The sequence below is a fragment of the Desmodus rotundus genome, chromosome 1 (assembly GCF_022682495.2).
Source record: "Desmodus rotundus isolate HL8 chromosome 1, HLdesRot8A.1, whole genome shotgun sequence".
In the NCBI taxonomy this organism is placed as follows: Eukaryota; Metazoa; Chordata; class Mammalia; order Chiroptera; family Phyllostomidae; genus Desmodus; species Desmodus rotundus.
Window position 1 is genome coordinate 31049705 of NC_071387.1, and position 143681 is coordinate 31193385.

Below are 143681 nucleotides of genomic sequence, written 5' to 3' on the forward strand. Positions count from 1 at the left end.
AACATTCAGTATTTCTTGTCTTTTTGATAGTAGCCATTCTAACAGGTGTGAGGTTTGGATTTGCATTTCCCTGATTGGTGATATGGAACATCTTTTCATGTACCTGATAGCCATCTGTATGTCCTCTTTGGAAAAATATTCAGGTCCTCTGCCCATTTTTTAATCACACTGTTTTTTGGTTGGTTTTTTTTTTTTGCTATTGAGTTGTATGAATTCTTTATGCTCAATTTTGGGTATTAACCCTGTATCAGATATGATTTGCAAATATTTCCTCCCAATCAGTAGGATGCCTTTTTGTTGACGGTTTCCTTTGCAATGTGGAAGCTTTTGATATAGTCCCCCATGTCTACTTTTGCTTTTGGTGTCAAATCCAAAAAATCACGAAGACAGATGTCAAGGAACTTACTACCGCCTGTTTTCTAGTTCTGTGGTCTTACATTCAAGTCATTAACCCATTCTGAGTTTATTTTTGTGGTGTATGGTGTAGGATCGTGGTCCGGTTTCATTCTTTTATATGTGCCTATCCAGTGTTCTCAATGCAATTTATGAAAGAGGCTGCCCTTTCTTGATTGTATATTCTTGGATCCCTTTGTTGTAAATTGACCATATTATGTGTGGGTTTATTTCTGGGCTTTCTGTTCTGTTCCATTGATATATGTCTATTTTTATGCCAGTGCCATACTGTTTTGATTACAATGGCTTTGTAACATATTTGGAAACCAGACAGCATGATGTCTCCAACTTTGTTCTTCTTTCTCAAGACCACTTTGACTATTCAGGGTCTTTTGTGGTTCCATGTAAATTTTAGGATTGTTCTATTCTGTGAAAAATGCCAGTGGAATTTTGATAGGAATTTCATTGAATCTGTAAAATGCTTTGAGTAGTATGGACATTTTTAACAATATTAATTCTTCCAGTCCATGAACACAGAATATCTCTCCATTTATTTGTGTCGTCTTCAATTTTCACCAATGTCAGATAGTTCTCAATGTACAGGTCTTTACCACCTTAAATTTATTCCTAGGTATTTTATTCTTTTTAATGCAGTTGCAAATGGTATTGTTCTCTGATATTCATGTATAGAAACAGAATTCTGTACATTGGTTTTGTACCTGCAACTTTAACAAATTCATTTATTCTAATTTTGGTGGAGTCTTTAGGGTTTTCTATACATATCATGTCATCTGCAAGTAGTGACAGTTTTAGTTTTTCCCTTTCCAATTTGGATTCCCTTTTTTTCCTCTTGCCAAATTGTTCTGGCTATGACTTCCAGTGCTATGTTTAATAACATTTAAAATTTGACATAAAAAGCAAAGTGATCTGATGAAAGAGGTTTGAAATGAAATGCTCAGCTCTCACTGAGTTCCTGGGACCAAGTCCCTCCTTTTTTGTAGCCCATGTGGGTCGTGTAGGTTTTAGAAGTAATCCTTGTCACAAACCACCTCAAAATTTGAGGCTTAAACTAATTGTTTTCTCTCATGGTTTCTGTGGGTCAGGAGTTTGGGAAAGGCTCTACCTGGCAATTCTGCTGCAGGCTGTCTGATGCACGCACTCGGTCAGTGCCTGCCGCTGGCAGAGCGGGGGGCTGGGACACTAGGGACTGGCCAGGCATCTGTCTCTGCTCGTAGTTTCGGGTCTCTCCGCGTGGGCTGGTTTGAGCTTCTTCACAGCATGACAGCCTCAGGGCGGCAGAGCGTTTTTGCGGGGTGGCTCAAGGATTACCAGAGCTTGTGTGTTCCCACGAGCCAGCTGCATTGCCTTTTATGACCTAGCCTTGGAAGTCACACAGCATTACTTCTGTCACATTATCCAGTCACCTCTTGAGGAATGTCAAAAGACTATACTGATATTTTACAAACGTCACATCCACTTTAAGTAGCCCGTATGGTACGGGAGGCAAGACCAGTCCAGATGGCACCACCGAGAGAACACCAAAAGGTGAACTGCCTCGCAGGGGGGCCTCGGGAGCTCAGGGGAGGAGTGAGGGAAGCCTTGTGGAGGTGGCCTTCGAGCTAGTTCCTAACTGGATTTTGACATTTTAAAAATTGATTTGAGAGAGAAGAGAGAAAGAAACACTGATTTGTTGTTCCACCTGTCCATGCATTCATTGGTTCCTTCTTACCCGTGCCCTGACCAGGGATGACAGCAACCTTCGTGTCTCAGGGTGTCGCTCTAACCAACTGGGCTGCCCGACCAGTGCTGGATTTTGACATTTTGAATGGCATTAGCAAGGCCCAGAAGTAACAAATCACTGAACAACAGCGAGTGACTGCCTGACTGTAGTCTGGGGTGGCTAAAGGGGAGAAATGACCAGAGAGGCTAGAATTGTGGGCAAGGCCAAAGGGATGCCCAAGTTAGAAGCTTGGAAAGAGGGAGGAGGTAGGCAGGAGAGTAATGAAGTTTCCTCTCCCCTTCAGACATAGTTGCCACAGGAGAGGTGGCGGGCTTTCCTTCTTCGCAACGGCAAGACCCGCCTGAGCGTGGTATTGCAGGAGCTCACATCGATCTCCAACTCGGAAATAGTATCAGGTAACTATAAGCAGATTTCTGAAATACGGCTTTATTAGTTGCTTGAACTATCACTTAAAATGTGACAGGTTCTGAGGGCACATAATAAACATGCTGATGCCTGAATAGAGCAGTCAGTCTCCTAGAGGCACCTGCTGTGTTGATCGGTGTGGTCTAGAACTTTCTACACTGGACATATTCTATAATCTGTGCTTTGCCATTTGGATAATACCTAACCACATGTGCCACATGTGCCATATGAGATGTAACTGGGACTAGAATGCATTTTTAATTTTAACTGAAGTAGATACATGCGCCTAGTGGCCACTGTATTGGCCAGTCTAGATGCAGGACTGGACAACAGACATGAGCAAAGTGCCGGGGGAATCCAGAGTAACGGGACTAGCCACGCACGAATGCCATTCCGGCTCAGGTTTACTGGCTGAATCGGAAAGTAAATGTCTCCTAATAGTGTATGACCCCCGAGAGACACATGCCACTGAAATATACCACCCAAAACCCTAGTAAGGGACAGTGACAAATGAACCATCTGGGAGAAATAGGTTGGTGAGAATTCACAGCTCTCTTAGGTGGGTACAGAGGGGTTAACTTTTGGCCCTGGAACTCCGTTTTCAAATGGAAACTTCCAAACACAATGGAGACTTGGAGCTATTTTAGTTCAAGGCATGGGTGGAGGCCCCTTGGCTGTGCTGCCTCAGCCCTGAAATGACAAAGTAAACTCCTCCTTCCTTAGAACCTCACTCCAAACTGCAGCACATCTTGAGGTCAATAATGAAGCTTCATGTTTATTGTTTGAAACAGAAATTTATTCTCAGAATAATACACAAAAAGCACAAGTTGAGGCTACCGTTGGAGGCATCCCTCCCTTCCTCTGCCACCACCTCCCCCTCCTCTCTGAATGCCGGGCAGAACACGGTTGAAGGAAGAAACATGCAATCACAAACAATGAACAACTCTAAAGACAAAAGGTTTGGTCCAAAAGAACTCAACATGATTAATCCAATTGTGTGAAGAGCCTCACTGAGTGGGACTAAGGTACTGCAGATGTAGTGTTTCTACAGGGCGGCTCTTCAGTGCACCAGGGGGGCCTGCTTGAGGGAGATGAGGACAGAGCGCATGCGGGAGACGTCTTTGGCCTGCTTGCTGGACTTGGGGTTAAAGTCACACAGCCGGGCCACCCGTTCCCACTCAGTGCCTGGGGATGACTCGTCAATGTCATTTACAAAGGCTTCTTCTGCTGCCCTGGAAGCAACAACAAAATATGTTGGTTTAATGCAGAACCCTGCGAGCTCCCCGGTGGCTGCCTTGTTACAGAAGCAACTGCATCTTCATGCCTGACTTGATGGCATTCTGCTTTTCTGAAGAATCACAGCCCTCTGCCCAGGTGGGACTCGGAGAGCACACACAGGGCCAGCTCTCCTAGGCACAGGGTGCCTGCCCTGTCATGTAAAATGTTGGAATACAGGTGTTTGGTTCAGGGCTTTCTCTCTCTGTCTCTGCTGATACAGAGCAGTAAAAAAAGCAAGTCCTCAGCCAGCTCAACAACACCTTCATTAAAAGCAAAGCAGAGGCTTGTCAAGAACCGTAGTTTATGTTGGGGCTGTACTAAGTTTCAAGTAAATTTAGAGATGTCTAAAAAGCTCACAGCTCATTGCCCAATGGCTTCTGGATTAATCCTAAGGCTGGAGAGAAACAGGGCAGATCAAAAGGAATTCAAAACAAGCTCCCATGCTAGCAGGCATTAGACACTAAAGCCATTCTGGAAGGGGTTTGTTAGGACATTCTCCAGGTCAGCCATTTTCCCTCCAGCCAGGTGCCCTGGGCCACTGAGAGCAGCACACTGTGGCAGGGATGGGCGCCCAATGACAGCTGGAGAGCCAATTAGCGTTAGGTGCTTTTTGGCAGGATGCTGCTCCAACCTTCTTTCAGTCAAGGTTAGCCCACCCCTGCTTGGGAACCAGCTGGTGGGAGCTATAGCCCACAGTTTGGACAGTGGTAAGAGGAGGGAAGACACACTATATTCATCTACTCCAACAAGCGTCACGGGCAAAGCCAAAGCAATGGAGATGACTGGTCCGTGGGGACAGAGGGTCGCACTCTCACAGGGATGGCCGTGACAAACACCGCTGAAGCCGGAGCTACTACGACACTGCGACTGCATGGCACACACAGTTAGGGGCAGTGAGAAAGATTTACTTAACTGTTCTAGGCTGTAGCAAGGATGGTTTATGTTTGTGCTTAAAGGTGAAGAGAAGAAAAGAAACAAGGAAACTTTAGGTCAGATATAGAAAATGAGAATGAGTTCAATGCAGATGGTCAGTAAGCTAGACATGCCCCTGCCACTCTATTTACGCTTGGGAACGTGCAGCTGGCTTTGCTGGGCCACCCTGCTGCCCAGCAAACCCAGACTCGACCTTTCTAGTCTCCATTTCTACTCCAGAGAGAATGTGCAAAAATCAAATCCAATACCACCTGTAAGTCCAGCATTTCACAAGTCTTATTGCAAATATGTCTGGGGGCCCACGAAGCCTGTTCTGCCTTCTAACGGGATGAGCACCTCAAGATCACAGGCCCCAGAGGCCCTACAGACCTCTCAGCCTGCTGTCCACCCATCCCACCAATTCCTCTCTCCCTCCGTTCCACCCTCATCTTTCTCCGCTCAAAATCTAGTCCTAATATTTAAGGGGGAAACAGTTTCCAAGTCTTCAGCAATACTGCTTTGGTAGCAGGAATCCCTAAAAACAAAACAAAAAAACCTTCCAGAGAAGATGCAATTTTCTTTGGAGGAAAAAGCCAAAGCGGCTCATGGCAGACAGCTCTGGCCATCTTCACCTCAAAGCTGGGGCCTCTCTGTGCACTGGCGAGGGGACAGGGCACCAGAAGCTGGCCACTACACAGCAATTTTTGACATGTGAGACCACAGAGAAACCACTACAGGCCCCCAGCAGAGGCAATCCCCCTCTGCCCAAGGGACAAGGCAACCAACCCCACACGTTCTTCAAAGGAGCCAAGTGTAGAAAATGCTGCTGCCCCCACTGGCTCCTAAGCAGGACATCCGTCTCTCCCAGGTGGGGACTCTCCTAGGTGGGGACACTTCCACTCCCCACCTGGGACAGGAAGGGAGTGGGGGCAGCAACAGCAAGAGGTCAGAGCCCTCCAGTCCCAAAGCCTTCCCAGACAAGATCACAAATGACCCACATTTTGAAAGGGAGTCAGCTCCCTCCCTTCCCTCCAAACCCGAATATGGAAAATGGCAGTCAGAGTTGTAGGAAGTCATGGTTCTACAAGACAGTCAATGGATCATATGCACATACCCCCAGCGTATCAACTCTTAAGCAGCCCCCACAATGCCAATTTGAAATCATTTAAAAAGCAAAGCAACTTGTGGCATAAAAGGTGCATTAACTCGAAACAAAAAATAGAATCAAAACAAAAGGAATTAGTTTTGCAACATACACATAACCAATCACGTCAGCGAAGGGTTGTTTGTAGAAAGCTTCATCTGCCACCCTAGACAGCAAGAGGTCCAAAAGGCAGGCAAGCAGGCAGGAAAAAAGAGAGAACATTGAGAAGCAGAAACATCTCAAATCCATAATAGAGGCACAACTGTGCTCTGGGAAGGCTGTTCCCAAGGCTCCATCCTACCCCAAGGGAGGCTTCCAGCGCTGGAGACTCCAGCAGGCACGGACAGTTTCCCGGCTGGCCTCCCCCACAGGGATTCTCCCCTTGCCTTTCCCCAGCCATGACGAACATTTCCTAGGCACCTACTTACGGGCTAAGCCCTTTTATGGACCTTGTGTTGGTTCAATTCTCAACCCCAGCAACCTAGGACACTGAGTGTTCACCGCATTTTACAGATGAGGTAACAGAGGCCTGGAGATGAAGCAACTTGCTCAGCAGTAAGAAGCAACAGGGGCAGAACCCACAACCAAAGTTACCCGGCTCTCTTCACTGCATATTAGTACTTCCCGGCTGGTGTGCGCTAGTAGGCGGCCATGCCACCTTCCTGCCAGCCTCAGTGACGACCACTGGGCACGCATGCTGCCAGACGCGCTAGGTCCCAAAGCCAGTTTTGTCTTGGATTACCCAACCACTGCTTCCCCACACTCGCTGGGTGGGGTCAACCGTCAGTACTCTAGGAACAGCTTTAGGTCATTTCAAAATTCCCACTTTAGAGCAAAAAGCAGCTGGAGAGGCAAGGTCTGACAGAAAGGACTGCAGATGAGGGCTCGGGCTCTGGTTTACTGTGTGTCCCTGAATAGGACCATCCGCCTGCCTGCTCAGTCCAGGCCAGACTTGACTTTGACAAGGTGCAGCCCAGACGCCAGCACTTCATCCTTCCTGAATTCTCACATGAGGAATGGCTCAAAATGGCAGGGCTCTGGGACAAGGCGGCGGGGGCCTGCTGAGTGGCAGTTTACACTGTAGGGGACAGGCTGGCTTAGACGCTGTTGCCCCAGGCTGCCCAGGCCATCCATTGCGGGTGGGCAGGGAACCTCCCTCAAGGAGTCTTAATCCTGTCTTTTGCTAGGTCAGTCTGGGGCACAGGAATGGAAGGGACATTTTTTTAAAGGACAATCATGTATTAACCTAAGCTCACATATTTATTTGAAGGGAGACGCTAGTAATTTTAATGTTTATTTTTAAACTCACACATACCCTTCCTTCTTTACCGTTTTGGTTTATACATAGGAGGTGCTCTGTGGAAATTTAAAGAAAGCAAAAAAGAACAGCCTGGTTGTAGCTCAAAGTGAGTCAGCAGGAAAACACAGAGTTGTTTGTGGGCAAATGAGTGGGAGGGAAAGGAAAGGCAGGCCAGCTTGTCAACCCATAATCCTTTTAGTTTACACAAAAGGACTAACCCTAATCAATTTCAACTGTGCTTGCTCCTGCTGGAAGAAAATAAAGGTTAAGGACTCCTGCCAAGGCATCACTAAGATAACAAAGGCTGGAACTCAGGCTTTTGCTCCTCCTCCTCCGCAGCTAGTCCTAAGACTTAAGAGCTTGTCTGACAGCACAGCTCCGTGATGGTACAGACACGGGACAAATGGACAATCTCATTCAACAAGCACAGGTGGCCCATCCACCTGTTTGTGCTTCACCCAGTAGACCGACAGCAGCAATCTCAGGCCAGGCAGCAAGGGGCTCAGGGAAGCCTGGCAGAGGGGAGGGGGAATGCCTTCGGGGCCTGACCACAAGTCACTCAGGAGGCTGACATACACAGAGTGGGCATGGAAAAAATGTGCCTCACTGAGCATCATGGATTCCACAAATTTGTACAAGCCTTGAAAGTCAGCGCCAAAACTACCTATGAAAGGGGAGATGATTCTGTAATGGTTTGGGAAGGGTCATGGTCTGGGGTTCTCAAGTAATAAACCCCTCTGACTGGCTCCAATGAAAAGAGAACTCTCTTCCATGTGCTGTCACTTACCATATTTTGCCAGGTATAACGTGCACCCATGTTTGTGGCCCAAACTTTCAGGGGGAAAAAAAAATCTTTTGTTTTAATTTTTTAATTCAATATTTTATTTACTTATATTTAGAAACAAAACCAATTACTGTATTCCAGGGTATTACTTTGCATATGGATATCACTATAGCTTTCTAGAGTCACATTTTTCATGCATAAGCATAAATAAAAGAATTAAAAACATTTATACAGATATGGAATTATTACTACCCATGTATAATGTGCATCCTTATGTTTCCCTCAAAAATTTGGGCAAAAAGTACACATTATACACGGCAAAATACAGTAACTCATGGCTCTTGTCCAGCGATATTTAGGCCCCACACAAGGAAGGCGGTGCAGTCTGCGGACCAACACAGACCAGAGGCCACTACGAGGTCTGCTGCCCGCCGTCTGCCCACAGCCCAGCACAGTGCCTGGCACAGATGTGCTCTGAAGGCTTCAGCTGAGGGCACCTGAAGGCCGGAAGCCTCAGGATACGCTCATAAAAATGGGCCCTCGCTACCCCCGAGGCTCCTCTTTCGACTTCTCTCTGCCTTATATTTGTGGTCCCCTGTAACCATCCAGCTGCTGCAGGAGTCACCCACGGAGAATGGCACTGCTTGAACTGAGCGCCCCCATTTTCTTTTCTCAAAATATTTACTATTTACCTGCCAACAATGAGAAAGATGAGTCACTTCACACATGTAAATGGGACTGACTCCTTTAGTACCATGAGGGCAAGCCATCGGCAATGTCTAAATCTCCAGGGGAGGGTACATGCCACTGGAAGTTGTTCCCCAAAGTGGTTCTGTAATGGCTTCCACCCCAGCCCACTGAAGAGTAATGGCATAAGGTGCAGAAACCATCCCTTCTGGGGTCACGTGTGACAGGCAACTGATCCATGTTTCTCTCCTGTTCCTTCTCCCTCCCTTCCCCTCTCTCTAAAAATAAAATCTGTATTTAAAAAACAAACCAAAACATCCCTTCTGTCCTGGAACTCTGGTGACAGTGACCAGTGTGCTACTGGCCTTACACACTCAGGGCCCACCCTGTGCTGCAAGGTTTCTACAAGGCAAGTGACAGTTCCACGTTCGCAGTGAGTGGCGGGTTTCACCCTCTCCCCTCTCTGGCACCTAGGTTCGCCTCTGAGACTATCCAACCCAACGCTCTACAACTCTACGTAAAGAGAAGCACACCAAGCCCTAAACCAATGCCTGGAGAGACTAAATCTTTAAGACTCAGCTCCTAAGAACAGGTATAATTATTCTCTTCAAGGACAACTAGTTCTATACATGGAAAGGATACAGTTTAGCAAAACTGGCTTGAAAAAATGTCTGCAATGGGAAGCCTGTTATCAACATAATCCTATTTTAAGTCTGAGAATCTGGACACCAAATGGCTTAATCCTGAGGGACCCTGAACAGGGAGGGTCACCCAGTTTTACCAAGTATTTCAGAGCAGACTCATAGGCTAAGTGCAAACAGCACCCTGCACAAAGCACCCACTCATCCTCCTTTAGGAGACGTGAACTTGCAGCTGGCGGAAACCATCTTAAATGAGCGCAGGATGAAGCGGGACCTGTCTGCACTCCAAAGCGATCACAAGCCCAGCAGACGCCCCGCACCTGAGAGCAGTCCCCACCACACTCTTCACAGGACTTCAAATGGAATCCCAACAGGCACAGACAGCGCACCCCCCACAGGAAGGTGGCCAGGAGAGAGGTTCAAACCTGGCATCTGAGGGGCAGCTGACAGAACCTGAGGGGATGGCCAACAGCAGGCAGCTGAAGGCTGCTACGCGAACCGTCTGTTCTGCCACAGTTGCTCCACAGTGGCACAGGCTGGCTGGCAAAGTGGTCAGCTTCCCCTTCTCCGGTGGATTTCCATATCAATAAAGCTGACCTAGACAAAGGCACTTACACCTCCTTCTGTCTCTGAGGATAGGAACCTAAGGCTTTTTACCCTGAAAATTAAAACCATTGCCAAGACAAGTCTTGTCTGCCTATCTTCACACCGAAGTGAGCGAAGTCAATCAGCAGGCAAAGCAAGCCCGTCATACACCAAGGCACGCAGCGTCGCATCCACCTCTTTCTCTGGGCTCCTTCCACGTGGACACCAGGCACACAGCATTAAGCACCGCAGCAGCTGGTCAGCGGTGACATAGAAGTGTTTTTGCCCACAACTACTTGGGCTTTCAGTTCATGAGTAAATTCTGAAAAGAGCATTTTTACAGAGAGGTACCCAGCAAACCCTTAATTCTGAAGTTGCTGTGTTGGATGACCACCGTTGGCTACTCCACTACAAAGCGCATTTCCCTACAAATGGACTCCCCTGGGAAGCAGCTTTCAGGGGGCAGGGCTGAATTTAGGGGATGCAACATGACCAAGTCTATGAACAGCTCCAGGGGACTGACATCCTGGTTATAGTCATGAAAGCGGCCTTTCAGGGTTCCATGAAGTAACTCTTCCTTCTGCTGTATCACACCATTACGAGGGGTGTGTATGGCCAAACTCTTTGCCGAAGAGCTAAACTCACGTGGCTAAGAGCTATAACTAGCATGGCTAACAGGCTAACTTATGCTCATGAGACCCAAGAGACTTGCAATCTTTATGTTTCAAGCACTTTTCTGAAAATGCACAAAGACATTTCACGCTAATAGTCGTGGCTGAGAACCTGCCCTGGCTGTTGGAAATAGATTCGATCCCGTCGGAAAACAAGCTGTGCCAGGAGCCCCGAGGACTGACCTGTTGTTTGCTTTTGTTTTCTGCAGCTGCTCGTCCTGCCTCGAGTACCACTCTTCCAGCTCCTTTACCGCCTTTTCTTTCCACTCTGCTTCTTGCTTCCGAGAGTTGGCGTCTTTGACAGGAAGGAAAAGAAAGACAATACAAATGAAACAAAACACAAACTCAAGTTCACTTCATCAGTCTATTTTGGTCTTATTAAACTTACGCTGTGTGCTGGTATGTTTTTGTTTTGGGGGGATGGGGTGGGGGAAGTGGAGATACTTTTAATAGAAAAAAACAGTCTGAGGGCGCCAACTCGGGGAAAAGCAATTAGAGGTGATTCTTTAGTAACGCTGCCAGTGTTAGATCGGGATGAACTACTGATATTAGATAACCCTTTCATAAAAGCTTCTCACAACCTGTATTCCACACCTCAGGCTGACCGACCACTAATGGCTTTGTAAAACAAGATGGCACTCACTCTCTTACTAACTAAATATGGTAGCAGCACTTCTGTGAAGTAGGGAGCTACAGGAAAATCACCAGACGTAGAGAAGATTCAGGAACCAGGTAACAGAATATAGATGTTGGAGTTGGGAAGACCACAAAATCCCTTCCCGCTCAGACTGCAGAGCGAGTTTGTGGCAGCGCTAGGACAGAACTGAAGGAGAAACTCCAGCGAAGAGAACTGCAGAGGGTGGGGGATTATTACTAACAGTTATCCGCAAAGGTTCTTGAAATTAGAAAATGCACACCTAACAGGAAGTTCCTCAGGTTTAAATATGGAGTGTCCTAGGACGTTTACCTAAGCTAAAGAGACCCGTCAGTAGTAGTGGGAGAAAAAGGAACACGAGTCCCAGCCACTGCTGCGCTGACACCTGAAGTCCCCCTGACACTTCACCTGACACGTTTTTAAGGACATCCTTCTGGCAGGTGTTTTGCAGACGTCCCGTGTAGTCTTTCCAACAACCCCAAGAGGTGAACTGTCGTCTCCTAGTTGGCAGTGAGAAAAACTACAGCTCAGAAGGTTTGAAAAACCTTCGTAAAGGTCGCTGTAAGGGGCAGAGTCAGGACTCGAACCCAGGTCTGCTGTGAAGCTCACGTTTTTACTGCATTGTGCTGCTTCTGAAGGGCAGGACTGAAAGGGAAGCAAGGCCTAGAAATAATCCTGAGAAGTGACTACAGGGTGATCGCCACTGGCCCAGACTAGCGTTTACAGCCCCCTGTAATTAGTGTCCGCCCGGGGAAGAGGAGAAAGCAGTAGTGGTGGCAAACGACTACTCAAGGGAAGAAAGCAAGCAACCTGGGGCACTTTTAGGGCCTTTGAAAAAAATGTCTTGCAGGGACAACCTGCAGAAAGCCGTCTGCAACTGCTAGAGTAAACAGCATCTAGAAACTCCTGCATGGTTTTACACACTGTAAAATAACTTTTTACCCTGCTATCTAACTTATCAGGTGACCTAGGTCTCAGGAGGAGAACGAATTTACTGATTTTCTACCGATGACTTAAACACAAACTTCTGATGCACACCTGCCCCGTCACTAAGCGTCCGCGGCAGGACGGAGGGCGCTGGGATGCGATGGGAGATGATGAGGGCTGACAGCGCCATGTGGGCCAGAAACGGAAAGATACCGCATTCAAAATGTAAGGTCGCCTCTTCAAGACTGGTGAAATTACTTCCAAAAAATTACGTTTTGATTGAAGAGTATTTTCTTTCTGTGTAGTCTGACAACTTTTTTAATGTTATCACATAGCAGGAACAAATTATGGAAATTTATCTCTAAAAATTTTATCTAAATAAAAATTGTGACCATTTGTACAAATTGTAGTTACTACATAAAACAGTCCCTTTAAATTGTCTTCTTACTTTTACAGATTTATGAAGTGACACCGTCAGTTAGAATTTAGAATTCTTCAACACTTAGCTTGACGAGACAAATATCCAAGCCATAATACCATCTCTTTGAATCTGGGAGGGAGAAGGGGAAGGGAGGGAGGGATAAAGAGTCCCCTTAGACAGCAGGGCGCACTGACAGCTGTCTCTTCTGGCCATCCTCATTACTATTCACAGAAAAGCAAGTTATTTAAGAAGAGCCAGCAGCTAAGCTGCAAACCGTTGACACTGGTTCTCTATTCTTAGCATCTTGTGCCTTCTCACAGTTGTCGCACGCAAAAAAGGTGAAACTGAAGAGACACTTAGTTCATGGACAGATTTGATTCAATTCAATCAGAACGTAAGGCCAAACGTTTGACTTCCCTCCAGAAGGTATCTTGAATTAAGAAAACAATACTTCACAGAATATCCCCTAAATGTCCAATTTGATTATCAAAAAAAAAAATGCAATTTTCCCAGACACCAAAGTGAACTCTTTCCATGAACAAAATAATTTTGCTAAACTTTGGGACAGGAGAAAGTTGGGTTCCGTAACATGAAATACTCCAGTAGTACTGATACCACCCAAGCCTTGCCTCTCCGCCTACTGAGAAGAGACGCACATGAACAAGCAAGGACGGGCGCTGCTAGCTCCATGAAGACCTAGCCCATCGTTCCAGAGCTGCACTAGCCAGTACAGCAGCCACTGGCCACATGTGGCCATTCAAATTTACTAAAACTGAATAAAATTTGAAATTCAGTTTCTCAGTCATACAAGCCACATTTCGAATGCTTAACAGCTACATGCAGTAAGTGGCTGCCATCCTGGACAGCACAGACACACAGTACCACCGTCACGGAAGGAACTGCTGCGCAGGGCTGCGAGGGCTCGAACGCAAGCGTGCGTGCTCTGAACGCTCTAACGTAAGGCGGACAGGAGACACGGCAGATTTTACACTAACTGGCTGTGTTATCTGGGTCGTGTCCCTTCCTATTTCCAGGTGTCAGTTACCCCATCTGAAAAATAGGAGTCGTATTTGTACTAGTTCAGTGGTCCCTAAGAAGGAATACTAATGCTGAGACTCTGGTTACAAAGGAGAGTGCTGTATTTCCAGATTTACAATAAAATATTTAGGCATGAAGTATGTGATGTCTGTAACTTAAATATGGATGAAAAAATGTGATTGCAGCTGGTGTGTCTCTCCACACTAAGCCCCTCCTCTCTTAGAGAGTGAATAAAAACCTCACTCTCTACACTTTCTTCTCTTAGTGAATTCTTCCACAGCCCGTGTCACTGACCACCCTAACATGTTGGTGGCCCTTACGGGGACATTCTGCCTGTCCTCCGGCCTCCTAAGACTTGCAACTAGGGGAGCAGGGGGCAGTGGAAGCTTGATCCGGGTTAACACCCCAACTCTGTCTCTGAAGTTCAGAGGGAGGATTCAGGGGGGATTCAGAGTCCCCTGGACTCTGGGGACAGCCTCCTCCTCACACACGTTCACGACTGGCAGTCAAACTGGAAATTACTCAGAGGCAGGAACAGGAGGCCACTCCCTACAACCACAGGAGGAAGATAACATTTGAACAAACTGCAGCCACACCCCAACAGCAACAACCCCCCCTTTTAAAGATTTTATTTAATTTTAGAGGGGAAGGGAGGAGGGGGGCAAAAGGGGAAAAACTGGGACAACTGTTAATAGTATAATCAATAAAATATATTTTAAAACATTCCACCTTCAAATGATAAATGGACTGTGAAGTCTCTCACACAGATATAACCCTTCAAGTTTACAAGAAGCACTCTCATAAATGCCATCTCAGAATACCCCTGGGGTTGGTAACACTGATCTTACTTCTCCCTGATGAAGAAACAGACTCTGCAAGGTGTGGCTAACTAAGTGCCCGCAGCTGGTAAGAGTTATAGCGGGGCCTTGAACCCAGCCTTTCACTCCAAGTCCACAGCTCTTTCCACAGCACTGCTCTGCTCTTCTTGAGAGGAGACAGGGGACACACTTGGTGGCTCTCTGGCCTGTCCTAACCCTTACACAAGGGCCTGTGATTAAGTGTTCCCACATCCGTAGTCCTGTGACATTCAGGTTGAGAAAGATTATCTTCCCAAACACTAGACAAGGACATTAAGGCTAATTCAAGTGAAAAAGGAATAAAAGGAGAGTCAAGGTCAACTATTCCACTGAAAACAGACACCCAAAGATAGAAAGGGATTCCTTACCAAGGGCTTCCAAGCGTTCCGTTTGCTCTTCTCTCCATTTACGGATACTTTCAGGTTCTGATTGCAATCGATCCACTTGTGAAATAGCTGCGTAACTGTCTGTTGGACCATTACTTTCCTTAACACAAAACACAATTGTACTCTATCAGTACCCAAAACTCCTTCCTGAAGTGCACTTCACCCAAGTCAGAACCCCTGGTTATGCAGTCCTGACAATTATAAAATGTTAAAGGATTGCCTGAAAAGCAGTAACAATCTCACAATCTCCTGTTACAATCTTCCACTGCAGACAGGGAGCTTTCAGCACTTAATCCTCACCATCCAGGAGGAGGCAGAGTAGTTGTTATCCTATCTGTTAATAAATGGGACACGAGTGGGAGATAGGAAAGTCAGGGAGGTGAGTAATGGACTCACTAGGAAACAGTGTTATCAGTTTTGGTTTCCTCACTTGACACAGATTATGTGATATTTTCAAAGTAACAAAAAGTACACAGTAGAGCAAGGCCTAGAATTTAAGACCTAACTGCTATTACACAATGCAGGAAATAGGTCACTTAATACTACCTAATCAAAATAGAGCGAATTTGAGGAGGAGAGTCCAGAAGAGAATGTACAGTTACTGCAGTCACGCCAAAGAAACAGCGAAAAGGCAGGCGAGCACAGAGCCGCGTGTGTAGGAGTGCGGATTGTTCTTTATAATGGTTACATCTGGGAGCTAATAAATAAACTGATAAAGACCCAAATAAAACTTAATGTTTAGAGAATTCTTTCACCTGTTGAACTAGGTATTACCAGTTTAACATAAGCAGACAATAAACAAAGGTGGCAAAAATTATTTAAAGTATTAGTAACTAGCTCATTAACACTTCCCATGTGTCAGGCACATAAAAGCTTTCCCTCCCAAACACCCTACAAAGCAAGTTTTTATTCCCATTTCATAGTTGGGGGATTCAACTGAGGCACAGAGAAATGACATGTCCAAATTCCTAGCTAGTAAGGGATAAACCCAGGATGTGAATCACATTCTGTCTCACTCTCAATGAGGAGTTCTAAACCAGGGATCAGAAATGACAGTTCAGGCCGTTCCCTGCTCTGTAATGAAGTTTCACTAGAACACAGCCATGCCCAGTCGTTTCCACACGTCTCCGGGTGCTTTCCTGTTACAGCACCACAGCGGTCTGACAGACCTTACGGCTCACAGAGCTTAATATGCTTACTCTCTGGCCATTTACAGGAAAAGGAAACGTTCATCTTTGGTTTTAAACCAATTAGACTAATCTCATCCTCCTTGCCAGCTGATTGGTTGAGAGATGTGCAGAAACACAAGCAGAAGCTAAGCACCACACACTTCCCTCAGACTACAGCGATTACTTGGTTGGTCCAGAGGAAAGTAGGACTTTTTAGGAGTAGTTGGGAGAAGAAAAACCTTTGTTTTGTTGTAGATTGTTCCATATGACATGCACATGTGAGGTCTGGAAGTGCTGCAGACATTTCACCACCATGAAGAAAACCTGAGTGTAAAACTGCACATTCAGCAGGCAGAGCCGAAGTCCTAGACCTGAGTCAGAGTTCTGGTCCGAGGACACCTAACCTATCTCAGAGCTCTTTCAATGATAAAGACAAGCAAGTTCTCTATTGAGTTGGGCCGACAACCGAAAGCTTAGTCATTTAGGCAGGGGTGTCAAACTCATTTTCACTGGGGGCCACATCAGCCTTGTGGTTGTCTTCAAAGGGCTGAATGTAACTTTAGGACTGTATGTAACTACTCCTTAACTAGGGGCAAGGAGCTTGGCGCTGCCACCGGGTAGAAACAAGGTGCTGGGCCAGGTAAAACCAGGTGGAGGGCCGGATCTGGCCCATGAGCCTTGTGCTTGCCACCTGTGATATAGAGGAAAAAGCAATGGTATTCATCACAAGTATCAGCCCCCCTCCCTGTACAATCTAAAATGTTCCAATGCCGGCCCCACCACATACTGCCTTTGTTACTTTAGACTAGTGATTTAAGCTCCGCATACCTCAGTTTATTCATCTGTAAAATAGGAATAACAGTACAGGTCCCTGAGGGGGTGAGAATTAAATAGGACTAATTATAAACAGTGCTTGACGCAGATAGTGTTTAAATTCACAATCATCATCATCAGCAGCAGCAGCAGCATGATGGGTCAGTTCTTAAGAATAAAGTTGGTAACATTAGAGCCAGGTCAACAGCACTTTAAAATAATGCTCTATCAGTGTCACTTCTCTTCAAATCCTTCTCCTTTGGCAGGTCACATACCAGCCACTAATACATCCAGGAAAGTGCAGGGAGTGGGGCCCTTTCTAGGTCAGTCTATTGAAATCACAGGAAAGAAGACTGTTGAGCACTATCATGCAACACAATCGGAGTACTCTGTACCTGGTAGTATTCGCCATTCATCACTCCATCAACAGCATCTGCAAGACATTAAGATTGCAGTTTGTCAGTCCGGGCTGGTCAAATGCCGAGCCAAAGGTTTACAGAGTAAAATACAGCATTGTATGCTGTAAGTAATACAAGTTATTCAGTGCTACCCCTGTGCTAGGTACAAGACGTAACACTGAACCTTCTAACTAATGAAGCCAAGATGCGCTTAAATACAAATGACTTCACCAAAATGTGGACAAATCTGTCCCATGTTCCCAGGCCCCAAAGCTTTTGAAATTCTGCTTTCTGGCTTAGAGAGAACACATAGAATCACAGCAGAAGAGTCTCATAGAGGAATAGTGTTTCTCTATGAAAGTTCTGGAGAATGCAAAAAAAAAAAAAAAAAAAAGTATGGCCCAGATCCATTCACACTGAGCAGAGATGTGCTGCTTTGCGTTCAAAGCAAGGTGCTTTCTTGGGGGTCAAGACTCTCCATCCTGTGGCTGCAGGAGGTCTGGCACCTAAGGGTTTACAGTTGGGACTTCTTGCTAATTCCTATAGGACACCTGGAATTTGTTCAAAACAGTAAGACTTGGACACACCAAATTAAGTTAGTCTTTTCAAGGATGAAAGTTTAAACAATTCAAAGGGAGGTACACAATCCAGTCTTACAGACACAATTATTCATAATTAAATGAGAAAGTCCATCTCAGAAATACAAAAAATGCCTAAGTCAGACCTAGAGACTATCAATCCACATAGTACAAAATGGTGGCCCACAGGCTGAATGTATTTTATTTAAAATACAAAGTACTAAGGAAATTTCACCAATCAGGATTTCCAGGTTTGGGGAGTAGGGCACGCAGAGAGAAGACCCGACAACAGGTCTGCGTTTCCAAACTGGCAACACTGTTTGAAATGAGGGGAGCCTTTACACGTAGAATGCCAGTTCCACTAGCCCCCCCCTTTTTTAACCCATTCTGTTTCATTAATTTAGTTCAGACTGACCTGATAAGCTTGCGCCCCTAACCCAGCCATCACCAAGAGGCAGTCTGTCCGGGGCTGCACAGTGTCACTCTGGGTGGCTGCTCTGACTTCCTCCAAAAGCCCCAACTAAACCCCATAAAAATTTAGCTTCCACCTACATCATCTGTATTCCATATCTGTTGGTTGACCCCCATTTATTACCTATCATGTAGAACTTCCATTATTTGTCCGATTTTTTTCAAAGTACAAAGACATCTTATTGCATGGCGTAGGAGAGGGAAGATGAAAGAAGAGATGAACCTAACAGATTTAAGAACTCAAGAAGTAAAAGGAACGCCAAGCACTTACGGCCACCGTTAGGAGGCCCTCAGAGGGCCGTACACAGAAACAGCTTTCCTAGAGGCCTGAGGCAGGTGCTCTCGGCTTTTCTTTCCTTCTAGCAGGCAAAGATTTCATCAAACCACTCCTCTGGTCTTGGTTCCTAATTAATTAGAGCCAGGCCTTGTTTTATTGCACTTTACAAATTGAAGGCAAGACCCTCCACCATAATCAAAAAGATCATGACCCCCGTTATTGAAACACTAGCTTTATCACGGTGGTGGTCTGGAACCAAACCCGCCATATCTCCAAGGGACACCAACAAACGCAATTTTAACTGCCCATTTTCCAAATTAACATTACCATTTCATTCATTCCTTTGGTTCTCTTGCTTCTTCCAGTTACCTTCCTCTTGGCTTTGGGAGTCCTGAAAACTTTTATAGATCATTTTCCCAGCATGTCTCCCTTGTACCAAAACATTTCACTATCTTTTGCCGCCAACTTAAAAAAAAAAACAAACCCCACTTTATTTATTTTTTAGAGAGAGGGGAAGGGAGAGAGAAAAAGAGGGAGAGAAACATCAAAGTGCGAGAGATACATCAATTGGTTGCCTCTCACACACCCCCAATGGGGGACCTGGCCCCGTCCTGTGCCCTGACTGGGAATTGAACTGGTGACCTTTCAGTTCTCAGGCCAGTGAGCCACACCAGCCAGGGCCAAAACATTACTTTTTAAAAATGGAAAATTGAGACAAAAAAAGTAAAGTAAAATAAAATTTTTTAAAAAAGGAAAATGAAGACAGAAGAAAACGCCCTGTAATTTCTTCACTCAGCCCATTGACTTCTATCCTGTTAATTTATCTAATGTGTATACATAAAATTTTCCAGCAAAACTGGACTCCTACCATATAACCTTTTTTAAAGTAACCCATTCATCTATCTCATTAAATTCTCAACTTTACTAGTATGAAGACACCTACTGCTTATCGCCTCCTATGAAGACACCTACTGCTTATCGCCTCCAATGTGCTAGGCACAGTGTTTAACACTTTATAAACATTGTTTTAACCTTTATAATAAACCTATATGTATCAGCACTTCACAAATGATGTTAAGAATATGCATAGGGTTCTGGCTGGTGTGGCTCAGTGGACTGAGTGCCGGCCTGAGAACTGAAAGGTCACGGGTTCAATTCCCAGTCAGGGCACACGCCTGGGTTGTGGGCCAGGTCCCCAGTCAATCAATGTATCTCTTGCACATTAACATTTTTCTCCCCCTCCCTCTAAAAATACGTAAGTAAAATATTTAAAAAAAATAAAAAGAATATCCATAGGGTTCCTTAAGGAGAATAAGGTATTATTGAAAGGACAGGTAACTGATGACAACATTTCCTCTTTATTTTTTATGTTTAAGATATTAGGGAAAATATTAAATGCATGCATTACGAAATAATCAGGCTTTAAAAAGTGCTGCAGTACCTGAGGCACGCCAGGGAGTCAGAGGAGAGATCACCAGGTAATTTGATACACGGACACAATCTGCAGGCCCTAAGCATCTACCTACGCAGCTCAGCGTGGACCTGCTTCAATTGCTGGTTATAAGTCTGGGTTATTTCAACATATTTCTCATATTTTTAACTTAATTTACCTAATTCTTTTATTCCTATGCTTTATTTATGATAGTACAAAAATAAGTTTCTCAGTTTTTGTTACTGCTTTTTACACTTTAAACTGTTTGTGTGTTCCCTACCCATATAATTTTTTAAAGTACTCTATCAAGTTTTGGAAATACAAATTTCACCAAAAAACTAATCAAAATATGATGGGGGTGGGGACAGTCAACTGAACCTTAATAATACATTTCTTAATGTAGAATTGCTGGGTCACAGGATATACATTTTAAAAACTTCTAACACACCAACCACTTCCTTGCTCCCTTTTATTACATCAGCACAAGAGTGCTCCATTTCCCAGACCTTCACTGATAATCAAAGACTGAGTTTTTTCATGATTTTAAATTTTTGCTAATTTGATAGCAGGTATTAACTGCACCCCCCCCCCCCCCAACAAAACTTAAGGTGGCTTTGTTTGGCCAATCTTATTTCCAGGGAGGTAATTAAAAATCTGACATTTTCTTCTTTCTGAATTGTCTGTTTTGCCCATTTTTTTGCCATCTTTTTAATCTCTAAGTATCTGCATTAATTCATCCTCTCCTACTACAAGTGTTTTCCCCATTTGCTTTTTGTATGTTTTATGATATTTAACACCTGGAACTACTTAACTTATATGTAGACACTATCAATTTTCCCTTTATGATTCCATAACTGCTTTTACGCTGTACCCCTTTCCCCCTCGAGGATAAATATTCACTTTTCTCCTGGTACTTTAAATCCACCCAGAACTTATTTTTGTGTAAGGCAGAAAAGGGACCATTTTAAATCCTAGCGCCTACAAGGCAGACGGACACTCTGGTTAATGTGTTGCAGCTGACACACCAGCAAGGCAGTTAATGCACTCCGGCAGGCGTGCTCGGTAGCAAGACTTTGATCACTACTCCCTCACCTCAGCACGCACCTCCTAGGTCGCGTGCTGCCTGTCCTACAGGCCTGAAGGCTCATCCAGCCCCACCGGCAAATGCTCTGAACTCTTCCTAGTTACCATAACACTGCCCTGACATTCAATTGGCCCAAGTCAAAAGATCATCTCTGGCTACAGAAACCTGCAGAAAGGACATCCAGAGCACCTTCCTTTATTAGGACAACTAAGCTAAACAACCTGATGCTCCGGAAGGAAACTGTCTAGGCGCATCCACACAGAAGCAGGGTCAGAATATGTTTCCAGAGATGAAAGGCTCTTGTCCCAAACCCACCCTCAACCTCCCAAGGCAAGCAGACCTGGGCTGGAATTCCAGGGGAGCCATGTATTAGCTTGCTACCTTAAGACCACTGCTTCTGCTTAGGTTCCACAATTATCAGCTCTCATCTGAAACAGGATGGCACTACCATTCAGCCTGCGGAATTACTTACTGCTGGGTCTGACAGTAAGGAGAGAACGGGTGCACAGGACAAGGGCGGCACTGCTAAATACCATGCTTGAGATTTCCTTCAACTTCTCTTCACTGCTACCAAGAAAATACTCTCCTCCTCCAGCTTTTAATTCATGTACCTATCTTCCTCCTCCTCCAAGCAAGGGCTTGACCAAAACACCCCAAATAGTGCCTCATTGCCATACTCCCTTCAGTAGCTCCTTAATCACCTCTTATTTTCCTCTCACGACTGAAGGCTCCCAAGCGCTCTAGAATTAGGCTGTCTCTTTCCTGATCATCTGTTCTTCCCTCGATATCCCCAAGCTACTTTAGCTAGCTGGTTACCTCCCACCTTTAAACTTGAGTATCTTTCCACCCCTACCAACAACTGAGGGAGCCATCCAGGGCTCAGGCCTCATCCCTCTGGTTTCTGCCTGCCCCATCTGCCATGGGACTTGCCCCCAGGCTGGGAGTAGTTTAGTCTGTTCCTCAATCTGTGAGAGCCTCCTGCCTACCGCTCTCGGCATATCAACACATCAGACACAGAGCTCCCTCCTAAAATCTGTTTCCTCAATATACTCCCCCTGCAAAGCCTATAGGCCTTGTAACACCTTTCTTTCTCTACTCCTAAGAAATGACAGTAGCTACACACATAGGTGCGTGTGTAATAATAATATACTGTGTGTAAGCATGTTACAGGTGTTCTCTAATGGAATCCTAGCAACCCTAAGTGGTGTATATTTGCACCTTTTACAGAGGAAAAAACTGAGGCAGGAGAGTAGTGGCTATTTAAGTTGCCGGAAAAGCTACATTCACACCAGCAATCTAGGACAGCACAGAATCAAGGGAGGGAAAGAAAAAGAGAGAATGAAGAAAAAAGTGTCCGACTCATTCTCTAATCCCCCAAGGAAGTGCTGACCACTGCACTATTTCCAACCCAACTACACGTCAGAGATCAGGCTTTAAATCACTAAATGCTTAGTTCACTAAGAAAGTCCTTCCTAGGAACTAAGTCAGCAATCACCCCTTCCTTCCCTTTGCTGAAAGCTTAGTGCACAAAAGACTCATGTGTCCAAGTCGATTTTCTCCCTTTTACCTCTCCAACCTGCCAGTCACCAAGATCTGCTGCTTCTATACAGGTTCCTTGGACCTGACATTTTTGCCCATTCTTCTGTGAGTACCTACTGTGTGCCAGACATCCTGATAGGCATTGCAGATAAACAGTGAGCAAGAGGTAACACTGTCCTTGAATCAGGACAGCCTCCCAACTATGGGTTTTGATTCTCCCACCGCTGTCCTGGCCAGGGCAGCCACAACTCCTTTCCAGAAATGACCACCTTTCAGCCCACTACACCCCTGCTGACACTGCAACAGAACAGGGTAGACTCAGAGGATGGGAAAACATAGTTCAGCTATCGACCTGCCCTTTTTCTTTCTCTGTAGGACTCATTTTTCTCTTCTCTTAAACAAGGGAGGTAAACTAAGGACCTAAAAAATTACATTTTATGATTCTTAGGCAAACATTAAATACCACACAAGAACCACTCCCCCCCACACACACAAACATAAAAACCCTTATCACTTAAAGCTAACTTCATCTCTCAGCCACAATCTATCTCAGTCCAACCAGCTAGCTATAAATTGAGTGTTCAGGTATATTACACATCGTTATGTAAATTCTAACTGGGGGACAGATTTGCTTAGGAAGCAGCATGGTACAGTATAAAAACTCAGAGGCTGCAAATTAGCAGTCTCCACACCTCCACCTCCCCCCACCCCGCAAAAGGGTTCTGCTTGACTGGCACAGTAATTTGAGATTTCTGAGTCTGAATGCTGTATGAAGAGCATTATTCAGGAACTCCAAAGCCTCAGCCTCCAACACTCATTATCTCACACCCAACACGTTTCTCTTATTTATGTTCAAACTACCTGGCACCTTAAAACTCCCATCTGCCCCCACCAGTGCCCCGTTCTCCCTTAATTAGTACTTTTTAAAACTAAATGAAGAGCCACGTCCTATTTCTTCCAGCTAATTTCCTACTTCCCTATATTAATGAAAAGATCTCTGCCACTCAGCCTTTCCTCCCACCGCAACGACCGTAAATATCACACCCAGATAAAGCACTAAAGGTCAAATTGGCATTCTACCGCGTTTTCTTTCCTTGAGCGTGGCTGGGAAAAGGCCATACTACATTCTCTGTTCGCCTCTTGGAAGACTGGTCCAGGCTAACCTTAGGTTCTGCTTAGACGACCGTGCCTACCACAGCTGTTCCCCAGGAAGTGGAGTCCTGGAGTCCTAGCCATAACCCGTTCGGAAAAATGGCAGAACTCTTACCCCCCTTTCTCCACCAAGGCTGTACCACTCACTCCTCTTTTCCTCCTCCTAACCCAACATTCTGTACACCTTAACTGTTTCAATGCATCATTGCCATTTTTGTTTGTATGTCTCAAAAACGGTACTATTATTTTTCTCTCCTCCCTCTTAATAACTGGTCCTGTGCTGGGCTCAGACTTCCCTGTAAGTCCGGCCAAACTGCGCCAATGCAGCTGCGCTCGAGTCCGGACTCTCGGCACAGCAAGTGCTCAATGAAAAGTTCCGGAATCGAGCCGCTTTCTGCGGGCCCCTCAGCGTGACTGTCACTGTGCTTTGCTTTGCGCTCTCGCTCCGCCGGCGCCAGGAGCGGCCAAATACGCTCACGGAACGGGGCAGGCGTTCTGCATGACCGGGCCGGGGTCTCGCTTCCTCGCCACTCCTCCTCCACCTCGCGGCTCAGCGACAGAACAAGTTACCCACAGCTCTCCAACCCACTCTGGGCCCGGCTTCCAGAGAAGTCCCCCGGCCCCAAACGCGCCCGCATCCTCACCCGGACCCCCCGGCGGCTCGCCGTGCGGCTGGGGCCCAGGAGCGCCGCCGTCCAGGATGGCGAAGGCCTCGTCGTTCTCGATGCCCGCAATCTCGCTCTCCTGCTGCGCCAAGAAGGCCGCGGCCGGGTCTTCTTCGCCCGCGCCGGCCACCCCGTTCCCCAGCGCGGGGCTGCCGGGGGCGCCGGCGGGGGCGCCGAATGGATCTAGTTCCGCCATGGCTAGCAGTTCAACGGCACGCACACCCACAGCGACAGACGAACCGACCGAGCCGCAGACACCGCGCCCCGCAGCTACCGCTGTGGTGGCGACTCCGATCGGAGGACAGGCGGGAGGAGGGAGAAGGCGGAAGTGGAAACCCTGCCCCTATATCCGGTCCGTCTAAGGTGGGGTGGGAGAGCCCAGAAGGTACCCACCAATCAGAGGACAGCACTCGCTCGCGAGCTACCCAATCAGCGGAAGGAGGGGGCCCCGAGGAAAACTCGTGACTCGGGCTCGCCGGGGCGAAGGCGGTAAGCCTCGTGGGCTCTGGAAAGGCGGAAGTGGCGCTGGAGTTAAAGCAGCCTTGCCCGCTCGCACCTAGCACTACAGGGATCCGGTGCGACACCTCTGTGGGGACCCTAGGGCTCAACCTGTCGGTGAAGATAGCGTTGATGGGCGGTTACTTAGAAGAGGCAAGCTACTTAGACTTTCTGGACCTCAGTTTTCTCATCTGTAAAAGGATACTGGGAATCCTGCACTGCCTCCCAGGATTGTTGCGAACACTGAATCCTTTTAAGGCGATATACTAGTTTCATTTAAAAAAAAAAAAGTTGTATTTAACTCATTCACCCAGCTGGGTTTATTTTCTCCTTTAGAACAGCCCGACTTAAATGTTATGGATTCAAATCCACTCTAATTTTTTGCCCCATAGTATTTTTATAAAAAGGAAAATAATGGATCCTTTCACAAAGGCCCTTTGGAGCCAGTACGTCTTTTCAGAGCTAGATAAAAGTTTCTGGAGCTGGAAAACTCCATAGGGATCACCCAGTTCGTAAGGAAACTGAAAGAGATCAGTCACACAGCGAGTCAGTGGTTAGGGAACCCAGGTCTGCTGGGCACCTACATAATGGGACTAGCCACAACGTCCTGTATGCACACGCCTTTTCCAGCTGGGGACTTTTCAAAAAAGTTCCTTCAGTATTTGAAATGAGGGACATGTTAATATTAAGTGGTTAGTTAATCTCGTCTACACCGTAGAAATGATGTGGAGTGATTCCCAGTTCATTACGCCCATGTTGAGGAGGGGAGCTTATGCAATGGCCAACACTCTACCACCTGAAAAGGAAAAAAAATCAAAACCAACCAACCAGAGATCAAAGATGTCTCGAGGTAGTCAGCAAACAAAGTGGTTTTTAAAAAATAAGCATGTATTTTTTGTTTGTTTAAAGGTAACAAAGCCTATGATAGTTATTAGCACCAAGAATCTAAATCACAAATGATGGTCATGTGACTCCTTTTAGGAAAATCCAGTGTGCAGAAACCCTAAGTTATAAGCAGGTGCAAGATGCTGTAATATAAGATTGCTTTAAGAAACAAATTGCATCCAGGAAGCCCAGAGAATCTCAAACAAGATGGAGGCAAAGAAGCCCACACCAAGACACTTCATAATTAAAATGCCAAAGATTAAAGATTGAGAATCTGAAAAGCAACAAGACAAAAGCAGTTCATTATCTACAGGGGAATACCCGTAAGGTTGTCAGCTGATTTCCCAAAAGAAACTTTGCAGGCTAGCAGGCGTGGCAAGAAATATTCAAAGTCAAGAAGAGCAGGGACCTACAGCCAAGACTGCTCTACCCAGCAAAACTATCATTTAGAATGGAAGGGCAGATAAAGTGCTTCCCAGACAAGAAAAAAACTAAAGAAGTTCACCATCACCAACCATTATTATATGGAATGCTAAAGGGCCTTACTTTTAAAAAAAAAGAGAATTAGCCCTGGCTAGTGTGCCTCAGTGGATTGAGCTGTGGACTGCAAACCAAAGGGTCCCCGGTTCAATTCTCAGGCATGGCATATGCCTGGGTTGTGGGCCAGGCCCCCAGTACGGGGTGCATGAGAGGCAATGACATACTGATTTTTCTCTCCCTCTCTTTCGCCTTCCCTTACCCTCTCTCTCAGAGTAAATAAATAAAATCTTTTCAAAAAGATCAAAACTATGAACAATCAAATAGCAATAAATACATATGTATCAACAAGTGAATCTAAAAAACTAAGCTAACAAGAAGAACAGAGACAGAATGTTTTGATGGTTGCCAGATGGGAGAGGTGTGTGGAAGAATGGGTAAAGAGGTGAGGGGATTAAGAAGTACAAATAGGTAGCTACGGAATAGCCATGGGATGTAAAGTACAGTATAGGAAATGGAGTAGCCAAAGAACTTACATGCATGACCCATGAATATGAACAATGGTGTGGGGATTGCCTGAGGGAGTGGGTGGTACTGAATGAAGGGGGGCAAAGGGGGAAAATTGAGACAATAGTAATAGCATAGTCAATAAAATACAATTAAAGAAAAGAAGCGAATTGCCCAAGAATGCAATGTTGGCTTTGATAATACAGAAATGAATATGTCTTGGTGGTGGGAAAATGGAGACAACTGTATTCAAACAACAATAAGAAAAAGAAATGAATATGTCTGCAAATGTCTTCAGAAATAAAGTAATTGGTATTAATAGTTACAAAAAATATACATATATTTTTACATGTATAAAACATAATGTATTTTTAAGGACAAAAGTAATTATTTGCTGAAGGTATGCATTTACTTTTAAAGTCATCTTAAATATGGAATGTAGGACTGTTTTGAAGAAAAACATTTAAGAAACTTAATTTTTAGGGCCTGCAACTGACTCAGTTGTCCCTCCCTCTTCTTGTACAATGCTCATCTCTAACATAAATTGGCAACACTGCATGAAGTAGTTTCACATTTATTTTCTTCTTGAAACAGACTGTCCTGCACCTGTAAGGAGATGACCATAAGAGAAAGCAAGGAAGGCAACTTCTGACTGCTTACAGCAGTAGTAGCTGAGGGAAAGACCACATTCTCTGCCGCGCAGGCGCATGACTCTGGGAAAGCTGTCCTGAGAATCACTTGCTAGAGGAGACATCACATATGCAAAATCAACCACTTATATACTCAAAATTAGGGAATCAGCTGAAGAATGACTTTACAGAGCAGGTGGTTTGGAGCTTAGTTTTGGACCATGGGTAAGATTTAGAAGAGTCAGTAATGTGGCCTAATATCATTGTCGGGCAGAGGTTCAGAGCATGGCATATCTGGGGACCGTGAGGACGGGTATCCCTTAGAGCTATTGCGGGTTCAGTTTCAGGTCACCACAAGAGAGCGAGTTGTCATCTTTTTGCTAGTGGAGGGTTTTACCTTCAATTTGAAACAACACAACATCTGTGGAGCACATTAAAGTGAGGTGCAATAAAATGAGGCACACCTGTAAGTTAGTTTGGCTGGGCCTGAAGAGCATAAGAGGAGGAATAATTGAAGGCAAATTTGGAGACATGTGTTGGGACTCTAAATGCATTAAGAAGCCTTATCAGTGATAGAGAATCCTGGAAGGTTTCAGAGAGACAGAAGGGAGGCTAGTCATATTTGGTTGAGAAGTCTTAGAAAAGTTTCCAACAGGAGACAAGTCCTTTTTCAGTTTCTGTGTTGCCCACTAGACCTTTAGGTGAGGTCAGGGACCATGTCTGCCTTGCTCACCTTTGTATTGTCAGGGTCTGGCATTATAACTGGCACACACCAGGTGCTTGATAAATGCTTGTTAATGGACTGAATGAAGTAGTATTTCAGACAGATTTCAGAGGAGAAGCGTTGTGAGACGTGGAATAGAGGGGAAGAGGCAGAGGGTGGTGCTGTACTCTGCAAAGTGATTTGACTACATGATAGCATGATCAGGAAAAATACATGCATGTGAAGGAAGTGGGGGAGTCAAGTCATGGAGGGCTTGAGTGCCCAGGTGAGGGTTATTCCTTAAATGCAGAGGTTGTGAGGAGCCATTGGAGGATTTCAGACAGGCAATGACTTGGTGAGAACTTTGTTCTGGAAGAATCTTCTGACAGCAGGCAGTGTAAGTGTAAGAGAGGGTTCTGAAAGAAGAACAGTTAGGAAAGACACAGCTGCAGTCATTCAGGAGGGAGATGAGGGAGTCAAGGATAATATTCTAGGGCACGGAGCATTGGGCGCAGGTGGAAGGAAAATAATGGGGGTAATGTACACAGATGGTAAGTGATAGCATTTAGGAGGCAGAGAGAGAGAGGAGAGTCACAGACAACATTTACAGCTTGGAAACCCCAGACAAAATAGCCACATCAAGAAAATCCAGATGAGTGGGATGAGGCAGGAGATGGGAGAAAGGAAGAGTTCAGTGAACCCAGGAATCTATGGGATATTCAGGAGACATTCGATAGGCTATTGGAAATCTAAGATTGAAGTTCAGGAGAGAGGAGGTTTTAATTCCCGCAATGGTGGGCAAAGGTGTTGAGGGCCAACTCTTCTGCTGGACAACTAGAAGAGCTGGGCAAAAAGTTTTAAAAATCTCTTTGAAGGCAGACGATGAACAAAGCAGTGAGGAATTGTGGGCCAAAGTTCTAGGAGAGGGAGGAAGCCAAGAAAAGTGAGCCTAACATTTGGAGCCACTTTTCCTCTCAAAGTGATTGTTATTTCTAAAAATGGAGTCTGAAAAGCTGAGTAGGGCATTCAGGAAGCCAAGCTGGGAGAAGAAAATAGTTGACCTACCGAGAAAAGGGGCCCTGATAAATGTAACAGGTCTTTTCTTGGAACCCTGAAGGGCTACACACTAGGAATAAAGGTGAAAATAGACTAAAGCCCAGCTTTAAGTCATATAAATGCTTGATTGAATTAAAGTGATTCAGACTTTCTAGTGCCCTTAGCCTGGTACTGCCTGCTAGAAAAAAGTGTCATCCGAAAATAAAAGCATGTAAAGACAAAACACGTTCAGGAACACTTTCAGGGGGAGACATACAGTAGAATTCCTAGGGGATGCAGAAAATGGAGTTATTGGACCTAGACTTTAAAACAGCTCTGATTGCTTTCCGACTTCTGGCCAAGAAGGAGGTGTAGGTAGATACACTTTACCTCCTTGCACAAACAAAAGGAGGACAACAACAAATTTAAAAATAAAAAAATAATCAGAACTTCCAAAAAATCAAACTCTATGGAAGTCCGACAACCAAGGAGTTAAAGAAGAAACATTCATTCAGACTGGTAAGAAAGGTGAAGAGGACATGTAGCAAGGTGGCAGCTGGAGGACTGGGTGGGCAAGGCGGTGGCTGGTGGACTGGGTGGGCCCACATTTGTGAGTGGATAACCAGGAAGAGCAACTGGGGAGCAAAACAGACCACGCAATCCAGGGTTCCAGCACAGGAAAATAAAGCCTCAAAACCTCTGACAGTAAAAACCTGTGGGGTTATGCTGGCGGAATAAACCCCCAGCCTCACAGGAGAGTTTGTTGGAGAGAACCACAGGGTCCTAGAATGTACACAAACCCACCCACCCTGGAATCAGAGTCAGAAGTGCCCAATTTGCTTGTGGGTAGTGAGGGAAGTGACTGAAAGCCAGCTGAGAGCTGAGCAAGCGGCACTGTTCTCTCTCAGACCCCTCCCGCACATACAGTACCATGACGTAGTGAAGTGGATTGCCCTGCCCTGGTGAATGCCTAAGGCGCCACTCCTTACAATATAACAGCTGCACCCAGACAAAACACACACACACACACACACACACACACACAAATATGTGTATATGGCCTTAATGAAAGAACAGATCACAGCTCTAAAAACTAAGCAATAAAGAAATAGCCAACCTATCAGATACAGAGTTCAAAACACTGGTAATCAGGATGCTCACAGAAATGGTTGAATATGGTCACAAAATAGAGGAAGAGGTGAAGGCTATGCAAAGTGAAATAAAGGAAAATGTACGGGGAACCAACAGTGACAGGAAGGAAACTGGGACTCAAATCAATGATTTGGACCAGAAGAAATAAACACTCAACTAGAACAGAATGAGGAGAGACTTAGGAACCTCCAGGACATCTTGAAACGTTCCAACATCCGAATTATAGGGGTACCGGAAGGAGAAGAGGAAGAGCAAGAAATGGAAAACTCATTTGAAAAAATAATGAAGGAGAACTGCCCCAACCTGGCAAAAGAAACAGACTTCCAGGGAATCCAGGAAGCTAGGGAGTCCCAAACAAGTTGGACCCAAGGAAGCACACACTAAGGCACATCATAACTACGTTACCCAAGATTAAAGATAAGGAGAGGATCTTAGAAGCAGCAAGAGAAAAGGAAACAGTTACCTACAAAGGAGTTCCCATAAGGCTATCAGCTGATTTCTCAAAAGAGACCTTGCAGGCTAGAAGGGACTGGAAAGAAGTATTCAAAGTCATGAAAGGCAAGGGCCTACATCCAAGATTGCTCTATCCGGCAAAGATATCATTTAGAATGAAAGGGCAGATCAAGTGCTTCCCAGATAAGGTCAAGTTAAAGGAGTCCATCATCACCAAGCCTTTATTATATGAAATGTTGAAGGGATTTATCTAAGAAAAAGAAGATGATAAAAAATATGAACAGTAAAATGACAACAAACTCACAACTATCAACAACTGAACATAAAAAAACAAAAACAAACAAGCAAACAACTAGAACGGGAAGAGAATCACAGAAATGGAGATCACATGGAGGGTTATCAGCAGGGAGGGGGAGAGGGGATCATGGGGGAAAAGGTACAGGGAATAAGAAGCATAAACGATCAGTACTAAAGAGACAAGGGAAAGTTAAGAGTAGTAGTATAGGAAATAGAGAAGCTAAAGAACTTATATGTACGACCCATGGACATGACCTAAGGGGGAAGAATGCAGGTGGGAGGGGGTTTCAGGGCAGAGAGGAATAAATGGGGGGAAATTGGACAACTGTAATAGCATAATCAATAAAACATATTTACAAAAATAAATAAAATAACTATGATTAATGAGTCCAAGGAATTAAAAGAAAATAAGAAGTCAGCAGTTTGAAAATTTGAGGACTAAAATGTGCTGTAGCTGATATTAAGAATTCAATAGATACCAGCAATTCCGCTGCTGGGATTATACCCTAAGAACCCTGAATCACCAATCCAAAAGAACCTATGCACCCCAGTGTTCATAGCAGCACAATTTACAATAGCCAAGTACTGGAAGCAACCTAAGTGCCCATCAGCAAATGAGTGGATAAAAAAACTATGGTATATTTACGCAATGGAATTCTATGCAGCAGAGAGAAAGAAGGAGTTTATACCCTTTGCAATAGCATGGATGGAACTGGAGAGCATTATGCTAAGTGAAATAAGCCAGGCGGTAAGGGACAAATACCATATGATCTCACCTTTAACTGGAACATAATCAACAGAAGAAAAAAGCAAACAAAATATAACCAGAGACATTGAAGTTAAGAACAATCTAACAATAGCCAGGGGGGAGTGGGGAGGGGACAGTGAGGAGAGGGGATTACAGGAACTACTATAAAGGACACATGGACAAAATCAAGGTGGAGGGTGGAGGTGGGGGAGGGAGGTGGGTTCCCCTGGGGTGGGTGGAGGGATGGGGAGAAAAGGCATACAACTGTAATTGAATAACAATAAAAATTTTTAAAAAAGAGAATTCAATACACAAGTTTTAATATTGGATTAGACATAGATGAAAAGAGAATTAGTGAACCAGAAGGTAGAGCAGAAGAATATCCAGGCTGAAACATAGAATCAAAAGGATGAAAAACACGGGAAAAAAGCATAAAAGACATGGGATACGAGGAATAGGTTTTATAAACATGTAATTTTAGCTAGGAGAGAAGATAGAGAATGGAGCAATGTTAGAAAATAGCTAAGAACTTCCCAAAATTGATAAAATCAATCAAGCTAAAATTTCAAGATTCCCCATGAATTCCAAACAAGATAAAAATACTGTCCCTAAAGGAATTTTTTAAAGTTTGTGTCTCTTGTGCACTTTTAAATTGACATCTAAATTTTTTCAGAATAGCTTAATTAGCTGTCAGGGATGTAATTTCTAATATACTGTAAATATTGATCATTTCAAATGAAACTGTTGCATTGATCTTTTAAATGTATCCAGTGTCTTCTAAAATCTATAATGACTTGATAATTACCATCTATTTAAAAAATACATGACAACGCTTTTCATTAATCTTAAGAAATTTCAAATTCTTATTTTTGCTCCATGAGTATAAATTACCATTCCAATACTTGCCCCTATTCTATTAGAATTTTGTGCTTGAAATACTTTTATTGATCAACTTATCATACTTTGTTAACAAAAATAATATAAATATAATTGCCTTTTAAAAAATATCCCATTGTCATAAGGCTCTGAATGTTAAAATTTTGTTTTGGATTGACATCATTGTATTTATTAACAGTATAAGCAACAAAAATATACCCCCAAATTTTGTAATTCTTACATATAAAAGTAAGATTTCATTAGAAACTCCTGACTTAATGAGATAGGCTTGTATTATCTATTGCTGTGTAATAAATTATCTTGAACTTAGCATCTTTTAAAAAAAACTTTTATTTACTGATTTTAGAGAGAGAGAGGAATGGGGGGGGAGAGAGAGAGATTTGTTGTTCCACTTAGTTTTGCATTCACTAGTTGATTCTTGTATGTGCCTTGACTAGGGATGGAACTCACAACTTTGGCGTATCAGGACGACACTCCACTAACTGAGCTACTAGGCTTTGATAATTAGCATCTTAAAATAACAGACATTTATTACCTCACACAGTTTCTGAAAGTCAGGAATCTAGGAGGGCTTAACTGCGTGGCCCTTACTGTGGTTTTAATGTGCATCTCACTGATGGCTAATGATAGCGCATCTTTTCATGGCCTTGTGCGTTTCTTCTTAGATCCTTTGCCCGTCTTTTAATTTTTTTTTTGCCTTTTCCTGTTGAGTTGTAAGAGCTCTTTATGTACTCTAATACAGATACCTTGTTGGATAAATGCTTTGCAAACATTTTCTCAATCTGTGTCTTTCCGCTTTGATGGTGTCCTTTGAGGAACAAAAGTTTTTAATTTTAATGATAGTTACTTACATTTTTTGGAATAATATCTAAGAAACCAATGCCTATTCAAAGTCATAAAGACACACCCATGTGAGACTGATAAAAATTTTCAAAAAATTCAAAATCGGGAATAAAAAATGGGATCACTGAAAATTCTAAAGATATTTTCTTTCTTTTTTTAAAAAAAGATTTTATTTATTTATTTTTTAGAGAGAGGAACGGAAGGAGAAAGAAAGGGCGAGAAAAATCAGTGTTTGGTTGCCTCTTGTGCACCCCTGCTGGGAACCTGGATGGGAACCCAAGCATGCGCCCTGGCTGGGAATTGAACCTGCAACCCTTTGGTTCACAGACTGGCACTCAGTCCACTGAGCCATACCAGCCAGGGATCTAAAGATATTTTCAAGATCATAAAAGGATATAAAAGCAATTGCATGTTAATGACTTTGAAAATTTAAATGAAATAGAGAAATTCCTAGAAAAATACGATTTAAAGGTAACAGGAGACATAGAATTGAATATTCCTAAGAGCAGTAAAAACAATTGAATAAATTAAAAACCTTCCCACGAAGAAAACTCCATTTGTTTTCATTAGTGAAAATTCCAGTCTTTACCAATTCTTTCAGAGAATTTAAAAAAAGAGGATACACTCCTCAGCTCATTTTATATGAAGCATAATCTTGTTACAAACCCTAACAAAGACAGTAAGAGAAAGGAGAATTATAGGCAGTTATTCATGAATAGAGTTGAAAATCCCCGGTCTTTCCCATTGAATGCAGCTACAAAACCTAGCCAGAACGAGGAAACAGAAGCTATTTGAGAACTCTGAAGCTCTGGCTGGTGTGGTTCAGTGGGTGGGGCCTCCATCCGCAGACTGAGGGGTCGCAGGTTTGATTGCTGGTGGAAGCACATGTCTGGGCTGCAGGCCCTCCCGGTTGGGGGCCTGCGGGAGGTGGCCCATTAGTGCTTCTCTCTCACATCAGTGCTTCGCTTCCTTCCTTCCCCCCTCTCTAAAAATAATTACATAAATACAACCTTTGTAAAAAGTAAGTTGTGGCGCATGAATGGGGGAAGAAGACCAGAATGTGAAACATTGAACTGGCAATGAGTTCCCCATTTTTTTTATCCTCTGGTCCTCCTGCCTGGGCAAGGTTCTGATAGTACGGCAGAGTGTGCTAAGCAACGCTCTAACTTCTGGCTGGGGAACTAAGAAGAGGAACCCCAGGGAAGTGAATAGTATAAGGGAAATCATAGAGAGGGAGGAGCTTGGGAAACTGACCCCATAAAATTATTTACAAACTCCTTTAGGAGTTTACACCTTTACAACCAAATTTAGGTTGATCTAGTCTTCAGCATGTAAAAAGACTTTCACTGAATTTACCACCATCCAGGTCCCAGACTGACCACTGGGTGGCATACACTTGGGAACGATCAGAGTCCCATGACAAAGTCTTTGAAAACTGAAATAAAATTCTAACTACAGCCCACAAAAGTTAGTTGGAACTTAAGACCTGAACCTAATTGGGTCAACTGCATATTAATACAAAATGTCAACTCTTCATAGAATTTCCCCCGTCATTTAATATATTTTTAATTTTAGAGAGGGGCGAGAAACATCTATGTGAGAGAGAAACATCGCCGCCAGGGGGGATGAAACCTGCAATCCAGGCATGTGCCCCAAACAAGAATTGAACCCACGGACCTTTCCACACACCCCTTCGGGTGGCAGAGTCTTCATAGGATTTCAACAACACCCAAAGTCTCACGTCATAATGTTCAAAATGTTTAAGATATAATCTAGAATTACTTGGCATATGAATAACCAGGAAAATTTCCATTCACAAATTAAAAGGCAACACATGTAAATACCAAGATGACTTAGATATTGGAATTGTCTGACAAAGACTTTAAAGCAGCTATTATTTTAAAAATGCTATAATAATTGCAAATACCCTTGGAACAAATGGAAAACTAGAAAGTTTCAGTAAAGAAATGGAAAAAATTTTTTTAAATAGCCCTGACCTGTGTGGCTCAGTTGGTTGGGCATCATCCCGCAAAGCGAAAGGTCACCGTTTTGATTCCTGGCCAGGGCGCATGGCAGGGTTGCAGGTTCCATCTCCGGCTGGGCACATCTGGAAGGCAACTGACAGCTGTTTCTCTCCCTCTCTATCTCCCTCCCTTCCCCCCTCTCTAAAAATTAATGAATAAAATTTTTCTTAAAAATGCAAATGTTAGAACTAAGAAATAGATAAATAAACAACTTAGTGAATAGACCCCAAGGAAAATGGAGATGACAAAGGTAAGGGTCAGTGAACATGGAGATTGATTGGTAGGAATGAGTCCGTACAATAGTGAGGGGAAAAAAAAAACCTGAAAAAAGCCCCAGGGACCTATGGAACAACAAGAACCCCCCCCCCCAAAAAAGTTCAACATCAGACTTTCAGAAAAAGGAGAAAGCATGGAGAGCTGGGAAAATATTTGAAGTAATAATGGCTGAAAACTTTCTAAATTTGGTAAAGATATTAATGTACTGATTAAGAAAGCTCTGTGAACCCGAATCAAAATAAAGCCAAAGAAATTTATATCCAGACATATCACAACACAACTGCTGAAAACTAAAGAAAATTTAAAATATTCAAAGCAGCCAGACAAAAATAACACATTATTTACAGGAACAATGATTTGAATGAATGATGAATTCCCATCAGAAACCATGAAGGCCAGAAAAGGTGGCACAACATTTTTATTTATTTTTTCTTTGTTTATTAGAGAGAGACAGGGAGGGAGCGAGAAAGAAGAAGAGAAATATCAAAGTGAGAAAGAAACATTGGTTGCCTCCCATATGTGCCCCAGCTGGGGACTGAACCCTCAACCTAGGCACGCATGTGCCCTGACTGGAATCAAACCAGCGACCTTTTGCCTTTTGCAGGATGACCCCACTGAGCCACACTGGTCAGGGCTGGCACAACATTTTTAATGTATTGAAAAAAAAGAACTATTAAGTCAGAATTTTATATCCAGTGAAAATAACCTTCAGTAGTGAGGGTGAAATAAAGTATCTCAGAAGAAGAAAAAGAGAATTCATGGCCAGCCAAGATGTTCTGGAAGAATGGCTAAAGGAAGTTTCTCAGAGAGAAAAGAAATGGCACCAAAAGGAAACCTGAAACCTCAGGAATGAAGAGTGACAGAAATTAGATTTGGGTAAATATAACAAGCTATTCTTTTCTTTTTGAGTTCTTGAAATATCCTTGATGTTTGAAAGCAAAAAAATGTAAGTGTCCGATGGGGTTTTCACGTGTGCAGAGGTAATGGACAACACAGCCCTAACATAAAAGGGGGAAGATAAAAGGACCTAGCTAGCAGAACAGTTTTTATATTCTACTTGAAGTACAAAATATTAATTTTAAAAAGACTATTAAGCCCTGGCCAGGTGGTTCAGTCGGTTGGAGCATCGTCCGGTTTATCAAAAGGTTGCGGGTTCAGTTCCCAGTCAGGGATTGTACCTAGGTTGTGAGTTCCATCACCAGTTGCAGTGCATATCGGAGGCAACTGGTCAATGTTTCTCTCTCATGTTGTTGTTTCTCCCTCTTTCTCTCTCTCCCCCTTCCTATCTCTAAAATCAATAAACATATCCTCGGTTGAGGGTTTTTAAAAAAGGGCTATTAAGTTCAGTACATATACTGTAATCCTTAAAACAATCAATACAATTTTTATACACAGTGATGTAGTCAAAACACAGAATATTAAAATGGAATACTTTTAATATTCAAATAACCCAAAAGTCAGGAAAGAAGGCAGTGGAATAAGAAAGCAGCAAAAGGGGAAAACATAATAAAATGGTTGGCCTAAATCCAAACATATCAATAATTGTATTAAATATGATTTTTAAATGTGACTTTTAGATATACCAATGAAAAAACAGAAGCGGATAGAATTAATAATAAAACATGACCCAATTACATTCTGCCTACAAGAAACTCACTTCAAATGTAATGCTATGAATAGGTTGGAAACACTAATATCAGAAAAAGTAGACTCAAAGCAAGCAGAATTACAAGAGATAAAGGCATTGAGATCTGTCCAGTCATTGTTGATAAAATGAGAATGGTTTGTGTGACATCAGTGTAACCTGGCAGCCAAGGAGAGGGGACTGGAATGCACTTGTGCGAACAATGACGACTTCACTGTACTAGTCAGTGGGGGAGGTACATGCTGTTGAGTGAGCATATACACTGTGTAGCTCTTGCTTTCAAAATGACTGAGGAGGTAGAGCAATGAATCTGCATCAAATTTTGCATTAAGTTTGAACATTCCTCTGTGGAAACTATTTCAGTGATTCAGAAGGCCGAAGCTATGGGCAACTGGTGATTGGCAGCTTCATCACAACGCACCCACTCAGGCACCATGTCTCATACAGAGTGTTTTGGTGAAATATCAAATCACACAGGTGACTCAGCCCCCCTTCAGCCCAGATTTGGTGCCCTGTGACTTCTGGCTTTTCCCAAAACTAAAATCACCTTTGAAACAGAAGAGATTTCAGACCATTAATGAGATTCAAGAACATATGACAGGGCAGGTGATGGTGATTGAGAGAACTGTGTGAGGTCCTCAGGTGCCTACTTTGAAGGGGACTGAGGTGTCATCATCTTATGTACAATGTTTCTTATATCTTGTATCTGCTTCAGTAAGTGTCTCTACTTTTTACATTACATGGCTGGATACCTTCTGACAGACCTCGTATCTTACATAACAATAAAAGAATCAATTCACCAAGAAAATACTACAACCCTAAATGCGTGTGTAAGTAACAACGGTGACCTCAAAACACATGAAGCAAAACCCGACAGAACTCAAGAGAGAAATACACAAACCCACAATTATAGTTGGGGTCTTTAACACTCCTATCACAACAATCTATAGAACTAGTAAAAAGAAAGTCAGAAAGATTATGGAAGGCTCAGACACCATCAACCAACTGGACCCCACTGGCGTTTGTAGGACGCTGTGACTACAGCCAAACGTACATTTTTTTCAAGTGCACGTGGGACATTCACCAAGATAGACCATATCCAGGGTCATAAAACAAACCTTAAACATTAAAAGGATTTGGAAAAACACACAATGTATGTCCTTGGACCATAATGGAATTAAAGTAGATATCACAAACAGAAAGATAATAGGAAAATCCAAACCTTTGGAAATTAAACAACACACGTCTAAATGTAATCATTGGGTCAGAGAGGAAATCTCAAGGAAAATTAGAACATATTTTGAACTGAATGAATGAAAATAAAGACATATAAAATTGGTGGAATGTAAAGTAGTTCTTAGAGTGAAATCCATAGTATTAATTGCTTACATTAGAAAATAAGAGAGATTTCAAATAATCTATGCTTCTACCTTAAGAAACTAGAAAAACAAGTGCAAATTAAACTTAGCAAGCAGAAGGAAAGAAATAATAAAGATAAGAGCATAAATCAATGAAATTGAAAACAGAATAAATTAATGAAGTCAAAAGCTGGCTCTTCAAGAAAGTCAATAAAATAAATCTCTGGCAAAACTGACAAGAGAGGAGACACAAATTACTAGTGTCACAGAATGAAAGACTCTGCAAACATTAGAAGGATAATAAGATAATATTACGAACAACTCTATGTACATAATTTTGACAGCTTAAGTGAAATGAACAAATTCTTGAAAGTCACAAACTACCCAAATTCACCAAAGATGAAATAGATAATCTAAATAATCCTATAACTATTTAAGCAATTGAATTTTTTAAAACCTCCCACAAAAATAAATCTCCAGGACCAGAGTGCCATTGTTGGACAGTTCCACCAAATATTTAAAGCAACACCAGCCCTGACCTGTGTGGCTCAGTTGGCTGGGCATTGTCCCACAGAGCAAAAGGTGGACAGCTTGATTCCCAGTCAGGGCACACGCCTTGGTTGCAGTTTTGGTCCCAGTCTGGGCACAGAAGCAGCCAATAGATGTTTCTCTCTTGCATTGATGTTTCTCTCCCTTTCTCCCTCCCTTTCCCTCTTTCTAAAGATAAATAAATAAAATCTTTAAAAAAGAAAAGAAGTAACACTAATTCTCCATAATGTCTCTAGAAAAAGAGAGAGAGTACTTCCCAACTTATTTCATGAGGCAAGCATTACTCTGATATCAGGATTAGACAAAGAAAGTGCAAAAAAACCCCAAAACACATAGATCAGTATTCCCCTAAGGACAAGACGCAAAATCCCCTAACAGAGTATTAGCAAATTGAATCTAGCAGCATATAAAAGGAACTATATAGCATGTCAAAACAGAGTTTATCCCAGGATGCAAGGCTGGTTCAATATTTGAAAAATAAATCAATATCATCTGCCACATTCACAGTCTAATGAAAAAAAACAATTATATTAATTTATGCAGAAAAACATTGGACAAAATTCAATATCCAGTTATAAAATCTCAGGGAACTAGGGACAGAACAGAACTTCCGCAGCCTGATAAAGGACACTTATGAAAAACCTATCATATTTAATGCTGAAAGACTGACTGCTCTCCCATAAGGTCAGGGACAAGTAAAAGATGTTCCCTGTCATCGCTCTTATTCAGCATTGTACTGAACGTCCTAGCCAGTACAGCAAGACAAAAAGAAATAAAAGACAAACAGATCGGAGAGGAACAAATAAAATTGTCCCCGTTTGCAGATGACGTGATTGTGCATAGAAAATTTTAAGAAATCTACAAAAAAAAACCCTCATAAAATTAATAAGTGAGCTTTGCAAAGTTGCAAGCTACATGGTCAACACTACAAGAATCAGTCATATTTTGCCCTGGCCAGTGTGGCTCAGTTGGCTGGGTGTCATCCCATGAATGGAAAGGTTGCTGGTTCGATTCCCAACCTGGGCTGAGGTCAGGGATGCGTAGAAGAGGCAACCAATGATGTTTCTCTCTCACATTAATGTTTCTTTCCCTCTCTCTAAAAATAAATGAATAAAATCTTAATTTAAAAAATCAATCATATTTCTATATACTAGCAATGTATAATTAAAAACAAATTTTTTTAAATAGGTAAATGCAAAAGCTTGATATAATTTAACAGATAAAAACCTGAGTGAATATATAGCAATGGGATCCAGTAATATTTTAAAGGAATTAAATAATTACTGAGTCTAATAAATATAAAATATATAGTATTTTATGTAAAAATACATAATACGCCATAACCTAGATAGGTTTATCCCAGGAATGAACAGATGGTTTTATTATTTTTAAAAGATTTTATTTATTTATTTATTTAGAGAGAGGGGAATGGAGGGAGAAAGAAAGAGAGAGAAACATCAGTGTGAGAGAGAAATATTGATCAGTTGCCTCTCACACTCCCCCAACCCAGGATCGAACCTGCAACCCAGGCATGTACCCTGACTGGGAATTGAACTGGCGACCTTTTGCTTTGTGGGATGATGCTCAACCAACTGAGCTACACAGGTCAGGGCAGAACAGATGATGTCACTCTGATAAATTAATAAAAGTGGCTTGTCCTATTGTAGATTGAAGGAAAAACCATGCTCATTTAATGGGTGCAGAAAAAGTATTTGATACCATTCAATATCATGAAAAAAACTCCCAGTAAACTTGGAATAGAGGAAACCTCCATAAAGAAAAAAAGTTATCTTGCATACATAATTGTGTATATGCAAAGTAGGGAAATATCTACAAATAAATTATGAGAAAGATCCTTATGTATTCTGGACACAAGTCATTTGCCAGAAAGGTGATTTGCAAACATTTTTCTCAATATGCGGCTGCTCTTTTTAGTCTCTTAACAGTTTTTTTCCCAGAGCAAAAGTTTTTCATTTTGATGAGATCCAATTTATCATTGTTTTTAGTGGATCACCTTTTTGGTGTTCTATCGAAGAAATCTTGCTTAACCCCAGGTTACACAGATTTTCTTCAAACTTTCTTCTAGTAGTTTTATAGTTTTACATTTACAGCTATGATTCATATTGAATGGCGGGAAGATATTTACCACACAATTCACAACCGATAAAGGGTTCACATCCAGAATATCTAAAGACCTCCTACAACTTGCTAAATACAAATCAATATATAGAAATCAACTGTATTTCTGTAAACTAACTATAAAAAGAAAGCAAATTTTAAAAGACTACAACATATGTAATTTTAAAATGTCAAGTAGCTAGGAATAAGTCTATCAAAAGTTGTGAGAGACCTCCACAGAGTAAAGTATACGAGGCCTGTCTGGAAAAAGTCCAGCCATTGTCAACATAATGAGAACGGTTTGCACGACATCCATGTAACCTGGCAGCCAAGGAGAGTGGACTGGAATGTGCATGCATGAACAATGATGCCTTTACTGTACTAGTCAGTGGGGACGGTAGATGCCATTGAGTGAGCATGTGTACTGTGTGGCTGTTGCATTCAAAATGACTGAGCAAGTAGAGAATCTCCTTCAAATTTTGTGTTAAGCCTGAACATGCCTGCACAGAAACTGTTCGGATGACTCAGAAGGCTTTCGGGGATGATGCACTGAGTGCGGTGCAAATACAGCTGTGGCACAAACGCTTCAAAGATGGCTGAGAATCTGTTGAAAGTGATCCATGTTCTGGAAGGCCTGCAACAAGCAGAACACTTGGGAATGTTGAACATGTATGGGCTGCAATCAACAAAGATCAATGACTGACTGCGAGAACTAGAAGCTGATCTGGGGATGCCAAACACTACTGAGTCCGAGATTTTGACACAGGATCTTGGCATGAAACGTATTGTGGCAAAATTTGTTCTGTGGCTTCTGCTTCCAGAGCAGAAGGAACACCGTGCTGCAGTTGGGAGAACTGTGTGAGGTCCCAAGGTGCCTGCTTTGAAGAAGACTGAGGTGGTATCGTCCTATGGACAATGTTTCTTGTGTCTTAAATCTTCTTCCATGAATGTCTCTATTTTTTGTATTACATGGATGGATACTTTCTGGGCAGACATCATAAAACTTAAGAGAAATTAAAGAGTCCTCCCCCAAACGGTGTGACATACCATATCCATGAATTTTAAAACTTTTTAAAAAATATTTTATTTATTGCCCTTGCTGGTGTGGTTTAGTTGTTTGGAGCATTATCCTGTCAATCAAAAGGTTGCAGGTTCAATTCCCGGTCAGGGCACATGCCTCAGTTGCAGGTTCGGTCCCTGATCGGGGCACAAATAGGAGGCAACCCACTGATGTTTCTGATACCAAAGAAACTGGGCCGCACCGGTCAGGGCACCATGTCCATGAATTTTAAAAATTGATATTGTAAACACCTGAAATTTCCCTAAATTGATATAAAAATTCAGTGCATTCATAACCAAAACCCCAACAGGTTTTTTTCATGCATCTTGACAAACTAACTCTGAACGGTATAGGTTGGGGCGTGTACGAGAAGGCAAACAATAGATGTTTCTCTCTCTCATTGATGTTTCTCTCTGCCACCCCCCCCCCCGCCCGCCCAAAGCAATGAAAAAATGTCCTCGGGCGAGGATTTAAAAAAAAGGTTTAAAATGTTTCTTACAAGTCTAAATAAGTATTCTAACTGATGTGATGTATTCACTTATGTTTAAAGATGTAACATCTTGCCCTGTCTGCTGTGGCTCAGTGGATTGAGTGCCAGCATGCAGACCAAAGGGTCACCGGTTCTATTCCCAGTCAGGGCACATGCCTGCATTGTGGGCTAGGCCCCAGTTGGGGACACACAAAAGGCAACCACATGTTGATTCTTCTCTCCCATTTCTCCCTCCCTTTCCCTCTCTCTAAAAATAAATAAAATCTTTAAAAAAAAAAAAGATGTAACATCTTTTGGAAGTAAATGTGGAACTTTTTACGTCATCCTTTAAATGGTACGTAGTGTAAAACCAGACACTTGAGAAGGAAAACTCATCCCTGAGAGTGGTGAAAATGCAGCAAGGCCATGCCTGCTGGTGGGTATTTTCTATCCTACTTTTAACAACTCTTGAGTATTCTAATTCTAAACAGATAGATAGGCAGGAAGGCAGAGAGCCTTGTCATGGTTCTGTGGCCTGAATGAAATAATGCCCTACAGCCATCAATGTTTCTGAGCCAGGCTGTCTTTATTTTGTCCCCATCGAATGCTTCCTTGGGGGTGATATTTTCTCTAATAACAGCTGAGCACAGAAGAGGCAAGGTTATTGAACTGCCATAAAAAATAAGCCCATGAAGAGGTGCTCAGCATATGGGCCGTGGGGGAAATGCAAACCCAAACCACAGTGAGGTGCTATTTACTCCCAGGAGGATGGCTGTGATTGGGAAGGGGGAGGGCAAGAAGTGAGGATGCAGGGAAATGGGAACCCTCATACACTGCAGGTGTGAATGTAAGACGATGCAGCTGCTTTGGAAAACAGTCTGGCAGTTCCTCACATGGTTAAACAGGGAGTCACCATGTGATCCAGCAATTCTACTCCTAGGTATGTGCCCGGGAGAAATGAAAACGTAAGTGAACACAAAAACTTGTACACGAATGCTCATTGAGCATTATCCGTAATAGCCAAGAAGGAGAAACAACCCAAATCCCCATTAACTAACTCATAAATGCGTAAATAAATGTTATATATTCCCACAATGGAATATTATTCATCCAAAAAAAGAAATGAAGTCAGGTAAAAGGTCACATATTATATGATTCCATTTATATGAAAAGTCTCAAATAGGCAAATCTGGAGGCAGAAAAATTAGTGGTTGCCTGGGGCAGAAAAGATGAGGGGGTGGGAGGGTGACAGCTGAGGGAGTACGGGGTTTCTTTGGGGGGTTTAAAATGTTTTAAAATTGATTGTGGTAATGGTTGTACAACTCTGAATATGCTCAAAGTCACCGAATGGTACCCTTTAAATGGTATGTGAATTATATCTCAATAAAGCTTTAAAAACTGTCACCATTCCATTGTGCTATTTAACATTTCTGTATCCCACTTGGACCAAATTAATCCAGTTTTTAACACGAGACTTCACACCTTAACAGGAACACTGTACCGATAAGAGAGAAACACAACAAACTCTTCTGTAGACATTGGGGCCGTGTTGAAAGAAGGCTTCAGCGGGGCCTCACCGGCACCAGTTTGCACCCTAATGTGGCGCCCTGGGCCAGTGCGTCCCAGGACGACTGGGAACGGATAAAGGCTGCTGTGCATGTGTAGGTGTTTGAAAGACAATTTTAAGCGGGAAGGTGGGAAAAGAAAACTCGAGTGAAATCTCCACCACAGGTACATTCTCAGGTAGATCGATTTGGGGAAAAAGGTTGAGGATCTAGAAACTGATTCCCTTAAAACTATGCGTGTCTGAATGTCCCTTGCAAAGACTTCATGTGCTACAGTTTGCAGACCTGGGTTGTAGTTCAAAAGCCTTGTCTTTCAAGGCCACGCTTCTGCTATGAATTGCTGAAGCTTCCCTGGCAGCAAAAGCCAACAGTTTGAGTCTGATTCCTACATCCCGCTGGGTCAGCCTCCTCAAGGTGATAAGCCCTGGGTGCTTCAGCCTCATGGTCTAATTTTAATGTGGAAAAGGAGGAAGGGAGGACCACATTGGTTAATATATCGAGTTATAATTCCACTATGCTAAAGATCTATTTTAGCAAGCACCCCAGTGGTTCTGCTGCCGGCGGGCATGGTCAACACTGCCCAGCACTGCAAGGAAGAGAAATAATGCTGAGAAAAGGACAAAGAGGACAGTGTCGTCAGGGGACACTGGTGGCATGGCAGGGCCAGAAGCCAGCATGAGTGGCTTGGAGATTGATCTGGAGCCAGAGAGCATAGACAACATTCAGGAAGCTCAGCCAAGGAAAGAGATGGCGAATAGTGAGAGGTAGACCTCAGAGGTGTGGAGGGTTTGTTTTCAGGAGCAGGGAAACTAGAGCATATTTATGGGACGAAGAGAAGACGTCAGGAAGAGGACGTGGAGAGGGAATTGAGGAGCCCGAGACATTGTTAGGAGGCAGAAGGAGGAGACAGGAGAGATCAGGGCTGATTTGTGGAAGGGCACCTCTTCTTGTGAGGCACAGAAAAGAAGCCAAAGCTCTGGAGAGATTTATGGTGGATGTGGGATTGTTTATGGAGATCAGGTCACCTGAACTCTATTCGTCTGGAGTTCTGGTTACAGGGTGAGATGTAAGTGGCTGAGAAAGGAGAGAGAGAAACAGTGGGGCCCCAGGACAACAGCGAGGGTTAGAGAATCAGCTGTGGGGATCGGCATCCCGAGTCAGTAAGCAGTGACTCAGCGGGCAGCCAAGCCAGGGGGCCTGGGGGCTGGGGCAGCTGGGCTTAGCTGCAGGGATCTGGAAGACCCCATTCCTCTAGCTGAGGGATGTCATGAGGTGAGCAGACGTAGGGGCTTTTCAGGGTTGGAGAACTGAGAAATGTGGGACAATTTCCAGGGGAAAGAGGGTCAGCGGTGAAGTCCAAGGTCCTGGCCTAGAAAGAGAAAAGTAAAACGTGGGCAGAGGGGTGGGCTTTGAAGAGAGGCCACCCAACACGGGGATCAGGAAGATGGTTCTGAGCAGGTTGAGCAGGATTGAGTGGGACAATGAGGAGGCTGGAGAGTTGAACCGTGAAGATACCCAAATTGCCCTGCATTGCATAACACGGGAGCCTCACGGGCCTTGGGTGCTTAATCCACAGCAATCCGCACGGCGGGTGGGACATACACCCTGGGTTCCGACACGGTATAAATGCTGTTAAATACCTCAGTAATAACTGTTTATACTGACTACTTGTTTAAATGATATTTTGGGGTATACTGGAATAAAATATATTATTGAAATCAAGTTCACCTGTTTCTTTTTACGTTTTTGACATGGCTACAGGAAAAGTTTAAAGTACACGTGCGGCTTGCACAGTACTCCCGGTGCTCGGTGCTGGTACAGATACTCCCTCCCAGGGACGTGGACTGTTGGCGCCGTGCCTGTGGCCCCAGCCCCTGGGACAGGCACCCGCGCGGAGGCCTCACTGAACGGTGTGTGTGCGTGTGTGTGTATGAACTGAGTGGGTAAGTAAATCATGAATGAATGACCGAATGGAAGAATGAGGACTCTATATCGTATTCAAGGACTTGGTCAGCTTCTTCTAAATTGTTGAGGATTCAATGTAAGTAAATAAATGAATGAAAGGGAAACAGAAGTAGTCAGAATTGAGGAAAGTTCACCAAGGTTTCGACATATGGGATTTCAAAGAGCATTTTATAGGACCTTACTTAATATAAGGGCCCAAGAACCTGGACCCTTGCCTCATCCCTTTATTTTCCTTTTTAAAAAGTCCTCCTGAAGCACTTTTTACTATATGGGACTGTCCTAGGCATTTTGCATGTTGTAACCCTTAAACTTCACATCACCCTATGAAGCAGGCATTCTTATTACCCTGCAGAAAGTTCTCAATGAAACTTGCTTACTAGAAACAATTGTAAGTAACCCCCCAACTTCACCCAAAATGATATACAGACTCACCATAACTGCATAGACAAATACAACAGCCAAATAACCCTGCCTCTCCTTCCCCCACCCCTGCACCCTCCGTCCCCCTCCCATTCCCTGTGCCGCCCCGGGCCAGGCCCATACCACCTCCTTCCTCCCTAGCCCAGGAGGCTCTTTTCCCTGACCTGGGACCTCCTCTGCCTTCCTGGGCAGACTCTAGGGAAGTGAGCGTTGGAGTCATCCAAGACTTTCCAACTGAGCAAACTTTTTAATTGTCAGTCTAGCAGATGCCTGTAAGGTGACTACAGGGGCACAGAACAGAGGGCTTTCCAGACACCACCTTGGCCAGTGCCCAGGAGATGCCTCGATCCTACCCACCAGGGACTTCTTCACAACCTCAGCTTGGGTCCCTCCAGTTACAGAGCGGCCCTGAGTTTCTATCCCTCTCCCAGAATCTCCACCTTCAGGGTTAAACGCACAATGGAACACAAAGAAGGAACCAACAGGCCATCTTCTTTTCTTTTCCTCTCTCGTTAAATTGTGAATAATAATGCATTTACTTATTCTCCCACTGAAAAAGTGTTTTAAATCCTTTGAAGAATCTTGCAGGGTAGCTTGGCTAGGCAGCAGGCAGGGCAGTCCAGTGCCTCTGGCGGCGGGGCCAGGGTCTTCCACTCGCCTGTCTTTTGGTCCAGCAAGTAGGCGTTGGGATTGATGGTGTAGTCCTTTGTCTGGACATCGTTGGCTGTGGTGATACCCCCACATACAAACACTTTGTTGTCTCCAACGGAGCATATAGCATGGGACACATCTAAGGGGCAGTTGTTGGGCAAGAGAGGCACGGAGGTGGTGGTCTTGTTGGCCTTTATCTTCTGCAGGTTGATTTCCACACTCTGCCGGTGGCTGTGCACGCAGAGGTTGTTGCCCTGATCGAAAGAGAGCAGGGGCCGGTGGTTGAACTCAATGGGGAAGGTGATACACTGGACCACGTCCCCAGTGTGGGTGTCAAAGCAGTCCACTACCCCAACCCGAGAAATGTAGCCCTTCACTAAGCACCGCCCGGTGACAATGTACAGGTTCCTGTCGCCCTTGGTGATCACAGCTGTGCCATCCATAGGAATGCTCATCTTCCCTGCCAGGTACCAGGCCTCCTTGCGCTCATCGTAGCGATAGATGTTAGAGACATACCGCCGTGGGGCAATGCTGCCACCCACGGAGTACACTGTCCCCCCACAAGTCACCATGGTGTGGAAGACAAGCCCAATTGGCAGGTCAGGCAACTTGGTCCAGGAGTTGTCATCCATGTCATACCGCCAAGCTGTCTTCAGCCCTGAAATCTGCTCAGTGGTGCCACCAGAAATGTAGATGTAGCGACCAGCAGAGGTGGCGCTCAAGGCTGCTGCCCGGTAGGGCATCTCTGAGAGCTTCAACCACAGGTTCTCCTGTATGATGTAGGCAAACACTCCATCATTGAACTTGCCATGGGCCTTTTGGCCACCTAGGATGATCACTGAATCGAGCAGGGCCCCTTTCCGCTGGTAGCTCAGCAGGCTGCAGGGCTTCTCCTGCTTGCGGTCTACAAGGACACTCTCAATCATGGTTGCGTGGGCGGAGCTGTTCTCTATGCCCATCAGCTTGTTGCTGGCAAACGTCAGTGTCTTGTTGGAGACGGCATTAAGATTGATGTAATTGAAGAACTTCTTGAAATACTTCTCCCGCTCATCCTTTCGAAAGTACACCCAATTGATGAGTGCGCTGAGAGCCTGGTCCTCATTGAGCACATGCAAATTTTCATCTCGGAGCAGGCGGCCAAAGATGATAGGTGGGCAGCGCATGAACTGCACGGAGCCCTCGGGACTAGCCCAGTAGTGGAAGTTGTCACGAATGCCGGAGTAGGCCAAGTCTGACACCTCTTTGAGCTCAAACAACTCGGCCAAGAAGAGGTAGTGCAAGCAGTTGGCACGGCGGATGGACTTAATCAGAAAGTCACTGCAGTGGATTCGAAGGCGTGGTGTGTTGAAATACTGGGCCCCACGAAGGAGCTCCTCCACGTTCTGCTCGGAGATCACCACCTTGCCGCTGTAGAAGTAGTCCAGGAGCTGCTCCACCGTGGCGGGGCTCAGGTAGTTGGGGTCAATGGTGATAAAGAGCTCATTGTTGGTCTTCATGTCGTTGCTGAAGATGAGGCTCTTCACCAGTGGAGAGACAGCAGCCAGCACATTTTGGTGTGCAAAGAAGACATGGTGGTCCACAGTCAGAGCCATGTCCCAGTACTCTTTGCGTTTCCTCTGTTTGTTCAGGTTCTGCAGCACGAAGCTGTTGTAGTTTTTCTCAGTGAATTCCAGTTTCATGGTGCTTCTTGCTGGCTGAAGCAAAAGATCAGCATAAGGTACTGGAGAACAAACCTCCTCAGGCCTTTGGGATTCAAATTGATGGTCGTTTGCAGAGCAGTTGATCAGGGAGGCATGGGTGTGGGAGAGAGGATGATGTCATAGAGTGGATGAGGTCATCACAATGCAGGCCCCCAGCAGGCCTTTCTCAAGGCACAGGCCCTTTCTCCCCTTTTATGGTTCCAGCCTGCCAAGACCAGATACCCTACCAGGACCTCAGGGTCCAGAGTTCAGGAGGAAACCCAGAGATAAGTTGCAACTCCTATCTGGGACCCTCAAAACTCAGTTCAAGGCCGCTTCTGGGATGTCAGAGCCTCCTTGGTGGGGGTAGAGTAAGAAGGGATGAGGGAGGTTGGGGGAAGAATTATTATATCATCGAGACAAATCCTCCCATTGTCTTCCCACAGGAGGGAAGCTGAGGCCCAGATAAGAGAGGGGACTTGCCCAAGATCACGTAGCCAGGTGGAAGCAGAGCAGGACCTGGAACCCAAGTTTTCTGTAACTCAGGCCCCTTTCCACTCTTTTAGGAAGCTCCTAACTACTCAGCTTTCCCTAGTCCCTGATTCTTAGGCTTTGAAGTACCTTTCTCTGCCAGGCTCCTGGGCATCAGAGAAGAAAAGCTCTGTCCTTTGGCTTCTGACCTTTGTGGCCACAGATACCATTCTTTCAAACAGAGGAAGAGGTGGAGGCCACTTACTGGATGCGGGAGTTAGCCAGGCACTGTGGGATGGGAGGGCCTCTGAAGCCCTGATTATTTCAGTTCCACAGCAAACTGGGACATTTGCCCCACATTTCCAAGCTTCTAGTTGTAAAATGTTGGGGGCTGTAGTGCATCAGCTCTCTCCATCAAGTGTGGACTTGGACAGGTGGCCCATTCTCTCTAAGCCTCACTTTCTTCCTCTGTGAGATGGGAATAGTAGCACCGGCTTCAAAGAGCATTAAGAGTTTAAATGAGAAATTCATTTAAATGAGTGTTAAGCACGATGTTTGGCTTGTAGCAAACGTTCAATAAATGCTACCTGTCTTTATTTTATTAATATTGCATCAGAGCACCAAGAGCTGGGATTTCTGGCTGCTTCCTTCACAAACACTCGCCAGGAAGCCTGGAAGGCGCCGGTCCCTTTGGGCAGGCTCCCTGAGCCTCCTGCGGCCACACGGTGGGGCTAGAGGGTCATCTCCTGCTCGGGTGGGAACTGGCGGGCTGATGCGAATGGCTCTCGGTCACTGAGCGCGCCACCTCGGCTGCACCCCTCTGCGGGCTGCGAGGGACCGTGGGGTTTCCCCTCTTCCGCTGGGCTGCCGCGCGCCTGCGTCCCCGTCCTCACCCCCCACCCCTTGGGCAGAGGCTGCAGGGCAGGTCCACTGGCTACGACCCTGGAATTCAAACCCAGGGTTTGAAAAGAGACCCAGGGCCTCTTTACGATCGCCGCAAACACCTTTGTCCACTTTACAGAAGGGGTACTGAGCCCCAGACAGGGTATGCCGGAAAGGAGCCGGCTCAGATCCAGGCGGTACCCCCTTCCCCCACCGTCCCCTCCCCGTGTCCCACCTGGCGAGGTATTTGCAGCCTCGGCCAGCTCCGCACCCGCTCCTCCGGGCTAGTGTGGGGCGCCCGTAGCGTCATTGCCAAGGAGGGATTAAGTTACAGCCGGAGCCTCCTGCGGGCCCCACCTGGACCAGCCTTGGGGAGCTCCCAGGAAGGGGCTCAACATGCGGGCCGTAGCGGCGTTGTCAGATGCAGAGAGGACCTGGGCTAGCGCTCCCCCCACCCTAATCTCCAACCTTGGCTCTAAGCCCCACTCCTGCCCCTCAGTGGGTCCTTCGTGCCCCAACTAGGGAAACTGTGTCACCGGGAGCCTTGGGAATGTGAACAGGTCAGCTCTTTTCTCCCCTGGATTAGTCAAATTCCCAATATTATTCACTGTCTCTCCCTCACCCTTTCATTCCAGACCTGACTTTTCCTTTATTTTGGCATTTGATAATTTGAAAATTATTTAAAAGAACCTACCTTTTAATTCTGAATTTGTTTACCTTAATCCTCAGTCTCTTGACATACCTGTCTGAACAAGGTATGTTCAAACCCCTGTTCGAACCTCTGTTTTCCTGGTGGGAAGAAGGCATAGATTTCAGCCCCTCTGCCACAGACTAGCTGTGTGTGCCCTAGCAAGTTCCTCCTGGCCCCCTTCTCTCGTGTGAGAACCATTGAGCTCTAATTGTTTCTCCAGCCCCGATCTACCAGAGGAGGCAGAGACTTGGGTGGAGGATGAGGCCTCTCGGTGTTGATACCACACACTTTCTCACTCCCACTGGCCTCTGGACCTGCTCTTACGAGAGGCTGGTGGACCTCCCGGGGCATTTGTCCCCAGGAGTAGGGGGTGGGTGGGTCAGATTCTGCTGCTTCACCTGCTCCTTTGCCCCCACACCCTGCAGCCTTGGGGGCATTTTAGTGGAGGAGGTGGTTGTGCCCCTTTGCTTTTGCTTCAGGCCCCCTGAACAGGGCAGGAAGGTCTCTCATTAGATGCTTCCATCCATTTAAGAAAGTTGGGCCTTGGGATGTGTCATGGAGACCCGAAATGATCCAATAGACCTAATTAAGTCCATGTGTCAGACCTCGTAGGTCTGGACCAATTGGGGCCCAGAGAAGATAAGGGCCCTGATCAGCTCACAGTGTCCAGAACTAAGCTTGGAGCCAGGAGCCCTGACTCCTCCGGCTGCCCTCTGGCTACAAAGGAGAGCTGGAATCTGGCTTCTCCTGCACTGTCGTTGAACGAGTGTGAGTTGTCAACTTTAAGAAATCCATTGAAGAAGTGAGATCAGTGCCCCCTGCTCCGTCAGCTTTGCTGTCTAGCTTTTCTTCAGTCTGGAAAGCTCCTCTCGTCTGCTTTTTCCTCACTCCAGCCAACTGAGGAAACAGACACCAGCCCTAAGAGGCTGGTTGCATGCCAGCATCTACCACCTGGTTCTGTAACTGGGTGGAGGGTGTTTCTTAGGGCCACTAGAAGTTCAGTAACGTCATTAAATCCCTGCTGCTCCTCTTGGCTGCCCAGGTGTAGTCTGAAAAGGACCTCAGCCCAAGCCTGTCATCCATCCCCAGCGTCCTGCCTAGCTCAGCATCTTCTGTTCATGAAGATCCCTAGGGGAGGGTACCCTAATATTTTAACTTTCTGGGGACCATCAGTTGATACGTCAATTTGTCGGGAAGCCCTGAAAAAAATGAGGTGTGTGTTTTAGAGATACACAGATTTGACCTGGAAATAGAAAACTTAGGAACAGTCTTTCAATATCTCTACCTCTTTTGTACTTTTAACTACAGTCTTTCTCACTTCTATATACAAGGTTTTCAACTCATATCTGCACTCACATATAGCTTTGGCTTGCCATGGCCCTAATTCAAACTCATGGCATCCTTATTTTCTCAGTTCTGCTGGTAAATTCTCCCATGTTTCTTAGCTCAAATTCCTGGCTGATGGCCAGCCCAGAGATCGGGGGCTCTTGGATCACACGTCCACTCTAGTCCAATCAGCTGTGCGATGGTAGGTCAGATGGTTCACAGCAGAGCTGCCTGAGGAGCAGTCTGCAGGGGAGAGGTAGGAGGTATTCAGAAGCTTGAATTACAGGCACGCAGAGTTATGGATTACTTAGCCACTGATTCCGAATCAGGCATGAATCACAGGGGAGGAAAATATTACGTGAAAGGAAAAGATTTTATTGTCTCCCTCCATATGCCTGGGTGAAATGAAGGGCATAGCATGAGACTGTGTTCACAGTGCCACAGAGACCTTCAGGAAACATGTTTCAAGGACTGGCTTGCTCAGCCCCCAGTCTTTACGCAGGCAGCTCCCTAATGCCTGTCCCTGCTACCTCACCACCTAGAGATGCCATGATCTCAGGGACACTCAGCTAGGCATCTGGGTTGGTCCCTCTCCCATGGCCCACGTGAAATCGTTATTCAGGGGAACTCTGTGTAGGTTGCGGCACATTAGCCACTCTAAGCCCCGCACGGGGCATCTCCCAGGAACACTTGGGCCTGTCACACATTCCAGCAGGGAGCAGCAGCTCAGCTGCAGCCACAGCTGCCAGGAACAGCCTGGGCTCCCGCCCTGTGTGTCGGGGAGGCCAGAGGCTGGAGGGTTTCCTCTGGGGGCCCTGAGTGAGCTCACCCTCACCCGGACGCTCACTGACTTCATCCGTCCAAGGCAGCTTGGCCAAGAGCCCAGGCAGTGAGGGGCTCTCCCACAACAGGCCCTGCGCCACCTAGCAGACGGGGGAGGGGTGAGTTTCAGGCCTGGCCCAGCTCCCCAGGAATTGGGGGGTACATATTGAGCTATGAAATTCCAGGGGGGGTTAAGAAAAAAAGATGGGGAGTCAAGGGTGGTGGTGGTAGCAGTACTTTGCTATTTAAAGGTAGAAAAATGTGGGTGGGGGCGGTGCTGGAGGATTGAGCAAAAAAAGAAAGAGAAAGAACTCATGGACATGGACAACTGTGGTGATTGCCAAGGGGAGGGGGGCTCGGGGGAGGTAGAGGAGAGTATGGGGGGATGAATGGTGATGGGAGGAGACTTGACTTGGGGGGTGAACACACAACACAGTGTACAGATGACGTGTTGTAGAACTGTGAGGCTGAAACCTGTATAATTTTGTTAATCAGTGTCACCCCAATAAATTCAATAAAAAGGAAAAAAAATAAAATTAGGTGGCATACAAAAAAGAAGAATGCAAGGAAGTAAAGCTTTTTTCTCCATTTGTTCTCTGGCAATCCCACCAGAGAATTCCAGGAGGCATGCGGATGACATCATGTTATCTGAGAAATCTCTTACAACTGAGAAATCTCGATAATTCCGTGAAGTGGAACCCCTGCCTGCACCGTGCTTCTGATGGAACCTGCTTTATATTTCTGTGTTTGAAGCTGTGTTCTCTGTCACATTTAGAGGAAGGTTTAATACTATTAAATATCGACCACAAGTAGATTACAATGCATGAAGATCACAGGAAATGAACTTCACTTCTCAGCATCACAAACATTTGAAAGACAAAAAGTTCAGGGATGGATATCATAAGTAAGAAAGGTACAAAAGTTTGCTTAAAAAAATAACAAAAAGTTTAAAAATGGATTTCCCCCCCAAGTCCAAATAATTGTGGTCTAACAGTCAGAGTAAAGGCTTCAACGGCTCATTCCTCTGATAAGAATGAGTTCATGCAAAACTGTATGTCCAAGTGTGTGCGCAAGAGGCACACAGGCATCGCACACACAAGCACATACACCCACAAAGACAGACACACAGCTGCATTTTTGTTGTTCTAGGCACTTCATATCCACGTTCTTAAGTCTGCCACCTGCCCATTGCATTTGGCACGTTACTTCTTTGGAGGCAGGACATTTTCTTCAAAGAAGCCCTGGTTGACGACATTCCCTGCTGGGAAGTATCTCGCCACCACAAAGGAGGAGCCGTCGCTTGCAGATGCCTTCCCCACTCCCATCTTCTTTGTATTCTTCCACACCATGGCTGTGAAGTGTCCTGTGGGGGCACAGACGGGAGGGGGACACGAGTGAGTTAGCAAAGGCTGGAGAAGGATGTTTCAAGAGATTTGTGAGCTCCTGCACCATCTTGCCAGGCTCAGGGAAGCCTGACGGGCACAGACACCACTCAGGAAGGAGGCAGTAACCTTACCAACTGCCTGAATTTCTGTAGCATCAGGTCCTCTCGGTCACCACACCGACCCTACTCACTCACCACTTTTTGATGCCCAGAGGTTTCATGGTCTCCCAGAAATCATGAGAAAGCCCAGGGTCCCCAACAATTAGGAAGCCACCCTACCTCGCACCTGCCTCCAGCCCTCGTGCAAACTGTACTCTGCAAATCACCAATGATCTCCCTGTTCCTCCCCAATGGTCACCTTTCGTCTTCATCTTACTCAACATCTCAGGAGCATTTCATGGGGTTGCCTCCTCTCCTTTTCACAGCACTCCCTTCTTTTGGTTGCAGTGATGCCACCTCTCGGCCTTGCCCCCATCTCACTGCCTCTTCTTCCCCCTCTTGATCTCACTTGTGAGTGTCGCAGGGCCTGCTTTTCCCTCGGCCCCATTCTGGGCTCTCCCTTCTCACTGCACTCCTCCGGCACTTCCATCGTTGCCTGGTTCCTGCATTTCTTTCTCCAGCCCAGATCTCTCTTCTGTGTTCCAAACACAGCTACTTACTTGACATTTCCACTTGGATGACTCACAGGCATCTCAAATTTAACCTCACTCTGGATTTTGGTCCACCCAAAGTTATCCCTCTCCCTACCTTCCCATTTCCTTAATGGCACCTCTGGGTGCACAATTCTAGGGATAAGGTCTGCATTGTGCCCCCTACCTCATTTCTCACAACAATGGGGCTGGGTCCCCAGTTGGGGGCGTGTGAGAGGCATCATTCAATGCTGATGAATCTAACTCCTAAAATACATCTCAAGTCCACCCACTGCCAAAACTTTGGTCCCAACCACCAACTTTCCTCACTTGGGCCACTGCAAGAGCCCCGACTGATGCCCCCAGCTCCCACCTCTGTCTCCTCAATCCACTTGCTGCCGAAGTAGCCTGAGTGACCACTGCGAGACTAAGTCATGTCTGTTCGCTTTCCTGCTGACAAACCCTTTGACTGCTTCCCATGGTGCCTAGAATGAAAGCAAATGCTTTGGTCCAGGGGCCTCGTTTCCATTCCTTGGAACCCCCGGGTTATTTCCCGCTATGGGGCTCTTGCGCACACTGGTGTGGAATACTCTTCCGATGACTAACATCTTGTCCCTTAGGCCTCAGCCTAAATGTCACTTGTTCAGAGAAGCCTTTCACAATCATTTTCATTCTCTGAACACTTCCCCGCCGAGATGGTCTTATCACAACTTTTTTTTCCGTTTGTAACATTCTTGCTTGCTTACTGCTTGGCTCCTTCACGAGGCTATGAGCCCCATGTGGGTAGAGACCATATTGCTTTATTCCCCAAAGTACGCACATGCAAAGTGTAAACTTTCACTGAATGAATGAATGACATGAATGAGTGAATGAATAAAAGGCAGATGAAAGAACCCTCTTGGACTCAGCTGTTACTCCCACTGAAGTGCGGGCCTTCTGTGTTTTGAGCTCTTTGAGGCCTTGGCAAGGTAAAGCCTCCTTTAATTCCCTCCATTCTGAGTCAAACAGCCCAGTTCCCTCTCTCTTTTTTAAATATTTTATTTATTTTTAGAGAGAGGGGAAGGGAGAGAGAAAAACATCAATGAGCAAGAGAAACAGAGAAACTTCAATCAGCTGCCTCTCACACGCCCCCAACTGGGGACTGGCCTGCAACCCAGGCACATACCCAGATCGGGAATCGAACCGGCGACCCCTCAGTTGGCAAGACGATGCCCAACCCACTGAGCCACATCAGTCAGGGCAGCCCAGTACTTTCTCAAGCTACTGCCTGCCCCTCCAGAGACTCTGTGGCTTGCTGAAGCTTCTCAGTATTATTCTCCCACGCAGCCCATCTGCCCCTTACTCACTGGCCCTTTCAAGCAGCTAACATGGCTTAATTTCCTACTCCCCTCCTGTTTTGGGGTCAAAGAATTGATGCTGTAAAGCCGTCTTTGCTCTATGACCACAAATTCTTCTCATCTCCTGGGAATAAAAGTCAGGAGCTCGTCTCATCCACTTTTACTGTTGAGTTGACAGGTCAATGGGGTATTTACTCCCATGTCACCGGGGAGCATCCACCTGCTAAAATAACCTTGAGGAAATTATGTCTCCTCCTAGGGGGCAGGCACCACAGCTGCCTTCCCTACCACCTCATCCTCAGTGTTTGGTATTGGAACAGAGCAGGTGCTCAGTAAACATCTGATGAGGAAGAAAGAGACAGAGAAGGAAGAAGGGGGAAAATTATGACCAGAGAAGCTGAGTTTCCCACAGGATGGTTAAGAAAAAAGGAGATTAACTGCTTTATACCCATTAGGATGGATACTATTTTTTAAAAAAGAAACAAATTTTGGTGAGGGTGTGGAGAAATTGGAAAACTTGTACATTGCTGATGGGAATGTAAAATAGTGTAGCTGCTGTGGAAGACAGCAGGGCAGTTCCTCAAAAAGTTAAATGTGGCGCTGGCTGGGTAGCTCGGTTAAATATGTCCCGATACGCCAAGGTTATGAGTTCGATCCCCGGTCATGGCACATACAAGACTCAACCAATGAGTGCATGAATAAGCGGGACAACAAATCAATGTTTCTCTCTCTCTCTCTCTCTCCCCTTTCTCCTCCCTCTAAAATCAATACATAAAGTTAAACATGAAATTATCATATGAGCCAGCATTCTACATCTAAGTATATACCAAAAAGAATTAAGAGCAGGGACTTAGATATTTGTACGCCACTGCACACAGCAGCATTATCACAATAGCCAAAAGGGGAAAACACCTGAATGCCCATCAGTGGATAAACAGATAAAATGTTGCAGACACATACAATGGGTTATTATTCAACCTTAAAAAGGCCTGAAATGCTAACATATGCTACAACGGGGAAGAACCTGAGGACGTTATGCTAAGTGAAATGAGACAGGCACAAAAGGACAACTATTGCACGATTCTACTTATCTAAGGTTCCCAGGACAGTCAGATTGGAGGCCGAAAGCAGCACAGTATTACTAGGGCTTGCAGTAGGGGCAGGGAGGGACAGGAGTTACTGTTCAACGGGCTCAGTGTTTCAAAACAAGACGATGACGTTTTGGAGACGAACAGTAGTGATGGTCGCACAGCACGTGAATGCACTGAGTCCCACTGAACTCTACACTTAAAAACGGTTAAAATGGTAAGTTTTAAGTTTGTTTGACCATAAAATTAAAAAAGGAAAGAAAAGAAAAATGAAAGAAACAAAGAGAAAGGAAGTCTGGTATCCACACTTTCCCAGCCCTTCGGGGAAGAAACAACGGTGATATGCCCCATGTTCAGCAGATGCGGCGAGGACTGAGTGAGTGTTCCCTGACTGAGGTGGTTTTATTTCCCCCAACAGTTGAACACCATTTTTTATAATTCTCTTTTTTTAAAAGATTTTATTTATTTGTTTCTTAGAGAGAGGGGAAGGGAGAGAGAAAGAGAAGAAGAAAAACATCGATGTGAGAGAGAAACATTGATCGGTTGCCTCTCGTACTTGCCCCAGTGGGGGACCAAACCCACAACCCAGGCATGTGCCCTGACTGGGAATTGAACCCACAACCTTTTGGTTTGCAGGACGACACCCAACCAACTGAGCCACACTGGTCAGAACACTTTTATAATTCTTCCATTTAGGTATAGTTTACTTATTTGTCTATATCCCCAAAAGATTTTCTTTCTGAAAATAACCAAACGTAAACACAAATCAATAGTTGCTGTGATACAATCAAAGCAAGATTGTAAACAAAACAAATCATTAAGTACAATTATGCAGCTTTTCCACTTATCCTTAAATTTATGTTACCCATTGCCCCCAAAAGTCTGATTGTTCCCCTCAGAGTAGAAGAGAAACCCTTCTTGCTAATTCACCCTGGTCCTTGTGGTTTTGAGTCACAGTGCCAGGCTTGTGGCAGCTTGGCCAGGTGTCACTGCTTCTATACACTCTCTTTTCATTAAAGCTCAAGTCCTTTAGCATAGAAGCCTTTTCTCTCCAAAGACCACACGCTTGGGCCATTGACCCACCCAGTGTCTCTGTCGCCCACAAAAGGAGCGCTGCTTATCCACTGGTTGCCAAGAGTATGGTTACAGACAAAACATGAGCTGCAGCAGCAGCAGCGCCTGTGGAAGGAAGCCTTTCCCAAACAGAGAGACTAAGCAATCTGTCTTCCGGCTGGGGAAGAAATTAGGTATAGTATTTATAGATGAATGGAAGAACACGACTTCCTTAGCAACCATCAGAGAGATAAACACTGGTTTCTAACTTTCACCTACTAACAGCTTCCTTTTTCTTTTTCTTTTTTTCCTAAATGGATCACATCCTCTTTCCTGCCATGGACCCAAACTTCCTAAAACACGTATTTGAAAATCACATTAAATAAGTCACAGTACGTCTGTGCAACAGTCAGAAACAATGAGAAAGCTCCTGCTGCATTATATGGAACAACCTCTGCCAGTCCGGGTTGAAGAAAGCCAGGGCACAGCAGACCATGTATCTGAAACCAGAGTATTAAACAGGGAAAAAACCCATATTTACACAAATGCTGGTGTCAGCTCAGAACAAGGCTAGAATGATACCCAGGAAACTGGTATCATTAGTTGGGAGGGAAAGTGCTGAAGGCCAGGGATGGATGGAAGACTTCTCACTTTATACAGCTTACAAATTTCATGTCAGATAAAAGTGTTACTAATTGAGAATAAATAAACAAGCAAACCTAGTCATTAAGATAGAATATAACAAAGGAATTGCAAGAAACCTTTCCGCCCCACTCAGCACACAGTGTAGAGCTGTGTTCTTCATCACAGGACACTGATGAGGGCGGGGTGGGGCGAGATTATGGGATATTTCAGAGGCCCTTTCACCTACCGCATGGACTCGGTCAGGGGGTCCCAGAACAGTGGTGCAGCTCTAGGGGAGGCCGAGGTGGGGAGATGGGCCTGCAGATCTTTAAGGGTCTTGCAAGCCCTGATTATAACCTCACCCAAATCTGTGCTCCTGCCTCCGGATGAGGCTCTGTCTGTCCCCAGGCATTGCCCACTGGCACCTGGGACGGCACAAGTGCTAGTTGCTCTGGGGCTTTCCTCTTTAGAGGTGGGAGGTGCGGAGCAGTGGGTGAGACAGGTGGTCAGTGATCACGGAAAGCTGAGTCCCATTCCTGGCTCTAACACTTGTGAGATCCCTGGGCTGGAGCGGGGGCCGTCGGATTGAGGACAAGGTATAAAGAAGTCTCCTCCCTTTCTGGGGCTCAGTGTCCTCTGCAAAACTGATGGAATGAAGCCCTACCTCCAAATGGTAGGGCTCTCGTGGCCGTGGATGGGGAGGTGCTTTATAACTGTCAAGTGGCTGCACACAGGAGCGAAGCTAAGAACTCACTCCGACCCACGTCCCATTGCCTGTGACTCTTGCTCACAGGAAAGCAGATCCAGCCACTAGAAAGTCAAATGTCTTGCCCTGGCTGGTGTGGCTCAGTGGATTGAGTGCTGGCCTACAAACCAAAAGGTCACCGGTTCAATTCCCAGTCAGGGCACTTGCCTGGGTTGCAGGCCAGGTCCCCAGTAGGGGGCGTGCAAGAGAAAACCACACATCGATGTTTCTCTCTCTCTCTCTCTTTCTCCCTCCCTTCCCCTCTCTCTCTAAAAATAAATAAATAAAATCTTAAAATGCAGGCTAGGTCCCCAGTAGGGGGCGTAGGGGGCGTGCGAGAGGAAAATCTAATGTCTTCTAGACACAGGTCTTTATGAGAAGGTCACCAGGCCCTGCCTACACATCCTTAATCACTGGCAGAAGGTTGTTACTATTTTCCCTCCTTCACCAATGGAATTTAATCTTCACAGAACCATTGGTTCTCCGTCAGGGCCCTGACAGCAGCCTCCTTCATCATCCCAGGCCTTTGTCTGCCCCTTGGTCCTGCCCATGTAGTTGCAAGAACTCCTGCCCAAGACGGTGAGCAGAAAACCACAGGAAACAGTGACTGGTTCTGAGAGCATGTCACTTCCTGTTTCTGAAGAACCCTCCAGAGCTGTAAGTGGCTCCACCCACGGGTGGGGTGGGGTGGGGTGGGGTGGGGTAGAGGGATAGGGGTGGGTAGAGAATCCCCTTTTCAGTTTTTCTGGTACCTTCTGATCAGAGAAACTCACAGTCCCCTACAACCCATCCTGGGCTATCCCAGGTGGATCTGAGTTGGTTCTGAGGAAAGACAGGCGCCTGGTGAAGCCTGGTGAAGGGCAAGAGGGAGCCCAGAGCTCACTCAGAGCGGTTGCCTGGGACTGTAGTCAGTTAAATGTTTACAGCTCACCATGGAAGCCTATGGGAAAGGCTGGATGGTCCCACAGTCAGCTCCTCCCTGTATCTAAACTCCACCTCTCAGAATGTCCTGCAGACACCACCACCTTGTCCTCCCCCTCTGAGACAGGGAAGGATGGGGCCTCGACCCTAGTTCACACAAATAATAGTGCCAGGGCTGAGACTAGCTCCAGGCTTTCTGCATTCCAAGCTCACCTGAACCACAGACCCCAGCAAAAGGGTGAAGAAGAATGCCTGGGAGGCAGTGAGGCATGAAGCGCAGGGCAGGAAGGAAGTGGGGGTGTGAAGGGAGGCAGGAGTTAACACCAACAGAAGAGTGATCTTGGCCCTTTTCCTGAAGGCCCCAGGAAGCCATTGGCAGTTTCATCCAAAGAGTAACATGGGCAGAGGTGGTACTAGAATATTGTGGGTGCTGGGGAGCCGGCTGCACGGCAGGGGAGCAAGACTAGATGACGGGTTAAAAGTGCTGAGGCACCACTTCCGGAAAGAAGCACTGAGCCGCTTTTAAAATCCACAGCCTCCTGCCCTGGCTGGTGTGGCTCAGCAGATTGAGTGCTGGCCTGCGAACTGTAAGGGTCGCTGGTTTGATTCCCAGTCAGGACACATGCCTGGGTTGTGGGCCAGGTCCCCAGGTAGGGGCGTGCAAGAGGCAGCTGACTGATGTGTCTGTCTGTCATTGATGTTTCTCTCTCGTTTCTCTCTCTCTTTCTCCCTCCTGTCCCCTCTCTCTGAATAAGTAAATTTAAAAAAAAAAATCCACAGTAACACACCCCAGTCACCTGACCCCTACCCCTGAAGAACTTGGTGGGACAGGAATCATTAGCCTGGAATCTCTTAGATTGTGTGTGTGTGTGTGTGTGTGTGTGTGTCTTGGGAAAAAAGAGTTTTACCCTTTGGGCAAAGTCAAACCAGAGAAATAAGGGAGAGGTAAAACAGGAGGGCAATGATTTTCAGACGGTTAGGCCAGGCCACTGGTGTGACCCTGTCACTCACCAGTCCCAGAGTTGAAGCCAGGCTGCTGGAAGTTGTAGTTCTTAATTTCACTGTACCATCTATCAGCCACCTCCTTTCCTGTACAGAAAAGACACTGTTTAAAACTCAGCAGCAAAACCGACCCACTCCCATTCCTTCCACCTTCTCCCATTACCCCCGAACCACCCATCCCACGACAGACATCTGACAAAGCCTGCGTGAGCTGAAACGGGGACTTCTGCCCGTGAACGTGCCCAGGCAGAAGAGGTGGCCTTCTTAGGGATCAGGAAGAGCCCTGGCCTGAGGTCACCTGCATCTGTGTCCCGACCCTGCTGCTACCTTCCTGTGTAATCCTAGGCAAGGCCTGCCCTTTTCTGCACCTCTCTGTACAAGAGGATTAAAGGCAATGTACTCTGAGGGCTTCTAATGATGTTCCAAGTTTTCCAGAGTCTCTGCCTTCATCCCACCCCAAGTCGAACTCCTGAGATATCCACAGGAGAAAAGGCAATTGGCCGGGGTTTCCATCGCAGGCAGGAGGGTCCTCACCTGGAGCACCCACTGGCCCAGCAGGTGTTGAGAGGAAAAAACCCACAGCATTTCCCTGGAAGCTGCGGATCTCAGGGCCAGAGCGAGAAGGAGCCTCAGAACTCAGAGCAGTAAGTCTCCAACTTTAATGCGTGCACGAATCGCCTGAAGTTGTTCAAATGCAGATTCTGATTTCAGTGGTCTGGGGTGGAACCTATGAGCCTGCATTTCCAGCAAGTTCCCAGCTGCTGTTGCTGGTTTGTGGACCCCACTTGGAATGGCAAGGCCTTAGAGAGCAGGGGCTACCCCCTGGCCTTTCCTGGGGAGCATTTAAAAATTGCTGATGCCTGGGCCTGCCAAAGACTGATGGTATAGGTACTTCTGGAGGAGAGACTTAGGCACTGGTGTGTTTAAAGATCCTAATATGCAGCCAGAGTGAAGAACTACTGCCTTAGAGACCATTTGCCCAACCCCTCTCCGTACAGAGGGGAAAACTGGGGCCAGAGAGGGTCAGGACTGCTTGAAGTTCCACAGAAATGGAACCATGTCTCCTACTGGCTCTTCCCATCCCTGTCCCTCCGTTCCTGGGCCCACCAGGCCCAAAATGAGTCCTGGAGAGATGGCTGAAGACTGTGGACTCCTGCCTTCCTCAGGAGCATGTGCAGACCTCTCCTGGAGGGCCACAGCACTGGGGAACCCAACAGGACATTTGGGCCTCCCCCGTCTGCCCGTCCCCACATTCCCCTCTGGGAACTCCTAGGAATGTGAGGCCGGGAAAGGAGGAGTCATTCTCCAGCTGGGGTTTGCAGAACGCTTCAGAGAGGGAGGTAGGGCTCTCCAATATTTTTCCTAAAAAGCCACAACAGGGCTGTCAGAGCCAGGAAGCTCAAGCATGATTGGTCAGTGTGGTGGGGATGCCATTCCAGGCTGAGACCTCAGATGAGGAATTGCCTTGCCCACTATTATGACTTTTTTCCGACACGGCAACAGCTCTATTGTGCTTTTCTGCTGAAAAAAGTGTATACACCCGCACTGTAAAAATACATAGAACGATGTGACATAAGTAAAATTCTTCTGTGGCTAGGGCTGCATCGCTGCCTGCGGGGTCAGGCTGAGACTCTGCACAGAGACGGTCTGTGTCCCCCACCCTACTCTTCAGCTGGGAGCTCTTCCATAAGAGGGGGGTGTCCGGGCAGGCTGAGTCATCTCTGTGTCCCTGGCAGCAGCCCAGGCCTGGCCCTGAGCCGGCCATCAGGGACCCTGTGGTGAGCGGCACTCAGCCCCTGGGAGCAGGCCGAGCCCTGGGGGTCCTTTCCTGTTTTGGGTCTGTAGCTGCCGCCAGGCTACACCACAGAGGGTGCCCAGCCTAGCTCAGGCAGAGGGCAGGGGAGGCGAGAAAGCGACCCACCTGTCTGATCGTAGGATGCCCAGGCCAGGTTCTCTCCGCACTGGCCACGACTGGACTCCGGGCTGTGCTTGAGGATCCTCGTGCTGGCCAGGGCCTCTGAATACCTGCCAGAGACGATGGTTCTTGGTCAGAGCGGGCACAGCCCAGGGAAGCCCCAACGTCTGAGCCCTGAACTGGTGTGGCCGCACTTCCTTCCCTGGGTTCACACAGGAAATCAGGAGTGGCCCACCTGCATCTCTTTGGAGCTCCCCAAATACCCCATTTTACAGAGGAACAAACTGAGGCTCAGCGGAACAAAGGGACCTGCCTAGGGAAGTGGCAGAGTGGTTATTCAAGCTTGGCTGTATCTGCCCCCAAAGTTCACGTCCCTCCAGCCACCCCAGGGCCCCTCTGACTACAGCAGCAGCACCGTGAAGGGCCCGTCACCCTAGGATGTGGGGGGACTCACTGCTGAGCCTCCTGGTTGAGCTTCTTGCAGAGCTTCAGTGGGGGGACGCCATGCTGCTTCCGGTACTCGTTGTGGGCTATCAGGACCTCGTTATTAAACTGTTTGGAAGCTGTAGTGATTTCAAAATGGAGACTGTCTCAGTGCAGAGAAAAGGCCACCAAGAGTGTGATGGCAGGCTTCGGAGCAGCACATGGCTCAGACCTCAGGCCATGTGGAGAGGCTTCCCTTCAGCACCCCAGCCCGTGATGCCCTGCTCCACACCTCTGCCCATCCTGTCTGCTTCCCTGGTGTCGCCCTCCATATCCCTGCATATCTGCACCCCATGGATTATGCAGGGCCGTATGGGTCGTATGTTGGGGATTTGGGTCTTTATCCAAAGCAATGGGAAGCAGGCCAGTGAGCTGGTGAGAACCGTGTTTCTGAAAGTTCCTGCTGGCTGCTGAGTGGAGGATGGGCCAGCGGTGCAGAGCAGATGTGAGCAATGGGACTTCTGAAAGAAAATGCTTGAAGGAGACTGGATATCTCAGACTGGACCTATGGTGTGTGGTGGGGACTGGAAAGGACTGGAGGAGGGCACTCAGAGAGAGCAAGCCTCACTGGGGGTAGGGGGGTGCCCACACTGGGCTGGTAAAATTAAGACAGAGGGCCACATGAAGAAGAGAGAACCAGGAAAGGACAGCAGGGGGAAAGTGGAATGAAGGGAGAGTGTGGAAACGAAGGTGTTGGGCCCAGAGTTGCAGTGAAGGATGAGGTGGAGCTGTGCCCAACTGGGTCATGACCTTAGAAAGGGCAAGGTCAAGGGGGCTGGGGTTAGGAAGAGAGTAAGTGGGTGAAGCCAAAGTCAGGCAAGGTCAATAGTGGCCAGAAGCTACACCAATTTGGATCCATCCAACATCCTCTATCCATCTCTCTACCATTCATTCACCCATCCATTGATTTGTCACCTGCCCCGCAGCGTCATCCACCCTACCCCAATCCATCCACCTGTTCGTTCTCTGAGCACCTCCTCTGTGCCAGGTCCACACGGTATGCTAGATGCCCAGAGACGAATCAGCCACATCCTGCCCTCAAATCCCTCATTCACAGAAGGGAGACAGCCTGTAAACAGACACTAGCAAACAGAGCGATAGGGCCAAGGTGCAGATGAGCGCAGGCGCAAGAGGAACTTGAAAAGCAGCCTAGCATGGTCTGGGGGATCAGGAGAGGTGACCCCAGATTTGAGGCCCCCAAAATGTCTGGACAGCAGCTAGCCAGGCTGAGACGGTGGAGACACTGAGTGACAGCCTTAGGAATCTGGGAGCTCCCCTCTGTGGAAATGGGGGTGAGTTGGGTGAGTTAGGAGTGCGGGCTCAGCGTCAGGACCCTTACACTGTCCTAGTCCTGCCCGAGGGCAGGGAGGGTGTAAACCGGAGAGTGCTAGATGCACCATTCATTCTTTCCACTGCCCCACCTGATCACCTTCTCCCCTGCTGTCTTTTCACCCCTGAGGCTGAGCAGATGAGCCGGCAGGAAATCCTCTTGCCCTCCCTCAGCCAGATCACCTGGGTCTCCTGGGCCTTCAAATCAAATCCCACTGGGCCTCAGAGGGGACAGAAGGGGAAAAAGGCCAGAACTTGCCCTCAGGAGCTTTGGACTAGATGCAGGCCCAGTGGTGATGAAGGTAACTGCAGGTCACGGTGCTTGAGCTGTCCAAGGGGTTTTCGGTAAGTTGAAGAGTGAGTGGTATTGACCTTGAGGACTGTGGGGCCTGGCAGGACAGTCCAGTGAGGTCCAGTCACAGGAATGTGGGACAGGACAAGGATGTGGGGTGTAGGAGATGGTGCCTACAGCCAGGATATGGGAGGCTTGGATGAATAAGGTGGAGATTGGGAGGCCCATTCCAATGTCCCTTCTAGCTCCATGTCCCGGGCAGGCCTGGTGGGACACCACTAGATGTGTGTGGGGCTGAGTGGCATGGGCAGAGGTATTGGGGAAGGCTCCCAGGAGGAGGTGGTGTGAAGGCTAAGGGCACAGAAAGGGCCAGGGTGGATGGGATCAGGGTGGAATGGGATGAGAACCTTCCATTTTGTACAACTCATGCCCAGGCTGTGGGGAGGAGGCGGAGAGAAAGGGAGTGGGTGGGGAGCTCTGAGTGCGGGGCAGGCCGCGCCCGGCTCCTGGTGCCATAGGCCCTGCAGTCTCCTTGGCAGAGAGGGACATACAGGCTGCTGAAAACTAGGCCACAGGACTCCTAGTTCCCTAGAATCTGGGAAGTGAGGGTAAACAAAAGTGAAAGTCCCTGTGCTCAAAAAAGATGACTGCCAGGGCTCCCAGGAGGGGTCAGGAGGGGAGCCTTCTCTCCCCACCCCTGCCGGGAGGCATGGGCCACCCCCCCCCCCACAGGTCTGACTGGCCCCAGGAGTCCCCTCCCCCCAGGGCAGCCAGTCCAGGTGGCTCCTCACAGCTGGGCCTCTGTCTCAGGGAGGCAAGATATCACCAGTGACCACACCCAGCAAGAGCCACACCCCATTTCTATAGAAAAACCCAAGAAAAAAAGATAAACATAGAATGTAAAAGGTCAAAGAAAACCTCCCCATCCCTGCACTGGGCAGGGAGAGCCCTCACAGCCATCCCACAACGGGGAGGGGAGGGTTATGTCCTCCCAGGTGGGCACACTGAGGCCCAGAGCGCCAGCCTGGAATGAGGTCGGGCCTTCCTTCTGCACGTTGGTTGGCCGGTCACTGCTGGGTGCAGGGCCTGTGCATGGCCTCACTCACTCCTCAGCACCTTTTGTGGGAGCTTCCACTATTGTACCCATTTTTTAAAATGAGAAAGGTAACCTGCCCACATTCTCCTCGCTGGTCTAGGGGTAGGTCCATGAAGAAGAAACATTGTCCTTAATTAACCCTTTGCAATCCCCCAAGGGCTACCAGTCAGAGGGAGTCACAAAGAAGAGACAAAGGGGTTGACGAGACCCAGTAGGTGGGTCAGGCCTAGTGGGGTTGGGGCTGCCTTTAAACCTGAGGAGAGAGAAGAGGAGGGAGAGGAGGAAAAAAAATTAGGTTTCAGACCTGCCTGAGGGGCCCTAGAGGAAAATTAGGGGCTGCAGGAGTAGCAGCTCCAGGGGACAGGTTTGGGGCTCAAGGTCAGAGCTGCTGAAAGGTTGAAGGAGCTGGCCGGGCATGGCCCGCTGTGGCGGAGGGGCTGGGGGAAGGCGGCAGGGTTGAGCTGTCTCTGCCGGAGTGGGGGGGCACAGGCATCTTAGTGGGGGCTAAACTGAGGCTCCTGAAGGTCCTCAGGAGCCTGGGCCTGTAAATACCAAATGAAGACTCCAAAGAGGTCTGCGCCCCTCCTCCCGCCTGGCTGTTGGCTAGGACAGGCTCCTCCTCAGCATCTGTCCTCTTCGGAGGCCTCCCAGAGCCCAGCCTGCCTCATTGCTCCCCGCACTCCCCACCAAACAGGCCCCGGACTGTCAGAAGCCAGGACAGGAATTGTGGACAGGCCCCTTCTGCTCCTTGGCAAGAAATTGGTGTTAAAAAAAGAAACAACAGGCCAAAATGGAGTCACTTTTGCTAAGCCACCTCGCCAAACCAAAACTTAGTAACTTACCAGTTGCGATTTCAGCCTCTCCCAGGAGTGGAATTTAAACCAATCAGTCCGGAACTTCCTGATCACTGGTGAGGCTAGCTGCCTGGTAAGACCTGCCACTTCCCCCAAAGGAAGGTGACCCTGCCTAAAATAAGCCGCTCTTTGAACGTCTTAATCTCACCTTCTTTCTGCCCAGGGAAGCCTTCCATTCTTTACAACCCACTGGAGTGCCCTTCTAGTTGCTAGAAGCAATAAATCCCATGAATTGCTGACCAAAGCCAATTAGATCTTCAAATTTTCTCAGCTGAATGTTGTTCTTTCACACTGAAAAGTACCGGGTCCCACCTTTGGGGTAAAACTGGTCTATCAGGAAGAAAGAATAAAAAGTTGGGGGTGGGGGTGGAGGAAGAGTAGCTTCTATTCTTCCAGCCTGGGCTCCAGGAGACTCAAGAGGCAAACGCCAGCTCTGCCTTGGACTAGCAGTTGGTGCTGGACAGGTTGCTTGATCACTCTATGCCTCACGTCTCTCACAGGAAAGTGGGGATAAGAGTATCTACCTCACAGGGTGGTTGTGAGAATTAAATGAATTGACCTATGCCATTGCTTTAGAACAGTTCTGGAACATAGTGAGCAGTTACCCAATGTCAATTATAATTATCTCATTACTATTGAGCCAGGACCCTTGGGCCTCTGGCTTTGGGAGACGCTGCCCCTTCAGATCCCATCCCTGACTGTCATGGGAGCCGGGCTGCTGGTATTTCAATCCGTCTTTGACAACCTCTTTCTGAACCTCCGAGCTCAGATATTTGCTGAGTGAATGAGTGAGTCAGCAAATGAATGAGGTCCTCACCAGCGCCGGGAAGGCTCTAGGACCCGAGTCTTCTCACTGCAGAGGAGGAAGCTGCGGTCTTTGGGAGGATGGTCATGTGAACTGCAGGATTTCACAAGGTGAGTCCACATTCGAGCTAGATCTAAGAACAGCCTCCTCTGGCCCAAATCTCGCATACTTCCCACTTTACATATACTTTCCCCTCCCCAAGCAAGAAGATGGTCAATGAGGAGTTGCTCAGTTGCTTACAGGAACAAGGGTGTCCCGGAGCGCCGGCTCCAGGCTGACCCTTTACAGACAGGTAACAGTCACTGAGGGACTGACGGAGAGGGGGCAGCCAGCGCCCATTCTCCAGCCCGCCCGCAGCCACTCAGCCTGCCTTGAGCACTGGGCCAGTCCCTGCCCCTCTGGGCTCCCGTTGCCCATCCTTGCGAGAAGGAGGGATGACATCTGTGGGTTTCAAAATATTTTCAAAGCAGGGAAAACCTTTCTTTGAACTTTTTTTTCCCAATAAAATCAACAGGTAAAAATGGAACTGCCGGAATTGATGTGGCCCCCACAGCCTTGCCCTGCAGAGGTGTCCGGGCCCCACTCAGCATAAAATTCCTGGGCTAATTGGCCCCTAAATGCCCTTCTGCTCTGATGGCACGTGTGCTGGAGGGGATGGTAAGACTCTTGGAGACAGATAATTAGAGGGCGTGTAGAAGTCCCCTCTGAGCCCGTTCCAGGCTGAGAAGCAGGCAGGGAGCAGGTGGCAAGTGGTCAGTGTGGTAGGGGAGAGGGCTCACAGCTGGGAACTCAGAGAGCTGGGTTCAAATCCCAGTTTGTCCACTTACTGGTCAAGGGATGAGCTTGGGCATGGTACCCCACCTTTATAAATCTATACAATTGAAAATAAGTAGCTCCAAGCCTGCACTAAGACTTAATAATTGGTAATCACTATTATTAGGGACTGGAGGTTTTCACTGAGCCCAAGATCACTGTCTCTCTCTGGCCCCATCGCAGTTGCTGCAAACTGGGAGACGGACCTGGAAGTCTCTGAACACTGGGCCGAGCGTCTCCTGGAATTAAAGCTGAGTTAGTGACATGACAGTTCTTCAGCAATGCCTACTACCCCAAGCAGCCCTGGGGCGTATCTGAGGTTTAAGATTAAAAAGAGACTGGCTCCTATGCCGTGGTGAGGAAACTGAGGCCCAGAAGAGGCAGGGACTGGCTCCTTACAGCGGTGGTTAAGGAACCACACAAAGCCCCAGCGTGGCTGCACATCTGTGAGTGCCACAGGCCCTGCAGCACAGGCCCCAAGCTGGTGGCCCGGAGCTCCAGGGCTGGGCCTGTGCTGAATGTGCACCCGGCCTGCGTTACCCAGAAACCTCACTTTCTCTTGGACACCTTTATGGGACCCAGACACTGTCCTCGGGGGCTTACAGTCTTTGGGAGAGACAAATAAAATGCATGTGGCTACAAGCGAGAGAGGCCTGGGCCAGCATTTTGGAAGGTCCCTGATTGTGTGAATATATGTGTGTGGGGCATGGCACACTGTCAGAGGAGAGTTTCACTGTCCCCCTTCCCTCTGAAACCTGCTCAATTCTGCATCTTCAGTCCTAGAGAGTGTCACTACCGTCTTGTACCCAGACATACCTCTGACACTTTCTTCTCATTCACAAGTTAGTCACCAAAGTCTGCTTGGTGACACAGTACCATCCCTCAAATCCACTGTCTCTTCCTCTCCAGTCCCTCAGATGCCTGTCACCTCTTCCTGACCCCCCACCTGACCCACCCTGACACAGCTCTAGTAATGCCCCTTTCAGCTTAATACCGTCAGTACCTAATGGCACCCCAGGTCTCGGGGATAAAGTCCAAATTCTCAAGGCTCTCTGGGATTTGACCACCTCCTCCAAGAGCCTTCAATAGGCCCCTTTGCAAAGGAGATCTCAGTTCCCCTGAGCTCCCATTGTTCTTCACCTGCCCCTGTATTGTGCCTTGAGTCACTTCCCACCTCTCACTGAAGCCACGTGACGCCTCTCCCCACCCAGATCAGCTTTACAATCCATGTCACAATCCAGGTGAACACTCCTGAGGACAAGGGTCATGCTCTCCCAGCACTGAGCCCGCAGTGTGGTATAGAGCTGAGAGGTGGCGGTATGGATGGAAGAAAGGGAGGGAGAGAAGGAAGACGGGAGGTTGAGATGGACAGATGGATAAACGGATAGAAGAACGGGCACACGGATGAACATTAGCAGTTCGGGAAAACTGTTTCTCAGCGGAGAAGCCAGGAGCAACTGATTAAAATGTGGCTTTAGAGAACTTGTGGATTTCTAATCTGCAGAAAGGGGTTGGTTTCTCAAAGTGCACTCTCACCTCTGCCATGCTCTTGCCCCATCACCACCCACCGTCACGAATGTGGTTTCATGGCAACTCCTTGTGTCACCTCTCCCTGCTGGGGAGGACCCTGGGGATCATAAGGGCCACCTCATCGTGCAGATGGGGAAAGAACCTTGCTCAAGGTCACACAGCAAGTGATTGGCACAGCCAGAGCTGCAAGCCAGACCTGTTGCTGCGGGCGAGGCCGGTTAAGACCAATGCCAGGGAAGGCCACTGACTCTCAGCGCTGGTACCTCATGGCTCTGGATCTTGAGGAGAGATTCAAGACCCAGCTTCACCCTCCTGAGGCGGACAGCCTCAGCCTCCCATGAAGCAGGACTTCTGAACTCTGTTCAACAGCTGTTCACTAAGAGCCTGCTGTGAGGCAAGAACTACGCTGAGATTGAACCCCACCCCACCCCCACCCTGGTCACCAGGAGTCCGTGTCTGTGGGAGGCAGATCTATGGCTGGCTACTATCCCACACGGACTGCTGGAGGGCTGTAACCAAGAAGAGACCTGCCATCCTTCTAGGGGGTTAGGGAAGTCAGGGGTGGCCTCCCAGCCCAGAAGCTGAGTCTACAAGGATGGGGAGGATTTTCGACCTCATAGAGGCGGCAGAGACAGAGTGGTGGTGGTGGGTGCTGGGAAAGGGAATACAGGGGAAGGGACCAGGGCCAGTGCGCCAGCCTCAGGGTGGCTGAGTGGAGGCAAGGGGTGATGACCAGCTCCCAGAGAACCCCAAGTCCGGGCTGAAGAGTGCATACTCGCTCCCCTGCAGACGATGGAGAGTGACAGGATTAGATCTGCATTTTAGAAAGTTCACCTGGGACAGCCACAACGGTGGAGATGGGCCGCCAACAGGTGGGAGAAAAAGGGGAAGCGGAGTCTGGCAGGCGGCCTGGTGCAGAGGGGGTGCTTAGGGGAGGAGGGACAAAGACACGGATGCTCGACCTGTCCTAAAGAGGGTTGGCAGGAGCACGCTGCTTTGCAGCGAAGGATGCTGTCACAGTTTGGTGGCTTTTCCAACTCTTAACTATTCGGAAACAAAGCAAAAGCCACGCCTTAGCCAGACGCTGAGCGCTAATCCCATCAGCGCCTGGAAACCCTCCCAGACGCAATCTCTGGCTCGCAGACAGGGGGACCCTCCCTCGGTCTATCCTTCCCTCCCTCCCTCTCTCCCCGGGGCCCCACGGCCACCCTGGCTTCCTGGCTACTCCGGAAACTGTCCGCCCTGCGCCTCCCGGCGCTTCGTCCCGCGTGCGCCGCTCCATCCCGCGCCTGGGGTCCTGCAGCAGCCCGAGCTGCCTCCCTGGCGGAGGCGGCCCCTCAGCTCTGGGGAGATCCAGCCGCGTGGGAGGGTGACGGCGAGCATCCCAGATCCCGCAGCTCCGGAGCCATCCCCGCACCCTGGCCCGGTGGCTGCAGCGGGCTCACCTGATTTGCCCATGGCCGGCTCAGTACGCTCCCGGGCTCCCGCTGCCTCTGCGCTCCTTGGCCAGCCACGGACCGCTAGGATGTCTAGGAGGAGGTCTAGTGGCCGCAGCCCCTCCCCCGGTGCAGCCCGGCCCCCGCCTTATAAGGCAGCAGCAGCTGCTGGCCGAGGCGCCTGGGGCCACCCCACCGGCTGCCCCGAGGAGGCGCTGCACACCCCGCGCTCCACGGAACACCTCTCCGGGGAACTTGCCCCGTGTAGGGATCCTAGCAACTGCCCAGGGCTCTCTCCAGGTGCGGACCTGAAGCCCGGGGGCCCCCTGGATCTCAGCCCCGAGCTGTGCCTTCTCGGGACTGGGAGTCCCGCGCCTCCCAGCAGGTTCCCGATAGCTCCTCTGCCACAGGCGTCCTGCAAGGGCCGCAGTGTTCCCTGTCATGGCGTGAGGGACAGTTCCACAGTTCCAGCCTGGGACAGGAGATCACCCCCCTCCTCCCGAGTGTGCCCCACCAGTCCAGTGACACCCGACTCTGAAGGGCAAGCCACCCTCTCCCGGGGACGAGCCCTCTGGTGCGAATCCGGGTTGGAGTACTGGCTCATCTCTGCCTGTTCGGTGTCCCCGCCCTTCAGGGTCTTCGTGTCCCTTTAACTTCCAGAGGCCCTGACCTTTCCCGACCTTGAGGGCAGTGGCCAGTACACAATTGGCACTGGGGAGACTTGGTCTGTCACAGTCCCACCCCTGTGTGAGAAGGACACTAGCATGAAGGCACGGCCTGGGTTACCTGTGTCACCCCCCAGAGTAACTCCTTCCTGGGGAAGGGGCTCAGTCATTTCTACTTAAAGAAGCTAATTTTCAGACCTTTCAATACACAGGCACTAAAGCGCAGGGACTTGCTGATTATAGGGCAACCGAAAGGCTGGGCGCTACGCTGTTCACTCCCTTACACTGGGTCGGGCATGTACACTTACTGCATTTCAGTACTTTCAGCGTCAGTGCCAGAAAGCGTGGCCCATCCCGAATCAAAAGGGACTACTGGTGCTGGGTGGGGGCGTCTAACCCTTTATATTCAATGTCCTTTCCCCCTTTGCCAACAAATCCCTATTGAAATGACGGAATGAAGCCAGTAGGAAGAAGTCCATAACCCCTCTAGAATATCTGGAAGCTGTTCCTGTCTTAACCAAAACTTGGAGGCTGTGCAGTGGAGACAGCCAAGCACAGGGTAGCCACTCGCTGTTTCCCTCACACCTCCTTGCATAGAGGTGAAGGCTGAGGTAGGAGGGCCTCAAAGGAGTCAAAATCTGAACTTGGCAGCGTCTTCGGAGTCTGTGAACCTTAGAGCTGGCATTAGCAGCAGCACGGGGAAGGGACAGCGTGCTGAATAGAGTTGGGGGCAGTGCCAGAGTTACCCCTCACGAAGGGCCCTGGCCTGGCTGGAGGGGGAGTCCCTGCCCAGCTGGTCCTAGGTGGTGCAGAGGCAGCAGACAGAGACCAGAGAAATGGCAACAAAGGTCAGCCACAGAGTGTTGGACTCAAGTTATCACTTCTTTTTGGTTTTATGTGCTATTTAAGAACTCCATAACCTGTTCTGAGATCATGAAATTTCTATGTTTTCTTCTAGAAGTTTTGCAGTTTTAAGTTTTACATTTAGCTTTAGCTTCTACATTCATGTTGATTATGGCTTGTGGTATACAGTCAGGGTTGTAATCTCTCTCTTTTAAAATCATTTTTCAATTTTCAGTTATAGTTGATACACATTGTTAGTTTCAGGTGTCCACCCCAGCAGTTCATATAACTCAGCAAGCGGTCGTTTTGATAAATCTTGTACCCATCTGACACCAAACGTAGTTATTAGATTGACTACATTCCCTGTGCCGTACTTTACATCCCCGTGACTATTTTGTAACAACCAATCTGAATTCCTTAATCCTTTCATTTTTTTCGCCTATCCCCTAACCCTGCACCCCCAATCTGGCAGCTGTCAAAACTTCCTCTGTGTCTATGGTTCTGTTTCTTTTCTGCTTGTTTGTTTGTTTTGTTTTTTAGGTTCAATTGTTGATATATATGTATTTATTGCCATTTCATTTTTCATATTTTTGATCTTCTTTTCCTTCTTATTCTTCTTAAAGAAGACCCTTTAGCATTTCATATAATACTGGTTTGGTGGTGATGAACTCCTTTAGCTTTTCTTGTCTGGGAAGCTCTTTGTCTGTCTTTTGTTTCTACATGAGAGCTTTGCCGGGTAATCTTGGTTGTAGATCCTTGCTTTTCATCACTTTGAATCATTTTTTTGCCACTCCCTTCTGGCCTTCAAAGTTTCTTTGAGAAGTCAGCTGACAGTTTTATGGGAACTCCCTTGTAAGTAACTGCTTTTCTCTTGCTGCTTTTAAGATTCCCTCTTTATCTTCAACTTCTGACATTTTAATTAGGATGTGTCTTGGAGTGGACCTCATTGGGTTCATCTTGTTTGTGACTGTACTTCCTGGACTTGTCCCTCAACAAGGTAGAGAAGTTTTCTGTCATTATTTTTTCAAGTAGGTTTTCAGTTTCTTCCTCTCTCTCTTCTCGTTCCGGCACCCCTATGATGTGAACGTTGGTGCTTGAAGTTGTCCCAGAGACTCTTTACACTACCCTCATATATTTTTTGGATTAAGTATTCTTTTTGCTCTTCCAGTTGGGTGTTTTTTGCTTCTTTATATTCCAAATTGCTGACTTGATTCTTGGCTTCATCTGCTCTACTGTTGATTCCCTGTATATTATCCTTTATTTCAATGAGTGTATCCTTCATTTCTCTCTGGTTCTTCCTATTTCAAACAGCCCCCAGGTGAAGCGTCGAGGTGCTGTGTAGTGTTCCTAAGGGCAGGAAGCCTGTGGTGTGCCTGGTGGAGAGGACATATGTGTCAGATAAGCTCCATTCAGGCATGAGTTATAGTGCCGTTGCCATGGGCCCGGGGTTCATGAAGCAACGGTATAAACGCAGGTAAAATCAAAGCAGATAACCAGAGACAAAATGACAATTAGAATACTCAGTTGAGAGCACGGGGCATGGACCCGAAGTTGTGTGGCCCAGGTCCAAGTTCTGGCTCTGCTGAGCACCAACTGATTCTGAAGGAGCTTGAGATGAAGATAGTAACACCTATCTTAGAGGATTTTTAAGAAGAGATTTTTAGATCAAATTGAGATGGTACTTAAAAAGCACTCTTTAAGTGTCACGTATTTTTGTCTGTGTAGTATTTCCCGTCACAATTTACATATGTAAAAAAGTACCTTTGTTTCCTGAATAGGTCAAGGCAAACTTCCGCTGAGAGTAGGAAACTCAAACTTGCGCTTTGAAGGAAACGTGGTCACATCTCTTTTAATCTCTTGGGGGTAAGTATTCGAGCATTCTAGAATCTTCCTCAACCCCTGTACACCTCGGGTCAATCCCAGAGTCAGATGCTTGCACAGGAGCATCTATCCGGCTGAGTCTGGGTCACGTGCCTTCACAAAGCTTCAGAGAGAGAACAGAGGAATGTCTGCACCCTTTCAATGTTCATACTTACGTACAAGATCTTCCATACGCAAACAGAGATTTCTCCACGCGCCGAGCAGCCGCAACACAGCAAATGTCTACCCTCACTCCCTTTTTTATTTATTTTATTTCTTCCTTACGTGTTTCCCCGGAATGTTCTGCACTCCATGATTCAGCCCTTCTCAGTGTCTAAGCTCTTCCCTCATTACGGATTCTTCTCCAAAGTGTGGTTTAAGCTACAATCTATGCTTTAAGCTTTTTAGGCTTTGGTTCTCGATTTGCAGGTTTTGGGAATAAAAAATTCATTGTGAGAGCTCAATGAGTGGAAGGCCATGGAAACGAGAAAACCAGGGGGAAATCCTTGGCAGAATAATCTCCTTATTTTACCAGGTTGTGCTCTCTTTGTTATTGCTGTTGGAAAACATATGGGATAAAGCCAAAGCTGTACTTAGAGGCAAATACAATATATAATAAATATATGAACATAAACTTTCAGTTATACCTGGGTTCAAACTCTCCCTGCTCTGCTATCTATCAGCCATGTGACCTTGGGGAAATTATTTAATTTCCTAAAGCCTTAGTTGTATCAACTGTAAACAGTGTTAATAATACTATTTGTTAATAGAAAGATTATGAGAATTGCATGAGATAATTCACTGAAAACACTTGAGCTCTGCCTGGTGTGGCTCAGTGGACTGAGCGTCAGCCTGTGAACCAAAGGGTCACTGGTTTGATTCCCAGCCAGGGCACATGTCTGGGTTGTGAGCCAGGTCCCCAATAGGGGGTGCTCAAGAGGCAACCATACATTGATGTTTCTCTCCCTTTCTTTCTCCCTTCCTTCCTCTCTCTAAAAATAAATAAATTAAATTAAAAAAATAAAACACTTGACAGGATGCTTTTATGAAATAAATCCTTGGACAGTCTTCAGTAAATGGTTCAGGAACCTTCTTGATCATTCTTGGCCATTTGTCACATGGCCATTCTCCCAGCAGGAGCTGTCAGTAGAAGAGCACTCTACATAGGCTCAGGCTGTTCTAGTCCCATGAGGTCGGAGACGTAAGCTACGACTCAGCACAGAGTGTTTGGTAGATCTCACGTTTTGCTGACTTGTAGTATAGTATCCATGACAGCGTAGGGACCACGTCCATCCACCATGGCTTCGAACGAGAAGGAAGAGCTGTGGCTGGATTACAGCCCTGTCAATCCTGGGTAAACGAGAGGAAAGCAGGAAGCCTGAAGGGAGACAACTTGTCACCAGGTCATGTCCATGGAGCTAAACTGTGGATAAGCCTCTTATTGTCCCCCCTTCCTAAGAGAGGGGGCTCCTCTCTCTCTGCCCAGAAACCAGGAAGGAGAGAAGCTTCACCATCAAAGGGCTGAGAAAGATGACTTATTATTACTTAATATTGTACTTCCTTAATTTGAAAGTAAAGGACTTTGATGAAAGTTCCTTCTTACTGGTATCTGTATTGTTATAGATTGAATGTTTGTGGCCCCCCTAAATTCATATGTTGCAACCTAACCCCCAATGTGGCGGTATTTACTTGAGGGGCCTTTGGGAGATGATTGAGTCATGAGGGTGAAGCCGGCTTGAATGGGATCAGTGTCCTTATGAAACAGACGCCAGAGAGCTCCCTCTGCCCTCCCACCACGCGAGGGCACAACTAGAATTCCTCCGTCTGCGACCCAGAAGAGGGCTCTCCTCACCGTGCTGGCATCCTGATCTCAGACTTCCCGACTTGAGACTTCCCAACTCAGGAACTGTGAGAAATGCATTTCTGTTGTTTACAAGCTGCCCAGTCTGTGGCATTTTGTTCCAGCAGCCCAAACTAAGCCACGTACCTTAGAATTCTGAACCGTACATTTACTGACTTACAATAAAAATAATCTATTACCTAATTTGGAGCCTGGAGGGGGAAGACTCTCTCCTGATCTTTGATTAAAAAAAAAATTCCCCTAAAATGGCCTGAAACATGATTGATAGTCAACATATCTTAAATGTTATTATACTACTTATTTAAAAAGAGAAAAATAAACTAAGTGTTGGCCTCAAGGAGCTAGACAAATTACAAAACGTAATTTATGCAAAAAGAGCCACAAAGATTGAACCCCGGTTAATGAATAAATGCTGAAGTGTTTAGTGAGGGGTGAAGCACACGGATGTCTGCAACTTACTCTGAAATGCATGAAAATGGGTTCAAGTCACTCTGAAACACACACAAAATAAGGTGGATGGACAGAAGGAAGGATGGATAAAAGTGAGAAAGCAAACAGCAAAAATGGTCATTGTAGAATCTAGAGGGTGAGTAAATGAATTTTCACTTGAAAATTGTTTATAGATTTGAAATGTCCCATAATAAAGCATTTAAAAATTAACTGACTGACGAAATTACTATAGAGTAAAACCAAAAATTATACATTAGAAAACAGAAAAGAACAGAATTGAAAATTACAGCTGAGGGCTGGAAGACGTATTAAGTAGATAAATATAAAATCAAATCTTAAAAGTGTGTAAAAGGAGAGAAAACTCAAATGTATCACATTAGTAATAAAAAAGGGGGTGTAATCTCTGCTTAGAAGCGTTCAGAAAAATATCGATAATTCTCCACCAGTAGTTTTTCTGAACTTGGCAATTTTCTAGGAAAATACAAATTACTAAGGTGGTTTATTTAAGGTGAAAAAAAATGTAAATGAACCGATATAACCATAAAAAAAAAAAGAAAAATACTCAGTATCCATGCTTACCTAAATATAGCTGGACCCAGCTGGGTGTGCAGACAAGTTCTATCACACCTTGAGAGACCGATGATTCCGGGACCGTTTACAAGTTCTAAAGCAGCAATTTTCCACCCGTGCGCCGCAAGAATTTTCAAAACATGCAGTACCTGACTATCTGGTCGGGGCACTGACCTCTGTTCCCTTAAACTGTCAATTAAAAAAATGACAACAGCCAACACAACAATAGCTAGCTGTCAGTGTGAATGAATCAAAATTAAACCTATTTTTTTTATCAGATTGGCAAAAAATGTATTTTTTGGTGTGCCGCAGAATTTTCGTAATCGGTTTATGTGCCATCATATGACAAAGGTTGGAAATCGCCGCTCTAAAGCTTAGAAAGCCCCCGTTCATGTTACGATGCTAGAATGACCCTGCTTCCAAATCCTGAAAAATGCAGCAAACACGAAAAAACATAGTGCAACCTCATTCATGAATATAACTACAAAAATCCTAAATAATCCTATCAGCAAATTGAATCTAGCAGTATATTATTCAAAGAATACATCATGGCCAAATACAATTTATTTCAAGAGTGTAGGGATGACTTAATATTAAGAAATATGTTCATAACTTGTAAGACAAAGACAAACATGGAAACGAATGCTGAAAATATCTTTGATACATTCAGCATCCCTTACTGAGTTAGTTTTTTTACTCTCCCTTAGCAGAATGAAGAGAAGCTCCCTGAAACAAACATAAAACGCATCATTCCGAGATGTGCGGGGCCCACAGTGGAACAGTGGGGCTTGCCCACTAAAGTGGAGCACAAGAGGTTTCTCGTTAGCACCACCATTATTCAACATTGTTTTGGGAGGGTTAGCCAATACCAGGACAACAAAAAGAGATAAGAAGTATAAATACTGGAAAAAAAAAGAACAGTTTTCATTATGACTCCTCCCTGGAATAGCCTACGAAAATCTGTTAAACTGATATAAAAATTTGTTTCATGATAGCCAGGTCCAAGAATACTTTAAAAAATCAATAGCTTTTTTCACATAGCGTCGATAACCAGTTAGAATATATCACTGGGGAAATATTGACAATTGCAACCACTGCCCATTTTAAAAGCAACCAAGTATAGACTTACTTTGCTAGATAATAACCACATTTATTCTATTATGAGGATAACATCCCTTCCTCCCGAGTGATGGCCTGGGCTATTTCAAGAAGAAAATGAAATACTCACTGTGATGAGGGGTGCTGTTCTTGAGCAGCTCTTTGCTGATGGGGAAGGTGCTCTGGACCCATAGCGCCCACCTTCCCCACTCTTGGGCAGGAGCCTGGTCCTCCACTCCCGAGCCAGTAAGGCCTGGGCAGAAGAGGTTTCTGCCACAGTCTCAGCTAGGGCAGCCTGTAGTTCTGCTCTCCCCCGAAGCACCACAGCCTGAGGGCTGCGTTTGTGTGACTCAAGAAGGGGAGGAGGGCCTGGACTCCTTTTCTAGGTTTGGAGTGGTGGGGTTCCTCAGGGAGCTGGGGGGACACTCTGGAAAACGTAGGAATGAAGAAGGGCTGGGAGAGAAGATGGAGAGGATCTAAGGAGGCTGAGTGAGGTCAGGAAGGAAGGAGTGTTCAGTGGAACACCTCCGAAAGCTTAACCCAAAGGGCCTTCCACGTCTTGGGCGGTGAGCTGGGATGGCTGGCACATCGCATCCCATCTCTTGACCTTCTTACTCGGCATTGCCTTGGTCTGCTGTGCTGGTATCTTCTTTTTGCTCCACTTTCTTCCCTAAATTGACTCTCCACACTGCTCTCTGCTCAGAAGGCTGACCTGCATGGTTACTGCACAGGCTCCCTTGTCCTCTGGCTTCTGACCAGGTTCTGAGATGGGAGGTGACACGAGGCGGGAAGGGAGGACAGGCCTGCTCCCCACAGCGCCTCTCCTTGAGTTCTGGAGACTAACTCGCCACTTTGGGCCTAGGGGAGCTGGCAGCCCTCCTGTTAACAGCTCACGCCCTGCACGCTCCCTGAGGTTGCTTACACCTGCTCATACCTGTGTGAGTCCTTCCTCAAATTACCCTACTTTGGGTGGCCCACCTATTTTTCTGCCGGGCCCTGACCAGCAGGGACGCTCACCAGACTGCTCAGTGAAGCAACCGCTCCCACGTGCAGCAAAGGTCAGTGAGAGGTTGGTCTGGGGAAGACAGGCGAGGCGGTGCTTTGTCTGCTTACCTGCTAGGGTTCTGGGCCAAATGGGGCTTCCACCTGTGAACCATTAGGTGGGGAAGTGCCAACCAGCAGATGCCATCCCAGATATGCAACCCTGAATTCGGACTTCCCCTCACAGGGTACAGTTAAGTCACACAATGAGTCACACAAACGCAGCCCTCAGGCTGTGGTGCTTCGGGGGAGAGCAGAACAGCAGGGGTACCGCTGCCCCCATGTGGACAGAGGAGGGACACTGCCCCAACTAGATAGAGAGGTGTATGTACAGAGAAAGCTCTGGAAGGTTTCTGTACTCACTGATAGTCAGGGAAAGGAAAGTGCACTGTGACTTTTTTGTTTGTTTGTTTATATTTCCAGATATTTGGGGGAATGAACGTTATTTTTATAATGAGAAAACAATACAGTTTTGGAAAAACGAAAGAAGGGGTGGCGCTGTGGCATGGGTGTTAACAAGCTTCCTGGTGTGAGGGCTTCCTGCCTTACCTGTTACCCTTACCCCCACCAGGCTAACTTCTAGAGAACCTGCTGAACCTTAGACTTTGCATTTGTCCTCTCCGAGCACCATTTTGCTCTGGGCCAGTGAGAGAACAAGGTGAAAAGCACAGTGTAAACACAGAAGGTGCTGGAAGGCCGTGTCAGTTGCTTTCATGATTCCGTGGCTCCTTGGTTCTGCGGATAGTCAGACCCCACCCAGCAAGCCTGCCTTGTCAGCCTGCTGAACCTATTCCACTCGGCCTACAGCTGGTACCCACCTTCGTGGGGCCCTCCCACAGGGCTGGCTCTGTCCCTAAGAAGCACTAATCCTGCCCAGCTGCCTCGTGCCAGGGGAAGTCCAGACCTGGCTTCAGGCAGTGGCTTTGCCTTGACTCACTGCAAGAACTTGGACTAGTACTTCTGTTCTCTGGGACTGTTTCCCTCCATGGACAAAGTGGAACCCAGCCCCCCAGCTCCAAGATTGTGGGACTGGGGAAAGAAATTTTCCTTGGGGTGATCCTTCTGCTTTCCCTTCCCCTCCTCTCAAGCCCCTTTGGTGGCTGAGAGGGAGGGGGAAGGCTCCAAGAACAGGGCTTCCCGTCCCTTTGAGAAACAGAGCGCCCTCTCTGGGAGTGTGTGAGTTTGACTCCCACAAGCCTGGGGCTGAAGGAAAACCATTCATTGAATCAAATGAAGGAAAACATTGTGTCAAGGCCATTAGTGTTGCTGGCAGGTATAACTTTCTTCCCACAGTGGAGCTGAAATAGACCCAGGCTAACCTGGAGGGAGGGGACCAGGCCCAGGGAAGCCTGGCACCCAGCCTGGCTCAGTTAATGTTTCTCAGTAGAGTCCAGGATGTTCACAGGACACAGGGAAAGGAAGCACAGCCTGATAATGGAATTTTGACGCACACACTGCTATGCACACCAGGGCTACCCAGGTCAGCCAGTATCGCTGGGAGGGCAAGGCAGAGGCTCTAGATGCCAGTCTGGCCCAGCATTTACGGTCAGCACACCTGATCGGCCTTATACTTCCCCTTGCCACCCCTTCCCAATGGGTCAGCTCCAGGTTCTACCACTGGGAACCCTCCTTCTATGCCTTTGCTCAGGCTGGACCTCTGCTCAAAATGCCTCTCCTCAAAGCCGTCTGGCAGAGACTCCCTATTCCCACCAGGCCCAGCTCAAATCAAGCCCTAAGAAGCCTTCTGTCTTCCCCTTGTAAGACTTTCCTCCTCCTCACACCTCCCGTGGCACACCGTCTGCAAATAGACCACCTGCCTCCTGCCTTGGGACAGGCGAACCCTGAGGGCAGTGCCTTCGGGAGCTCCTAGCTGACACCCTTTTTTACGAGAAACGAATACCCCACAGCTCATATTAAAGGCATCGTAATGAACACCTTTAAAGTCTCCACCTTGCTCTGACACCAGAAGCCCCGGACGAGCTGTCCACCAGGCAGGCTGGTGTGCTCACCATAGCAGCTGCCACGTGAGGGGGCTTACTTCCTTGACCTGAGCTGGGCTCGCGTTGCCCATAACCATCCTCAGAGTTCTCGGCACGGACCTCAGAGCAGGGCGGGTGTTTAGGTCGTTCTCTCCCTTGTCACACCCGATCCCAAACCCGAGCATCTCTCATTTCTCGTATTTCCTTCCCAGACCATGACACTTCTGCTGCTTTCCTAGTGAAAAATTTAGTCCACCCGGGCTCTCTTTCCATCCCAATGAGAAAGAACCTCATACTGCATTATCGTGTAAAATACTCACAGTTCCTCCCCTAGCTCTTTCCCTCCAACCAACCCCACCAACCCCCAGCCCAAAGATTATACAACCTCACCTTTTGAACTCAGGAGCAGCCATGTGATTTGCTCAGGCCGCTAAGGCATAGGCAGAAATGACGGTGTCACTTCTGAGCACAGACCTAAGGGCCAGTTGTGGTTCTCCGTGTCTCTGTCCTCCCCTTTGTGAGGATGCTGGAATGGGTCCCGAAGTGAAGATGATGTGGAGAAGGGTAGCGGACCCACGGCAGCCGTGGGATGGGGGCAAGAGCTGAGCCCCTGCTGTTGTCAGCCAGTGGAGTTTTGGGGCTTGGCCTCTGCTGGACAGATGAGCCTCTCAGGCCCTGGTCAACAGACCCTCTGAGCCCACAGTCCAAAGTTCTCACTGTCCCAAGACATAGCCTGGAGCTGGGGCACTGGGCCCAAGGTGGTGGGGCTAGAACTGCCTGGTGTGTTCCTGGGTCTAAAGCTTTCTCAGTCTCTGTACTTGACGCTCTGCCACTGCCCACCCTCTGGTCACACCTGACCAGTTCTGTTCCAGCTGCTCCACTTTCCCAGGGCCCTTGGCTTGGAATAATAACACTCCCATAATTCCAGAGCAAGAGACACAGCTCACGCGAGTGAGCAGTGGTTTCATTTTAAATGTCCACGTTGCCTGCAAGTACACATAACCATATAAAAATTATTTTTATTAAAATAGTTTTCCAGTATATTGCATTGAAAACATTTATATAGAAAAAACTATTGCAACAAACACGCTACATTGGCATTGAGATATTCTGAAAGTTTAAGTGCCCACTTTTAAACATTTTGGTATAAGCATATCCTTATATATTTCAGAGGGTACATATAATACTGAAAAATACTTCATATAAAATCTAAGTTTAGATGCACACAAACAGGAAGTATTCCTGAATAGCTTATTTCAAACTGTGAAACACATTCAAAGTATTCAATTTCTTAGACAACATGCAAACATTTTAATACTTAGATTGACGTTTTTAAATATATAAACCATAATCCTTTATAATTCTGTATCAGAAAAGAAAGCAGACGAACACTTACCCACACTGTGCATGTCACAAAGAGCAAATGTGTCTTCACAATCGGGCAGCACTAGGCTAACACAGATGATTGTCACTTTACAAATATGGCTATTCACCTTCTTCATAATAAAATAGAAAAATCACGTAGTATTTACATGAACTACTAATTACTTCACTTTTTGGCAATTATATAAGTAGCAGCAATTGGTTTAAAGATTGATGTTTACAAACTCTGAATTTAACTCGGACAGCCACCGAAGAACACACATCCGGGCAATACAAAGCTGCAAGATGCTTGGCTGTGCTGTACCTTCTCCCTTCACAAAGTCACAGACACACGTTTGTGACCACCGAGACCGTCACACACAGTGTATCGTGTGATGCTGCTTAGGTAGCCTGCTTTCGCTTATCGCGACAGGTGGGTTCCTGAATTACTTGCTGTGAGTTAAATTTGCCTGATGACCCGCACGATAATTCCAAAGATACTTTGTGTCTATTTCATACTTTAATGGCAGTGGCCCTTTACTGTGACCCCCAGCTTCTAGATAGAATGGGTAATTATCTGTAAACACACACACAAATACTAGGGGCCCCGTAATACTTATAGGAACTCCAAAATGAAGGTTCTGCGATGCAAAGCCATAGCATAGTGAGTTATCTTTCTAAAAAGTGACCATCTCCTCTATCAGTGGCATTGAATATATTTTAGAGCGAGAGACCCATCTAATGAGCCAAATGTAAATTGGAAGGCAGTGATCCACCAGAAGGAAACATCCTTTTTGCATTAGTATTTGGAAGAACATATTTTTCCACTTATAAAAACAAAACAAAGCCCATCAATATTGGCAGATGAAAAAAAATACTGTGTGGTGGACAGGTGACGAGTGCTCTAACTTGGCCACTCGTCACCTACAAACCAGCAGTCCCACGTGTCTTTCACAAGGCAGAAAATCAGACTGAGGAACACGCTGCGCTTTCCACGGGCAGTCAGGTACACGTCTGGACCACGTGCAAGGCGAGGCCCAGGCTGAGGAGGAAGAGGCCAGAGTGGCAGGGAGGCCTGGCCCCGACGCCGGCCGATGGCACACTACTGGAGACCTGCACCTGGGAAATGATGAGGGCAGAGAGCGGGACGTGGGACGCCAAAGTAGGGCTGTCGGAGTTGATAAGGGATTCGATCTTCTCTGCTTCTTTATTGCAGGCCTCAATCTAGGAGAGGAAGATCAGATTCTTTTACTATAAAACCACAGAACCTAGGAGAAGGTCAAGTCAAATTCCACATACATTCCAACACAGGGAATATGCTTTCACTTTATCCTTTTCTTAGATAAAGTAACATTTAATTATAGTCTTGATTTATTACATAAATGGTAACAGCAGCGATGGAAGTCAAATCAGAAAGGAAATGATCCACAGAGCCAGGGCCCTCTTTCTCCACTACCCTTTCACTGCTTATCTGCCTTCAGACGTTAGCTTTACAGAGTTAACCGCAGTCACAGGGAACGGACTTCTGGTGCCTATTTACACACGGGGAGGAAAGTAATTAGACTTAGTGAGCTTTCTAATGATGGCAGTGTACAGGCTGTTTGCATTCATCCCTTCACGTGAGCCCTCACTATTTCGATGCTGAAACTCAGGCCTACTTGGGGCCCCCAAGATCAGCTCCAGTGGGCTCCTCCTCGCCAGTGGGAGCACAGCCCTTGGGGGACAAGAGTGGGTTCTGCTGTTACTGTGTGACCTTCGTCACCCCCTTCACTCCCTGGCCCAGCTGTCTTGTCTGCACGATAAGTGGCTGCATTCCATCTCGGCACACGTTGAGTCTCAGCATCTCAACCTCTCCGCTCCCCTACTCCTTAGCATTCTGCTGTCAAACACGTACCTCGCCCCAGCCACCTGGCACAGCGCTCACTGGATGCAGCGCTGTCCCTCAGAGCCTGCCCCGCACAGATGCCTCCACTTCCTCATCACTTGCTCCTCCCCAACCCCGGCTTGTGCCCACCCCTCCCAAGTCCACCAAACTTAAAACTGAGAAGATGGCTGCAGAGCGTACGCTGAACCCCACCTGTAAAGCTTTTGGATAATGGTCGACAGGAATGATCAGGGCCACAATCTCTGATTCAATGCTGAAGTACCCAAATACATCGCACTGCGGAACAGACACATGCATGCGGATTTTCTCAAGTATTTCCAGAACTGTTATTGGCTTTTTGTTTGTTACCTAGAAAGAGAAAAAATTTCCTATTACCAGAAAAAAAGAATTCCTTATTACTGCCTAAGCTGCCTTGCTACCTTGCCTAAGCCAAGGAGTCTTTTTGACCAGCTGAACCCCTAAGGGGTTCAAGGAACCCCTAAGCATAGGGCCCTGCCAGCTGAATTCTAAATCTCTGCAAAGTCCATTCCAATGGGTTTTGCCTGACAGGGAGCTTTGTAGCCAGAAAAAACCCCACTCTCACCAGAAGTGCTTTTTAGTGACTGTTCGTTCTGAGTTGGATGCCACAGGGAAATAATTAAAGTCTTTCTGTAAAAATATAGGTGGTTTAATCAAAATGGGGATAATTTCTGAGGTAGTGCCAGGTGTTGGCCGCTGCACAGCTGGAGCCCTGTCCCACAACAGGGAGCCGTAAAAGTGACGGTACAGAGAGAAAAGAGGCGAGGCTCTCACCGAATGGTGAGGGCAGGCAACCCTGGCACCACCTGCGCATCTCCCAGCCTCCAGCTGCCCGATTTTGCCTCTGCTTACTGTGCCAGGAGGGGAACTTCTCTAGAAAGGCTCAGGCTACGACGTGCAGAGCAAGAGCACCACACAGCCGGGGCGTGGAGGAAAGGAGCACAGGATCGGGGACAGACAGCCTGAGTTCAAGCTCTAGTTCTACCGGTTATGACCTTTATGGCCTTGGGCAAGCTGCTTCTCTGCAAATTAGTTTCTTCATCTGTAAATGGGACAATGGGACAACACATTCTACTCTGTTGGATTACCGAGAACTTTATCAATAAGGTTTCAACAGTACCTAGCGTATAAAGCAATTTACCTTGGCGATAGTATCCAGTTTTTCTTTGTCAAATAAAACTCTTAACATCCCAGCACATAACGGGCAACAAGCACCTGTATAAGAGAAACCATGTCACCTGTTTTCAGAACTAGACACAAGAACACCAAATAGCTGGTGACGTTACCAACCCTTCGTTTTGTGCTAGGACAGTTACAGCTGGCCTTCCCGATGACTGCACTTTAGATATGTACCCTGACCAACCCGGGGTCTTGCCATCTACACATTTCCCAAAACCCTTCCTCCATCTCAGCTGTCATCTTTCACCACGTCTCAGGGTGAGGCAGCGTGGTGTAAGACACAGCACAGAGCGAGCTGGCCTTCCCAGAGATGCGAAGCCTGGACCTGCCCTGCCTCTGCGCTCTGTGTGTGATCCTGGGCGAGTGCTCTCCTGGCTTTTGCTTTCTACCTGTGAAACAAGGGGGCGGGTGTTTCAGGGACTCCATGAGTATTTAAGTCTAACAAAATTTTAAAAATTATTTTAAATTGTTATAAGACAAAAACAAAGTATCAGAACATGGTCTCCAGAAGGAAAGGGCCTGTCTTTGCTCAGCACTGTGTCCCTCGTGCCTAGGAGAGCATCTGGCGTGCACCGGCAGCTGACAAACAGTCGGTAAACTCACGGACGGAGGGATGAACGTGGTGGGCGCCAGACTAACCTGCCCTGTGCAGTCTTGGGATAAAGTCTCTTCTGCCCCTCTGTTTAGCAGAAGAGTAAGGGACTGTAAAATAAGCTGTTTAAAAAACCGTTGTCACCTGTAACAGTCTTTCTAACAAGATGTTCTCAATTATATGCAACTCAAACAACTGGATTCTAACGCCAGTCTAAGGCAACAACTACCTTCTGTTTCCAATGTTTGTGTTCATCAAAACTACTTCAATTATTCATTCAGTAATTAATTCTTTATTCATTAACTTTGTGATAACATATCTTTAAAGTAAGCATTATGCACTTGAACTAATAATCATAATTTTAGTGATTAAATATTGCTTTATCTATTTATATATTGGTGTTTGGTGTAAGATTTTGCTTTGAAAAAGTTTGCCATATTGTTTTAAAACCATTAGACCAGATGCTATCTAAGGTAATCCACAGCTTTTAAAGGTCAACCCAGAGTTATGCATCTTACCAGCAACAGCTAGAGTTAAGACTTTTTGAAAAATTTAAAGTTAACTCTCTTCTCCTCAGTGACTCACCGTCTGGAGGCAGACAAGCAAGTCTTCCGATCCCACCCTGGCCCAGCCCCAAATATCGCCGGCCGGCCTACCGGGTGGGATGATGGGTTTGCACTCAGTCGCTGAGAGCGAAGGACACTTCACCGCAGCGCACTCTGTGACAGAACTGTGCTCTGAGAGGACGCCGACGGCCTGGCAGGGCCCGTAGTAGTCGACTGCCACGCGATCTGAGTAGGCAGCACACACGCTACTGTAGGTCTCCCCATTGTGCCCACAGACGGGCTCCGTGGTTCTGCAGAAGGACTGAGGGCAAATAAATCACATTTCCTAACTGAGGGTACATAGGAGGGGGAGAAAATACACAGGTATAAATTCTGGGACCCTCTTAATTAAGCTACTGAGGTGGGCTAAGCAAGGTGGTGGGGGACAACAGGAGTGTCCCAGAATGAACAGAGGTTACTGTTCTCGGCTTTTCTGGGACTCGGCGCTCACGCACGAGAACCAATGAGAGGAAACTCCCCTGCCCTCGGACTTCTATTATTCCAGAGGTGCTGGCTAAAGTGTTTGAAGAAAATAAGATGGATGCAAACACGGAGGCTTTCTCATCTCACACCGGGTGAGGGTTAAGGAGAAGGAAGAGTGGAGAGGTCAGCGGGGCGGAGACTCTAGGTCCATCAGCAGGTAGGAACGTGAGGGAACAGCTGTAGGCAGGAAGAGGGCCAGGCAGGAAGAGGAGCCCGGGAGTCCAACGTGGCGGGTGTCAATGCCGGTGGAACACAAGCTCTGAGTAAAAACAAGCCCCAGAGACAAGCCGAGGGGTTTCCGACAGTGAAGACCAGGAAATGAGAAGGAGTCACGTCAGGTGTTGCCTGGCTGTGGGCAGGGGACGCTGGGCCCAGAGACGGGGCTCCCCGGAGCACAGGCCGGCACCCAGACTGGCGGTGTGTGTGGGAAGCCTCGGTGGGGTTGCCCTTGAAAAATGAATACAGATTCTGCAACCTTAAAAGGCCAAGAGATAAACCGATGGAAAAAGACATTGTCTGAGAGAACTTTTCGGTTACTTTTCAGGACTGTGTTAGGGACGTCAGTGGGAAGAGTGTTTGGAAAAGAGCTCCTTTCTTGGCTGTTTTAACTTGCATTCTTTCTACTTTGTCTTCTGCTGAGGGCCCACAGAACTACAGGAAGTGAAGATGGGCTGACTCATGCCAGGAGCATGAGACTTTCGATTCTTTTCCTATAAGAAGCCACTCTCTTTTCTTGCTTTTGCACTGCATGGGCAAAGGTACACCACTAGCAAGGAAGTCCTCCAGAGCTGGGAGAAGAAGCCTGTCTTGGGCTGGTTCACTTTTAGTGGAGGGTCGAGTTCTCTGGATGTGACAGGGTTCATAGGGGACCCTGAGGTGGTCCCACTGCTGATTATCTGTGAACAACTGTAAGCCAGTTGTATGCCCCGCGCACGTGGGTCTGTCAGCTAAACAACGCTACCTGGCACGAGCCCTTGTACAAGAGGCTTTTCCCTCTCTGGTACAAAGTGCAGAGATTGCTGTGCTCCACGTGGTTTGTGTCGCAAACGGGATCGCGGACCTGGTCACAGGTGAGCTGTCGTGGCAAACACTCATATTGGCTACATCCAAACTTATCAAAAGTCGTCAAGCAGACTTGGGGTTTGGGTACGCATCTGGAAAACATAAGTGTAGTGCTGAGAGTCAGGAGGGACTCTGATGAGGCCGGCAAAGCACTGACCAGGCACGGGAGGTTGAGGAGAAAGCAACAGAGAAACTGAAAATATTTCCTGTCCCCAAGAGCTTAGGGAGAGCAGAGGAGCCAAGCACACACACGAAGTGGGCTACCAGGTAGAGAATCACACACGCAGTGCTCGCGGAGAAAGCACTGGGAGGAGGGGGCCCCCCGCTGGAGCTCGGAGGGAAGGAGGGCTGGCTGCACCGGCCTGCCAGGCGGAGGGCGCAGCACGGACAACGGTGTGCTGGTCGAGACTGCGGTGCCAGGGTAGGGCAGGGGCAAAGGACGCACAGGGCAGAAATGGCATGACTGGAGGCCATCAAGTGGGTTGGGGTGTGATGCTGGAGGCCTGCAGTCAATAATAAATGAAGCATTTTTAGGGGCTTAATTTTCAGCTTGGCCAACAGGAGTCTACATTAAGAGGCCTCACAGCACGTGCGGGGAAACTCAGGTTTCTGTGCTTACAAGGCCGAGGACCTGACACTGGCTGTTTGCAAGTCACTGAGACAATGCCACACCACGGAGACGGGTTTTCCGAGAAACATCCGGACCTTGCTTCACTCCCAATTCCTGACCTTCAGAGGGGGTAGGGATGACGATTATTTTCTTCTTTAGACTTTTCTGCTTCCCTCATTTCTATAAAGGGTATTTATAATTTTTCTTTTAAAAGACTTTCTTTCTTTCCTTTATTTATTTATTTATTTTTAGAGAGAGGGGAAGGGAGGGAGAAAGAGAGGGGGAGAAACAATGATCAATTTGCCTGCCTCTAGTAAGTGCCCCAACCAGGAGTAGGAGCCAGCGACCTTTCACTGTGCTGAACGATGCCCAACCAACTGAGCCACAGCAGTCAGGGAGGTGTTTGTAACTTTCTATAGGAAGATAAGTCCTATTAAAATGTTTATCATTCACTGGGTCTCTGAAATAACAGGGTATACAATTCATAGTCTGTAAAACAGAAGAAGAATATAGTAGCCAGCATTATTTCACTGTAAAAGGACATTACTTCTATCCTTCTCAGGCATGAGCCTCCCGCACAGAAATGACCACCACCACCATCACCACTACTATGCAGGGTTACCTTTTCTCATGGGATTTAAAAGCACAATGCATGCAGTGAAGGTTTTATGGAAATTTAAGACATTTGAAGGGAAACAATGGAAAAGAATATTTAGAACTTAATCATCTATTAACATGGAAGGGATGAGAACCAAGACTATTGAGAGAAATTGGGTAATATTATTTACTTTTTAAAGATTTTTATTTATTCACTGAGAGGGGGAGGGAGAGAGAAAGAGGGAGAGAAACACTGATGTGAGATACATCAATCAGCTGCCTCTCACACTCTCAGCTGGGGACCTGGCCCACAACCCAGGCTTGTGCCCTGACTGGGAATCGAACCGGTGACTTTTTGGTTTGCAGGCCAGCACTCAATCCACTGAGCCACATCAGCCAGGGTGAAATTTGGTAATTTTAGAAGTAAAAACTTTTCAATTTAATTAAGGATATAGAAATAAGATCAATAGGAAAAGTTGAGAACCCGGGGGTAAAGTAAACACGATCAGGGCAGGAACTGTGCCTGCCTACTGTTGTAACCCACTATTTGGAAGATGCCTGGTATATCAGCACATGCTTTATGAATGAATACTTGTTTTGTAAACGGTTATTTTTTGAACAGATAACACAAGCCCATGGTGAAACTGAACCAGTACAAAATGTACATAGTGAAAAGTAAGTCTCTCCTACTTTTGTGTCCCAGTCACTGAGTTCCCTTCACCAGCAGCAACCACTGTTACCAATCTCTTACTAATTCTTCCTGAGATATTTATCTATTTATGTAAGTATAAGCATTTCTATATGCTGGCTCAAAAGAGTATGTGCCTTTAAAATTTTTCTAGACTTGGCCAAACTGTCCTCCATAGAGGATGTCCCGATCCTCCCTCCAATCCCCTCTTGTACGAGAGCACCAGTTTCCCTGTTATGTTAATTAAGCTTTTTATCTTTGCCAGTCTGGTAGATGGGAAATGGTACGCAATGGCAGTTTTCATTTAATTTACATTCACTTAATATGAGGAAGGTTAGGCATTGTGGTAGATCAGCTAAACGTTCATCAAATCCATTTAATTTTCCTCCTGGGCACGCATCTGGATTACGTTCCCTAGTCTCCATGGCAGGCCGTTGTGGCCAACAGCCAGGGTCTAGACAATCCAATGTGGCTGCACGCAGGGATGGACGCCACTTTTAAACCTGACCCATAAAAGCTTCTCAGAACAACCTCCATCGCCTCCCTCCCCTCACCTGCTGGGCTGACGCAGAAGGAACAGAGGAGGGCTGGGAGGCTGTAGGAGCTGGCAGAGTCATTAGGTGGAAGAATCTGAAGTCCCTGGAGCCGCATGGGGCCGAGCCCAGGGCCTGCAGCCAGACTGCAGGCTCTGGTAGGTGGTGGCACAGGGAGGGGCAGCCTGCACAGGTTGCCCCTGCGGCCACTGAAGTGGAAAATGGCCCTGTGGGGGGCACAGCATTGGGGGCCAGGCTCCTCAGCGGGGCAGTGGTAGCCCAGGACTGCAGGTGATGGTTGGGCAGCGCAAATGAGCAATGACGAGGGCCCAGTGAGGCACCAAGGGAAGGTCATTGTGTATGACCACAAGGAATTATGCAAGTGCCTCAGCCTGAAGGAGTGGATCCTTAAGTTCACCTTGCCTCTACTTCCCCATCAGTCTGCTGTTCACTTCTTATTTCTGGTCTCCTTTTTATTTCCAATGTGCTGGAGACACAATGTTGGTAAACCCCCATTCTGTTCTCCCCCACCCCACTCCAGGGAAAGAAAAATCAAGTTGCCTCTATGACTGCCTAGAAGGGGAGATCCCAGAGCTGGAGATGGACGTGGATGAACTCCTGGACTCGGAGAGTGGTGACACCCGGGCCACCAGGGTCAAGGAGCTGCTGGTTGACTGTTACAAACCCACTGAGGCCTTCATCTATGGTCTGCTGGACAAGATCCAGGGCATGCAGAAGCTGAGCACACGTCAGAAGTAAGGGTCCTCAACCCAGGGGAACGGGTGGCACCCATACAACTGTCGCTGCCCCTAACCTCGTAGCAACAGCTACACCACGGGACCCTGTGGCCAGGCCTGGTGCCATGAGCAGGGCTCCCCCAGGCCCGTTTTCCATCTTTGGTTTTTAAAAAATTATTGTTAAACTGATGGGACTCTTTGGCACTGGCCCTTTAATAAAGCTAGAATGTGCCTTTGGTGCAGCTGAAAAAAAAAGAGCTTTGCCCTCTCTGCCTTCACCACCACCACCACCACCACCACCTTCCTCCACGGAAAACCTGCCTGCAATGTCCTACTCATCTGTGCAGCTGAACATCGCATCCTCTAGGGGCTTTCCCAGGCCTCCCTAAGGCTGCACCAACTGCTCCACACCCAGGAACCTGATGGCACAGCATGTCACTAAGCAGCTTTATGTGGCTCTTTCCTTCAAGACCCGAAACTCTTCAGGGCAGAGACCTTCTTAATTCATCTTTGTATTTTCACTGTCTGGTACACAGCAGATGCTTAGTAAGTGCTCGTCTTCAACTGAAAAAGGTGAGGAGCCATTTGACTTACCTTTGGTTTCTGGGGCAGGGGTTAGGATTACACGGATCCTTGGAAATGCACGATCCAAATTCAAACTGATGGTCTTGGAGGCCCACACAGCGAGCGATGCAGGCACTGGGGTAAGTGCGTCCATTCTGCCCACATACGGGGACAAACTGATCTGCACAGTTACAGGGCAGACCTGAAGACAGGAAGCAGCCTCAGTGACGTGTGCTTGTGCATTCCCCTTCCCTGATGTTTCCTCATTGAGACAAACCACTAACAACCATGTGAACGTCTCATGTTAAAACAGAACATAAAATTAAGTAAAAAAGAAAAAAGTCTCCCAATGTCTGAGTGTTTCTTTAAAGGCAGCAAGGCTCTGAAAAGCCATCTGTCTGAATAACGGCTTTCCTTTGTACCATTTACTGCCAGATAATCGAGGGCCTCCAGGCCTTGATGCCAGGGGTAGAGACCCCTATAAGCAAAGCTATAGGCAGAAAAAGTAAAGAGTGCTCCTCCCAATCTGGTGTATAAAATCTAGAATTTAGAAGTTTAAAGTCTGGCCCAGGGGATTTATAGAATGCATCTACCTTAGATTTTAGCTAAGTAGAATATGGGTCAAGAAGTACCAAAAGCAAGACAAGGCAGCGAAGGTTATAAACTCCTCACACCAGGTTCTTTCCATCTCCTGCTGGAAGGTGGATAACAGGGTAGCTCGGAAAGTACTGTAGTTTTGAGCCTTAAGAATTTTTATGACTGTCTCTCTCTGAGTCATGTTTGGACTTGGACATTATCTGGGTCCCAAGAAATGAGGTGCACTTTAGGGCCAGTAAAATCTCCTTAGAATCTGCTAGCTAAATGGTCATCAGCCTAACTTATCCCAGGACACGAGGGTCGACTACAGGAAAGTGATCCTGCTAATTATAAAGTTCATCTTTCAAAATCATTCAGATGTGTGCAAATAAATAAATGAAAGTCTTCTGGCCAATCTTTAGTTCACTCTTCATCCCCACAGAAGTTCATGGTTTCTCTGAGCGGATCGGATTGTCCTGGTCAGAGCAGAGCAGACAGAGGACAACAAAAGAGCAGTGAAGGCTGCTGCTTATTAGGGTGGACAGAGGATGGGGGGTAGTTCGTCTCGTCTCTACTTCCCCTTCAGTCTGCTGTTCACTTCTTACTGCGGATCTCCTTTTATTTCCGACGTGCTGGAGACACAGTGTCGGTAAGCCCCACTCTGTTCCCGCAACCCCACTCCAGGGAGAGAAGAATCAAGTTGTGGCTGAAACAAGGCGAGAGCAGCTATCTGGTTCCTCTTCACCCAGAACTCACAGTATTTCAGACCTGGGAGGCCAACAGATGCCAGCAGGCTGTGCTGCTGTGCGGACAACTGCAGTTTCATCTCAAGAAAAGAGCATCTCACCTCACTGGCCTTTTCACTTACTGTAGCTGGTGTGAGCATAATACTAGCAGCAGAAAGCACAGGTAAGTCAAGAAAGTAGTATTCTTAACTGATTACTCAGAAAATCTCTTAAGCTTCAAAATTAAAATAATTCCCCAAGTTACCTTGGAGAGGTCCCTAAGGAGATGGGAGTGGAAGGAGCCCACGTGAGGAGTGCACAGCCGTCAGTCTTTGTCTTGTTCGGTGCACACATTTACCTTCCCAGAAACCCCCACGCCAGACTTTTTTTTTGCTTGGAATTCCAAAATATGAGTGCTGGAAGGGACCTAAGAAACCATTTAGTTTAATCCTTAATTCCACAGAGGAGGGAAAGTGTCTTGCTCTCATAAATACAGGTAACGTATTCATTTTAATGTGCACATTTGCAGTTAAGGCAAGACCAGAGAAGCTGCCTTGAAGGAAAAATGGGTGCAAAGGGATGATGGCCTGCTGAGGACAGCTTCTGCGTGACCATGGTTACCTGTGAAGGTGCGACGGTCATCTTCTGAACTGTGCTCACTGAGGCACACGCGGGTAGAACACACCAAATTGCCAGCAAAACAAGAACAAACATTGCAGTCGATGTTAAAGGACGTTCCGTGACCTGAGAGAAATAAAATGTTGTTCTGCATCGTGCATTTATAAATAGATCATAAATTTAAAATTTACTACTTTAAAAAGTTTTAAAACAGAAGTTCTTGAAAAGTGACTTCCAAATACACAAACTAGGAAGTTAAATCTGGAATTATCTTCTGGAGGGTGTGCCCCTTGTAGTGCAGGCTTCCTTCCTAGGTGAGTGTTCTGGGAACCCGGCTGCATCAGTACTAGCTGGCGTCGTTGTGAGAGGCTGTGTTCAGCTTCAGTGAGGTTTTTTTTGCAGACTCTTTCAACAAGTTTGCCCATTTCATGATGGGTGATAACTAGGGCATCAGTGCACACCTAGCTAAGTGTTCAGCAGTTTTGACCAAAAACAGCATGGCCCACACCACCCCCCATGCCCCACCCTCCCTATTCACCTGATCTTGCCCTGAGCGACTTTTTTTTTTGTTTGTTTGTTTGTTCCCCTGGATGAAAAGACTCCTCAAAAGGAAACATTTGCTGATATGGAACAGGTGAAACAAAAAACAGCAGACGTACTAAAAGGCATCAAAATCGATGCATTTAAAAACTGTTTTTAGTGGGAAAAAACATCTCAATAGGTGTATTGCATCAAATAAAGAGTACTTTGAAGGTAACTGAAGTTTAAACATGTAGACATAAATACAAAAATTTTAATAAATACAGTCTGGTTTTTGGGTGCCCCCCCCCATTTTTGTATTTATCCGCCACCATATTTCCCCAAACTCCTAATCTGCCGGTCTCACCAGACTGTTCCCTATTCCCTGAGAATGTTTCTGGCTGCCTTTCTGCCTCAAACGTTCCTCCCCTCCTTCTGGAATCGCACTTGTCTCTCCAGGACCAGCCCTGATGCCACCTTTGGATTGCAGATGCTCCCAATGCCTGGCAGGAATAACTAGCTTCTTGAAGAGCATTTGGTCTGTTACTTTTTGTGACTCAAATTCTCTCCCCTCTTATCACAGAAAGCATGACCTCAATCCCTCATATCTCAGTTTCAGCTCCACAAGGCACTAGTATGTTCTTTTGTACAGAATAGGCATTAATCAGTGGAAGTTTATGGAAGGAATGAATTTGTTTATCCTCGGATATTTTCTGTGATACAAAGTACCTACCTGACATTTTAGCTGAGTAGAACATGGACTAAGAAATGAATACCTGACTTGCTCTAGGGCAGAAGTTTGCAAGCCAAGAGCACTCTTCTTTCAAATAGGATCTCACACATAAAACTTAGAACTGTGCATGGCACACAGTTATGAGTTCATTAAGTGTTATTATATTATTAGCGATGAGTGCCTTCTTGAGGAGGCTTCTAAGAGGGTTCCTCAGAAGTCCTAGTGTCCTTGTAGTTAGGAAAATACTGCCCTAGGGTATCTGATTTGTAGACTTTACTCTCGGATGAGAATCCATTCATGTTCTTCCTACAAAGTTAACTAATCTCAAATTAAAAACAAAAAACAAATTCAGTTCAAGACTCACTTTTTCTTTTTCCTCCAACAATACAAGACTTCTGGAGGTCTAGGCAGTGCATCTCCATGCAGTTTTCCAAGAGTCCACTAGGCCCACAGGAGCAAATTTTATAACAACCAACTTCCGAACCTGCAGATGATGGCACCTGGATTAGTGTCCCTTGACGGACGATGAAATCAGAAGCTTCTCCCAATTTGCAACCTGTATAAACAAAAATCAGCTGAGAGAGGTGGTACTGTTCTGTGATACCATTTTATGCCTTAGATACATTTCATGTAAGTCTTATAGGTACTGTGTGGCTACTAGAGATTTTCTAAGAGAATTTTCACCAAAGTAAGTAATTGTTTTGGTTCACTGGCCAAAAACATATTCTCTCAAACAGAAATTCCATGTTCTGTGCGATGGTAGTGATTCAGGACCTATTTCAGAAAGTTAGCCATAGTTCTGTACAAAAATTCTACAAGATAAGTAGATTTTTATTTTGGGGGGCTTATCCTCAAAGATACTCTAAAATCACAGATATTTTTTAAATGGAATATAAAAACTGACAGTATTTTCAGAATAATCTTGATCAGAAAACTTTTAGTGATGGAATATAAACATACCTTAAATTTTAAAAAAGTTGAATACTTGATTGGGCTTAAGGAAAACCCATTAATTTCCAATTTTAACAAGATTTATTATAACTCTCTAGCTAATATTATTGTATTACACAAATATTACAGATGATCCTTTTAAGACATCGTGCTTATTTAATTTTTGTTCCTTTTTATTTTACACACATTTATAATGTTGATTCTGACATCATAAAGAAACATTTTCAACTGGGAAAAAAAATAAAAGGGGGCAAAATTTTGCCAAAACTATATTCTAAAAGGACCCGCAAAGAGAGAGACTACAAAAATTCTATGGTATAAAAAATTTTTCAGCCTTAAATCATATGCATTTCAGTACAACATCAAATTTAGGGAGGAACTACACATCCCATTGAGAATGCCATTTTTCTGTATATTAAAAGAAAGAAAAACGTAAACAATATGCACATATATTCTCCAACATTACAACACGAAAGACAAAGTAGAAAAAGCTGGCCCAAAGTTCTTTTCTCTTTCATTGTCAAGAACCCTACAACTCATCATGAGAGTCTGGTTCTGGATCAATATTAGTTTATAATCTAAATGACTACTAAAATTACTTGTCTTTGCCATTTTTTATGTACATAAATAACACATGTTTACTGGGAAAACTCAAACATTATAGAAAAACATAACTTGCAAAATAAAGTCCCTTATAATCTCGTTCTGAAGATAACTCCTACAAATAAACACCAGCAACACAACGATACTCAGGCCACACCCACACCCATCTACCTCTTACCTTGAACACAGGAGTATGGAAGGCAGGGGTCTCCAGATGGACACCCTTTTCGGTTCACCTCACAAAGCTCATTAGCAGGGCAAGGATTGGGGTTACAGGGATGAGTCACTTCTTCAACAATGTTACCTAAAGTACTTGGCCCTGAAAAACCAAAAACAGGTCAGTTTAACTACCCAGAACAGTAACAGAGGTCTGTAAATTACATGAATTAATTATGCCTGAAATAAATAGAAAACTGATAAGCATAAAGCAAGGCCTGACTCTAGCAAGCTATAAAACACTCAGATTTTCTGGTCAGTTGTGAATTTAGCACAAACATCCATTCATTCGTTTATTTATTGGGTGTACACAATATGCCCAGCAAGGTTCTAGGTAGTGGAGATACAGCAGTGAACAAAACAGACAAATCTCCGTAACAGAGTTTACATTCTGGTCTGGTCAGGACACAGACAACAAACAGACTGTGTGTGTGTGCTCCCACGTATGTGCAAATAAAAAGTCAGACCGTGATAAGTAGCAAGTGGTGTGAGGGGATGAAAAGAGACTGTATATTTTAGGTAGGGTGGTCAAATAGATGCTTCCATTCAAGAGGGATAATTTAGCACATATCATCATAAAGGATCATTTATTATGGTAAGATGGACCCCATACCATGATTACATTTATTATCTTGTGAAATAATGACTGAGGAAGTCTCAATATAAAGTATATGTGGTTTTTAAAAAGAATATTAAATTTAAACCAAAGCCTTCTTGAAGTTTCCACCCACTGGGAGTTTCCTCCTACACACATACATTTGACTGCTCTGATAGAGTGAGTGTTGTGAGTACATTTGTTTTTCTTACTGATCTTAGGCCAAACCCAGACTTTACGGCTAACAGAGGTACAAGGGCTCTTGGTACCACCCAGCCCAATCACTTGATGAATAGGGAAGCTGAGGCTCGAAGATATGGTCTGTCCAAAGTCACAGAGGCCTACAACTCTAGTCTAATGCTTTCCTTTTTGCCATACTGGTCACAAAGGCTAAAGGACGTTGTTTGTTAGTCCTCTGAAAATATGGCAGATATCACTAGCTGCAAAGCTAGCATTCACTCTTATTTTGGGGCTTACTAGTAGAACTCCAATTTTACTTAGAATGGTAATGGGCCCAAGTGAAAAAGATGATCTTTCCCAGTTTCTCTTACATTTGGGTATGGTGACCAGAAGTCCAGTAGCCTTGTTGTGATGATAAAACACATAAAGTAATTTTGATGACTGAAGCCAAGCACCAAGAATGATGGAGAAAGAAAAAGGATTCCTGGTGATGGAACCACCAGAACAGTCATGGGCTATTTATTTCTGGGCTTTCATGTACTTATACCTGTTTTTCTGCTATTGGCAGTGGAATTTAATCCTACCTGACACAGGAAAAAGAAATAGCTGAATTCACTCTTTCCAGCCACCTCAAGGCACTAACGCCCCCTGGTGGCAGCCTAAATACTCCCCTTTCTCTAACTACTTGGTGAGCAGTTCTGCAGGTGATCCCCTGCATTTCACTACACAGTCACCTCCTGCCAGGAAACTCAGATCCAGGATCTCTCAATGGGGTAACAACTTATTCTTCTAGCTCCCAGCAGGGGTATTTGGCAGAGAAAAAACTTTCATTTTCATGAACGAACCCAGACCATCATTCCTTACTCTATTTGGTGCGTGAGTCCAAGCCAATAGGCCTGGTTCAGGGAAATTCTGCTTCCCCGTAAACCATGGCAAGGAGACAGCAATGATGTGGAGCTGGTTATCTGAGAAAGCTGGCCCTGGTTCACTGCTTAGAATTTCTGATTGCAACAGATCACTACCTACTTAGACTGACAGGATAAATGCTTGTGCTTATACGTTTTAAGTTGACATTTCCTTCCAGAAAGGCCAAGCAAGTAAGATAAGAGTCAGCAATTGAGAAAGTATCATTAAACCACATATTCATCCAAAGCAAACAAGGGCCGAGATGGAAGGGAGAACTATTTGGATTTTAAAAAACAAAGTACTTACTCAGGTATGTATCCAAAGGTATACAGTTCTCCAGGTCATCCGTCGGTGACAGAAGTTCACAAATACTTTCAGCTGTGTGGTCTTCAGGGAATTTGTTCTGGTCCCCGCATTTCTTGAGAATCTCCACACAGTCTGATCTTGAAAACGAAAATAGACAAATTTAGGATTTGAGGAACCTCCTCTTGTTGTCTAGTCAGTATCAATTCTGCTCCTGAAGCTTTCTAAGAGTGGGTTTTAATAACAATGTTTCACAGTTGGGTAGGTGTGAGCATGGCAGTAGAGAACAGGAGGCGTAGCGGGCTTTGGGTTGAACAGTAAGTAATGTATTACACTATCAAATCATTCCTAACTTTCTCTTAAGAACCAGAGATAAAGGCCTTGCTCAAATTTTATACTTTCTGTGACTACCATCAATGTGGCTGTCCACTCTTTGAAAGGGTCTTAATTCAGGCTAGTCTGATTTGCTCTTTGCAAAACTATATACATCGTTTCTCTCAGGACCTTATGCGTGCTTGCTTCTTCCTTCCTCCTTCCCTCCCTTCTTTTCTTTTAAAAAAATCTCTTTTTAGTTACCAACTAATGTATTTGGTCTATGACAATGAGAAAGTCCACTTCTTTAAAATTCTCCCAGTCTTCAATAGGATTTGACTCCTACATGTTATCTACGCTAAGAGTCTGTAATTTCTCACCTGTTCATGCTTGCTGGTCACTCAAGAGTTACCCCTCATCTCTCCCTTAATCAGGTCATCCCCAAGTCACGTCAGAGGACAGATCCTGAACCCTGGCCCCTGTTTAAGGTTGAAGCAATCAGCAATCCATCAGTCACTAAGTGCTCAGCAGCAACGAGCCACACACCAACAATTTAGGGGTTGGATATTAACTTGGTTTTGGAAAAGCTTTTTGAAAAAAAATGCTTGAAGATCAGCTGACATTTAATACAGTTAATGCTTTTGGTTTCACCCACCACAGAAGCTTTCATCTTTCCTTTGTCCTAGATCTCCTGAGCAAACCATTCACAAATGTGGAACGGGCCCTAACTACTGTACTCACTGACTCGTTCCCTCACCAAACATGAAATACCTACTATGTGTCAGGATTACGCTAATCCCTGAGGAGGAGAAAAAGAGTAAAGAGAATACAAGAAAAAAGCACGTGAGAAAAATAAACACCTCAAGGACAGCAATGTGGAACAGAATATAAGACAAATACACAAATTGAAATTTTAAAATAGAATTGTGCATTGAAGCTACTCAATAAATGCTTGTTCAATCAAGTTCCATAACAGAAGTACAAATGAACATCTACAGAAATTTGTAGTATGGATAAATTACTTTCAGCTGGAGACATTTGGGAAGATTCCGTAAGAAAAGACTGGTAATTGAGAGGGGTTAAGAAGGACAGGTAGTGGGCAAATGGAGATGGAGGAAGAAATTTTAAACAGAGGAAGAAAAAGTAGGAAAGTATTTGACCTGCGAAGGTGATGGGCAAAGGTTAGTAGTGGGAGAGAAAACTCTAGTAACAGGCTATGGGTGAAGATCACGGCAGGTCTGAACCAAAACTGGAGAGTCTTCATGATGAAAGAAACTTACTTGCAAATAATACTTCCCCGGGATTTACTGTGACAAGGTTTAATCTGCAGTGAACAGGCTATTGCTTTCCACATTTCTGGCTGACACTTTTTAATGTCAAGAACAGGGATGTTGATGAACGGCATCTTTATGCTTCCTTTCTCCCACAGCTTCATGTCATTCATGGCTCCTTGATCTGACTGAGCATTACAACTCCTGAAAAGCTCTGTTGGCCTGAAGGAAAAAAAAGGCCGGAGGAATCAAGAGGCAATTATTTTCCAGAGAGAAGCAACGTGTAAAATCCTCACATACTAATCAGGAAAATCTGATTTTCTTAAAGAAGAAAGTATATACAATCCATCAAAATACATCAGTTTTGAATGTATGAAGATTCAATGTGGACACAAATATTAAGGTTCTGATGGCATGTTTTCTAACACAACTTTTTGTGAAACAGTTAAAAAACTTCAAAATGCTGTGGACAGGACTGACATCTCCCCTGTCCATTTCTTTTATTTTACAAAATATGAGGGGGGACACACACAAAAAAGGAATTATCTTCTGGAGGGCAGGCCCCTTGTAGTATAGGCTTTCCCCACTAGGTTTGTGTTCTAGGAACCCATCTGTATCAATGTACCAGCTGGTGTTGTTGGGAGAGGCTGAGTTCAGCCTCAGTGAATTTTGTTTTCAACAAGTTTGCCCATTTCATGATGGGTGAATTACTAGAGCACCTGCCCATTCCATGCTGAGTGTTCAGCAGTCTTTGACCAAAAACAGCATGACCCCTGTGCCCCAACCTCCCTATTCACCCGATCTTGCCCCAAGCAACTTTTTTTTATTTCCCTGGATGAAAAAAAGTCCTCAAAGGGAAACATTTTTCCCTTTGGAAGAGCTGAAACAAACAAACAAACAAACAAACTGCAGAAGTACTAAAAAGCATCAAAATCGACAAGTTCAAAAACCATTCTGAGCAGTGGAAAAACATCTTGATAGGTGTATTGCATCAAATGGAGAGTAGTTTGAAGGTGACTGAAGTTTAAACATGTAAGAGTAAATACACATTTTTTACAAATAAATTCCATTTTCGGGGGTACCCCCTTATAAATAAGCCAAAGTTTAAAAATTGAGGTATAATTTACAAAAATAAAATGCATGGATTTTACGGGTGAACTTTTATGTGTTTTGACAAACTTGCACATCCATCTAAGCACACCCAAATGAATTAAGGCGTGTTTCTATCACGTCAGCAAGTGCCCTCGTATCCCTACCCAGCCAGCACCCTCCCTGCTGACTGCGCCCCAGGGGCCGCCATCAATTGTACTTGGATCACACAGGATTATTTTGCCTATTCTAGAACTTCATATAAATGGATTCACATTGCATGTGCTCTTTTATCTTTTACATCTAGTGTCTTTCGTTAAATGATCTCTTTCAGATTCCATGATGCTGTTGTGTATATTAATTGTTTTTTTCGTTTTTATTGTTCAGTTACTATTCCATTATCCTCATGGTCCTCAAACTCTTTGATCTTAGGACCCATTTGCACTCTAAAAATTATTGAGTTTTCAAAAAGCGTTTGTTTATGTGGGTTATATCCACCAATACCTATCATATTCTAAATAAAAACTGAGAGGTTTGAAAAGTAGATATTAATTCATTTTCTTTTTTTAAAACATTTTATTTATTTATTTTAGAGAGAGGGGAAAGGAGGAAGAAAGAGAGGGAGAGAAACATCAATGTGTGGTTGCCTCTCGCCCGCCATGTACTGGGGACTGGGCCCCCAACCCAGGACGTGGCCTGCAACCAGGCATGTGCCCTGACTGGGAATCAAACTGGCAACCTTTTGGATTACAGGCCGGCACCAAATCCACTGAGCCACACCAGCCAGGGCAAAAAGTAGATATTAATTCATTTTAAATTACAATAACCCTGTTACATGTTAATATTTTTATGACAAATAAGTGTATTTTTAAAAACAACGAAAATTTGTGAGAAGGGTAGACCTGGTTTACAGTTTTGAAAATCTCTTTAATGTGTGGCTGAATAGGAGGACAGCTGGATTTGCAAACCTGTTCCTGCATTCAAACTGTTGCCATATCACGTTTTATCGCATCCAGAAAACTCCATTGTTCATTCATGTGAGAAAGAGCGTGAAAGGCAAAAAACATCTTAGTATTTTACAATAGTTTTGATCCCACTGGGTTTGGGGGATCATGGACCACACTTCGGGAAACACTGGTTTGTTCAATCGCCTGTTTGTAGACATCAAGGCTGTTTCCAGTTTTCATGTCTCTTCTCATGGCTATGAATGGCACTGTTGGGTTATAACTTTCTAAAAATACCAAACTTTTCTGAAGTGGTTATTCCATTTTAAGCTCTCATTAGCAATGTATGAAAGCTCCACTTGCTTTGCATGTTTCCAGTCTTTTTCCTTGTAGCTGTTCTTTTGGTGTGTAGTGGTATCTTACTGGTTTTAATTTGTATTTCGCATGACTAATAATAATGAACTTTTTCATGTACTTCGATGATCATAATATCTTCGTCCTTTTTAAAAAACTTTTTAAAATTGAATTTCTTGAGGTGATATTGGTTAATAAAATTACATAGGTTTCAGGTGTCTCTGCCCACTTTTTTATTTGGTTGTTTGGCATTTTATTACGAGGTTGCAGGAGCTGCATATTCTGGACACTTGTCCTTTGTCAAATGTGCGTGTGTGCACGTGGACGTGTAACATACTATTTTCTCTATGGTTTGCCTTTTCAAATTTTAAGTGGTGCCTTTCAGTGAACAAGAGTTTCCTGTTGAACTCTAATTCATTAATTTTTTCCTTTGTAATTAGTCACATTGTTTTGATTTTGTTGCTTTATAATGTCTTAAAATCACGTGCTGTCAGTTCTTCAAATTTATTTATTTATTTATTTATTTATTTATTTATTATTTTTTAGAGAGAGGAGAAAAAGGGAGAACGAAAGGGAGAGAAATATCCATGTGTGAGTGAAACATCAATTGGTTGCCTCTCGCACACCCCCATCGGGGGGCCTGGCCCACAACCCAGGCATGTGCCCTGACTGGGTATTGAACCAGCGATCTTTTGGTTTGCAAGCTAGTGCTCAATCCACTGAGCCACACCAGCGAGGGCAAATTTATTTTTAAAAAATTGTTTTAGCTTTCTAGGTCCTTTGTATTTTCATATACATTTTAAAATTAGCCTGGCAATTTCTATTTTAAAAAGCCCACTGGAATTTTGATTTGGATTATATTAAATCTAGAAATCAGTTTCAGGAGAATTAACATCATATCAATACTGAGTCTTCTAATCCACAGACATGGTCCTCTCTCCATTTATTTGCTGTCTTCAATTTCTTTCTAAAGTTTTCTGGGTTTTAGTATAGAGTTCTTGCACATCTTTTGCTAAATGTATCACTAAGTATTTCATGTTTTTTGGTGCAATAGTGTAAATTAGTATTTTTAAATACACCTCATTTTCCAATTATGTGTTGCTAATATACAGAAATACAACTGGCTTATGTATGGTACCACTGTATCCTATGGCTTTGGTAAATTAAAGGGTTTAAGGGGAGTTTGTATGCAGATCTTGGGGCACCTCCTTTCTGGGATTTTCCACTTCCATATCCAGCCACTCCGGTAGCCCCAACCTCTGATGTCTTAACTCCTCAGTCCAAAATTGCTGCTTTCTGCCTGAATTCTGTACGCCATGCCAGGACACGAGCACGCCCGTGAAGGAAAAGCTGGGTAAGCGTGGCTCTCACTCAGTGTAGTTTCTGTCTTGCAGGAGATGCAGCCCCTCCTGCCTGTGGTCACTTTCCAATGCCTTCAAAACAATAGTTTTCTAATATTTTCAGAGTTGCAGAGTTGGTAATTAGTATTGGCAGCAGTGTTAAGTCTGATACAAACGGCTCCACCATTACTAGAAGCTAGAGTTATGCAGCCAAGTTTAACTTCAAACATTTCATAGAGTTCACATTTGCTCAATCTTATTGGCTAATAGTCTATCATCAACTGTAAAGATATCTCAATTTTCTTACTCAAAAAATAATAACCTGTATGCTTTTAAGAGGATAGGAGTGTTTTAGCTTGAGGTAAACATCCTCTGAACTCCCTTCTGGCCCAACTGAATAACTCTTGTCCTTTTTGCCCTCCTGATCTCTGGGCCGCAGCTCACAAGACCAGCTCCTCTTCTTTGGAAACTCTCCCACTCTGGTTTCTCTGATACGGAATTCTCTATGCTTCTGGGTGTCCCTTGTCTGTTTTCTTCACTGTTTCTTCAGCCATTCATTTGGTTCTTAGCCCTTACTTTTCTTAACCATACATGATACCCTTTGGGAAAATACCTACTCAAATTGCTTCTATAACAAAAGCATTTTTTATGAAATAGGGGACTTACTGAGTGGGAACCTCACCCAGACTGAAGGTCCTTCAGAGTACACTGACCACAAGAGGGCAACTGAATTCTAGAAGCTTGAAGTATCCTCAGATTAGGAGAAACTTTGCTACGGTGCATCCTTTCCCAGAGATGATTTAACACATGAAATACAGCATTTGAAGATGAAATTGTAAAGAAAGACTATTTCCTTTTAACTTAGTAAAACCAAAATCAGAATATAGTGTTTTCCCCCCTTATTTAAAAACAAAATAACCAATGAGAAAGTATTTCCATTCCAGGTACAATAATTTGCTCCTACCTGTTGTTGAAATTAGTACAGTAAGTAAGGTTTCTACAGCCCAACTGGCAAGGTTCCCGAACATCTGCTAAACAGGTCAGCATGGACACTTCCACTGGATTATATTCACAGAAGTGATCAAACTCTTGCCAACTCTGTGTATTGCCCCAGCTCATGCTGTAAAGTTTAGTGCATAGTTCCCTGAAACAAAGCACAAATGCAAAAACATAAAGATAAGCCAAAGGAATACATATTTGATTTGCATAAAATTCAAACACTATAAACTTTACTTTGGAATATAAGTGGGAAAAAAAGTACAGAAACAAAAGACTAAGATCTCCTAGAATTTAGGGTCAGCAAAAGCCATCTTTTCAGTGAAAGAGTTAGCCTCCTTTTATCATCTATCTCTTTCCTTTTTGCCACAGTTGCTAGAAAGCTAGTGCTAAATTCAACGTTTAATTATAGTATCTGTCCATCCTTGTTCTTGGCAAAATTATTGCCTTCCAAATTTCGGATCTCTCTTTTACCTTTAGGTAAAGTAAGTTTAGCATACAGTTTTGTCTCCACAAAGATATATATCACTCCATTTATGTTCCAATCACAGAAGGTAAAACTATGACATGGTCCTCAGACATCATTTTAATAAGCATTACAAATTTAGGGTTCACTAGTTTCTCCCTGAAAAACTATCCCAAAGGCACTTATATACCTGAAGATATATCAAGATGGTCTTCATGCAAAGGCTTATTTATGAATTCTAAAACTTCTAAATACTATTGTAGTTAACACATGACATTCTTATTTTGAGTACTAAATCATTACAAAGCAACTTGACTACGTATATACGAGGTCTGCCCAGAAGGTATCTAGCCACGTAATATGAAAAACAGAGATATTTATTGAAGAAGATACAAGAGGCATTGTACATAGGACAATGACGCCACCTCCGTCGTCTTCAAAGTAGGCATCTTGGGACCTCACACAGTTCTCCCAATCACCATCAGCTGCTCTGTCGTATTTTCCCAAATCTCAACGACGGTCTGAAATCTCCTTCCTTTCAAAGATGATTTTAGTTTTGGGAACAGCCATAAGTCACAGAACACCAAATCTGGGCTGCAGCAGGGCTGAGTCACCCAGGTGATTTGATGTTTCACCAGAAACTCTGCCTGAGACATGATGCATGAGTGGGTGCATTGTTGTGATGAAGCTGCCAATCACCAGGTGCCCATAGCTGTGGCCTTCTGAATCACCCTAATGGTTTCCACAGAGGAATGTTCAAGCTTAACGCAAAATCTGATGCAGATGTGTTGCTCTACTCCCTCAGTCATTTTGAAGTGATGGCCACACAGTACACATGCTCACTCAACGGAGTCTACAGGCCCCACGGACTAGTACAGTGAAGTCATCATTGTTCATGCATGCGCATTCCAGTCTGCTCTCCTTGGCTGCCAGGTTACATCGATGTCGTGCAAACTATTGTCATTATATTAACAATGGCTGGACCTCTTCCAGACAGACCTTGTATAAGTAAAATAACATCCGTAGTATTTTTAAAGTGTTTTTGACACATTATATTGATTAGTTTAATATTTAAAATGTATAAATGTAATAAAAGTCAATACATGTAATATAAAACATGTAGTACAAAACTTTAATACTATCAAAATATGCAAACTCACAAGAAAAAGTCTCCATTCCTGTAACACTGTGATTTTCCTAATTACCCCTATAAGGAGGGTATGTTTACTTTTATGTTTGCTCATTCACTCTATCAGTGTTTACTGAGAGCCTACTTTGTGTGAGGCCCTGTTCAAAGCACTGGATGTGCAGTGGTGAATAAAGAGACAAGCTCTCTGCTCTCAGTGGGGCTTACTCGTCATGGGGATGAGGAAGGTGAGATCAAATTACCTTGATCTAGAAGTCAGTTTTCTCTAGTACTTAACAGTCTCTAGGACCTTAGAGAGATTGTTTAACATCTCACAGTTTTCTATATATAGACAGGAATTACACATTGAGATAGCAATCATCTTACAAAATTCCATGAGGACAAAACGAGATGGAAGTGAAAACATTCAGTAAACAGAAAACCTCTCGCTGCGGTAAGGGAGGGCAAACAGTGTTTCTTACTGAATTTCTCCTGACACAACAGGCCACTCCGGTCTTCAGTGACTTTAGGCCACAAACTCCTCTGTGGATATTCAAAGAATTATTCAGCATCCCTTCCATAAGTAATTTATTAATTCCTATCAGCAACCCAATTTCCTTAACTACAGGACCAACTTAACTTCTCTTTAAGCTCTTCTGTTACCTTTCTTTGGGTATTTTCCACGTTTTTCAGCTCTTTGGTACAGTTTGATGACTATTCTAGATACACTTTTTTGCTAAAGGTCCATCCAATTTTGAAACCACAGGAAAGATGGTTTCACTTCTGTTATGTTGGATTCATCTCAGGATATTCTAGTAATATGTGGTCCCTTTTCACCCAAAATCTCTCTAATAAAGTAAACTTCTATTTCACTTGTGTTCTATTTATGACCTTAGTTACCTCCATTTATTCTTTTTAATTAATTAGTATCCTCACCTGAGGACATGCCCATTGATTTGAGAGAGAGGGGATGGGAGGGAGGAAGAGAGAGGGTGAGAAGCATTGATCCATTGCCTCTGGGGCACTGAACCCACAATCTAGGTACGGGCCCTGACTGGCAATCGAATCTGTGACCATTCGGTTTATGGGATGCCACTCCAACCAACTTAGCCACACCGGCCAGGGTTCTCCTTTTATTCTTGTCTCTAGCTTGTGTTTCCTCCAACCTGTATTTGTACTGTGCATTTTTTAAGTCTATCACCCAAATGAATAGCTACACACTACCACCTAACTTTGAGTATAAGTGTCGACCCAGGCTATTTACTAATATATACAAAAAGCTGGTTAAATTCAAAGTTTCACTATTTAAGAAAGAGAATATCCCTTAGATGTCCTATGAAAACATCCTCTAAACTGTAAGCTTACTTAATATCCTCAAGTACAGAAACCATATTGCATCATTTAAAAATACTTATTGCTCTGCCAATGCTAATCCTCTACACCTCAAAACACAGTGCTTTTAGCACTCAATGTACAAAAAAAAGGTTTTGTATATAGTAGACCCCCTTAAATGCAGGGGATATGTTGTTGCAAGAACACCCCAGTGGACACTGAACCCTGTGATATACTATGTTTTTGCCTATATGTACAAATTGTACCTATGATAAAGTTTAATTTATAAATCTGGCACAGTAAGAGATTAACAATAACTAATAATTATAACATGCTGTAACAATAGTTATGTGAATGTGGTTTCTCTCAGCAAACTAGCATGAATTTATTTCTTCATAATTTCATCGATGAAAGATTTATTCTTTCCATAGTTCTTAGCAACCTCAGCATGATTTTTTTCCTTTCCTTATTAAGTCAAAAACTTCCACCTTTTCACTTAAAGGAAGCACTTTATGGCTTCTCTTTGGCATGTCCGAATTGTCAGCATCACTACTCTTGCTTAATTAAGCACTGCGGCTATTAAGTAAAATAAGGGCTATGTGAACACCAACACTGCAATACCGTGACAGCTGACCTGACAACCTAGGTGGCTACAAAGTGGCTAATGGGCAGGGAGCGCATATAACCTGGAGAGGGTGGACAAAGGCATGATTCACATCCCGAGCAGAGCCAAGCAGGACAGAGTGGATGGTGTGAGATTATCATCATGCTACTCAGAACAGTGTGCAATTTAAATCAGGAATTATTTATTTCTGGAATTTTCCATTTAATATTTTCAGACCATGGCTGATCCAAGGGTAACTGAAACTGTGGAAAGTGAAACTGCAAATAAGGGGGGACTACTGTATACATGATGCTCAATAAATATTTGCTGGATAAAAGAGTAAAAGATTTCATATCTTCTAAACTCAAGTTTACACAATGTAAGAATATAACAGATACTTGCTAGACTTAATTAATTAAAGCGCTATTTTCTACTGGTTTTAGTAAAGGAAAGTGAGATACTGACCTACATGTGGACGTGTTTGCTTTAGAACAGCAGTGCAATTTAGCCCCATCAAGGCCTGTAGAGGGTGGAGGGTGTAGAGTGACTCCAGGGTGAACAGACTGTGAGCTTTCAAGAAAACACTGCCAAAGAGGATCCTGAGGCAAGGGCTGGGTCTTACAACCCTCGATGAGGCCGTCGACAATCTCCATCTCTGTTTTTTTAGACATCAGAATTCTCTTGCAGGCATTTTGACAAGCATGGTCTTCAGCTCTGTCACAGCAATATAAACCTACATTGTCAGGATAGAAGTAGCTTAATTAGCTGGTTTGATGTCATGTACTACTCCGAACAAAAGCACATGGTGGTGTACTGGAAACTTACTCCTCTGAGTCACATGTCAATATCTGCACTATACAAGGCCTACCAAATTCTCGATTACTTTGCAGTACAGTAAATAAAGGTATTTACTAGTTGTGCCTACAGACGAGATATCTATTACTAGAACTCACCACTATCCCCAATCATGGGGTCCCTGGCACCAGTCCTGCATAAATGAAAGGTCATCCTACATCTAAGAAGTCCTTACATGCAAAGTATTTTATATTCCTGGAAAAGGTACTGTAGCTCAAACTGGAATTATTTCATGCTAGAAATGACATCCTAAAAGGGATTACATCTAGACATAATGAGAGAGAGAGATGACTATTTTTAGTAGCAATAACCACAAACACCACATTTCATCACACTCTGGGATATAAAACTTCTTTCTATGTGTCTATGCAAGTTAATTAATCTAAATTGTAATTCCAATAATACAATTGCAAACTCTGGCAAGATTTCAGTTTGGTACCACCTTTAATTTTCTACAAAGAATCAGAAAGTTAAAGAACACTCTCAGCTGTACTACAGAATTCAGAGGGCTTCTTCGAAGTAGTTTTCTCAGGTGTCTTTGACTTTCTAAATAATCTTTTCAGACATGTTTGTACCTTTCTTTTCCAGATTTCCTATGTATTAGCACAAACATTTGATATGGTTGTTCTTCTACCCTTACAAGTCTTTCTGCCTTTTTCCTGCTTCATCACCCTAGCTCCAGCAACACTTCTGTATGGCCTGAGCGTCGGTGAAGACTGAGACACGCAGGGTTGTTTGTGGCAAACGCTTCGGCCTCTGAGTTCCGTCACATAGACACACCGCAGGGTGTCGTGAGCCTCAGAGCTCTGCTTCAGTGATGGGTAAACAGGGCACAAAGCATTGCTCTGAGTTTATAAAAATGCCTTTCAATGCCAGTATAAATCAAAACACTGGCATCTGGCCTACAGATCCTACAAGTTCTTTGTTAGCTGGTTAATTAGTCAGTTCTTTAAACTTTGATAACTTCTATCTAAATGAAAAAAATGGATTATAGTATATACAAACTGACATTTTAAAAAGTATCAGGATCTCTTCTCATGTAGTAACATTGTAATTATAAAAATAATAACTTTACTGGTAAAAATTCAAACATTACAGATACACAGGATATGGCACAAACAGGTATATAACTAAAAATGTATCATACTATATACTTAGTTCTGCAACTTTTTTTTTTGCTTATTGTATCTTTGACTTCTATGTAAACACACTTTCTTTATGTTGGTTTTATAGTGTTGTTATGTAGATACATGATTTATTTAATCACTTTTAATCAATACCCTATTGATGAATATTTGGGTTATTTCTAATTTTTCTCTATTATTTTCTCACCAATTTATAACAAATATCCTTTATATGTGCAGATAAACTTTTGCAAATTTGTAAGTTTTGTTGAAGGACAAATTCTGAAGAATGGAATTGTTAGATTAAAAGGTGTAATTATTTGAAATTCTCATGGTCATAACCCAGCTCCCTGCCTCTCCCAAATATCCACAGTAACAAATTTTACCACCTCAGAAGACAAAGTGCCTGTGTCTTCACCCCCTTCCCAGCTCCGCCTTTCTTGGCATATTTAGCTGTGACAGTGATGTCCAATCTGCGAAATCTAAACACCAAAGGAAGTCTGGTGTGTCCCAAATGCCCCAGACTGCAGATATCTACGAGATTTTACTTCCTTTTCACAAGTTATTTTACCAAAGATTGAAATGAGAAGAATATGTCCCTTTTACTTACTATCTGTCGGGTTCCTCATTGGATAAGACTGGGTATAATTGTTCACACAGTGTATTAATTGTGGACTAATAGAGGCACAATAATTTTCCACTGCTTTGATCTGAGATGGACCAGGAGAAGAGTCTGTTCGAAAAATGGCTTGACAGTACTCGCGGCAGTTTGTGTGATGGCCCGCATAACTGCAACAAACTGAGCCCACTAGGGGAGAAAAGGAGATGACATTGAAATGGAAACAGATATTCGCTAACACTAAATCATCATAATAATGATAGAACAATATGTGTCTTTTTGAATTTGAGAGATAAAACCATGATGTACAGGACAAATATTTAAAATCAGCACTACTGTAGGCATTGCCATGGCCACCAGTATAAAAAAGTCACGACTGGCCAACTTATAGTTTAGTCCAGTGGTTTTCAGCAGGAGCAATACTCATATCATCCCCCTGGGAGAACTGGAATGCATATGGAAATGTCTCCCCAGGCTGGTGTAGCTCACTGGATTGAGTGCGGGCCTGTGGGCCAAAGGGTGGCCGGTTAGATTCCAAGTCAGGGCACATGCCTGGGTTGCGGGCCAGGTCCCTGATAGGGGGTGTGCAAGAGGCAACCACACAGTGGTGCTTCTCTTTCTTTCTCTCCCTCTCTTTCTCCGTTCCTTCCACTCTCTCTAAAAATAAATAAAGAACATTTTTTTTCAAAAAAGGAGTAAAGACTTTGTTAGTTAAAAAAAAAAAAGAAATGTCTCTGCTTCTCATGGTGACTCGGGGACCACTGCTGCCATGTGGCACATGGAGGTCAAGGCTATTAAATGCTCTGCAACATACGGGACAGTTGCACCAGCCAAAACTGTCTCCCAAAATGCCAGTAGTGCTCACACTGAGGACCACTGAAATGGCTTCTTGCCACATTAGGTCTGTGGAGATTTATAAAACAAAGCAAAGCAAAACAAAATAAAAATAAAACCAAAATAAAACCAAACCCCAAATGTCTCACATTATAAAATAGCACCAGTAAAAAGTAAGAGATATCAGGATCATTTCATAAATTTGACAATTATATAACTGCATGCCTTGAAACACAAACCTAAAAGTTCTACAGTGTTTGAACATCTGCAAGAATATGCCTAAGCTGAAACAGTCTTCACCTCACGGCTGGTATGATCTGCTTCAAGTTTGAAAAGTAAAACCCACATTTGATTCCGCATTAATGTTAAAAACTAAAAGGACCATTAAGGTATCTGGGGAGAGCTGGACGAGTGGCTGGGGGCGTGGGGTACAGATGTGGGATTTATAATGGACAAGAGCAAGAGACATTCACATAGAGGCCAAGGGGTCTGTGGGAAGCTGAAGGGAGACAAGGCAGAGGTATGGCAGGAAAAGAGTAAGAGAATGGCAGGTAGAAAATCTCTGATAATTATCAAAAAGTTATGGAGAACTAAAATCAGGTATCTGGTGAATTCCACACACCAGATAAAAAGGAAGGCATTCAGGCAATTTCTAGAAATAATAATAATGATAATGATAAAATCATGTACAAATTAACTAAACTAGGACTGAACTACTGCAGAACAGGCCTCAGTTTCCTGGGCAAGGACACTGTTTCATACCTGTTGTGCCATGAAAGTTTTTGAATTGTTAACTACTGCCAAACGTACTGTGTTTGTAGATGAGTCATTCATTTTCATCACAAAAAAGCAATTATTAATGGCTACACTTATCACTGTCAACGTCAGTGAGGATAAAGTGGGGGTTTATGAGGAATGCTGAGGACAAGAGACAACTGGAAGCTTATCTTCTGATTCCCCGTTATGCTGGCTCCTCACTAGTGTGGGAGAACATAAGATCATGTGCCAGAGATTATCTGGGAAATCTCGAACTAAGCCCTGATAAGAAAGGGCGGAAGCTAAAGTATAGATAACCAGTATTTCTTATCATACTTTGATATAGGTTAGCCACTGCCAAGCTAACCTAACCAACTCTCTATTCCTCAGATGTGTTGCCTATCTCTCACTCTGAATGCCCTTCCTCCAATCTCCACTCTCAATGACTTGTCCATCCCTCAAGGACCAGCTCAGTCACCAACTCCATGAAGTCACCTCTCAGCCCATTGGATGTGATCACTCCTTCTTCTGAAGTCCCACAGCACTTAACTCAGTGACACCATGTCCCAGAGTTTTTGTGTACAGGGTGTGTTCCCTATTGATATGTGTTTGCCCTGCACAGAGCAAGTAGTCAATGAACATCTGCTGAATGAACTGAGCCCTTGGCAAGAGCAACATTGTATCACATGGGAGTGCTTAACTTCTGAAAGTGAACCTATTTACTCAGGTGAGACATGATCTTCCTCTAACATATCTAGCACTGGTATCTGCTTTGTAAATCTGCAATTAGGACATGGGCATGAATGGCCTGACTACTCCAGAGGAAAGTGCCTATCAGAAGAATTCTGCTAGGCACATTCCTTCCGATGGTTTACTCACAGCCTAAATTGTCATGCCAGGGTCTTGGCAATATTTATAACAGCTAAATCGTATTCTATAAACTGTATTTAGCTCTTTGAACTATTTGTATAACCATCAATAATATACTTACTTTCATTTCTGCTAATGCAATTGAAAAGAGCATTCTGTAAATTAAAAACAAACAAACAAATTAACCACCATATTGAATTTCTAATTTTACTCTACTTTATGGTTATATGGAAATCAGGATATCAAACCATTGAATTCTTCTTTAAGTCCTATGAGCTTCTTGCAGATAGTGGCTTAATCCTTTCATCTCTGTACCCTAAGAACAGTGCCTGATACAAATTAAGTCTATCAGTTCGGGGTGTATAAGTTCAACGAATGTTGAGTAAATAAATGAATGACAGATGCAAAGGCACCTGACACAGAGACTCTGCCCCCAGGAACTCAAGAGTGTAGTAGTGCGCTGGGATCAGCTAGCTTTCAAGGAGGTTATTGTGGGGGAGGCTGATTTGCAGTATTTGCAGATATTCATGGCATTAATACCTCCCTCATGGCTGCTTTCAAGTTAAAAGCTGGCTTGCAAAATTCCTGAATATTTAGCGATCAGTTCTCCCTAGCTGGTGGGAGGCCAGTTCCAGCATATTACTGAATTGGGGTGAAATAGGGTGGATTCAGGGAGAGGGACTTCCATGTAGAACAAACAGGTGGTACAATCACAATTAACAAACCTCTTCAATAGCTCTCCTATTGGATAAAGTTCATGTTCCTCAGTCTGGTATACCAAGCTTTTCTCTATCTTGCCTCTGACTCTTCCCTCCCTTTCGCAATTTATGATTTCCAAGATTGGCCATGCATTTTATTTAAGGGAGTGACGTAGTTGGTCTTTCAGGAGACCACTGTAGGAGTGGACATAGTAGATGAGAGGAGAAATTAGAGATAGGAAAGCTAGTTGGGCAGCAGTTGTAGTTGTCCAGAAAAGTGGCATAAAGGCCTGCGCTAAGACAGTAACTGAGGATCTGCAAAGGACGCTGATTTAAGACATATTTTAAAGGCAGATCTTTAGGGCTTGATAGCCAATTATTGGTGGGAAATGGTGAGAAAGACTTCTTAGGGTTTTTTTAGTTTATATGCTTGGGAGGACTGTATTGGAACAACTAAGCAAGACATGTAAGAAGAATGTTTTTGTTTTGGTGTGTGTGTGTGGTGTTATGTAGCAGAAGGGTAGAGGGAAGGGGAGGTAGAGATGGTAGGTAGGGTACCAATCAGTCTGGGTGATTTGAAATGCCAACTGAACATCAAAAGTGCACACATCCAGGAGGGATTCAGGAGTACATAAAAGAAACAATCGAAGACGATTCTGGAGCTGTCATCACGTAAGGGCAATGAAGCTATGGGAGCAGATCTGATCTCATTCAGGTGACTTCTCAAGAGGAATGGACTGGAGAGGAAATACACTAGCACTGGGAGCCTAAATAGGAGTTATTCTCTTCCCCAAACTCTAATACAAGATATGACTAAACAAAACAATGTAGAAGTGGAATATAATCAAGGTTATATACTATCTTAAGCCAGTACTGCAGGACCTAATAGGTTTCGCTCTTTTTGGAGCTCATCAGCTGCAGGTAACGGCTCAACTTGACTCTCATACTTTGGGTTGGCCAAAAAGTTTGTTTTTTCCCCTGCATAAGATGGCTCTAGTAGTGCTTAGTTGTCTTTAACTTCATTTGAAACAATTTTGTTAGATTACATTGTGACAGCTGTCACATCAGCATGCATTTAACTTATCAAAATTAGTAAATTTTGTGGAGCCATTTAATTATTGAAGATGGAAGAAAATAAGTGACATTTTTGGCATGTTATGCTTTATTATTTCAAGAAAGGTAAAAACGCAACTGAAACACAAAAACAGATTTGTGCAGTGTGTGGAGAAGGTGCTGTGATTGACTGACCATGTCAAAAGTTGTCTGCAAAGTTTTGTGCTGGAGGTTTCTCGCTGGATGATGCTCCACGGTTGGGAAGACCAGTTGAAGTTGATAGTGATTAAATAGAGACGTTAATTGAGAACAATCAACATCATACCACGTGGGAGCTGACATACTCAAAATATCCAAATCAATAGAGATATTGGTGAAAATGAAAACTGTGTCTTTTATCTTACGGAAAAAAGCACACCAACTTTTCAGCCAACCCAATAGTGTATCTATATAGCATTTTACCAAGCCTCCCACTCAGTCTTCTATTTACTGTATCATGACAATTTTGGGAGTTTTCCTTAGCATTAACTAAAAGAATCTTTACATTTAGGCCCTTGAAGGCTTTGCTGGGGCTTTGCACAATCCTTTTTGCTAAAACCCCAACAGCTGACTGTGTCCTCTATTCTCAGAACCACCACAGCACGGCCCCAATCACACTGAGGCGCAGGAGGCCTCCAGCTATCCAGAGAATCCTGCTGGTGCTGACATGCCCTCATCCTATCTCTAAATGGGGCTCTTTCTTCATCTCTTTTTCTGTATGCTTTTTGTAGTAAATCTAGAATCAAGGTTAACTGAGAGAAAAATGTAACAAAATAAAATTAATACACAGAAATCTTTAAAGCAACATATTTAATTTGACATTTCCTGAGAATACACTGTACAGCCCGTGTAGACATACACAAATATGCGTCAAACACAGGCATCCGGGGGAGGTCGAAGTGTATGGCAGGCTACCATGTGTGTCACGGGGGTAGAGGAGGACTATCTGTACACAGTCACCTTCACATGCATAAAATACCTCTGGTAACGTAAGGAACTGAGTGGCTACAGTACAAGAGGTGAAAGAGAGACTTTCAGTGTGTGCCATTTTGGATTTTGAGCCATGTGAATATTCAGAAAACAAAATGTAACGCACACCCGCACTCTTCTCTTACGCATTTAGCTGCACGTTGACAGGATGACGCTGACAGAACTGAGCTTAAAACTCACGAGGCCCACCACCACCTTTGCTTCTGCGCCTCAGAGCCTCTTTTTACCTTCCTGAGTCTTAATTTTATCATAGTATTCTCACAGACCAGATCCCCAGTACAGAACATTATTTCTGTATTGTTTAGCGACTGTTTAGTTTAAAACTTAAATGCCTTAAGATTAAAAGGAGTCCTCACAAAAATATCTCCTACTGCCTTTCCTTCATAGTTTCTCATCTTCCTTATGGAAATAACATCAAATAACTAGACTGAAGACAGCTAGGAAGGAAGGAGAGAAATGAAAATGACATTATCTGAAAAGAATATAAAGGAGCATAAAGAATCAGTAAGAGAAGGAAGAAACAAGTAAAAATGTAAGTCTGATGACAAATTTGCAGCATTCTACTTCAGCGGCCATGCAGCAAATGGAAAGGTGTTTGTATTTATGGACGTTATGTTAAGAGAATGGCAGGTAAGGTCTGACATAAAGGTAAGAAGAAATGGATATATCAACCCCAAACTAAAATTTGTCTCATCAGCCATTGCCAGGTCCCTGGAAGTTCACCAGCCTCAGAGCACCTTGATGTTTATTATGCCGTTCAAGGAAGAAAATAACTATCAACAGACAATTAAAAGAAAACCTAACTCACAGAAAACATGAGTTAGTTCTTGCTTTACTTCTAATCAGCCCATGGGTTACCTGTATACTGATGGTTTACAGCTGGCAGCTGGCATTTGCTCTGATTGTTGGTGCCTGTGGCATTTCAGTAGTTAAATATTCTAAGTATCAACCCTGCTTCTAGCGTCACACATTCACGAACCCAAGTGGCCTGACCAGTACTTCTAGGTGGGCCAAGGACCTAGCCTATGAAAATACACGGAGAACCTGGAAATGAACATGCTCATAACACTTAAACATGTCCGTGTCGCAGTCAAGCCACTGGTTAATTTTGGTGGCTCCAACAAACAGGTGTGATGCTGAAAGAATCGGTACTTAAGAATCGTAAATACTGCAGGAAGTATTCTTTCTTAAGTGTTGGTCAGAATAAGAGAACTGTAGAGTTGGGAGATCATTAGTCAAATCTCCTGTCCACTGTAGAAACCGTCTCCACAACAGGCGATCCAGAAAGCCTGTGCTCGAACATTTCTGGGGATAGGAAGTTCTCTTTTCTTGGAACATCTCATTCCATTCTAAACACAGGTACGGTCCTCTCCTACTGAAACGCCAGACAAGTATTCGGCTCCTTCTCTTCTAGTTTTCTAAAGAAGTGATTTTCAAAACCCAGGTCTCTACTTTTTTCTTACACAGAGTTTTCTTTCACTCTCAAAAATCAAGGGTTACTTCACAGTTGACTTTGGGCATGGTATCTTCTCCTCTTTTTTAGTCCTGTATTCCTAATTACCTCTAAGATACAGGTCTTTACATTTAAAAAGACCTAACACCCAATATACTTCAATTTCTTTAAACAACCTTCCCAAAGTATATGCTATTGCTGTTGTGTATTTTCTCTTTAAAAAAAAAGTCAGGGTGTGCTCTCCCTCCTGGGAATCCCCCTGCCTTTCTTCCCCCACAGGCGCGCATCTCCTAAACTCTAAGGGCCCCCACCAGACTTGCAACCAGGGGAGCATGCGTGGGCAGCAGCAGCTCATTCCAGGCTAATGCCCTGAACCTGTCTCCAAGGCCCCCATTTTGTCTGACTTTCAGTAAGCCAATAATAGCAGCCCTGCCTGGGCTCATTTCTTTTCTATAACATTTCTAGAGAGCCAAAGCAGCCTTACCTAGGCTCTCTCCTGGTGCTGCTTCTATCCTAAGTTCTTCCTTATTTCACTGTTCCCAGCTTTAATGAATGTACTCTCAAAATAAAAACATTTAAAAACCTCAAAAATGAATTATTGTTTTGAACAATCTGAGTGTGTTGTGACTTACCCACTTTGTATTGTCATCACTCTCTTTTTCTTTTGCATTTCCAATAATTACAGCTATTTTAGAACTTCTTTGAGAGGACTTCTGCAAAGGGTCTAATAATAGCAATTCTCTCTTTTTGTTGTCTGGAAATACCTTAACGGCCCTCTTTCTTCAATTTTTTTTTTTTTTGCTGGACATGGAATTCTACACTAATAATTATTTTCTCTCAGAACAGTTTAGGTGTATCATTCTACTGACCCTGGTTTCCTTTGTTGCTATCGAGAAATCAACTGTTAGTCTCCTTTAAAGGCGATCCCCTTTTTTTTCTGACTGCTTTTAAGAACTTTGGCAGCTCTGGCCGGGTAGCTCAGTCGGTCAGAGCATCATCCCGATATGCCAAAGTTGCAGGTTTCATCCCTGGTCAGGGCACATACAAGAAACAACTAATGAACGTATAAATAAGTAGAACAACAAATCGATGTTTCTCTCTCTTTCTCCCTAAAATCAGTAATTGGCTATGAGGTGTGTCTATAATATATGAATTTTCAAAAACCTGCTAGGGGATTTGTTGGGCTGCTTTAAACATTGAATCTGTTCTGTAATCTTTCTTCTAGTATTCCAATTTCTATCCTCCAGTTCCCTTAAACTTTCTTTCAGTCTGTTCCTTTGTGCTCCGATTCCATATAATTTCTTCAGTTCTATCTCCCAATTCACTAATAATAGCTTGATTGGAAAAAAAAAAAAAACCCCAACAAATTCTTAAATTGCATTAAAAAAACTATTTTTAAATTTTTAAAAAGATTTTATTTATTTATTTTTAGAGAATGGAAGGGAGGGAGAAAGAGATGGAGAGAAACATCAACATGTGGTTGCTTCTTGCATGCCCCCAAATGTGGGACCTGGCCTGCAACCCAGGCATGTGCCCTGACTGGGAATCAAACCGGTGACCTTTTGGTTCACAGGTTGGCACTCAATCCACTGAGCCACACCAGCCAGGGCTAAAAATTTTTAACCTTAAGCCCTGGCTGGGTAGCTCAGTTGGTGAGAGCATCATCCCCATATGCCAAGGTTGTGGGTTCGATTCCCAGTCAGGGTACATAGACCAAGAACCAAGGAATGTGTAAATGAGTGGAACAAAAAAAACTGATGTTTCTCTCTGTCTAAAAAAATTGTTTTTTAAATAAAATAAATGAAAAGTAAAAGTTTATGATTCTAAATACAGAAATATTTTTGCCACTTGAGTAACTTTTTTCTTTCTTAACAATGACACTATTACAATAAAAATAGAAAATCAAAATAATTTAATTTTATTCATGTAACTATATTTCTTAGGAAATCCCCTCAAAAGGGTTTCTGCATCAGCTTACCAGTAAAGATAAACATTAGCTCCTTTGAATATAATCACTCACTCTCTGAATCTCTAATCAAACTACACGAAACCCTCCTTCAGAGTTACTGCTAACCCCTAAAATTGTAGGCCCAAAGGAATAGTTTACACATCTGGAAGATCACCCCAGGACCTTCCTAGTGTTAAGAAAGATATTAAAAGCCCAGTTTTATAAATTATTCTGATGTCGATAAACAACCAATCCAGTTAAAACAGGCACTACACCAAACTTACCCAATTCACTTACGACAAATAGCATTATCTCTAGACTAAACTTCAACAATCGTGACAGTGACTTTAATCTGGGGTTTATAATGTAGAACGCTCTTTCTCTACTAAGTGTTCTTGCCTCTCTTTTTATTTATAGATAAAATAAAAGAAATCGAACTGAGTTCTTGAACGATCTTGAATAATTTGTAGGTTCAACTTCTTATATGTATACAAGAACCCTCCTGGTATATAGGTTTTTGGAAAATAGTTTCTTAATTCTAAGCCAAGTAAAAGGATAGACTCAGAAAAGTAAACTACTCTTAGTATTTCTCTCATAGGACAGTGTTTATCTCTCTTACCTTTCCTGTCCCGTCCTTCATCAACACATACTGGCAGCCTTCCTAGGGCAATGCAGAAATCCAGACAAGAGAAGGAAGCACACTAAAATAATGGAGGACAGGCTACAGGAGATGGACAGTGTCAGACATCATGTGGGAGAAAAGAAGGGATTATCACAGTTAGCCACTTTGTTCATGAGAAACTAAAACTAGTTATTTCACAGGTAGAGAAATAAGGGGAAAAAAGCTCTTTTACTTCTTTGTAGTAAGGCTCCTTTCAATAAGAACAGAGGAGAGGTGCAGTTAATTTGGAAATTTGTCTTCAGATGAACATATATAAGTTAGCAAATAGTATAAAGAGACAAAAGATAAATAAGGTTCTCCAATTTAAAAACATTAATCAAGAGATATAATTACAAGCTTTGAGAAAAGAAAAAATGTATCAGGACTATAATCTATAGGAGTAAAGAAAGTTGTTCTATCTTTCTTCTCCAAGAGAACACAGACTATTAAAAGCAACATGAATGCCAATGTTTATATATAAAAATGATGAATAAAGCATATGCATGTAAGTATCCTTAATTAAATGGTCTTACACTATGAGAAACAGTATTACTGTCACATTTAACCATGGAGTTCTAGAAAGAGAACAAAGTAGTCCCAATAAGGAAGCTTTTCCCACCAGGGGCAATCTTCTATACATATTTGCATATGAAACACCTCGTTACCCCTGACCTAATAACTTCCCCATCTAGATACCACAGTGCTTAAAATACCACCACTGGGAGACAAGAGTCCTTCAGATTTAATGCAGCCTGTGTAAGTTAGTACTTTTCCCCCTCCAAATGCCAGATCCTAGAAAAATTTAAAGCTATTCACACTAGCAATATGGCTTTGTTTCTTTGATTAAAGGTGGTTTATAAAAATGGATACCTAGATGGGTTAAGGGGTAGGAAAAGGGAAAAAAGAGAATATGGAACCTAAGAAAAACTATTTTACAACTTTGGATACAACCAGTTGCTTTGTTATGAAAACATTATTGGTTAAATCCTCTGTATATGTGATTTAGGCATTTCTTTAAAATTAATGCTTAATTTCAACAAAAGTCAATTAAAGTCATAATATTTCTAAATAAGGTAAATGACATTTTTGTCAAGGCTATATTTTCTGTAAAATAAAAGTCAATTTATGTAAGAATATATTTATTTTAAAATTTAAGTGATTCTATCAATTCTGATAACATCTGAATATACAAATTTGTTAAATACATACCTCATATTCTTTTCTGCAAACTTTGGAAATATCATTTTTTGATGATGCCTAAAAGAGAACAAATTTCTTCATTAATTTTATTATATGTTCTATTCAGCACAGAATAAGAACAGAAAAACCTTATGCTCAAATAGTTTAAAGTTCCTCATATACAACAAACACAGTTCATGCAATTTCTTTAAAACAAACATCAGCCCCAGAACTTAACCGATATGTGAGAACTTCATTCTAACTTTTTATGGCTTTAATCTCACATAATAATAACACAGTCCTTTTGTTATTTCAGAAACTAGGTAACTTTGAAGGAAATGGATTTTTTTTTAGCCGAATTCCACCCTGCAGCAAATTTTCTTGTGAAGCTCTGCCAAGATATTTATATTTTGCTTTTTCTTTAACTCTTTATATTTTAAGTTCTCATATTAACTTTTCCTCAGAAAAAATCCATATATAACAAAGAGGACCAACTAAAGAGGAAAGGCTATGTCTGGCAATTAGCAAAAGTTGTTTTTGTTAACTAGTTAATGGAGATATTCTCTTAACAAGTTAATGGAGATACTCTCTCTTCTATAGATGAAGACACTGATCCTCAGAGAAATAGCAAGTTTTTTACCACATTTAAGCATGCACTTTCTATATAAAACAAGCCAAAACAAATCTGCTGAAGGGTAGTTATTCTTCCACGTGATATCAGCCTCTATTTAGAGATATAGTTTTAGGGCCATGGGCTCTGGTCTCCTGTTCTATCACTTAAGCTAATGTAATTTTGAATAGGTCAGCTGATGAGGATGGGAAGAGCATGAAGCAGAATGAACAGGCAACTGTTTTATGTCCCACCAGATCCATTATGTTTCCAATCCTCTGCAACTCAGCCTCATCTCAATGCCTGGAGGAGAGCAGCAGAGAGCTAGGTTGTGTACTACCCAAAGAGTGTTGCAGTGGTATGTATGAAAGTGAAGGGGACACCATGTCTCACATACTCCTGTCCAGAGGCCAGTCACTAGAAGAGGAAAACGAGAGAAGGCTTTCCAGCTGTGGTTTTAGGTCCACCTGAACTTCCCAGTTAAGTCTACTTCTACCACCTGGCATATGAGGAATCAATCAGACCAATTTTCTGACAACAATGAGGGACCACTATGAAAATATGCACAATGAGGAAGAACTCAGGGGCCTAACCTGAGTTGGACCAGAGATATATCAACTCAAAAAGAAGTCATAATTCACTGTGAGAGTCACGCTCACCTTAGGAGCAGAGAAGGGGTATAAGAACATGCTCGGGGGAAACCCAGGACAAAAGACCTAAGAGAAGATGAAAGCAAAATAGGCCAATGGTATCAACTGCTCTCCTCCAGGTATACCCCAAATTCACACGGCCATTTGGAGTCATTCAGCATTGACTAAGGATGACCTCAGGCAAAGTACAAAAGGCCTCAATCCCTATATTTTGTCTTGAATTTTTAAAAAATCTTTTCAATTACAGTTGACATACAATATTATATTAGTTTCAGGTATATAACATAGTGATAAGACACTTATATAACTTATGAATATTCTTTCTTTGTGTGGCAGAGAGAAGTTGAGAAAGAGTACGAGAGGGCTTATGGTCTTACATGCAGCAGCCATAACTGAAAAAACAGCAAGTCTAAAAGGAAGGGGTCTGTGCAAGAAATGCTAAATTTGCAGATTTTGTGGATTACCTCTCCAAAGATGTAAGGTTGGCAAGGATCAAGAAATATGCACAACTGAAGCCCAGACTGCAATCCATGCTTTTTAAGAGCATGATTGTCCAGTATTACCTGCTTGCATGCCTGTCGACACTCCAAGGTAATAGCCAGTTCACAGCAGCCTAAGCCAACCCAGCCATCAGATTTCTTAAACACACCTTAAAAACAAAATGTTCAAATGTTTTGGTCATAAGTAGCAACAAACACAAAGAACATGCCCAACTGGTTCATGGACACCACAAAAATATCAAAGTAGGTGTCTTCAGGAAAACGAGCTCAGACAAAAGAACCTCAAAATGATTAACCCCTCCCCTCACCCTTACTCCTGATGCTATCAGTCTTCACAGAGTCCCTCATAGCATATGAGCGGGGACCCAAAAAACCCTAGAATTATCTTCTGAAGGGCGGGCCCCTTGTAGTATGGGCTTCCCCCGCTAGGTGAGTGTTCTAGTATCAGTGTACCAGCTGGCATTGTTGTGAGAGGTTGTGCTTGGCTTCAGTGAATTGTTTTTGAAGATCTTTCAATGCATTTGCCTACTTCATGATGGATGATTTACGAGCACACCTGCCCACACCACGTTGAGTGTTCCAGTAGCTTCTGACCAAAAATAGTATGACCCCTGTGCTCCATGCTCCCTATTCACCCAATCTCACCCGAGCGTCTTTTTTTTTTGTTTCCCCAGATGAAAAAAGTCCTCAAAGGGAAATGTTTTGCTGAGGTGGAAGAGGTGAAACAAAAAACAGCAAAAGCCCTGAAAGTCATCAAAATCGATATTCAAAAACCGTTTTGCAAAGTGGAAAAAACATCTTGATAGGTGTTCTGCATCAAATGGAGAGTACATTGAAGGAGTCTGAAGTGTAAACACATAAGAATACACAACTTTTTATAAATAAATTCCATTTTTTGGGGGGGTCGTCCCTCACCATCTCGTAATAATCAGGTCCTTTGTTTTGTTCTCTTACCTCCCTGCCCCCTTAAACCCCCTCATTCTCACTCTTGGGTAGGTAGCCTCTGTAAAGGACATGCAGGTCCAGGACAGCAAGGAGAGGCCTTCCTCATCTTTAGACTGTGAAGCAGAGGCAAACATTCCAACTTAACAAACAAACAAAAAAGGGCACAAATAGTATTGAATTTAAATATATTAAATACATACAGTAGAATAAAATCCATGATACCATCTAAAAACTAAAAATAATATACAGAGAGAAATATCTCCTGTGAGCCAGGACAGGAGGTTTTGATGGTTTACTTCATCACAGGGCAAAATGACTCTTCTAGGTTCAGTTTATGTACAGCAGCTGTTTCTCCAACCAAATCACTGTGCTACCAAGAGGTATCATAGTATCGCTTTTTTTTTTTGTTTTGTTTTGTTTTTGTTTTGTTTTTTTTTTTAATTTGGATATTTTATATTTATTAATTTTTTTTTGAATTCTTTTTTTTTAAAATATATTTATTGATTATGCTATTACAGTTGTCCCATTTCCCCCCCCACTCCACTCCATCCTGCCCACCCCCCTCCCTCCCACATTCCCCCCCCATAGTTCATGTCCATGGGTCATACTTATAAGTTCTTTGGCTTCTACATTTCCTACACTATTTTTACCCTCCCCCTGTCTATTTTCCACCTATCATCTATGCTACTTATTCTCTGTACCTTTACCCCCCTCTCCCCCTCCCACTCCCTTATTGACAACCCTCATGTTCTAGTTGTTTGCCTAGTTTGCTCTCGTTTTTGTTTTATGTGTGGTCGTTAATAACTGTGAGTTTGGTGTCATTTTTACTGTTCCTATTTTTGATCTTTTTCTTAGGTAACTCCCTTTAACATTTCATATAATAAGGGCTTGGTGATGACGAGCCTCTTCAACTTGACCTTATCTGAGAAGCACTTTATCCTCCCTTCCATTCTAAATGATAGCTTTGCTGGATATAGTAATCTTGGACGTAGGTCCTTGCGTTTAATCTTGGGTAATGTAATTATGATGTGTCTTGTTGTGTTCCTCCTTGGGTCCAGCTTCTTTGGGACTCTCTGAGCTTCCTGGACTTCCCGGAAGTCTATTTCCTTTGCCAGATCGGGGAAGTTCTCCATTATTTGTTCAAATAAGTTTTCAATTTTTTGTTCTTCCTCTTCTCCTTCTGGCACCCCTATAATTCGGATGTTGGAACGTTTCAAGGTGTCCTGGAGGTTCCTAAGCCTCTCCTCATTTTTCCAAGTTCTTGTTTCTTCATTCTTTTCTGGTTGGATGTTTGTTTCTTCCTTCTGGTCCATACCATTGATTTGAGTCCCAGTTTCCTTCTCATCACTATTGGTTCCCTGTACATTTTCCTTTGTTTCTGTTAGCATAGGCTTCATTTTTTCATCTGTTTTTCGAATAGATTCAACCAAGTCTGTGAGCATACTGATAACCAGTGCTTTGAACTGTGCATCCGATAGGTTGGCTATCTCTTCGTCGCTTAGTTGTATTTTTTCTGGAGCTTTGAAGTGTTCTGTCATTTGGGCCATTTTTTTTGTTTGTTTGTCTTGGCGCGTCTGTTACTTTAAGGGGCGGAGCCTTAGGTGTTCACCGGGGCGGGGTAATGCTGGTGGCTGCGCTGTGATGCTGTACGTGGGGGTGGGGCCGAGAGGGAGCAATGGCCCCCGCTTCACTCTCCTCCGGATTTCAGTCTTTCACTCCGCTACCCACAATCAAACTGGGCCCCTCTGGTGCTGGTTCCCGAGTAAGTGGGCCTGTGCACACTCTAGGCCCCTGTGGGTCTCTCCAACAACCTCTCCTGTGAGGCTGGGAGTCTCTCCTGCCGCCCCAACCCCCAGGGGCGCTTTCAATCAGAGGTTTGAGGCTTTATTTCCCCGAGCTGGAGCCCTGGGTTGTGCAGCGGTCTGCTTCTCTGCCCGCCGTTCGTCCAGTTTATCTGTGGGCGAATGTGGTGCCGCAATGTGCTATCCGCCACTCTGCCTGCCCCACTCTCCGCCACTCTGAGTCCGGCCCTCTGGGTTTATCTGTGCAAATGTGGGACCGCAGGGTCTGCTAGTGCTCGGACTGCCTGCGCCATTTGTCCCACACTCCGCCAGTCTCAGTCCCGCCACAGCCACGCGAGTCCTCTCCACCCCGGTGCCCGTCTCCGCCCCTCCTACCAGTCTGGATGAATGATTATTTTCTGTTTCCTTGGTGTTGGTCCCCCTTGCTGTTCGATTCTCTGTCAGTTCTGGTTGTGCGAGGAGGCGCAGTGTGTCTACCTACGCCGCCATCTTGGTTCTCCCATAGTATCGCTTTTTATAAAATTATAAAAAGTGTTTTAATGTAGCCCTGGCTGGGTGGCTTGGTTGGAATGTTGTCCTGTGCACTAAAAAGGCTGCAGGTTCAATCCCCAGTCAGGGCGTGCACGGAAGGCAATCGATTGATGCTTCTCTCTCTTCTCCCTTCTTTCTTTCTCTCTAAACTCAATAAACATATCCTTGGGTGAGGATTTTTTAAAGAAGTGTTTTAATGTATTTTTAGATCCCTTTTTTGTAATAAAATGTTAAAGAATGACTCCTAGGATAAAATTAGGAGATATAAGTAATACTTATGAAAATAAGAAAAAGATTTATGCTTGTAGGGATGCTGCAAGTTTTTTATTTCCTTTAAAAAATGTTTTATGTTGCTTCCATGTAATACACAGGTCTTCAAATCCACATATACATTAGATTATTATTTACAATTGAAAAAGTATCAGGGATTCAGAGCAATACATAACATAGTTCTCCAAAGAAAACTAAGACTTACAACAAACAGAAGAATTCTGCTAAAAAACAAAACAAACAAAAGCAAGTAAGTAGCCCACAGATAGAGAAAGCTCCCGAAATAAAGGGTGGGGCAAAAGTAGGTTTACAGTTATAAGTATACAAAATACAGTTTATTGTTGCATTATTATTTATTAATTATTGTATTATTTTCCATATAAACTATAAACCTACTTTTGCCCCACTCTATAAGACAAACCACCCCAACTGTTACAATTGGCTAAAAATACTGAATATCATAAGCTTCTGTAACCCTACATGTCTTAAGAGTAAAAAGGGCAATAGATTCCCATCTAACCCCATTGCCTAGTAGTTTCCTTTTTATCTTTGTTTGCTGTTCAGAATCACTCACACTTCAGACATAACTTTAAATAAAATCAATGTAGCTCATAAACTGAATTTTTATGCCACAATGCAGTATGTTGCTGTTACCTCTTAGAAAATATTAAATTTTTCAACAAGCATTTAAATTTGCTGAATCTCTACCAAGTACAAGGAACTGTTAGATATTCTGTGGACTAGGAAATAGATAAAACATATGGTTTATTCCATTATGGAGATTACAGTTTGGTAAAAACAATGTGCATGTATGCACACATACATACGTTGTGTATAGGTATACATGTGTGTATACATATATACACGTGTGTGTGTTTACAGGACATTATATAAAGGGATAATTAGGAAAACGGGTAAGGATGTGGGCAATTCCAGGAAGACAGTATGTTTGAAATACAAACTTCACACCTTATGACAGCCTTTATAGTTCAGAGATATGTAAAACACACTCCCGTTTTTCAAGGCACTGGTTTTTTAAGTACGATTGGAAAACAAGTTTTAATTCTAGGAGACCATGAATACCAGGCTAGAGAGTTTGGCTTTCATTCTAATGGAAATGAATAATCCCTTGAGGGATTTTTTTTTTTGAAGGGCTCGGGAGGGTAGCTATGATGTGTTGAAACACCAGTTACAAGTTTATTACAATATTCTGCTCCACGGACGTAGTAAGAAAGGCTTGAACTAAGAGTAGAGAAAACATGCAAGATTTTACAAGCAGAGATTTTACAAAATACAAAATACAGTTTATTTACAAGATTTTACAGAAGATGCAAGATTTTACAAGCAGAGAGTCCACAGAGCTAAAAGGAAAAAGCAGCCAAAGATAACTTGGTTTTCAGTAGTGTCATTCACATGACAGGCAATTATAAAGTGAGTTTGGCCCTGGGTAGTGAAGCTCAGTGGATCGAGTGCTGGCCTGCGAACCAAAAGCCCGGACTAGTTTGATCCCCAGTCAGGGCACATGCCTGGGTTGCAGGCCAGGTCCCCAGCTAGGGGCCGGCGAGAGGTGATCGCTGTATCTCTCGTGCACTGATGTTTCTCTCCCTCTCTCTTTCTCCTTCCCCTCTCTCTAAAAATAAATAAAATCTTAAAAAAAAAAAAAAGATGAGCTTCGTTTTGGATTTGCACTTCAGATAGCACATGGATGTAGAAATCCAGGTAGAGATGTCTAGAAGTCACAAACAATGACCTTGGATTTGAAAGTTCCCTTCCCACAGCTGATTAGTAGCAGGGGAGGCGTGGAGAAAGGAAGACTGCACACAAGAGGAAGACTGCACACCACAGTTCATGGCAGGGGCTGAGGAGGACTGGAGGGGGGTGGATTAAGAGGAGAAAGGGAAGAAAGGGAAGGCGCAGTCACACGGAGGTAGCGGTCAATAATATCAAATGTTGCCCAGACTGGAGTTGCTCAGTGTGAGTGCCATGGGTCAGGGCACATGCCTGGGTTTCAGGCCAAGCCCCGCACTGGGGGCGTGCGAAAGGCAACTGACTGATGTTTCCCTCCCTTTTTTCTCCCTCCTTAATTCTCTCTCTAAAAATAAACAAATAGAATCTAAAAAAAAAAAATCAAATGTCACAAGGAAGTCAAAGAGAGTAAGCACTGAGGAAAAGCTGTAAGATTTAGGAACTAAGAGATCCTGGTGATCTTTCAAAACCAGTTTCAACAGAATGAAAGGTAACAGAGACAAAAACACAAAGTTATGTATTGAGTGAAGGAGAATAAAGTACATTTGAAAATTTGGGTGCCCATAGGAAGGAGAGGATAGAAACTCAAGGGTATACAGGTAAACTTAAGTTACAGGACTATAGCACAGATTTTACAGTAACAGTAAGTTTTAAAAAATAAAGTGCTAAATGTTACACTTCTATTACTTACCTGGCAAAGATGAATTCATACAACTCCAAATTTCAACCTAAAATTGTAATCACCAAAAGGCTTTTATGTAGATAACCAGTTCCTAAATGACACTTAATTTCTACAAAAATTATATACATCTGATTTGATTATGTTTGTATCTATACAGTCAATGTTCTAGGAAAATACGAGTATCAACCAGCTATTCGGGGGAAAAAATAAAACCTATGCAAGATGTTGCTTGCTCTTTTCCTGTCTTCTCATCTAACAGCACTGAAGGTTAGTCTGCTTACTCAGCATACGTACTGTAACCACTACGTCTAAGTACAAAGATAAAAGTGTCTGCAGAGTGACTAGAGGGAAATGTATCAGTCAGAACTGTGTGGCTACCATCTCCTCCCTCCCTCTCACGTAATGTAAGCTGCCATATGTAAAGATGCTCTCTCGTGGCAAGCTCAGACTTTTTTAGCCTGGTTTACGAGCATCCCAAACACTGAGGGTGACCCAAGCATTAGAGACATTTAAGCTACATGATTCGGACAGGCAAGCAATACATTTGTTGTATACCAGAAAATAGCAAGGCAGGAATAATGAAAAGTCACACATTTCCCCTTATCCAAAATACAACTTTTCAAAATTAAAGTAAATATAAAATTAAGTTAATGTAGTTATTATAAAATTGTCAAAATATAGTAAGTAAAATTCCAAATTCCAGATAAACTATTATAATGACATGTAAAGACTACAATAAATTTGTATTTAATAGTTTTTACCTGTATCACAGAATAAACAGTAAAAGTGAAAGACATATTCTACTTAGCAATTTGTATGAAGATTTTTTAAAGTATCTAGATAAATCTAACATTTTACTTTGACCACAAACCCCATTCACACTGAAAATTTTGCTCAATCTAAAAAGAACTCAATTCGATGACTTCATTTAGACAAAAGTTCCCATAGTTAAGTTAAACAAGACCTACCATTGTTTCAGGGCAATAATCTGGGGCTCGCTGCAACAGATGTTTTAGTCGGGATTCACTTTTTGAGGAGAATATCTATTTGACAAAAGAAAAAAGTTTGTGTGGCACTTTTTCATAAGAAATAAGAAGAGTTTAAAATGTATTATATTCTAGATTTATTGGTTGTCTAGAATATCTTCCAACTTCCTTTACTAAATAAAAAACCTTTGGAAGGATCTAAATTAAACTGATATAACATTTCTTGGGTAGTTTGGCAAATAACCAAGAAAGTCCAAATATAACAAGTCTAGGCCCTATTTTCTAATGACCAAAATTGGGTAAAACCAGGCTACCAAACTGTAGCCTGGGAGAAAAAGAAAGAAGAAAATAGAAAAGATGAAAAAAATGATAAATTCATTCTAAACTTTTCTACAAACTGCTTTTAAGTCAACTGACCACAATCAAAAATAGACTGTTATACCCTGATACTGTTAAAGAACAAATTTGTGAACAGCATTATAGTATAAACTTCTCTGCAGAATGCCATAAAATAGAGACAAACCCATTTTTTAGTACAGATGCCTAGGAGCTGACAAGTTCACTAATAAGGCTGAATGAATACCTGGTTCACTTCCAAACAGAACTTTAGTTAATGACAATTTGATGTCTCAGTAAATTATAAATCATTATGTATATCAGACAGAACTTCATGGTTACCTAAAAACAGTTAAGACTGTAAAACCCATAAATACTAACAAGGACAGTGAAAAAGGATTTATCTCCAGATAGTTTTAGTAGCCATTTTTCTCCAAAGTACCAACTATAATAAATAAGGAAAGCTAGAACATTACCATTTTGCAAAAAATATTGCCATTTTGCAATAGCCTAAAATGCCTCCAGGCTATTATCAAAGACGACTGACAACATTACAAAAAGAGACAACCAATCACACTATCACTTATGAGGAAGACTTAACAAACAAAACCAAAACCAAACCTGACCTGAATCTGATCAAGCCTCTGGATCTATTTTATAAGGTAGCTGCTAGCCATGTGTGGCTATTTAAATTTAAACTAAAATGAAATAAAATTAAAAATTCAGTTCCTCACCCTAGCGGGTGGATCAGTTAATTTGGAGTGTCATCCAGTGCACCAAACAGTTGCAGGTTTGATTTCCGGTCAGGGCACATACCTAGGTTGTGGGTTTGATCCCCAGTTGGTGCACATACAGGGCAACCAATCCATGTTTATGTTTCTCTCTCCCCTCCCACCCCTTTCCTCTTTCCCTAAAATCAATAAAAACATAACCTTGAAGATTAAAATATGTAAAATAGGACTTCTGGCCAAGATGGAGGCATACATAGACACACTGTGCCTCCTTGCACAACCAAAAGAAGGACAACAAATTTAAAAACAAAAATCAACCAGAAATGATAGAAAAACAAACTGTATGGAAGTCCAACAACTAAGGAGTTAAAGAAGAAACATTCATCCAGACCGGCAGGAGGGTAAGAGATGGGCAGCTGGGCAGACAGGACTCACAGCAAGGCAGCGACTGGTGGGCAAAGTGGCGGGTGGCAGACCCGGTGAGGAGGCAGACTGTGGACCGGGCGGTCCTACATTCATGTGCAGATAAACCGGGAGGAACAACTGGGAAGTGAGACAGACCCCACGGGGTCCTAGAATGTACACAAACCCACCCACCTGGGAATCACACCAGAAGGGCCCAATTTGCTTGTGGGTAGCGGGGGAAGTGACTGAAAACTGGCAGAGAGCAGAGCAAGTGCCATTGCTCCCTCTCGGCCCCTTCCACATGCAGCGTCATAACCCATCCATGCAGGTTGCCCTGCCCTGGTGAACACTTTAGGCTCTGCCCCTTACAAAGTAACAGCTGCACCCAGACAAACAAATATGGCCCTAATGAAAAAACAGATCAAAGCTCCAGAAAAAATACAACCAAGTGACGAAGAGATAGCCAACCTATCAGATGTACAGTTCAAAACACTGGTAATCAGGATGCTCACAGAATTGGTTGAATTTGGTCGCAAATTAGATGAAAAAATGAAGATCACACTAAGTGAAATAAAGGAAAATGTACAGCGTCCCAACAGTGATGGGAAGGAAAATGGGACTCAGATCAACAGTGTGGACCAGAAGAAGAAACATGCAACCAGTGAAGAATGAAAAAACAAGAATCCAAAAAAATGAGAGGCTTAGGAACCTCCAGGACATCTTTAAACGTTCCAACATCCAAATCATACGGGTACCAGAAGAAGGGGAAGACCAAGAAATTGAAAACTTATTTGAACAAATCATGAAGGAGAACTTCCCTAATCTGGCAAAAGAAATAGTTCTAGGCAGTCCAGAAGCTCAGAGAGTCCCAAAGAAGCTGGACCCAAGGAGGAACACACCAAGGCACATCATAATTACATTAGCCAAGATTAAACAGAAGGAGAGAATCTTAAAAGCAGCAAGAGAAAAGGTCACAGTTACCTACAAAGGAATGCCCATATCAGCTGTTTTCTCAAAACAGACCTTGCAGGCAAGAATGGGCTGGAAAGAAGTATTCCAAGTCATGAAAGGCAAGGACCTACATCCAAGATTGCTCCATCCAGCAAAGCTATCATTTAGAACAGAAGGGCAGATCACGTGCTTCCCAGATAACATCAAGTTAAAGGAGTTCATCATCACAAAGCCCTTATTTTATGAAATGTTAAAGGGACTTATCTAAGGAAAAGAAGATCAAAAATATGAACAGTAAAATGACAACAAACTCACAGTTATTAACAACTGAACCTAAAACAAAAACAAAGACAAAGTAAGCAAACAACTAAAACAGGAACAAAATCACAGAAATGGAGATCACATGGAGGGTTATCAGCAGTGGAGTGGGTGGGGAGAGAGGGGGAAAAGGTACAGAGAGTAAGTAGCATAAGTGGTAGGTAGAAGACAGACAGGGGGAGGTTAAGAATAGTATAGGAAATGTCGAAGCCAAAGAACTTATATGTATGACCCATGGACATGAACTAAAGGGGGGGAATGCAGGTGGGAGGGGGTGTACAAGGCAGAGGGGAATAAAGAGGGGAAAATGGGACAAGTGTAATAGCATAATCAATAAAATATATTTTAAAAAATAAAATAAATTAAAATTAAAAAAATGTTATAAATCTCTGCACCATGACTTTAGCCCCACTGCTCCAGTCAATCTAGAAATATTTATGCAGAGTTTTTCATATGAGGCACTATTCTAAGCAGTGAGGGTTTCAGCATAAACAAAGCAAACAAAATCCCTTCTCTAGAGCATCTCTTCTAACAGTTAAAAAAAACAAAACAAAACAAAACAAAACAGCTAAGGTTCTTGCCCTCACTGGTGTGGCTCACTTGGTTGGGTGCTGTTCTGCAAAGTAAACGGCTGTCAGTTCTATTCCAGGTCAGGGCACGTGTGGCCAGGCGCATGCAAGAGGCCACTGATTGATGTTTCTCTTGGACATCAATGTTTCTCTCTCTCTCTTTCTCCCTCCCTTCACCCTTTCTCTAAAAATAAATAAACAAAATTCTTTAAAAACTGAGGGCCTTTTCTCAAATCTCAAACTCCTTGACTTTTCTCCAGTATCTGATACCTTACTTTGCTATTATAAAACACCAGCCTGACTTACATAAATTCAAATTCTAAAGTTTTAATTCCAAATCTCCAACTGTCTTCACACGGTTTTCAATGATAATTCAGCAACTCACCTCCCCCAAACCAAATCTTCTCCCCAGCCTCCCATAGCCCTCAGTGATACTACTATTCACTCCAATTCAAAACCTAAATGTCATCAGGACCCCACCCTTTCTTCATTCTCTGAAATTACTGAAGAAGTAATTATTCCTCACTCCTGGTATTTCCTTTCAGTTTGAGTGAGCTCTGCTAGTTTTATCAGCCTCGCCTCTCTCCACAAGGCTCGCTCAATCCTCCAGTAATTGTGAAGACTGACTAACCTGACTGCCGAGTTTGGCAGGAGGAAGTACACATATGTAGCCCAGACTTTACCTCTCCCCCTCTGGGAGTAAATCTGATTCTGTAATTTAGTGTCTATCTGGAGATAAAAGTTACACTCAACATTTGTGTAACTAGTAGTAAGAGTAGTACCTGGGGCCTAAATTACCTTATTTCTTTGCCTTATTTCTCAACTAAATAACTAGGTCAAGGAAGAATGCTCTTTATTAGGGTAACTAATTTGCTAAGTTATTGAATTTCTAACATTTCTGAGTTTAAGAAATTAGACCTTGCTGCTGCAGGTGCTTCATAAAAATCATTCACCCTATTGAACACCTAGTGGAAAAAATAGGAGCAAAGCAAAAAGTAAGGAAAGCAGTGTTTCCAAAAGTCGTAGAGCGACTTTAAAAAGCTTCCTTATGGTGACAGCATCAAGGGGCCATTTTTGCTTTTAAAAGCTATTTTTCTGGCAATAAATTGGCAGAAACAATTTGCAATGTGTTTCGACATGAATTCTCAGGCAGCTATTTAGACGAGCCAAGTCACTGTCTTGTTTTATAATTAGAAAGTATCTTGCAAAATCTTTCTAAATTCATAATATTGTTTGAAACAACTTCTAATCTCAGTTAGATGGCTTTCTCGGTTCTAGGCAGTGACAAAATCCAGGTAATTACTTGAAAACTCCTCCAAAACATGATTGAGGCCATCAATTCTCAAGCACTAAGGCTAGAACTACACAACCAAGATGGTGAAAGAAAGGTAAGACTTTATGAACAGGTAGGTATTGTCTCAGTAGAACTTGCCTGAAAGGGCTCAACCAGAAAAATTCAAATGTACAGAATATCTAGTCTTCATCTAGATTGACCCACTATTAACATTTTGCAACATCTGCTCTCTCTGCATAAACACATTATTATTACTAATATTTTCATGAAACATTTTAGAATTCATTACAGACACAATATTCATTCCTAAATTCCGGCACGTACCTCCTAAGAACAAGAACACCACCCTCCCTGACCACAATACAACCACCAAATTCAGGGTTACAGCACTGATAAAAATATTATTATAGCCCATGTTCAAATTTCACCAATTTATCCCAATAATGTCCTTTATAGCAATCTTTTAATTCCAGGGTCCAACTCAGGATCACGCTTTGCATTAAGTTGTCATGTCTCTTCAGTTTCCTTTAATCTGGAAGTTTCTTATAGCCTTTGTTTTTATAATTCTGATATCTTTTTGAAGATACCAGTATCACAGGCTTTCGTTCTGAGCTTGCCCTATTGTTTCTTCATGGTCAGGTTATGCATTGTCAACAGAAATTCCACATGAGCTACTGTGCTCTTTTTCAGGGCACCGTGTCAGCTGACACATGTTAATTTGTTCCATTACTGGAGATGTGAACTCTGTTCACTTAAGGTGCTGTGCAAGACTTCTCCAAAACAATTCTTCATAATAAACAGTTACAAACATCCTCTAGAATTATGATGTAAGCTTACCTGTTCACACACATCACGGCACATTTGGTTATCTTTTGAATGGTCACAACACAATGCACCTAGGAAGAAAACATAAACACCCGATGTTGCCCACTCTAGGTAAACAAGACAGTTAAGCTAAACAGGATGGCTACACATTTATTCAAGAGGTTATTATTATTATTCACTTTAATTCAACAAACCTTTACTGTGTATCTAGCAGAAGCCAAGGACAGTGCTAGGCTGGTTTTTCTCCAAAAAGCTTATAGTAGGGGAAACTGTCATGTAATAATAGCTAATGTATTATGTACTTTCCGCATGCCAGAATTTTACTTAGTTTGCTTTATACATTACCTCATTCAACCCTTACAATTGCCCCGTGGACTCTATTCTCTTATTATTCCTATAATGTAAAGGTAACTAATTTTTTAAAAGACAGTGAATTTTGTTTTGGACACATTAAATTTAAGGTTCCTAGAGGACATCCAGATGGAAATCCCAGTAAAGTCAAAAACCCGAGTTTGAAATGCAGGTAAAGCCAAGTCTGAAGATCCAAATTTGGAATCATCAGTATAAAGAAGGTAAAGGAAAATGAATGACATTGCCTAGGGAGTTTCTCGTGAGAAGTGAACACAATGTCAAGTTTTAACTTGACATGTCTAGCTTCCAGTGGTATATTCCAGCAGTATCTGAGACATGAGGAGAAACAAAGAAGAGACTGAGATGGAACAGAGAGATAGCAAGAAAGTGACACCACAGAAGAGGGAGTACATAGCTACTGTCATACCCCAGAATAGTCGGTTAGACTGAAGACTCAGAAAAAGAAATAGATTTACTAATTAGGAGGCCGCTCAGTGACCTTCACAAGGTACTTTCCGTGGAGTTGGTTGAAGTGAATGACATTAAGGAGTAAACCAGAATGGAGGAAGTATAAACAGCAAATAAAGGCTCTCAAGAAGTCTAGCAGTGATGGAAGTGAAAAAGAGAGTGGTAATCACAGGAGGATGCAGGATATAGGGAAGATTTTTCCCTTTTTTTTTTTTTTTAAAAGCGTGGCCTTTGTCCATGGTTCCTGGAGACTCTAAATTCCTGGAATTTCCCAAGCAATAGGAATGTCTTTGTTATGCTAATGAAGCAGACCAAGGTCTCACCTAGATATATTCAGGACAAGGACTGGCAGTGACAGAAAGATCAGCCAAGGGATAAGAGGTTTTCAGCTAGCTACATGATTTTATCTCCCAACTTCCAGCAGGGTAGAGGAACTGGAGATTGAGTCCAACCATATGGACAATAAATAATTTAATTAATAATACCTAAGTGATGGAATCCCAAAAAAAACTCTAGATACACTCTTGCTCTCTAATTAACGATTTTCTAAAGAATTACTAAAACAGAACGTGTATGTTCCAAACCATTGATGGGGAAAAACTGAATCTGAGCTGATCCTGGAAAAAGGTCATTCTAAATTTTTTTTTTTTTTTAAAAAAAGGACAGTTAATTTAAAAATCTGATCTTAATTTTAGTCAAATTTTTGTTTCCAAAACAGTCTAGAAATTGACATTCACTTTTTTTAAATATATTTATTGATTATGCTATTACAGTTGTCCCATTCCCCCCCCACTCCACTCCATCCTGCCCACCCCCCTCCCTCCCACATTCCCCCCCTATGACATTCACTTTAAAAAACGTTTAAATGACAACTGCAACTACAACTTACAAATGCATTCTTGCAATTGTTACATTTATCCCTTTAAACATTCATGTGTGTATATGTGTATAGACTACCATATTTTGCTGTGTATAAAGCGCACTTTTGGCCCAAATTTTTGAGCCAAAAATAAGGACATGTATTATACATGGGTAGTGCGTGAAATAACTTGTATCTGTTCTTGTGTTTTGTAATTATTTGTTACATAAAATTTCTTGCTCTGGCTGGTGTGGCTCAGTGGACTGAGTACCAGCCTGTGAACCAAAGGGTTGCCTGTTCAATTCCCAGTCCAGCGCACATGCCTAGGTTGTGGGTCTGGTCCCTGCGGGGGGGGGGGGGGGGGGGGCCCGCAGCCCCACAAGAAGCAACTACACATTGATATTTCCCTCTCTTTCTCCCTCCCTTCCCCTCTCTAAAATTAATAAATAAAATCTTAAAATAAATGCTACAATTCCTTTATAATACAAAAAACAAGTATCTAAATATAAATAAATAATTGAATTAAAAAATTAAAAGATTTTTTTCCTGAAAGTTTGGGCCAAAAACGTGGGTGCACATTATACACAGTAAAACATGGTATATTAGCCAATGAACAGCTAAACCCAGTAAAATGATTACCCATATGCCCAGCCACCTGGATTCAATATCTCTAACATCTTGTCGTCTTGCCACACTGATTTACCTATCTATCTGGACAAATACATATATATTTTTTATGAGTCATTTGTAAGTTACAGATATCCTTCTCCATTGCTTGCATCATACTGCACTGTTGCAACAACCAGTTATATTCATTTGATTCTACTGCCAATACAACAGCCAGATCCTCATCAAGGGCATTCTAAATTTTCAAAACCTAACCTCCCCTTCCCTCATATTCTAGCATTTTTTTAAAACAAAGAAAGCCTTCATTTACTTGAACACAGCTTTCTGCCTGAAATGCTTAGTGCCCTCTTTCTGCTGACTTAAATCTCACCTCAACTCTTAGCCTTTCTTCTCCCACAATCCAAACCATGTTGGTTTTGGGGTAGGTTTCTTTCTTTTTCTTTCCTTCTTTCTTCTCCTTCTCCTTTTTTCTATCTAAGGCCCTATTATTTTAGTCGGGACTAGAAACTTGAACACTTAACTCTTCTCTCATCATTTCATGTCTGTAGTTAGGGTATCCCCAGATTGGCTATAAACTTCTTGTACCCATTCAGCACAGTGCTCAGCTCAAAAAAATTTGTATTTAAAGGTTAATAAGTAATAATTTCCTAGTTATGCAATGCCCTTTTATCAGGAAAAAAATGTACAAAAAGTGGTATTTTCCTCACTGTACCGCTTCATTAATGCATTTCATATAGTGACCAACCCACAATTTAACAAACATGATGAGTTTTTGGCCTAGGTCAAAAGATAAATTGATCCCAATCATACACTCAAGCACAGAGATACACAAACAGTTGGTGGTGGGCTCTGCACCTATAAGAGTTGAGGCAGGGAAAATTGAAGTTTTATGGTGGTGCAGACACCTTGAGTTAAAAGAGGAAGTTGGTTGATGGACAGTGGGAAATGCAAGAGATGTATGGGAGAGAACCAATCACAGGTAGAGAGAGACTGTCTCCAAAAGTAGTTTCCAGTTCCCAGAATCTCTAAGGGTTGTGCTGTGCTGAATTTCCTGCCCTTGGATTTCTTGTGTGTTCTTCTGTTAGAAGCTACATAACTAGCCCCCTAGCCCTTGGTTTCTGTTCCTTTGGGAGTCAAAAGAGCCTTAACCCAGACATTCATCATCATCAAACAACTAAAGCAAATGACTCTCTTAAGGTCTTCTCCCCAGATGCTAACAGCCAGTATGCTTGGATAATTCCCTTCCCCACTCTATCCTCCCATTTACATCTAGAAGTGTGACTGTAAAAATAACAAACAAACATGAATGTGAATGCCTAGCTTCCAGTGGTATATTCCATGATCAGAATGTTTCTCTTAACACCACCCTTTTCTTGAAGTCTTCTTTATGTTACTTATGTGCTTTACAACATCCATAATATTATGTGCTATATACTTGACTAAATTACATGATTTTTTCCTCAAATATATTCTTCAGATTTAGAATGTAAATGGATATGTGCTAATATAACCATATAATATCACTGATGTGGATATACATTTTTGGTGATATTTAATGTCTGAATGTCCCACTAAATCATAAACCCTGAGAAAACAGAGACACTGTCTGTTTTCACCTATCACTTTACATTTAGTGCCTATCATAGTCGTCTGGCACTATTACCAGCTTGATAAATATTTGCTGAATGGATTACTAGCAGATATGAACCTTATCTTAATAAGTAATGGACCTGGGGGAGTTATTCCTAATATCTATCTTCAATATGTTCAAAAATAGAATTTTCGACTCTTCCTGACTCATCTGCCAACCTTCTCCAATCTGCTCCTCCCCATCATCCTGACCTCAGAAAATGGTATTATTTTTTACTTAGTTGCTTAAGGTAAAAATCTGTGAGTAATCTTTAATTCCCTCACGCCCCACATCCAATCCATCAGCAGTATACCCTGAAGTGGCTGAATCTCCCTTCTACCCTTACCACCTCTCTGCTCTGTCACCGTTATCTCCTGCTTCGACTACTGCAAGGGGCTTCTCTAGTCACCCTGTTTTTACTCTCCACTTTAATCACTTTTTTTAAAATTAAGAAGCCAGAATTATCTAAAATATAAACCAAAGCACACATCTCTTACTTAAAAATCTATTGGTTTTTATCTGCACACGCAATAAAATCCACAATCTTTATGTGGCTTTTTGCAAGGCTCAGCACCATTTAGCCCTAGCCTACTCTCTTGTTCATTTTGTCGCAACCCTACTGATCTTTTGCTCCTTCTTGCCTTAGGGCCTCTGCACTTTTTGGTCCCTTCTCATCTTTCCTAAGGACAGCACCTTCACGTCTTCAGATCTTGGTTCTGAACTATACCTTCTACAATAGGCCTCTCGACATCACTATATAAAGACCCACTCTCCCTCTACTCACACAATTCTCTTTGTTATCATCCGGTTTCCTTCATAGCATACTTATCACTACCAGAAACCACTTTATTTGTCTGTTTATTTTGTATCTTTCCTCACTAGAATGTAAGCTCCTCAAGAGCATCAATCCTACATCTAGAATAGTGACTGACATACAGTAAGCACTTAGTAACTATGTCTTGAATAAACAAATACCTGCATTATCTTTTTTGCTTTTCTAAAACCCACATTTTTACTACATAAAAACCACCTCTTGACATCATCCTACTTTATTCCAGAAGTAGCATGAAAGATTGCTGAGATCTATGGATATAAAACAGGAACTTTCAGGAGCATACCAGAATAAACTGTCATATCTGGTCTATCACCAATTCTTGTTCTTTCTGTGATGTGTGGGCCAAGATACTTCTTTGGAAAGAAAATCTGTTTATTAATTTCCTCTAGATGGCGATTTGCTTGTTCTAACTTAAAATTTGTTACATTCTTTTTTCAGGATTCTGGGCTATTACATAATTCCTTAAATGTCAATTTATTGAAATCTAGCCCTTAATTTTACATCTTTTCCTCTTTTGTACTATTTATTACAAAAATCTTGAATAGAAACAGCTATTATCAGGTGCCATGACAGACCCACCACAGTTTAAGGTCCCATCCCATCCTTCAAAGGGAACACTAGAAGTGTGACTTGTTGGGGTTGGGGGGGGGGGGTGGCGGGATTGGACAGGGGAGGGATTGGAAAGTACACTGGAATAGAAAGTGTGGCGTTACTCCCAGGAAGAGGGTGTGGCCAAATTTCTCAAGAGAAGATAATCATTGAGCAAGTAATATCACTCCCTCACCTCCACCACCCTCCCCAAGAAT

The 143681-nt window shown here is 44.1% G+C and overlaps 4 protein-coding genes across 8 annotated transcripts in view; all 4 read right to left on the reverse strand.

The window, feature by feature from the left end:
* Positions 1 to 3313: 3313 nt before the first annotated feature.
* On the reverse strand, positions 3314 to 24736 carry CLTA (clathrin light chain A). Of its 3 annotated transcripts, XM_024559975.3 has the most exons (7): positions 24383 to 24736; positions 17203 to 17240; positions 14808 to 14925; positions 10725 to 10836; positions 5986 to 6039; positions 4731 to 4766; positions 3314 to 3771 (listed from the first exon to the last, which is right to left on the reverse strand). In XM_024559975.3, the coding sequence occupies exons 1-7, from the start codon at positions 24597 to 24599 to the stop codon at positions 3600 to 3602; spliced, it is 747 nt and encodes a 248-aa protein (XP_024415743.2). In that variant the 5' UTR covers positions 24600 to 24736; the 3' UTR covers positions 3314 to 3599. The 3 variants fall into 3 exon arrangements, with proteins under 3 accessions (XP_024415743.2, XP_024415745.2, XP_024415746.2); XM_024559977.3 differs by lacking the exon at positions 5986 to 6039; XM_024559978.3 differs by lacking the exons at positions 4731 to 4766; positions 5986 to 6039.
* Positions 24737 to 47473: 22737 nt separating this feature from the next.
* CCIN (calicin) lies at positions 47474 to 49418 on the reverse strand. Its single transcript, XM_024560228.3, has one exon. It carries the CDS (start codon positions 49304 to 49306, stop codon positions 47540 to 47542), a length of 1767 nt encoding a protein of 588 aa, XP_024415996.1. The 5' UTR covers positions 49307 to 49418; the 3' UTR covers positions 47474 to 47539.
* A 3622-nt stretch (positions 49419 to 53040) lies between these two features.
* GLIPR2 (GLI pathogenesis related 2) lies at positions 53041 to 72952 on the reverse strand. Of its 3 annotated transcripts, none has more exons than XM_024560250.3 (5): positions 72844 to 72952; positions 64651 to 64759; positions 64203 to 64306; positions 62291 to 62368; positions 53041 to 54861 (listed from the first exon to the last, which is right to left on the reverse strand). In XM_024560250.3, the coding sequence occupies exons 1-5, from the start codon at positions 72854 to 72856 to the stop codon at positions 54701 to 54703; spliced, it is 465 nt and encodes a 154-aa protein (XP_024416018.1). In that variant the 5' UTR covers positions 72857 to 72952; the 3' UTR covers positions 53041 to 54700. The 3 variants fall into 3 exon arrangements, with proteins under 3 accessions (XP_024416018.1, XP_045051240.1, XP_024416019.1); XM_045195305.3 differs by lacking the exon at positions 72844 to 72952 and adding an exon at positions 65635 to 66953; XM_024560251.3 differs by lacking the exons at positions 62291 to 62368; positions 64203 to 64306.
* Positions 72953 to 84053: 11101 nt separating this feature from the next.
* The window catches only part of RECK (reversion inducing cysteine rich protein with kazal motifs), a 62372-nt gene continuing 2744 nt past the window's right edge, over positions 84054 to 143681 (reverse strand). The window contains exons 2-21 of the mRNA XM_024560045.4: positions 138118 to 138176; positions 132659 to 132733; positions 131700 to 131736; positions 125778 to 125863; positions 123985 to 124032; positions 116055 to 116088; positions 113465 to 113662; positions 111341 to 111608; positions 107316 to 107495; positions 102634 to 102846; positions 101045 to 101181; positions 99020 to 99160; positions 97652 to 97843; positions 96039 to 96161; positions 94147 to 94318; positions 90287 to 90479; positions 88894 to 89104; positions 87608 to 87681; positions 86641 to 86796; positions 84054 to 85787 (exon numbers count right to left, since the gene is read on the reverse strand). Coding sequence (XP_024415813.2) covers positions 85566 to 85787; positions 86641 to 86796; positions 87608 to 87681; positions 88894 to 89104; positions 90287 to 90479; positions 94147 to 94318; positions 96039 to 96161; positions 97652 to 97843; positions 99020 to 99160; positions 101045 to 101181; positions 102634 to 102846; positions 107316 to 107495; positions 111341 to 111608; positions 113465 to 113662; positions 116055 to 116088; positions 123985 to 124032; positions 125778 to 125863; positions 131700 to 131736; positions 132659 to 132733; positions 138118 to 138176 — 2819 coding nt within the window. The 3' untranslated portion in view covers positions 84054 to 85565. The remainder of the gene's footprint in view (positions 85788 to 86640; positions 86797 to 87607; positions 87682 to 88893; positions 89105 to 90286; positions 90480 to 94146; positions 94319 to 96038; positions 96162 to 97651; positions 97844 to 99019; positions 99161 to 101044; positions 101182 to 102633; positions 102847 to 107315; positions 107496 to 111340; positions 111609 to 113464; positions 113663 to 116054; positions 116089 to 123984; positions 124033 to 125777; positions 125864 to 131699; positions 131737 to 132658; positions 132734 to 138117; positions 138177 to 143681) is intronic.

Excerpts from the sequence above, each read along its gene's own strand:
- CLTA (XM_024559975.3), bottom strand. The coding sequence starts at position 24,599 with ATGGCGGAACTAGATCCATTCGGCGCCCCCGCCGGCGCCCCCGGCAGC. Across the intron at positions 17,241-24,382 it reads CGAGCCGCCGGGGGGTCCGG|ATGCTGTTGATGGAGTGATG; the intron begins GTGAGGATGCGG and ends AATGTCTTGCAG. Across the intron at positions 4,767-5,985 it reads GCTGACGTGATTGGTTATGT|CACAAACATAAACCATCCTT; the intron begins GTATGTTGCAAA and ends TTCACCTTTAAG.
- GLIPR2 (XM_045195305.3), bottom strand. The coding sequence starts at position 65,710 with ATGTGGCTGATTCGTCTCTGGGCATCTAGCATACCGTGTGGACCTGGC. Across the intron at positions 64,760-65,634 it reads GGTGCTCAGAGAACGAACAG|CTTCCAAACAGTTTAATAAC; the intron begins GTGGATGGATTG and ends AAATCACTACAG. Across the intron at positions 64,307-64,650 it reads CTCAACCAGGAGGCTCAGCA|GTATTCAGAGGCCCTGGCCA; the intron begins GTGAGTCCCCCC and ends CGTCTCTGGCAG.
- CCIN (XM_024560228.3), bottom strand. The coding sequence starts at position 49,306 with ATGAAACTGGAATTCACTGAGAAAAACTACAACAGCTTCGTGCTGCAG.